Source organism: Cinclus cinclus, chromosome 22 (genome assembly GCF_963662255.1).
Source record: "Cinclus cinclus chromosome 22, bCinCin1.1, whole genome shotgun sequence".
Classification (NCBI taxonomy): Eukaryota; Metazoa; Chordata; class Aves; order Passeriformes; family Cinclidae; genus Cinclus; species Cinclus cinclus.
The window spans coordinates 7,263,404-7,405,140 of record NC_085067.1 but is presented as its reverse complement, the minus strand read 5'-3'; the positions used below and the strand labels follow the sequence as shown (position 1 = coordinate 7,405,140).

The window sequence follows — 141,737 nt, the reverse complement described above, 5'->3', positions numbered from 1 at the left end:
CAGCTCTGGATCCTTTCCAGAGCTCTGGATCCTTTCCAGAGCTCTGGATCCTTTCCCGGCTCCGAATCCTTTCCCAGGAGGATTTTCCATGTCTGATGCCCAGGCACAGCTCAGACCTTGGAAGGAAGGCCTCAAGGGGCAGCTCATCGGGGTTTAATTCTCACTGTGGATAGTTTAAATGTCTTTTGATCCAAGCATCCTTGGAGTATCCAGGACACATCCTGTATTGCTCTCAACTGACATTTACTGCTAGAGCTGTTGTTTTGAGATGGCCAAAAGCAGGTCTCTAACTATAACTGCTGAGGCAAGAACACAATTCTGCTTTTATAAAGCAGAATTTCCAACTTCTAATCTTCCAAAGACAAAGTCAGATTAAACAAAATGTTCCTCACAAACACAAAACTACCAGTTCTAAACACTTATCTTGATTTCTTTTTTTCCATTCCTTAAAGTTTCCAGATACCACTTCATGCTTTTTGTTGCTGTACTACCTGGTCACTGGTGCCATCACCTCTGCCTACACATCTCCCTTCTCTCTTCTCTCTATGTCACAAGCCACGTCCTTCCACCCACTCTGAGTTTCACTGCTGGTACAAATCTGCAGTGGTTTTAAAAGGGCCCCTGTGACTTTGCCTTCCTCTGCCAGCTCCTATAGCCATCATTTCATTATAGCCACCCTGCCTAAACTGCATGCTTGTCCTGTTCTCCACTACAATTTTCTTGTCTGTCCAGACCACACTGCACCAAAATTTTCTACCAAAAGCTTGTGTCAATCCACTTTTCCATTGTGGGCATATAGAATGCCACTATAAAATACAAGTCAACTTCTGTTAGGCAGGATCACAGCTCACTCTTTATAGCCCAATTAATTTTTTTCCTTATTTGTTCTGTCAGTCAGGCAGTTCCTTTCTTGGAACAAAGTGTAGTGTTTGCCTCCACATCTTACCCTGTCAGTGCCAGGTGCCCATGCATAAAAAAGGCAGCTTTTAATCCCTGTCTTACTCCTTCAGAAGCTCTGTTCTCTTGGTGGTTCATTTGAGCACGAGATCTCATTGCTGTGCCATGCAGTTAAACCCTCCCATGAGAGCATTCTCAGGGTTGCACTAGTTCAGACACAGAGCAACGTAATTTCTTACACCATTTGGAATCTGGCTGTGGTACTGAAAGTTGTTTTGACGGCTGAACCTGACAGAGGCAACTGAGACCTCCCAGATGAACAGAGATGTTTGGTGATAGTTAAACTGGTCAGCTGATCCTCAGCAGGCAAATATGCCATGCCTGAATCCCAACAGGACTGCTTACACACAACTGATGGGGGAGCTTCTGCCTTTCCCTGAAAGGATTTCCAAGTATTTACTACAAAATGCCTTTGAATGTATTTACTTATCTAAATATCCTCAAATGGTGGATGCTACCATATCCACAAGCAGCTTTGGAGGTTTGCCAGAGCTTTCCCAGAAAGCTACATCAGAAGGGGCATTAATAGTGAACTAAGATGTCAGAAAGATATAAATTAAAAATATTTTGTTATCCTGATTAACTCCAAACTATTTTCATACATGTAAAAAATAGAGTTTTATTAAGCCAGTGAATAGCAAACAGCAACAAAATCTGTGAAAAACTACCTATGAAAATAATATTAATTGTTGACTAGATCTACCAATACTGATTTTAAGAAGAAAGAAATGAGCTGCTTTTGGTATTTCTCTCATGAATTACCCAGACAGAGAATATAAAGTAACCAAAAGAAAATACATACTTGTGTGTATTTGCAAGTATATATTTAATTGCTGCAATATAGTTTGAACCAACAAATGTTCATTTAATGCAGAACATATAAGACTGGTCTGCATTTTGAGGTGTATTTTAGGCCTGTTGTGATGGAAGCAAATTCATAAATTATGAGATTTTGCAAATAATTGACATTTTGATTGGTGCAAAAGTTAATAATTTCAGTGTCGGACAAGAACAAAAATGAAATTTAACATAATTTTGGTAGACAGACAGCTCAATAAATGCATGTCCAGACCCACCTGAAATATTCCACTCCAAGGAGATTCAAAGACAATTATAGCGACTGCAAAAGAGCTGCAGAGTGACAGACATTCAGGTAAGAGGCTGTGGGGGTTTAAGGTTTGTCACTGCTTGTACCAAGGCAGCACAACAAATCACTTTGGTTTTGAACCCAGTCTGTAGTCCTAAAACATAAAGACAGACTTGGACTGAGACATGAACACCTGGGCTGCACGGCTGGAGGGGCAGGAGGTTGGCAGTTTAAACCAAGTGACCATCCTGACAGGAGGGCAGGCAACCCAAGAAATGTCATCATGTCTAAAAGTAGCATAATTTTCAGTTACAGATTTATTACAGAATCAACACTTGATCCTGTTCTCATAGAAGTCTATATTACAAAACTCCAGAGATGACTCATCACTAACGTGTATATTTTTCCTGCCTTTCAGCCCTCCAGACTGATGCACATTTGCCAAGCACTTATTGCCTTGGAGTACACAGCTGAGAGGGAGGGAGCCCAAGCACTCTCCTTCAGAGGGAAGTTTGAGAAATTCTGCACCTGTACTTTGTTGAATCTGCTCTATCTCTGGGTGTGCTTGCAGCTACATTAGCCATGATTAACACTCAGGTAGCAAATGCCAATGACATCAAAAGCTGTTAGGAAATATTTAATATTTTAGCATGAAATTTAGTACCTGAATAATCAAAACTAGATTGCCAACAGTTTTTCTTCACCCTTGCAGGCAGAACTACATGTATGAGCCATTATTTAATTTGAGTGTCTCTCCATATCTTGTGGAACAAATATGCTGCAACAGCCTCAACCAACCAGACTAACAATCTTCATAGCAGTCCACTACTACCAAAAACTTAAAGAAAAGCAGCTGGACCACCTGATCTACTACACAGTTAATTGGAAAATATCTGCTAGGAAGATTCTTATTCTGTGAGTTTCAGTAAATGTTACATTTTTAGTCACCACATCCTTTTTACCTCCTCACCCTGAATTTCCATCTGAAATACTTTCTTTCTTGTTGCCTGAGTAATAGCACAAAACCCAGGGTGGTTTCACTGGAACATATCCTAGCGTTGTTATAGCAGCAAATAAAATTTACACACACTAAAGTATAAAACCTACTATTTCATTATTACTGACAAGCTCTATATAACTTCCTACTTCCTGGAATGCAGATCATGCTTTTGGTTGGGCAAGGAAGCTAGTTCAGACTCTTCTCCTTCATCTTTTAAATTAGGAAACAAACTGCAGCTTTACAAAAAAATTTCTTGGGCTGCTTACCTAGATAACTTATCTCACAGGTGACATTCTCCTTGGTTGTATCCTTATAGTTCTGTCCCAAAAGGTACAGCAGAAGAAATTAGTTCCAGCACATAATCACAGAGCAGCAAAAGATGAACACACTTCAATTCTATTAACTGCTCCTTTCTTCTTCTTCTCTGGGAAAACAAAGAGAAAAGCAAAAAACTCCTTTGCAAATGAGAACATTTTGCATTAACATCAGACAAAGGAAAAAGCTGCACATCACTGGAACAGAGCTGCCTCTTCTAGCTGAGATTTAGTCAAACACAGAGCAGCTCATTGGGGTCAAGAGAAGTGAGGAATTATAGTAACTGTGCACTAAAGATATTATTTCACCAACCAGTTTATCTGCTCTGGCCTTTACCATTTTTCTAAGCCCAAACTTATCTTCATTGGTATAGATGATAAGTGAATTTCTTGCATTTTGGGATTCTGGATGCTTCTGACACAATTATAGCAGAAAAGGGCTGTGACATCTGCTTGGATTCTGGAAGAAAACTGTGGAATTAAATGTCTATTTAACCTACGTTTTGACCTTTCTACCACAGTGAAACATTCATCCCCAGAAGAATCATTAGTTGACCACTGCAGTCTTCACTGTGATACACAAGAGTCCTCTTCATTAAGACAACAGCAAAGCAGATAAGAGCCATTTATTATGAGAAATGACAAATGGACAAGCACTGACAGAACAAAAATGGAAGCCTTTCCCTATGAGGCCTCTCCCTTTCCAGCCTCACTACCTCCAGACTGAAAGGGAAGAACTGCAGTGAACGCAGTACTATAATCACTACAGAGAATGTTAAGGTCAGGGTTAACTAAAAATTTGAATAAACATTGATTTAAGTTAAAAATAGTCTAGTTAAGTATTGAGAATGTCTTTATTTCCCAGAAGTAAATCCTACACAAAGAGATTTACTGTCACTCTCAATGGTTCCAGTAAAGCAAAGTGAGGCTGTATTTACCCTATTGGGAAGGGCAGGTAGATGAATTCACTACAGCCATGCTTAATTGATAGCACTGTGAAACAAATTCTGCCAGCAACAAATGAAAAGCTTGGTCATTTTTAAGCACTAGCCCCAGGATGCTGAATTTTATGACAGTTATTATGCAAACACTTGGAAGTTCTTACAGCTACAATGCAATTTAGATAGGGAATTTGGATTAAACTATATCTATACTATCACTGATTGGTACCCACTTTAGGCAGAGGGCAGCTCCCAGTCCAACAACAAGAGAACAAATGGAGAAAGTGGCCAGAGTCACTCTTTTCCAGGTCATCTTCTGTTTAATTTTAATCCACTAGACATAAAAAAATCTGCAAAAATCTTTACCAGTCAAACATCTACTTTTAATGAAGAAAATTAAAAAAAAAATACATTAATATGGAGCAAAAAACCATGATGTATGGAAAGGATTTTTGATCAGTTATATTGGTAACCTAAGAACTCCTTGCTCTGCTACTAACTTCCTTTGCTAAAGCAAAGGGACCTCAAGCCTGCAGTCCTACAGCAAATGGTACCATAAATAATTTAAAGGGAGAAAGAAAACAATAAACATTAAAACTTTGAAACACTTGCACAGTTCTACTTAACATCTGATGCTTGTTAACTAATGTACAAGATGTTTTCAGGCCTCAGCACTTGGTTCTTAAAGCTCTGGTTTGCATGCAATGTTCTTCACACAATTTAAAACCACATTAATAAAATTACCATATGAATCAGTTATTAATTACTTGGCAATATTAAAGTAAAAAGCTAGAAATTAAATATCTTTCTATTAATTTCATTCAAAATCTCCTTCCACTCAGTCTTAATACCAGAAATTTTAACTGCTCTGAAGATGGTCTCAGGATGTGTTACATATAAAATGATAATGCATACGAATAAACTCTGGCCTTTCTTTCCTGGAGCCATGCTGACATTTGCACACTTTACACACTTTTGCTAAAGTATGACAACACAGAATCTTAGGCTGCTAAAGAAAGAATTTTATTCTCATTATTTTAGAAGCTACTTTTGCTTAAGACAAGTTCAGTACCAGTGGAAGAACTATTATGTCTTTATTCTTATGAGCCAGCAAGCAGCAAAGTCTCTTTTCCATACTTCGAAGTACCTCTTTGGATACTGGTCATAATAGAGCATTTATATCAACTTCAGCAGGTACATTTGCTTGAAAAAAAGTGTTATGAGATTTATTATTGTAAATCCTGAAGTTGAATAAAGCTAAGAAGAGGATTTGTTTCAAAGTCCAGAATGGTTGCAGGAGTTTAACTGGCAGTCATGGAAGAACTGCAACCACTCAATTTTCCAAACTATAAAAAAATATATATATCTTTCTTTGCCTTCCAACAAGGCTTATGTCAATAGAATATCTTCTGACTTAGTTCATTAAAATGCTTCCTTAAGAAATGATTTAAAAGTACAGAATAAGGACAGTGTAAATCAACAAAGTGATTAATCTGTTCAAAAAGCCAAATATAACTAAAGCCACCTGTGTTTTCACTGCCTCCATTCCTCCTCCCCCTTTTCTCCTCCTCCAACAAGTTCTTAGTCCTGACAGAAAAGCAAAGCAGTCCTACACAGCCACACACTGAAATCACCAGACTCCCCAAGCCCGAGTTGTTCATCCCTTTTGTCCACCCACCTGTTTCCACAACTGACCTGCTTGGTGCTCCAAGGCCCAGCTTTTCCTTTGGACTTCAGGTGAAATTAAATTCAGTTCCAGGGTTCCCGTGTATAATATAAGAATTGTGCTTGTATAATGTTCCAGTAGAGGTAAGTATTGTATTATATGATAACACTATAGCCCACTGATGGCTCCACTTACACTATCTTAACCTATTTTGCTTCTTTGAGGGGACTAATCCTCTCTAACATCTCTAAGTGCATCCACATTAAGGGATTTGGCACTTGAGCTGTGCAGTGCAGGTCGTGTTGTTCATGCTCTCACAGAGCCCTCATACAGGTGACATTTGTGTTCACTGCTCCTTTCATCTCTGGGCAATTCCTATCCAATTCCTCCCTGGCTGCCGACAGATTTCCTTCCCTTTTGTGCACTGCACTAATTTTGTACTCACAAAGGCACCAGAATGTGTCAGGTACAAATATGAGCATAGCTCAAAGAACTGCGAGTTTACTGTTCCAAGAAAAAGTAACTTTCTTGCCAAGCCCTCTATATACCTCATAATCAACAATTTCCAGCCACAATTTGAGGTAAGAGGCATCAACTGGGATACATTTTGCAAAATTAATTTTTGGGATGTATTTTATAAAATGTGAGCAAAAGTAAAGAATTTAGCAGGTTAAAAGGAAACGCAATTTTTAAAGTGTAATTCTTTATTTTAAACGAAGTATGTCTGTTCTTTTAAAAACAGCCCTATCTAAAATAAAACGTGAAATAAGGGCAGCCCACACGCCATGAAATCCAGCATCACAAAGTACAGAATATCCCAGTAGTTCAGGCTTGCTGCAGAAATTTCAGAGAAAGTCAAAACACTGAACTGGTGGGTGTTACTGAGTAAGTGGCTGGAAATAGCATGTGGAGTGCTGAACCAGCTCCTTAGAGCAGGGATTCATCTGCAGGTGCAGAAAGAAATTTCTTCATCTGTGTGTATTCAACAAGTTCATTTTGATGCCTGGTTCATTAAAAGATGGGAACCAAGCAAGGATTTGGAAAAGGAAGCCAGTTTGATTTTTTCCTTTTGATTTTTCCTTTGTGCAAAATCAAGGTGTGGGATGCTTAGCTCTAACCTGTGGGAGGATGAGATCTGGTACTACGAATATCTTGGAAGCAGAGGGAGCTAAAACCAAATTTTCATTTCTCATTTTTAATGATTCCTTTGTGCATTTTAACCAAATCCCATCAAATGTAACTTAACAGAAAGAATCAGTTAAAAGCTCACAGCATCCAACAACAACAACAAAAAAATAGTACTTAATGGATTAAAGAACAAAATCAGAAGTTTGAAAATATCTATGTTCACATATCTTAAATCAAAGACTCCAGTCCTACTGACTGTCAAAAAGTAACATCATGCCAAGCACATGGAATCTGCTATTTAAGAATGCAATTAAAAATTATAAATATCAAATAAATCATGTCAATTAGTATTTCCAGCTTGCCATTTTAAATCATTAATCAAGTATTTAACTCTCTTGTTTAAGCCAATGATAGCAAAAAGAAGTACTGAAAACAGTATTTTAACTTCTGGCATCAAATTTACATACAAATAACCATTTTCAAGTATATGTCCTTGTTTCAAGAAAGAATTCTGATGTTTATTTTCTTCCAGTAACATGCCAGCATTTCAGAAAAGGCAAATCAATTATGACCTGCCTCGTATTTCACATCCTTGTGTTTGTTCCAAGGACTGAATACTGACACAGCAGTGGATCTCATGACTGCTTTCCATCAGGTATATTAAACTGATTGTCAATTAGCTCAGGCTTTCAGGTTGCAAAGAAAGATTTCTTCCACTCAATTCTTTAGAAATATGAGTTAGAAAATTGCAACTTTCATTTTAGTTTAACCCTCCCCATAACTATGTTGGAATTAAGACAGCCTATCAGCATTAATTTCTGCTGCTTTTGTTTGCAGATCTATTTTGATGTTGTTTTTTTGCTAGAATAAGGAAAGAAATCTAATTCTGAAGAAATTTTTGTTTCCATGTTGTGTAAAGTGAACACTTCTCAGGGGTTATTTTACCCTCTCCTACCACTAATGACTAGGCATGTCTCTGTTTCCCAGCTGAGAACGCTATCAGTTTAAGTAATAGTTTAAGCTTATACAAATAAAGTTTGGAACAAGGTCATTCTGGTTTACCCAGGTCTTAAACAGCACCTTTCTGCCAAAAGCCTGAATCAACACCACCATAAGAATCCATAAGGAATTCCTGTGGTTCCAGAGACTGTTTTACCAGAAGTCTCTGCTCCAGGTCAGCCTTTCCAGGCATCAGTTCCTGTCAAGTCTGATTCATACCAGAAATCTTACCCAAAAGTCAAGTCAAAACATTTTGTTTAGGTGTCACCCTTCAGTGAACAACTTCGTTTACATCCACAGCTGCTCTCCTCGGCTCAAGCAATCATTGTCCACCCTTCATGCCCCAACTAAAGCCTTTATCTGTGGTCAGTGACCTAGAGGGAATACTGCTGGATTTATTAAGGAATGACAGACAGACACATGGTGAGGTTTGAAAATTAGGGTCATTGTGGTTTCATTTATCTGAGAATGTAAGTCAGGACTAGCTCCTCTTTCTGGCTCCAGGGCTTGCTCTGGTATCTTGGGCAAGAAAATTTAGCACCATGGATTGCCATGCATGTCCATGCTGACTATTTGGACTGGTGGGGAAGAATGGAGAATCTTACCTCTGCAGGAGATCATCAACCCAGCAGGACCCTGATCTGAGCTGGAGAAGCTGAGCACTGCTACAACACAAGCCAAGGTAAATATTTTCATCATGCCCTGTACAGAGGCAAGTTGTGAAGGGATGCATTATAGCAGCTGCAGCAATTCCTGCACCAGGCTTCTCTCTGTTTGCCATGCTACTGAGTCACTGGTCCATATTTTTCCAGGAAATCACACTTCTTCACACACACCCACTACCAATGAAACGTGAGCCCAACAACATTTGAGTAACAATTGAACTTTTGAACCTATTCTGTAGGAGTAGCCTTGAACTCAGCACAAATACTTGAGGCCAGACTGATATGTTCAGCCCAAGTTTAGTCCCAACTTTATTTATAGGTCACACCAGATTGGGAACAAAACACCTTTTTAGTCCTTGCAATGCTCTTATTCAAGTCAGCAAGGAGCTATGAATCAAACAAAAAAATGCAGTTAATTGCTGTCTTCTATTTCCCAATTTCTCTCTTCACAAGGAGTTTTCAGAGCATTCTTCTTGATGATGCATGTCCATGGTAATGGCAAACCTCTACATACAATATATGAAGAAATAACTTAGATTTTATTACTCACAAGTAAACTCTGTCAAGGCTTATTCAAAAAAGAGATTCCTTAGAGAAAACTACTTATGTATCAATAAAAGCACAGCAAAACCAAGTGCTAGGGGGTAGACAGAAACACAGAACTGCTCAGCCAATTGATATTATTTCCTGGTGACAACTTGGATCTGGAACATAAGCCTTTAAAACACTTAGCCTTTACTGTTTGCTAGACAAAAACTGCAAGAAACCCAAGCCTGCAAATGTTATAAAGGACATATAAATGGTCCCTTTTTTCCTAACAGGAACTGTTTTTAAGCCTAAAAGCTGATACTTCACAATGCTACCATTTAAAATGTCTCTTCACTGACTCTAGCTTGTAAAATTAGAGGAGCCTTGCAGAACATGTTACAGGGAGCTGTGTCTATCTTACCATCAGCTTTTTGAGTTTGCAAAGAAGCTGAAGTAGGGGAGCAGATGACTTTAACAGTGTGAATCCACCTGGAAGACTCTACTGAACAGAAACTATCTACTAGTGTAATATGTGATTTGTGTTGTGAAGGAGGAACTGGGGAGAAAGTCAAAAAAACACATCATAGTCAAGAAAAGTAAGAAGCTGAATGTGATGCTTTGATCCTTTTTAAGGTGACAGAAGAAGTGCCAGGATTTCCTATTCTAATAATGAGATGAATTATTATGATAATATACCCTTGCCAAGGGAAAGATTAATGCAATAAGGGCCACAGCAAATGGCTGTCAGAGCTGAACAGTCATTATACCAGAAATGGTCTCAGAAAAGAGAAAGTAATCTAAATTCTTATTGCCCTTCCACTAATGCAGAGCTGGGAGAGATGGCTGCGAGAGGCTGCACACCAGGGACAGTAAAACAAATTCAAAAAGCCAGTCTCACCTATCTTAAGATCTTTTCCTCAAACGTGGTGCATGCTGCCTCAACAAACAGTAACACAAGGTGCTTGTGCATAGGCAGTACAGAAAGTAGGTATTTACAGAATAAAAGATCACCTAGCAGGGAAAGGCTTCTCCCTCTTTTCAGACAGCCTGGTGTGTTTAAGGACAGGCAACATGAGATGCAAGCCAACAGAGTTCCCTTCTGCTGTGGCATGACAGCTCCATTTTCATGATGGGATTCCACAGAGTCTTTACTGCTGCAAGGAAACACTAAACTAGTTTATGCCCCGGTCACACACCTGCCCTCACCACCGTGGCCATGTTGGACATTTTGCAGCTGCACACAAGGTGATTTCACAGAGCAGCGTTAGAGCACTTCAAGCTGTCAATGTTTCCCATAATGAATCATACTACTTTTATAAAGTAGGGTTGATTTTATTGCCAGAATAAAGGAATCCAGGTAATTTGTACCAGCGTAAACCAAATCCTTTCTTTTCCAACCTACAGTGTGTTATGTTCCTTACAAGGAAAATCATACACAAAGTATAGGAGACCACAGAAAATTTCCTTTCTTAAGTCAGGTAATTGCCACAGAGTGACCTAATGGTGAACAATACAGAATGATTTTGATTAACAGAATGCAATAGAAATAGAGTTGTTTCATATAACCTTTCAGTCTTCAGGGCTGTAGTTAGGTCCTCTATTAATAGAACTGTCAGAAAGTGTACTCGTGCCTGAACTGACATCAGGTACAGAAAGTTGAGCGAGTGAATTTAGTGCTGGCTTAACTGACATTGTGAACAAAGCTCACTTTTTTTTCCTGAAAGAGAAATACCATCCACAGTAGTGTCACTTCCCATCAACATGCCTGAATTCCAATCTGGGTAACTGTCTCTTAGCATAATAAGTTTACAAAATGCATTTGCACATGATAGCCTCCTATGGATAGACTGTTTTTTAAGATTCAATGAACTTGACTGAAGTAATACAAAATACAAATACAAAATACATTTAGGAATTAGAGTCAACCTACAAAGGAGAAAGGTTTTCACAAAGACTTTCTTTTTGGCTAAGGACACCCTTATGAGATGAGTTTCAGTAATGGTATCATACACTATGGGATGTCTTCTGCCATCCCAGTTTAATCATTGAAAAGGACACAGATTTAATCAGAACTGCAAAAATATCTGGGAATAATATTCTGATTAATTGTACCAGCACAGTAATGAAACTCTGAGTCTATACTGGGCCTTCCAAATTGGAGCACAGGAAATGATGTTACCATTGCTCATTCTCTTTCCTTTTGTTGCAAACTAGTTTTGGTGTTCACAATATAAAGCCTTTTTAGTAGGAAAAAAAACCTGTAAAAAATCCTTTTTATAAAGGATTTGAACATTTTGGCAAACTTATGCAGGATAAATCTCTTTGTAGTAATTTCTTTCTGCAGTTGAGCAGGGAGTTTCCTGCTTTCTATCACTGCTAATAATGCTTCATCCAATTAGCCAGAAACTGCATATACTTGAGAACTGAAATGCAAAATTAGGGAATCCAATGAAATACTTAAATCCAGAGGAGCAGAGCAGCCCATTTTATTTTAGAATTGCACACACCTATTTATCACATTATATTTTGCACAGTCAACATGTGAGCCTACAGACAATTTGTACTTTTGTCAGGCTTCTCCTGGCGATTTACTTAGTTCCTTGAGATAAACTATCTTAATTTTCAGCTCTTTCCCTCTGCAGTGCCTGTCCTCAGGCTTGCAGTCATCCTTTTTCCGAAGTTTTTTACTGGAGATCCAAACCCAAGCCTAGGTTGCCCTTCAGGGACACACTGATGCAGGAAAGCCCCTTCACCTCATAAGTGTAAGAGTTGATTTAGGCCTTTTACCTCTCTTTTTTCTCCCTGGGCACACCCTCAGCGCAGTGGCACAGAGCTCCAAAGCATCCCCATCACACACGCAGACAAAAACCTACATTTTGTAGCAATCCTGCGTGAGCAACTTTTACCTGGGAGCTGGTAACTCTTTTAACCTGTTCTGTTCAGCTGCTCTTTTTAGGGGCTCCTCAAAACCTCCCGTATTTCGTGTTTTGTGGGTTGGAAGATGGCAGCAGGGCTGTGAGCACAGACACAGTGGTACTGACAGTCCTGGGCAGTCTGCTGAGGAGGGCAGAGGTGCCTCAGGGGCTGCTGTACCTCAGCAGAATCCAGCCCTGCCATGGCCAGGGACACCCTCCACTACTCCAGCCTGCTCCAACACCCTGTCCTTGGAATTTCCAGGGATCCAGGAGGAGCCACAGCTTCTCTGGGCGACTTGTGGCAGGGTACCACCACCGTCAAAAGGAAACGTTCCTTCCTAATAATGTCCTTCACGAGGGCCTTTGCAGATCCCAGAATCGTTAGGGCTGGAAGGGCTCTCTGGAGATCATCCAGTCTAACCCCTTGAGAAGGTAGGGTCATCTGGAGCAGGTGACACAGGAAGGTCCAGGTGAGTTTGGCATTTCTCCAGAGAGGGAGACTCCACGCCCTCCCTGGACAAGTCTGTCCCAGTGCTTTATCACAGTCACGTAAAGATCTTCCTCAAGTTAAGGTGGAAGTTGCTGTGCTTTAGTTTATGTCCCTAAATGTCTTTCGTGAGGAGATTGTCCTCATAAAGCGCTCTCCCTTCCTCTCCGTTAACTCAGGCTTGACTCGGGAAGGGGAGGCAGCGACCTTCCCAACATGGCGGCCAAGCACGGCTCCCCGCCCTCGGCCGCTCTCAAGATGGCGGCGCAGAAGGGCCGGCGGCCGGCCCGGGTGCGCCTGCGCGGGCCCGAGTGCGGTGAAATTCCTGGCGGGGGGAGCGGGAGGTGGCGGCGCTGAGGGCTCGGAGCAGGAGGCGGAGGGCGGCTCGGAGCCACGGCCGCGCTGCCCTGCCCGGGACCCTGCGTGCTGTGGCGGCCGGCGCCGAGCCAGACCCCCGGCGGGTGCGGAGCGGACGGGCTGAGGGACGCTCGCCGCCACCTCTCGCAGCGCCAGGAGCCGCGCCGTCCCCGCCGCCGCTGGGACTCCCTCCCCGGGCAGAGCGGGGGAGAATGACGGAGCTCCAGTCCGCCTTGCTACTGCGGAGACAACTAGCAGGTATCTGGGCCGGCGGCGAAGGAAGGAAGGGAGGGCGGCCGGTGATCCGCCGCGGGGGAGCAGCGGCCGGGCGGCCTCGGAGGGGCCGCGGCCCGCAACGGGGGAAGGAAGGGGCGCCGGCTCGGGGAGGGGGCGGGCGTGCGTGTGTGTGTGAGGGGGAAGGGGAGATTACGGCCCCCCCTTCGCCGTGCTGTGCCCAGCCGGGAGCCGAGGGAACTAGGCCGAGCGGGGGAGGGGGAGCCCGACCGGCGATTGCTGCCAGGGGAGCCGGGGGAGGGGAGCGGGACCGGCACGGTGGGGGAGCGTCCCCTCGGCTGCCCCCGTCCCGCCAGGGGAGCGCGGGGTGGCACCGGACGCGCTCGTCGGCCCCCCAGGCTCCCGGTACCAAGTCTGGAGGACTCCTCGTCCCCTCCCCTTGCGGTCCCGTCTCCCTGGGGCGGGGGAAAAACCGAGCCGGAGCTCGTCCCGCAGCGCGGGGGATTCGTGCGGACTGATGTTTGGGGGTGTTTCTGAGGCGCCGGAAAGAAGGGGAGGAAGGAGGATTGTTCCCCCACCCCCGGAATGAGGCACTCCGGGCCCGGGCTGACTCCACGCACTCGCACCCCTTCCCGCGGGGAGCTGCGGTACCCTCGTCCCGCCTCCCCTCGCCGGCTCCCCCTCACCTCCCGTGCCCGGGAGGGGGAGGCCGCCGGCCCCTTTGTTGTCAGGAGAAGCGGCGGGGGGCTCCGCAGGCACACCGGCGGGGGGGGAGATGACCGGGCAGCAGCGGGTGCGGGCGGGGGAGCGGGTGGGATCGCTGCGGGGGGACCCGCGGGGAGGGGCGGGGGGGTCCGCCGGGGGCGAGAGGGCGGGACGGGCGCGGGGGAGGAGGAGTTGGGGACCGGGCTGGGGGACGGACACGGCCGGGGTGCTGCGCCCGGGCCGGCGGCGGAGGGGAGCGGGGTGTCAGCGGGGTGTCAGACGGGCTCGGTGTCGCCGCGCCCCCTCCCTTTGTCCCCGGGCGGGCGGCCGAGCTGGCCCGGCCCGGCCCCGCCGAGGGGCCCCGCATGCGCGGAGCCGCACAATGCGGCTCCATGTGTGCGCTGCCACACTTAAAGGGAAACGAGCCGGCAGCGCTCCCTTCCTCCCTCCCCCACTTGCACATGTTCGCCGCATCCTCTGCCTGCTGGGCCGGGATACGGCGATCCACTCGAGGAAGCACACGGGTCTGCACGGTATCTTGGGAGGATCGGGTCACCGTTTTCGTCCTTTACGTAAAAATTGCTTTGTACTCACTTCAGGAGATGTGTGCCAGGTGTACCTAAACTCGGGCAATTCCAGCGCTGGCTGGAGTTGGCCGAGTAGCCATACAAAGAGACAGGGTCACTGGGTGGCACAGGAATTCCAGGAGGAGGATTTTGGCCCGAGACTTCAGTTAATGTCGTTGGAAGCCGAAGGGTGGAAAGCAGCATTGTTAGCAGTGAGGAGATGTGGTTGCATAACCGGGTATAGCGAACAGAATGGTGTGTGTGCATCTCCAGCCCTGTTTTCTTGTTTTGGTTGATGATCAGTTTGAGAAACTTCAGTATCGTTAAGTACTGGCACAGAATGTTTTACCCCTTTAAGGCGAAGCTCTTAAAAAAAAAAAATCTCATACTGAGGCCAAAAATTGCATACTGTGGCTGTAGTGGTGAACATCAGCATGCACCTGTTAGTGCCCTAGTAACTGCTGAAGTTATTAGTGACACTCGGTGAGGTGTCTGCACTTTCAGATAAGCTAATAACGCTTCGGTATGGGCTTACTGCAGGAGCTCCATACTGGATGTGACGTGAAGCTTCTCTTTCGTGTATATGGTCCCTTAACTGAAACAACTGTGTCGAATAGCTGCTTTCGAACTTGATTTTTAAAAAAGCTTTTGGTAGGTAACCTATAATGCTTCAGCTGTTTGGAATTTCTCTTTTAATCTACTAATTCTGCTCCACAAAAGCATTTAGTTGAAGTCTCTTGATAGTAACTGTTCAGCTGCTGTGGTTTTTTGTTTGTTTTTTGTTGTTTTTTTTTTTTTTTTTTTTTTGTTGTTGTTTTTTTTGGTCTTCTGAGGTCTTAAGACCTTGTGTAAGCGAACTGGTTGGATATGCAAGAACATTTGTGGACTACTAAATCTAGGGGTCAGCTTCTGTGTAACTTTCTGCTCGTTCTTATCTGAAGGCTTTATGTGCACTGGTGAGCTTTTCTAGTTATTACTGATTCAACTCTACTGGCTGCAGCCATTTTCTTGCACCATGCAGATATTGTGGGGATTTTGTATTTTAAGTAATATCAATTCCTTTTGTGTCCCTTTGCATGTACTAAAAGAAATTGACACCGTATTAAAAATGATTTTGAGTGTGTATGAAGTATGGTGAGCATTGAAGAAGAGTCTTGAACTCTTCAAAAGTCCTACTTGGAATAACTGACCTGAGAAGGTTATCACATATGGGAGAAACTATTCTCTGTGTGACATCTGAACTGAGCTGGCACTGGACTGACACTGTTTTTTCTGGTGTCAGGCTGCTTGAAGTCCTAGTACAGAGGCTGAGCTTCATGATCTTCCCTACTGCTGACTGCCTTCCAAGTCTCACCTGCTCCAACGTGTCCCTTTGTTAATACCCACACTGTTTCTTCTGCCTCAAACCAAAAGTCACCACTCCTGTGGTGTTTACCCTGGTGTGACTGATATTCAGTCTCTCTGCTCTGTGCAGTTTTTCCTTATATCAGGTGTGGCGAGTCATGGGGTTGTACCTGCTGGTTGGGTTTTGGGTATGAGTTAGCTGACCTAAGTTAGTTTAAATTGCATTAGATCACTCACTTGTGCTTCAATAATGATGAGAGATCTGAAGTTGAAGCAAGACATCCAGAAATGAAGGGAGGTTGAAGTGAGAATCTGAAACCTGTACAGTGATGGAGCAGTTGAGGAGTATAATAAAAGTTCTTGAATGATGAGACTCTGGATATCTCTTTTCAGTGCCCAGAAGAAAAAAAATACAATGGCAGGAGGAGGGAGGAATGTTAAACAGTAGCTCTGAGTGGTTACCTGTTTGGTCCCCTGTATGCTTTGGTTCTTAATTATGGGGAAAGAGGGTGTCTGGCACAGAGCACTTTAATGAGGTGTTTAAATTCCAGACTACTTTGTCAAAGTATAGATCAACCGATGAGGCTACTGGTTGTCAGTGAGATGTAAAACAATGGGTCTTACCAAACAACAGAGCAAAACTTGACAGCATAACCTGAAGTTGCTCCAATGAGTGTATGACGACACTTTTTTTTTTTTTTTTTTGAAAGCAAGCAGGCTTGTAACTTGAGCTGGGAGCTGGTACCACAGCACCATGTCCAACATGCTTGTGTGCTTCAGTGGCATGTTCTGGATGCTGATAATGCTCAGAGAGAAGGGGCATTCAGTGACAGTCACAAAATATAACTTCAAGTTACATGTGGGTTATTTTTTAATCTAAATTCTATGTGGCTTCACAGTGCCTTTGCTAATGAAATACTGAGCTGGATCCCCAGGAACTAAGTGTAGTAGCTGTTTTTATACTGACATGTGCTCACCCCCATTTAGGCACAAGAACAATTCAAGGTAGTAAGAATTCTGGGTAGTTTTTAAGTCTTAAGGAAGTGATGAGTGTGGATCTGTTAATACCAAAGCCATTTTAAAAGTGTAGTCTAACTAGAGCTGGAGGCTCAGGTATCTGTGGATATCTGTAAAGTTAAATGCTGTTCCCTCTCAAATGAATTTACTTATAAGCTGTAGCAGCTTTTGGAAATACCTTAAAATTCAAACATATTTGTTCTTTTTGTTTTATTTTTTTTTTTTGAGGAGAGGGGCACTTTGTGGGTTGATAACAACATACAATAGAAGCCCTGACCTGTCTGTTTCTTTCATGCACAGTGCAGGAAAAACTAAAAGGAAAGAAGTGCCGGTGAACTTAAAAAAACAAAACAAAAAAAGTCTGGCAAGTATGTAGATTGGTGTAGCACTGGGTTAGCAGAGTTCACCCCTCGGGGAGCTGGTGAAGGATAAACTGTTCCTTTTACAGCCCCAACTTTATGTTCTTTAAAAAGAGATGCAGACAACAGGGTGTAAAGCTTCTCTTCCAGTCTCCAGAGCTGTCAGGCCCAAAGGTTTTACAGACTGATATATGTCTCTGAATACTTTTATTTCATCTTTCTGCCAAATTCTTGCTGACACAGGGACTTCAGAGTAGGCAGACTTGTCTAGTTCAACCAGCAAAATCACACAGGGAGGGCGCAGTTAAATCCGTAGCACACAGTGGAACTAGAAGTGCAAGTCCTCTTTAACATAAACAGGGAGCATTGGAAATGGGAATAACCATGCCTTTGTTGGCTGAAGTTGAGCTGTGCTGTAAATAATCTCCAACTTAGGATACAGAAAAAGCCACACTAATGCTTTTCTTAAACATGAGAAACATGGTATTATTTCAGTTTAAAGTGTATACAGCTTCTATTTCAAAGCAGAAATGCCTAATTAAAACCTAACAAGTTGGAAAACTATTAAATACTTAATGTGACAGTTGAACAATTTTTACTTCTGTGGAAAAATCTGGCTGCGTAATGTTGAGCTAGTTGAGTTTTTGGCAATTAGGACTTGCTTTTTAAAAAAATCTATAAGTAGTGAATGGAGAGGGAATTGCAGAGTGAAGATCACTTTATATATCAAAGCTGAGATGCAAATTTCTGGGGTGGCTGGTGTATAAGGAATCTTTGTTTTCATTTGAGCAGTGGCTTACAGTAAGTTTGTTTATGAGATAGTCATTTGAGTGGCACTGATGTGAAGTATTAATTTGCCTGTTTAATAGATTGCCTGCTTTGTGAAGGTCTGTTCATATGGACACTAATATTCTAAATAACTAGGACTCCAAGGTTCTGCATATGTAAAACTTAGCATTTTTAAGTGGTCCTAAAATTATAAATACCTGTGCATACTTTTTTTAGAAGACTCATGTTTTTAGATAACCATCAATTTTTTGGTCTGATGCTTTTTAGGGTACTTAGGTACAGCGTGTGTAGCAGTCACCTTAACCCCCTGGCAGCATAGGGCCCTGTTAGAGCAGATGAGATAATCCTGTTTCTTGTGAGGTCATCGTGACAGAATTATCAAAGCTCCCTTTCTCAGGCTGACTTTATAGGCAATATCGTTGCTTAAACACAGGCCTTGCTCAGACTCCAGGCTGCTTGTGTTGTTGTAGTGACTGAACTTCTGTTTCACGGTAAAAGACATGATAAATGTGACTAATAGCAAATTTTGCCTGCTGCATGTTAGTTTTCCAAATGCTTCTCTTGCACAAATAATCTGAACTTTGCATCTTCAAAGAAAAGAATATTTATAACAGCGGCCACCAACGAAATTTCAGGAGAGCTGGCAGTTTTGGAAAGTGAGGTTTAGCTAAACTACAGAATGGAAGAGCTTGATGACTCAACCACTTGCTCAAACAGGATGAAGAAATAACCTGCCTCGTCAAGGAGTCAGTGCCTTGGCTCTGCCTAGGTCAGCTTACTAAGCTTTCAGGGAAAGAACCAAACTTACCATGAACTCTGAGTTCTTTCCTTCTCTGCTCCCCCCAAACAAGGCATTGTAAGTTATCCCAAAGGCAGTAGAGTGATTTATTTCTGTTTTGTGTCAGAACTGTGGAATGGGAGAACGTTGCTGGAGATCCTCTGAAGTAAGGAGCAAAATTAATGCCATTTGAGAAAATACTTTCATCAGAATTTATGCTTTGTTGGTAAGAGCTTCATTTGGAGATGTTAAATCATGCAAAACCAACGAAAATGTCTTAACTTATGTCATTGATACTGATTCCCACTTCAGTATTGGGGTTATTTGCTGAAAACTAAGGATTTCTTCATTTGCTCTCTCTTTATATATGTTTATATATATAATATGTTTAAGAGAAACTGATAGGGATAATCAAGTAGAGTGAATGGTCTTCAGATGAAACAGCATGAATTGTAGCTGATTCTGCTTTGACTTTTCTGTATATCATTGACGTTTCTTTTTAATGCAAGACCGACTTGGAACAATACGTGCATATTCAACTAATTTAGGATTACTTGGTCCCTCCTGTGGTGGGTACTAGTTGGTTTTTAGTTTCCTCAAAGCCCTGTGTTAAACAGTTTGAAAATAAATGACCTTTGTAGATGAAACTTGTTTGCCTCAAGTAGGCATTCTGCTAAATTTTCTTCCTGCAGTGTGTTTAATCAACCTCAGTTTTGATGTAAAATGCAACAGTTTGTTCCCAGCACAGAGATGGGGGTTCTAGTGAAGTGGAACTGATATGAAAGGTGGCTGCTGTTCTGAAAGCAAGAACTAACCAAATACTAAAATGATTGTGCAGACTTGGGTGCCTGGAAAAAGGAGAGCAGGTTGGCTTGTGTGAGGAAGGGGACGTTTGGCTCCTGAAACTCTCCTGTCCACTTTTTGTTCCAGCATATGGGAACGGAATCAGGGTAACACTTCACACGCAGGCCTTTGCTCTCACCAAGCTGCTGCTATCTGCTCTGTGCTTCACTTTTCTGTGGTGTGTGCATATCTGTCAGTGTCTGGTCTTGATGAGATCTTTCACTTGCAGTCTGTAGCAGGCTTGAGCTTTAGGCCACCCTGCAAGCGTAAATGTTCATACTTGCTTTTCTTTCCTACTCTCAAGTCCAAGGCGTATCAGCTGGAGCAGAGATCAGATATCCAGACCTTGTAAGAACACTAAGTATAACAGTCTAATTGAAATGGGGTTCCACAAAAATAACTGCTCTTCTGGAAAAGTCAGCAGTTTTTGTATGGGTTTAGAAGAATAATAAAGGCTTTGTGATAGAAACCCTGTGTGAAGGTTTCCACTTACGGTCTCTGTGTATGGATTGTTGAGGGAAATGTATTTCTGTGCTGTCATCATACACCTCATAGGTCAAGCTGGCTGTTTTTTTAGCTGGCTGGCATTTGGTGCTGATCTAGAAGATAGTACTGTCAGGAGTCATTTAAAGTAGTGTCTTAAAACAATTCTAAATAACAATGTGGCTCAAGTTAGGATATGCAAAGCTGTTATTCATATTATAAGCAGGAGAGAAAACAAGCTGGAAAATTATCCTTGACTTGCACAACGACTTGGATGTTAACATCTCCCTGTGGCATAGGCATGCCAAAGAGACTTTTCAGTGGATTTCTAATGGTGTTCTGTTTTTGTCTATGAACCATAGAAATCATAGAACCCTTGGCTCTGTGCAGCACTGCTGTTTCATGATTAATGTGTGTGTGCCTGCTCAGAAGATACTTGGATGCAATTTTTTTTCTTATCTTTAGTCTGTTGGTAACTAGCTTTTAAGAAGTTAACTTCTCCTGTCCATGGTAAACTCATCTACATTAATGGCACCTAGGATGACGCCTGTCTTGCCGAATTCCAACAGTTGTAGGCATCTGAAACCTGTAGTGTCCTTTGTAGGTGAAAGAAATAAGTGTGTGTAGAGTGTGATTCATCTGACCTGTTTTTGACACCTGCTTTGGGATGAGATAATTATGGTGTCTCAGAAACTACTTACCCTGATAAGATCTCTTGAATGCTGCTGAGGATGACCTTCTCAAATACAGACTGATGAAGATACCCATTGAATACTTTTCTAACTCTTAAGAGTGGAAACAGGCATCAGAGATGGAGATCAAAGTGGAGGTGGCATTTCTGTTACACTGAGTGTGACAGATGAATGTGACTCTGTGCTGCAGTTTACTCTATGGGCAAAGCACTGAATATTCCCTGGTGACATAATTGCTTCCTCTTACACGTGGATTTCTGAACCAGGGTTCTTCCAATTTTTTTTACTATCCTTGTTTGTCCCTTCCTCATAACGTTTCCCCTCAAAATTCAGAACTTACTGAGAATGGTTTTGTTGTGGTCTTTCAATAGACCTTATTCAATCTCCATTTTAACCTGGGTGGTGTAACTGCTGGATTCTGGTCTGATGGGATACACAGCATGCTTCTAGCAGTGTAGTCAAAGAAGGCTGTTCAGGAAACATTTCATCGTGCTTTCTATGAAAATTATATGATGGATGGTAATTTGAGCATATATTTTGGACTTAGTGCTAAGAACCTTAATTCTGGTAGCATAACTTTCAAAATAATACTATGGCATTCAAAGATTTTCATCAGTTGAGTATGTTTTGTATTTACAGTGATGCGGACAGGAAAGTAACTTGAACACCATATTTGTTTTTAAAGAAGAGATTTGTGGGCTTAGTAGGCACAATGTGGTCCACAGTAACCGATGAGTTTAGATATTTCATTAATGGCAAATTCCTTGAGGGAGGAGGAAGCAGACCTTCCTTCTGTAGCCTGGGATGTTGGAAAAGGACTGGTTCGAGTGTGTGTACACAGAACGGTCCGTGTATGAAGAGTGCTACAGAAAGGAAATGCCTAAAAATAGGTTGAGTGTGTTCTTGCCTGTCTTTAGGACTCTCAGGTGAAATGGTGCATGGGAACAGATCGTGGGCTGGGTACACTGGGTTGCCAGGCTAGATCAGTTGCTGGCTATCTGTGCATTAGTGGAGACTAAGCTGCTTTTGAGAGAGAGAGGGAGAAATCTAAAGGAGCATTGACAGTTTCTACTGATGTCTACCTTCATGGGTTTAAGGGATTACAGGGAACTCTATAAGAATCAAGGCAGTACCAGAGATGTGAAGCTCCTGGTTGGTGTGTTAAGACTCAGTTTTCCCCTAAATAGCTAACCTGAACTTCCAGCTGTCTGTCTCCAGGTATGCCATGACTCCTGTGACTGTGGAGCTACAGAATATACAGAATCAAGAAACTCAGTTTTTAGCTTAATTCTAGAATGTGATATCTTACTCAGAATTCTAATCTCTACTCAATTTTCTCTGGTACCTTAATCCTTATACCTGTAGCAGCAGTTTTAGGAGCTTTGGGCTAGCACTGCTCTCCACTCGTTTACAAAGCTGAATTGTGGTCATGGCTAGGAATTTGACTGAGAATAAAACCAACAATCAAACAAGAAACCTCCAACCTTGCCCTCTGTCCTTTCAAAATCTGCTTCACTGTGCAAACCTAAGGAAGGCCTCACAGGTATAGCTGGGGCCATGGCAAGTGAAGCAGTACACAAATATGCATAGCACTGCACTGAGATGCAGCTTGCCTGTTAATGCTAATTGTGTAACCCTTATAAATCTTCTGAGCTCAGAGAATTTTATTTGTAGAAGTCTGAAAATGCTGCCCTTATTAAGAAGGATAGATTTGTGGAGCACTGGACATTAGTTGCCAGGCTAAAATCAAACCTATAGCTTCTATTGAAATGGTTTGTAGAGTCTCTGCTTGAGACAGATTTGTCTTTACTACTTTAGTCTCCCTTCAAAATAATTTCAGTGTCCTTCAGAGACTTAATCTCTAAGTGTTGTGTATTTGTCATTCCCACAGTGGCTATCAGGAGTGTGTGCATATTTTGTGCTGTGTTTTGTCTGAACTCCTTAGATGAGCTTGTGGAGCAAGACAGGACATGATGAAAGCAGATAAAATGGAGAGCTTGGGGAATACATCTCCACGTAGAGGTCATGTTACTTTATCATAAACTCAGCCCTAGTTCTCTACAGCTGGGTCCTGCAGGCAACAAAGTTTTGGAAATCATAACTGACCTCAGTGAAGTAACAGGACTACGTGGAACTCAGTGTAGGGTACAGAGAAGAATCTAGAATGAGGATTTTCAGTGTGAACAGTTGTTAGAAGCTCCTGGACTGGTGCTGAGCCTCACAAAAAAGTAAGGAAGACAATGCAAGTTTAAGGTGGAGCAGATGCAAAGTGCTGATATGGCCTGCTTGCTCTAAGAGCTGTGTAAGCCAGCTAGATGGTTTGTCCAGAAGCCTTAGCTAGGACTTGGGCTCCCTAGTGTGTTTTTCTGTTGTGGTCTATCCACTGGCTGCACAAAACTCAAACACCATGTCACTTACTAAAGAGGCTGCTGTTAAAAATATGGGAGCTCATATTTTTTAAAGCATTGTACTGTAATGTAGCTTAAAATACTCAAGGAGTTCATATGCAGCGGCTGGCTGGGTGAGACATCAGGCTGAAAAGTTTGGATGCCATACATAGCTGTTCCATGGAGCTATGGGGCTTGTTCTGCTTAGTCATTTTTGTTGATGCTGTTTTGCTCTGGGATTGGTGAAGTCTCTTGGTTTATATAAAGGCAGTTTCAGTGAGTGTGGGAACATCAGTAGCTTGATGTAAATTAAACACTGAAACTGGAAGTGCAGCTCAGGGTACTGTGCTGGCTCAAGTTTAAGGCAATGGTAATTTAGTTCTGCTTTAGTAAGAGCTAAAAGGGCAGACAGTGTGGTGTGTGGCAGGTTGTGTGGAAAGGGAGCCATTGGGGCTTTAAAATCTGTTCTGGATTTAAACAACTCTGTTGGATTATGGGCCTTTAGTCTTCCTCACCTCCCAAATCAGGTATTGGATTTAATCCCAGGTTCAGGACTGGGATTAAACGAACTGAATGTCTAATTTATAAGCAGACACTGGGTTCTGTTCCAAGTATGTTGCTGCTTGGCAGCTGTCCAGGTGTGTGCTGCTTTGGCTGTCAGCTGCTGCTTGGTCTGCAAAGGGCTCTACCTGAAACTGCTTCAAGACTGAGTGTAAGAATGTTTTGGATTTTTTTTTCTTTGTTGGGTAGAAAAATGCCTATTATATTAAATAATCAGAAATGCAAAAAAATACTGTCAGAAATACTGAACCACAGACTGTAATATACAGTAGTTGCAAGTAAATGGCATTTAGTTAGGTATGGGCATGATGGAAATATGTTAATGTACTCATTTATGTTTAAGAAGTACAGCATATATTTAGCTGAACAAGAAATCCCAAAGTAAAACTGTTGCGAAAATAATGTGGAAGGTTCAAATACTTTATAGGTGTGCCTGGCTTCTCTCCTTTTCCAGCACTTCTAGGGCAGTTCTTCAGCAGGGCTTTGTAGAGGACCTGCACTAAGAGCCTGTTCCCCTCTCCCTGCCTTAGTTAGAAGGGAACCAAATCCTTCCCTTTAGTTAGAAGGGAGCTAAATCTGTCTCTCTATTCACATGTTTGTGTAGGGAAGCTCCTGTTGAGGCCGCAAGCAGTTAAGTGCTGCGGTGGGTGGGGACTGGCGGCGCAGGGAGGTGTCCCCTGCCCCGGCTGCAGGCGGTGTCCCCCGGTCGGTGGGCAGCGACACCGGGCTGCGTGTTCCCTTCGTGCCCTGCCGGCATCGCCGTTCCTTTGGGATTTCGGTGCATGGAGTTCGCTGTGTGAGGCTCAGCCAGTGAAGAGAGAGGAAAGAGACAGCCGGTACCACTGGTTAACTTTCCTGATACACAGCACTGACTATATCCAGGGGAAAAAAACAAAGCCAAACAAACCTTGGGACTTGACGTTTGCAGGTTTTAATGAGTAGCAGCTATTGGCTATCCATGGTAAAAACAGCCAAGGATGATGCTTTTCGTGTCTCAGTGCAGAACTTTCCTGAGATTTCCTTTTTTGTCTGCCTGCCAGCCATGTTGTTTAGTTCAACATAAATAATCTGGATGGAAGAGCTCATTTTTAAATTGCTGTTGGTAATTCTGCATATCTAGTGGAGAAAATGTATGAGCTTATATTCATTGTTTTTCCTCAGAGTATTTCTGCAATCAGCAGCTGTTTGAGATGTGCTTCAATACTGCTGTCATGGAAGGAAAATGAGCTTTTCACAAGCTGAGACTAATGCCACCTCCTGTAAATGAAGTAATGTGTTCATTAGCTTTACAGGCAACATCCACTAAGCAAACTTCTTTAACTGAAGATTTTTGTTAATGATTGTCCCTTTTATTCAGTTCACAGATGTTCTACATTAAAGAAGTTGGCATGCAGGAATCTTACCCCTTCTCACAAGTTCTCTTGCAATATAGTGCTACATGGTCCTTGGTGTGAGTTGGGAGTGTAAGAGCTGTCTTTCTTTGGGAATAAATAGACAAAAAGTGTTTTGAACTACTTAGGGATAAAGCTGAGGCTGAGACAGATGTAGAAAGAAATCGAAACAACATGCAGTAAGAAATAGAGAAAAAATATGTATATTGACTTTGGAAATAATGTGACATATTTAAATAGAGAGAAACATTCTGGATTTTTTCCATCTTAAGTTCTGGCAGTCTTTAAAGTCTTACCAGTGAGCAGTGATAACTTGCAAACAATAAAGAAGCTAAATGTGAGCAGTTTGAGTTACAGCAGTTCACACAGAACTTGGCACAAATCCTTTTTTCTCAGTGGAAATGCAGAAATGATGGGACTTGTTTCACAGGCTAAAATTCAAGTTAGAAAGTCTTAGGTGAGATAGTGAAACCTAGTAGTTTCATTCTGACTTGTGTAGTTACTGTGGTGGGTATTGTGTATTACAGTACTAATAATATCTGGAAGGATGATGTAAATATCCTGAGCAGAGATGGCTTTTTTTCACAAGCAATAGGCAACTTTTAAAAAATTAAATCCTGTGTGGAAAAGCAGGTAATATTCAGCTACTGATGTGGTGGAAATTTTAACAGACCATGCTGAAGAAGTGTTTTTATTGAGGAGGTAGTAAGGGACTGGTGAGGCTCTCTTTTATTAATGTGAGATGCTCACCTAGGCTATCTGCCCTTTCAGCTAAGAATAAATAGTTATTCCACCTTGTGCAGCTGTTTCCACAAAGTTTCATAGGTGCCAGAGTCTGAAAACTGATTTGCTTAGAGGAGGCATGGCCATGCTGTAGCTTTTGGGTTTGAGGTTTCTGCCTTGGTTAGAGAGCCTGTGATGTTGCCGTTTCTTTCATGCATTGTCTGGGAAAAAACATGATTGGGCTCAGTATCCAAATCTTTGTCTTGCACCTTGGGGACTGGATGGCTCACCTCACCTCATGATTGCACCCTTCTGAGTAGTCCCTATGAAAACCCCTTTCAGTATGTTCCTTGGCATTTGAGAATTGAGTCATCTTGGTGGATGTTTGACTAAATTAGTAATGACCAAAGCTGTTGATCCTTCTGTCTCCCTCTTTAGAACTAGGTCCTTCACATGAGCTGAGCACTTTGTTTTCCCAGTGTGGACTTAGACTCTCTGTGTAGGGCTTGAATTGATGATTCTTGCCTTTTTCAGCCACACTTAAAGTAGTTCAGAACTTAGCTGGCCCCCAGTGATTACAAGCTTATGGGCAAATCAGTTTGGACTTAATGGCAGCTTTTTTTCCAGAAAGGTACAAGGTTCTCACTTGAAGTTCCTGTCAATGTACCTGAGGGCATTATAAGGCCCCCTGACCTTAAATCTTACAGCTTTTAGGTTTACAAAATGAGAATTATGTAGACAAACTGTGCTGTGGAACGCAATAATGAGGACTGCATAGAGTCTGACAGGTTATAAAATAAGTATGGTTGGTTTTTTGGTCTAGTTTTGTTTTTTTCCCCACAATAGCTCCCATTCTTAATTTAATCTGGAAATTACTGACCAGTTGAAGGAATAACTTCTTTCCTCCTTCCTGTATCCTAAGTACCCGAGATCTATCAGGACTTGTATGTACTGTTGGAAATGCTGGGTGAATAATTCGAATTTGACATAAATATGGCATTTAATGCAGTTTCTGACCTGAAGCTGTCAGTTCATAGACGTTCTCACCTTCCTACCCCCACCACTGGAGGCAAAACTCATTTGAAGTGTTTAATTCCAAATCTTGCAGGGTTTTTTTTCTGGATCAGGCTGAAAACAGAAGTTCAGTGAAGTCTATATCTAGCTGTGACTTGTGTGTAGCTATTTCCACAAAAGCCTCTATCTGGCAGTAACTGTATGAAGTAGCCTATAACATAATTCATATAGCACTTAGAATGTTCTATTGCTTATCACTGATGGGGGGGGAAAAAAAACTGTGAAGCAAAAGGAAGAAATAAAATACCTGAACACCATAGCAGCTTATCTTCTATGTTCTCTTGTACTAGTTCAAAATATAGTAAATCATTGTCTCCAGAATTCACTGGCACAGGTCTCAAATGCTTTCAGAGTCTGAAAAAAAGAATTAAGAAGTAGAATGTTACTTTTAAATAAAAACATAATGTGACTTTGGTTTTCTTTTAACATTTTCTGGAGTTAAAGACAGACTTCAGTTTAAGCTGGCTCCTTGGGGTTCTTGTAAAGCTTTTTCATTACTGGAAAGCCTGTTTCCTGACTTAAACACTCACTGGTACCTAGTTTAGGAGACCATGTCCCATAGCTGTGTGTTGTTCTGGCCCATCTGCTCACGTTGCACTCAGAGTTTTGGGGTCAGGCATGGTCTCAGCTCTGTCAGAAGTGTTTGTAGTGGGGGGGCTGAGGGTGCTCACTCAGGCTGTAAGTCCATGTGCCAAATGTCACGGGGTTTTTTTGGTCATGTAAAAAGGAGCAAAACCAACAAATGTGTATTATAGATACCTAAAGTTACTCTTAAATTCTTTTTCCCACACAGAGCTCAACAAAAATCCAGTGGAAGGCTTTTCAGCGGGCTTAATAGATGACAATGACCTTTATCGATGGGAAGTCCTTATTATTGGTCCTCCAGATACACTATAGTAAGTACTGATACTTACACAGAAACTTAAGTGAACTCGGAATTACTAGTTCTAGTTTGCTCCTGCTGAATAGAAGCTAACTAAAACCTTTGTGCTAAACTAGGTAATGCTCTTCTGTTGCTAGCAGAATAGGTGTAAATAGCTGGATTTGCTTTGTGGAAGTTCTAAACTGCTTTGCTCCCTTGAGAAAAGGCAACGCTGATCTCTTTGTACTTGTATGGAAAAGAAAGAGAATAGGTACACTTAGAGGCAGTTTCTGTTTCTTTTCACATGTTAGTAAGGCAGATAAAATCCACTATTTGCTGTTGCTGCTGAGAGGCTGTAGTTCAGCTGATAGTGCTGTGTTAAACCATTACAACTTGTGATGGTAGGAAAGCAATTCAAGAGGGATGTACTGGGAGAAAACCACAGCAGTCCATAGAATTAGCTTCAGATCCTGTCAGTTTGAGATGGGAGAACTTTAAAGTGTGACCTGGAGTACTTGTCACCTGGGGGTGATCCGCTCCAGTTTCTGGAAAAGTTGCTCTGCCCAGGAGAGGTCAGTTTAAAGTGTACTCCTGAACTCTGTTCTCTTCATTAAGCTGTCGCAGTGGTAAACTACTGATACCAAAAGCCTAGTGACATTTACTTGAGGTCAGTTTGGTTGCAGCATGAAGGTCTGTGTGTCTGTCAGTAGACTTGGAATAAGTATTTACACCCAGTAATCAAATTGCTTGGCTTTTCTTCAAGCTCACTGCACTGTGGTTCTCATGTCTTGCATGAGATGGTTTCTGCAGCTTCTGTTGGCCTTAGAAATGCTGTTTCTTAGTGATTGTCATCTTAGGTGTTAAAAGTTGCAACAGTGATTTTTTTAACTTCGCTTTTATAGGGTCCTGAGTTGTTTATTTTTTTTGAGGGGGGATAGTTGTTTTTTTTTAGGCTTTTAGGTGAGAGCCTCTCTAATGTTCCAGTCCCTGTTTGCTGTTTTTCAGCATAGTATTACACTGAATCCTTCTTCCCTGGGCTGTTTGATAAGGATGGTCATATATAATAGTTTAACTTAAACAATTTTCAAATATCAGTCTCATTCCTGGACCCACTTCATTTATTCTGAGTTTACTTGAAAAGACTTTAGACTTAGTGCATTACTCTACTGACAGAAACCCTTTCATCAGGAATAGTGCTAAAAATGGCATTGTCCTCCCTTAATTGACAGCTGTATTTCATTAACTGATACCTAAAGTATATCCACTTTAAAACTTGTATTTATATGGAGATATGAGGCAACTAGGGGTGCCCTACAGCCTAGTAGCTTCAGGATGTTCTTCTTCAAAAAAGGAAGGAAGGACTTTTTCAGTTTGAAAGAAAGGGTTGGTCTGGTTTGGGACTATCAACAAATCGAGCTCTCTTTTGTTTTGATTATATGGATGTTAAAATAGTGGTTTTGGAATTCTTACCTCTCATGGGAGGAAGGTTTCTTTGGAAACTGCCTGCTTTTTCTAAAACTTTTGAAAAATAAATGCTGTGGGTTCAAATCCCCTCAGCTGCTTCAAAGAGCCAAGTTACTTAAAGACAGTGCTTTTTGGGGTTGCTTTTTTGTTTGTTTCTTTGGATTTGTTTTTCTTTGTTTTGTGGTGGGTTTTTTGTTTGTTTTTTGAGACACCTTGCTGGAACTGCACCCTTTTGGTTTAGTTGTGGTAAAACATGTTATTTTTCTCAGTAGCCAGTGCACTTTATAGACTCCTACTCCTTTACAAATACAGGGAAAAAAAACTGCACTGAACAGTTTTCTGTTCACCAGTTCTTTTGTCTGTGTGGCTGCTGAGGAGTAGCTTGTCACACTGTGCCTCTCATGGCATCTTTGGAGGTTTATGTTGCAGTTTCTATTCTGCCTTTACAATTCCAAATTTTGTTACAACCTTCAGTTAGAAGAAATGACAGTGGCAGGACAAATGTTACAGTATTGACATTAGTAAAATATTCCACCTGTAAACATTTCCATCTAATACGGGCCTTCATATTTTTTAAAAGGGACTATTCCTGGCCTGTAACTCCACATAAAACCTGGATGTCTCTTGTTTATTATTGTTTTCCAGTTGAGTGGGTAACTGATGCAGGATACCTCGCTGTCATGCCTGAGTCACTTTAGCTTAGTGTTGAAACGGTGGCATTGGAAGTCTTTTTACATTTATTGCTCAAGACACAGTTTTCTGCAGTTTTTCCCTGGGGCTCACTGCTGCAGACTGAGATCACAAAATTAGGACTGAGGTCTCTGACAGAGGAAAACGGGTGTCTGCTGAGCTGGACTTGAGAAAGGCAGTTATTGGCAATACTTTTTTTTTTTCCCTTTTAATAAATGTACTGGGAGGAAAAGATGTAAGTTGTGATTCCAGATGGTAAATTCCTTAGCAGTTTCTTGTTGTTGTTTTTTTTTTTTTCCCCCCACCCCCATGGTTTTCCCCTCTGGAACATCATCCTAGTTCTAAAAAAGATCATGCTGGGAAACTGGCAGCATCTTGTGAAAGGATATTCTCAATGTAGCAACTCTTTACATTGCATATGGAAGTGTTGATACTGTTAATTACCAACATGATGTTGTGTGATGTGTAAATTTAGAACATCAGTACGTTCAGGTCTTCAGCTTAAGCTTACAAGAAACTCTACAAAGATATTTTTGATTCCCCAGTGAAGGTGGTGTTTTCAAGGCTCATCTTACTTTTCCAAAAGACTACCCACTGAGGCCGCCAAAAATGAAATTCATCACAGAAATCTGGCATCCAAATGGTAAGAAATGTCAAAGTTTCAATTTCTTCTTACAGTTCAGAACTAAAATGCAGTGAAGACAAATAGATAGATATATTTCTGTTTGTGTTAGAAATATGAAACTCTGCTTTTACTTTGCCATCTTCACTTAATAGAAAAGTAAAAACAATGGCAGAGTTTTTAGTAGTTTTTAGTTTTTATGCTGCTCTGAGAGCATAAAATACTCTTAAAGTATTTTCAAAAGCTATTCAGAGTAGGTTCTTGCATTCTTGGTAATTGTTCAGGGATTTTTTTTTTTCTTAGTTTTTTTTCCTAAGTGCAAAATTCTAGTGTGAGGAGAAACTTGATTTTTATAGCTGCCTTCTGTTATACCTTCAAATATTTAATCTTGCTGTTACTGACTTGGCAGTTCAGTATAGAAGGCCCAAGGTTGTCCTTACCTAGTGAAGCAGAGAAAATCTTTTAGTCCCTCTAAAGGAGACTTCTAAGGTCTCATTTAGCTATGGACTGGTGGAGATTGGATGGGAAGGTAAAATAAAATGGCAGTTGGTTTTACTGGGAAAGAGAAATGTTCTTCAACTCCAGAAGCTGTAGATGTTGAAAGGTGGGAGGAGACAGTGCTCCCATCAAAAGGACAGGGAATATTTTAATGCTGTGCCAGTTTCAGCTCTGGAAATATCAGAGTACTTGTCAGGCACTTTCTAATTCCAGCAGTTTAAATCATATTTCAGTATGTTCCAGTAATACCCAGCTGATGCTGTTGCTGTGGAAAAAAGTCACTCTCGAGTTTGCTGAACTTAACAGAAAAAGCTGTAGTGGAAGTCTAAATAAATAGTGTTGAGAGTTGCAGCATGATGTTAGACTGAATCCTTCTTCCCATGTGCCCTCTGTCTCTCTGTCAGGAGTCCAGGCACACTCAGACTGCCACCAAGCCCTGTTTATTACAGTTGAAGTTCTCCAATAGTTAATTACTTTCCTTCTTTATAAAGTGTCTTCACTAACGTGTTTCAGACTAGCTGCAGTGAAGACGAACAGTTCCATGAGTGTCCTGAAGAAATGCCAGCACGTTGTTCATGACTGAAATATGCCTTGTTCTATTTTGTAGTTGACAAGAATGGTGATGTCTGCATTTCAATTCTTCATGAGCCTGGAGAAGACAAATACGGCTATGAAAAACCTGAGGAACGCTGGCTTCCCATTCACACAGTGGAAACTATAATGATTAGTGTTATTTCTATGCTGGCAGATCCCAATGGTGATTCTCCTGCTAATGTTGATGCAGCGGTAAGATTTTCCTTGGTCTGCTAATTGCCTCAACCTTGCAGTGGAGTTCTGTTTCTAGTTTAGCAAACAGTAGCTTTGGGAAGAACCTTTTCTATCACAGGCTAAGGTTACCATTGTGTTGGGAAATGCAGTGATGTTGTTAGATGGAGCTGCTAATTGACCTTGGGAAGCCTTTTTCACTTCTGTAGAACACTCTGTGTCCCATGGATTAGTGCAGTAGGTTTGACTCTGTAGGTCTGTGCTCTGAGAAGATACTCAAAGGACTTACTGGGCATCTGATCTTCAGCTCAACAGGGAGAGTTGTCCCAGACTAGACTGACTGGCTCAGGAGTGAGGAAGAATGATCTGATTTACAGTAAAAGACCAGGGTGAATCTGCAGGCATGAGTGAGATGCAAGTGTTTGATGCAGCACAGTGTTCTGGAGCATGGCCTGTTCTGTGTGTGTGTATAAACACAGCTATCAGCTCTCTTGAAGAGCTGTGTTAGAGCAGAATATAACAGTGAGGCTGAGAAATGTTTGTGGTGGGGAGAGAAAAAAAGTCTCAGTTCTGGAAGGGCATAGGGGAACAGACTTCATGCCCTGCCCATCTGACACTGACATGCTCTTGAATTGCAGCTCAGCAGTGAGTGTTGTCTTCTCACAAAAGAGAAGTTCTAGTCTTTTTAACTGTGGGAGTGAGGAAGAAGGAGATTGGAATTTTGAGATGCAGCGTTTTGTAAAGGAATGTTAACCTGCTCTGTCAGCCAAGCTATACTTCCCAAAGTGGATGGGAATTTAGTAGCTTCCTGGAGCCTTTGATCTTCTGTGTTGTGAGTATTTTCAGAGGTGGTTGAGCTCTGCTGAAAAATCATCATGGAAAGAGACATGTGGAACAAATTTAATGGGAAGAAAACAGAGAACAAAGTTGTAGTGAACAACTTCCTCATTTAACCTTTTTGTATCACGTTACTGGTGGAAAGAGACACTCAGGAAATACGGACATTTCCTGCTGATAGCACTGGGAGGAGCAAGTTATTAATGAAATCCTAAAAGTACAGTTAGAATTCCTCACTTCACAAACTCCTGTATGTTGAATGTAGCTGGCCTAACCCTGGAGAAAGCATGTGGTTTTAGCTGTGCTTGTCACCTTCCTGACATCAGACTTTTTTTATATTGTGCCCCACTCTGACAACTACTTCAGGAGTGGGTTTTTTATTTCTTTGCTTTTTTCCTTAGGAAAGTTAGGCAGAAAATGATTTTGCCTTAGGAAAAATGTCAAAAATGAAAACGGCTTTTTCTAGCCCAGCATGAAAGAACAAAAAAACCCTCAAATTTGACTGTGAAGATAGTAGGAAGGCATCACTTTGGATTCTAGAAACTATTTTTCTGGCTGCAGAATTACATATTTCAAGCAACTTTTAAAGTGCTACTTGACTGCTTGAGCAGTTGGCTTCTTCTGCTGGATTGTAGATCTCTTCATATTAGCAAAAAATATATTCATGAGGGTAATGGAGAATCAGCAGCTCCTGTGTTTACTACAGCAATAAAATTTGGCAGTTACTATAAGATACTTTGTCTGCTGTCATTAGTTTCTCCTTTTAAGTAAATCTAGTGAATAAGGTGTTACAGGCAGTTTACAGGATTATAAGGGCAGGGGATATACCTGCTTTCAGGAAAAATGAACTATGTGAGTTGGAGTACTGTCTCTTGGAGTGGGAGAAAAATGAGGGTCAGGAACCTGAACAGATATTTTGAAATGCAAATATAACAGTTCATGACCTAAAATTAAATTTTTTGAGATTTCAGCTGTCAAATTAGGAACTTTGCTTGCTATTCAAATCTGAACAATTCATAGAACGACAAATATAAAAAGTAGAAACAAAAACTAAGGCTCTGAAGCTCAGAGGGCACAAATTCAATGCTTTTCTTGGCCTTAAACCATCTTGTGTAAGCTGTCCTGTGTCCCAGTCCAAGGAACCAAATGTTTGCTGCATTAATTGCTGAAAAAGAACAAATGAATTAGTAGCCTTACTTGTGCTTTGACAGGAAAGTTAAGACATGCTGGACTCTCCAGTGTGCTGATGGTTTAAGTGAGCTTGGAGGTGATGAGTGTTAGAGTATGCCATTTATTACTCAAATGCACTACAACCTTCACCCCAAGTGGGTGAATCTGTGCTAGATTGCCTCAGGTGAAACAACGTGGGGTTTTTGAACACCTTCCCTCACCCCTGCAGTAAGAATATATTGCTTGTATCAGAAACTAAGAACTGTGGAACTTCATTAAATAAGGGGTTCTTTGTTTTCCCCACCACTTCTGACTGGAAGGCAGTAACCCAGCACATCAATCTTAATAACCACACCTGATGCTCCTGTGCTTTCATCTGAGCTCGTTGTGAGCCTGGCACAAAAAAAACCTGGCTGCCCTTTCTCAGTAGGTTTTTGTGATACCTTGATGGTGTGCATCTCTGGGTTCATACTTCCCTCTTACTTATCTTCCTGCTCATCTTTATCTTGGCTCTTCATCTCCGCAGTTCTGAAATCAGATCCCTGTCACAGAGACCAGCCAGCCCTGTAGGTGAGCTGAGTATTCTCCTAAGGTCTTTCTCACAGAGCTAATATCTTACAGACCTATCTAACTAGGAGGTGCTTGCTTTTGAAGGACACTGCTGTGCCTCTTCTACATACTGTGACTTCTGTATTTCTGTCCTGGAGTGTCCTGGCTAGATTGAAGGGAACTGAAATGGTCTTAAAAAAAAATTCTCAGAGTAAGTACAGCTCCACAGTACCTGCGTACCTTTTTCACCACTGCAGTTAAAGACACTATCTCTAACACATAACAGCTTGTGGTCTACAGGTCGAGTTTGCTGCTACTTTGCAGGCTGAAGCAAATAGTTTTTACCACAGACAATGTGAAATACTAAGCCACCAGGTTAGTCTTGGAGCGTGCCTAAAATCCAAGGGGAAAATCACATCCTCACTGTCTTGTGAGCAGCTGGCACAGAAACCCACAGCAAACTTTCAAAAGTTCTGAATATCACAGGTTTTCAGTGAGTAGCTCAATGATTGTAAGCAAATTTAGGTATTAACTAGATGGCTAATGTCTGCAAACATAAACACCAAGAGTCTTCCTAGAGCTTGTACAACTCCTTGTTATAGGACTGACATCTGAAAGCTGTCTATTCAATTACAGAAAGAATGGAGAGAAGACAGAAATGGAGAATTTAAAAGAAAAGTTGCCCGCTGTGTAAGAAAAAGCCAAGAAACTGCTTTTGAGTGACACTTATTCAGCAGCTAGTAGCTTCACTTTTTTCAGGGTAAGTATCCTTCTCAAGACAAGACAGTTACCTGAGTTAAGGATTTCCTGCTTGCGTGTTGCTGAACTATTTTTCTCCCCCTCAAAAGCAAAAAGAAACCCCCAAACCTTTCTTCTCAGCTGCATGATCTCAGTGGAGCTCTTTGGCTGTATGCAGTACTAAAGACTAAAAGAATTTAAATGCACTTGACAGCCTGTTCTGCCAAAATTGGGGGACTTCTCTTGTATTCTTGTGTTTTATGCTGTTCAGAAGTTGCACTTCTCTTTATCAGAATTCATCCGGCTTTATTAATGGCACTTAGAGTTTACTGGAGCTGTAATAGAAGGGGGTGATAATTCCTTGATATTCATTATTGTGAAGAACACTTTTTAGAATCTTAGAAGCATCTTAAAAGTCTTGTTATCTCAGGAGTTGCAGATTATCTTGCAGATGTTGGTGGCACGTTGCACGTAGGAGTTAAATGAGACTTCAGTGAGGTTGTCAGGAGCCACTGAGAAGGGTTTGTTTCAGGTATCTATGGGAGTTTTAACAAAAAGTCTCCTGGCACAGCAGAAAGTGTCAAATTGAGATGTTAACCATCAATAATATCAAGAAAGGTGGTGTTCTCTTCAGCAGCCCAAAAAACATCTTTAGTGAGGAAGGCTTGGGAACAGCTTCATAAAAACAGCTGTGTTCTGCTTGGAAACTGAACTGTGGCATATCTGAGAGCTTGGACAAGTTTTGACCTGAGAGTGGCTGATGTGATATTTGCATTTGTTGCCACCCTGTTAAAAGAGCTTCTGACTCAAGATACTTACACTAATTTATACAATCCCATCTCAGTTTTAATGGGACTCTTTTTTTTTTTATATAATAACCTCTTGTAGAAAGCTCTGTATTAAAGCATGGCCCTTAAATCCCTGGCCTTTGGTCACTTTATCTTGGGTATGCCAAGGAAAAACTTCCTCCATGAGCTAATAATTTCCCACTCTTGCTTTTCAAAGCAAAAAAGAACTTCATGTTGAAACTGCCTTTTCTTAATGGTTGGTTTGGCAAATAAACTGCTCTGACCCATTTGACTGGCAAACCCCAAAACCATATTTACTGGTTATCTACAGCATACATAATTCACAGGGATAGAAATATGGCACTGTATGTAGTTCAGTGGGGTTGTACTGACTGAACCAGAGCAGCTTACTACATTCTTCTGCTGGGTAGATTTTTTAATTAGTTGTACAGGAGAGAGTTCCTTTGTTACCCTTTTGTAAACACTGGGGGGCTGGGGGGGTTGGGGGAAGGTTCCATCTGTGACAAATTCATTCTGCAGTCCCTCTTTGCAGAAATGCTTTGATTGAAAGGAACTTTTTCCAGTACGGATTAAGCATGAAAAATGTTTAATAGTCATCAAAAGACTAAGCAAAGGAACAGAAAGTCTTGTACAACTGCCTATGACTGGAGTGCAGGAATTGTTAATGCAGCTGACTTTTTTTTTCCTGTCTTGGAGAAAGGGAGTAACTGTGAGTAACACTCCAGAGTATCCTTAACTAACCTCAGCTCTGTTGCCATGTTGAACTTAGCTATAGTGAAACAATGCTCTTGACAAATATTTTAAGTAATTGGCTGTGTTGCTTTTTTGGAAGGCAAAAGCTTTTCTAAGTCTGGTGACTCCTCCCAAGCGAGCGCTGGGCAGGGAATTGGATGAGAAGGGGCCACGGCTGGTTTCAAACCAGCCCAGTGTGACTGGGAGCTGTGGTGTCAGGGCTTGCTAAGCACTGCTGTGCCATTTGTACCTACTGTTCACAGTAAGTAATGCACAGACTTTTCAGTGATGAATCTGCAGTGTTTAGCCCTATGTGTGAATAATCAAAGCTTTGCACACTGTGCACTCAACAAGCAACACGAGTTACAGGAGCCAGAATGTCTGATAATTGAGCTTGGATACACACTGTGCTGAACTAACTCCAGTCTTTCTCAGGTGATGAGTTTGGATTTATCCATCTTCTGTTCAGAGGTATGTGAAGCTCTTGAACAAGAAATAGTTATCTTCTTGAGCTTGAAAAACTAATTAACATCTTGAAAATAATTGAGGATGAGGAGGGGTTTTATTTTAATACCTGTGATTTCTTTACAGGTCTCCAATTGAGAAACATGGCACTGTTTTTTTTCCTGCACTCTACCCACCTATTGCTGGACTTCTGTTGTTACAAGTTGGCAAACACTGGCTGGAACTGGGCTGCAATAAAAACATGCCAGTTATCAATGCTGACAAGAGCCTAACAAGTGCCAACACAAGATGATTACGCATTTTGAAATCTAATGAACTGCTTTAACCTTCAGGAAGAATTGTAAAGATGTGTACATAGCACAACATGATCCGGATAATATATATACTGTTCATGTACATCCACAAATACACATTGTACCAAATAATGCTGTCTGTAGTTAGGGATAGAATTGTGTAAATTCTAAAGATTTTAGCAGGTTTTTTTCTCTCCCTGTTCATTGTTTCCTGAGTTAAAAAAAAGCAAAAAAAAAAAAACAAAAAACAAACAGCAACTTGTGAAGCATGTCAAAACCAATTAGGATACTGAGTTGGGTTTTTTGTTTTGTTTTTTTTTTCCCTCCCACTTTAATTTTCCTTTGACCCACCGAGGCTTAATTAAAATTTCTTGCTTATTAAAGTTTAGTATCTCCTTTTTTTTTGTTGTTGTTGGTTTTTTTTGTTGTTTTTTTTGTTGTTGTTTTGGTTTGGTTTTTTTTTGGGTTTTTTTTGTTTGTTTGTTTTTGGGTTTTTTTTGGTTTTTTTTTGTTTTTTTTTTGTTTTGTTTTGTTTTTGTTTTTGGAAATGTGGTCCCTTTTATTTGCCCCATCAGAACTTAAAATTCTCCTGATTAAACCCTGAAAGGATTTGCTATCAATTACTTGTGTCTTCTTTTATGACCTTTGTAGTCTCAAAGGTGCTTTTTTTTCTTCACACCCTGTTTTAAAACCCAATTATTCATCTTTCTTGAATTTGGTATAGCAATAAAACTGGCCATGGAGCACCCTTGAGCAGCCTGATGGATTTTTAACTTCCAAGGACTTGAGTGCTTTCACTTGGAAGTTTGGTTGACTAAGTTAGTCCAAGATAAGACTGAGCTGCTTTTTATGGGTGAAATGTTTTGGTTTGCCTTTTTCATTGCCTGTTTGTGGGGTGGGATGTGTGTGGGGGAGGCTTGTTTTTTCTCAAGGTTGAGTTCAAGCATGCACATCTGTAGGCTTTCAAATAACTAACTTCTGGGTTTGGTATCAAAAATAGTTTCCCTCCTTTACTCTCTCCTGTGGCCCTTCATCTGCTTTGCCTTTTACTTCAGAGTTTTCCTCACCTAATGTACAAAGAAAATGGCGATGTATATTTTCATGTAATTTGATTTTTGGAATTCTGTCACCTTCTGTAGTGAGTTCTTCCAAAATATAATTTTTTCCAATAATAATGTGTCAAACTGGCTGTCTTGAGTATTGCAGGAAGAAGGATACCTGTAGCTGGAGCACAACTTACCTGAACATCATCATCATCATCAACACAACACTAGCAAACACTTGAGGAATTGGACATGCTGTGCTTCATCTTGAATAAGGAAAGAGCAAACAAAGCACACAACTTTATCCCTGTTGTAACCATCTTTGGCCCTCTAGTGAGCAAATACTAATCTCAGAGTATCTGCTCACAAGAGTTTTCAAGCCTTTGACCAAAGAAACTTTAGAGAAGAACTTGAAAGTACTCAACTCTTTTCTTACCACAGCAGAGCATAACCCACTAATAAATCAAGAATTCCAAAGTCAGAGTCAGCTTTTAAGAAGCCTTCAGTCCTAAGTTGCTAGCTGGACTTCATTTTATGTTGCTATGCAACATGCCTATGCTGAAAGGCACATATTGCAGGTTTGGTGAGGGGGGCTGGTGTGGAAGGAGGTGACAACTGTTAGAGGCAAGGCAGCCCTTGGGGACAAAAAGGCAGTTAGCATAAGAAGGCTTACAGGGAAAGGTAGTACTTCCTCCTACAGGGGATTGAGATAAACAGGTATGTTTAATATCTATATTTACATATTTGGAAATGAATTATGTTGTGAAATCATTAATTGAATTTGCTTTTAAAGGGCTAGGCTGCTCTTGCAGCTAGGCAGGTGCATGCAGTACTTAATCCCCCAGACACCAGAGTTGATTTGAGTTCCTTTGGAGCACATGTCCAAAAGGTCTTCAGAGCAGGTTTCTTTCCCATCACCTGACTGCCCTTTTCCGCTTGAAGTTGGGACTGTGCAGAATTTTAGTGGCATAGTGTCATTCTTTCCATTAAAGAAAAGACTGGAAAAAAGCTGGTCTTCTTAAACCTAGCAATGGACTTACTCCCCCACAGGCTGCCCTTCCTTTTCATTTTCCACAGTGTATCTAGAACTGAGGCAGTTCAAGGTACTTGCTGCTTTCAGCAAGTTCAGCAGCGGGCTCTGTTTTGTCTTACAAAGTAACACACTTCACCACAGACTCACCTGTAATTTCACAAAATGGTTCAAAGCTTGATGTGTAAGCTCTCCAGAATTGCTGCTTGTTTGTTCTTTAGGGTGGTAGGCCTGGAAATGTTTGTCTTGCTTCAGTGGTATGGAAGAACTGGGAATTCCACAGCACTGCTCATTCCCCTCTTTGTAAATACAGATATGTTTGGCTTACCCAGATGGTTTGTGATCCCACCTGACCCAGGGAGGAGTGTTACCATGGGATGCTGTTAAGATCTACAAGCTGCAGGTATGGTTAATGCCCAGTGACTGAATGAAAGAGGCAGCTCAGGGTCTGTGCCAAGTGTCCAGGTTGTAGGAAGCCTCTGGCAGGCAAGGAAATGGCCTATTTCACTTTCTGTGATCACAGTTGGTTCTTTGTTCCTGCCCTGCACTGAAAGGGTCACTGATGGAAAGCTGTTAATGATAAAACCGGATACAAACACCACTGAGGAGCTGCAAGTATTGACAAGTAGTATGAGGATTCTTGGTGAACAAGGAAGTAAAACAGCATTCCTTGGTTTTTCTGGTAGTAAGACTTTATATCTGATTTGGTTCATGCAGGCTCTTTGCATCCTGGCTGCTCAGTTGACATTGTAGGTTCTCCAGGGGTTTGTTATCCTGGCTGAGGGTTTGAGCTGATTTTTGCCCCAACATGGTTTGTCCTTAATTCCAGATATCACTGCATCACTGGGAGAAAATGCAAACCCTCAAATAATAATGGATGTCTAACTAGTGTGGCCATCTTAACTCCTTTTTTTTTTATTTCTCCATGCTGTATCAGAGAAGATCCCTAAAACTCAGGACTCCCAGCTGTCACTCTAAAATGCCTTCTGCTGCAATGCCTGAAAACACTGACCTGGGATGATCAATAAGCAGAGCACATGAAGTCTGAAGTGATTAGAAGTATATTTTGGGCTTCAGTAGGCCGATGTGGGGTGGAATCCACTGTGTCTGTACCATCTGGTGCACTGCTCTTGGTGCAGTGCCATCACTGCACACAGAGCAGCACAGCATGAGTCCCTTCAGAAGCAGCACGAGTGATTCTAAACCAAAGCAGAAGCTGCTTGAGGTTTAGAGAGACTGTCATACAACAGCTTCCTGCCCAGACACATCTCCAGAGGAGATTACAACTCCCTTGATGCAAAACATAGCAGTGGTTTGAAATCTGATCCCTGTTGTTACTGAGAAATTAAAGTAAATCACAGTTGCTCAGAGGATCAATAGTAGCACCATAAGCAGTGGGTAGTTTGCTACACAGCAATGTCATACATAGCTGTCATCAAGCTGTGCAAAATGAGACGGGTTGTTTCATGGTATATCTAGAAAACTACAGTCTGTGGCCCTCCCGGGCCCAGCTCTGGATTTGCTGTTTTATCCAACACCAAAATAAATACGATGCAGAGCAACTTCTAGAAGGTCACTTCAAGGTGGAGTCCAGAAAAAAATTAAGTCTGTAAAATAATACTGTGCATAAAGTCTTCAAACGTTTAATTAAAAGTTGCTCCTCAAAGCAAGCACCAAATTTGCTGTTGGACCAGCATCGAGTATTTGGCGTTTCTGTTGCATCTAAACAATACTGAGCAAGGACAACAGCCGAGGGGGCAGCTGTATACGGGGCTGGAAAAATTATCCTCTTATTGGTACTTGGTCATTGCCTGTCGACTTGCAACTGCTTTTCACCCACCAGGCACCACTGCAGTAGCCAGGGGGCACAGATTGTTGGCTCTAAAACAAAAGCAGGAATTGAAGTGACGAGGAGCCCCCACGCCCCGAACACGCTGGTTCCTGCAGCCGTGCAGGCACTGCCTGGGCAGAAGGTGCTTTCCGGGCTCAGGGCGGCGCAGGACGGTGATTTCCTGGGCCAGGTGAACGGAGGTGATGCACAGGTGCGTTTGTGCCGCTGCTGGGTGGTTTTTTTCCAGCGTTCCCCAGCCGTGCCAGTCGCCGCCTTGCTGTTCACCGCCAGCCCAGCGCTCCGGCCGGGATCACCGGGTGCCTTCCCCCGGGGTAGCTACACCGGGCCGCGCACTGCGGGACGGGACGGAAGGGAAAGGGCTGTGCCGGGCCGCCAGCCGGCTGTCGGTGCCGGCCGAGCGGGGGAGAGCGAACGCCGGACACCGCGGTATAACTCGGGAGAAGGCGGGATAACGCGGGAGAAGGCGGGATAACGCGGAAGAAGGCGGGATAACGCGGAAGAAGGCGGGATAACGCGGGAGAAGGCGGGATAACTCGGGAGAAGGCGGGATAACTCGGGAGAAGGCGGGATAACGCGGAAGAAGGCGGGATAACTCGGGAGAAATCCGGATGACGCGGAGCCAGCGGCTCGCTCCCAGCGGCGCGGCCGGTGGCGGCGCTATCGCGTTGCTCTCGCGAGAGCCGCCGCCCTCCCCAGTGCCAGAGCACAGCGGTCTCGCGAGAGTTGCGGCGCCGGAGCCAACATGGCGGAAGGTGAGGGGGGAGCCCGGGTGAGGGGCCGGGCGGGGCCGGGGGTCGCGGGGACCGGGGGTCTCGGCTGCTCGCGGGGCATTGCAGTGTGCGGCTCCCGCCGCTCTCCCGTGCGGGACGGGCTCGGCCCCGCCCGCGGAGGGTGGGGCGCGCCGCCCCCGAGGTGAGCGGGAGATGGCGGGGGCCGCGGGCGGACACCCCGGGCGGGGCCGGCCTGGCGCGGGCGGCTTTGCCTCTCAGGCGGGGCGTTGGGGTGGCCGTGGGCGGTGGGAGCTGGCCGGGACGTCCCGCCGACCCGTCCCCGCAGGCGGTGTGTCAGGCGGGGCCGCAGGGGCTCCCGCCCGGCTCGTGGGGCTCATCCCGGGGCCGTCCGGGATCTCATCCTGGCGTGCCCTGCCCGAGGCGCCGCGGGCGGCGGCTTTCCCTGGAGCAGGGCGGGCTGCCTGTGCTGCAGCCTCCCGGTCACTTGTGCCGGAGTGCTTTTGTCAGGCTCGGGTGAGATCTGCAGAGCTCCTGGAGTGCTGCTGTTTTGCCTGAAGGCTGTCAATTACACCATTCAAATTAATTTAACCTAATGGGATTTGAAATAAAAACGCTTGGATTTTTACAGTTCTACTCTTTCCTGCAAGATAAGCTTCCTCTTTTTCTTGGAGGAAACTGAGTGGGCAAACGGAGTTAAAATACTCCAAGTTACAAAGGAAATGAAGCTATAGTCGTGAAAACAGAGCCTTCAATTCTTGAAGTGCAGCTCTTGGACAGTGGAGAAATTTTAGGAACGCTTGTAGAATATTGATTAAGATGAAACATATGCTGGTGGACTGGCATGCATCAGCTTGAGAGGATGCTGCAGTCAAGCTGGTTTGATAAATCATTAGAGGAATGCCTAACTTCTTGTGTGCTGGAGTACCACTGCTTTGTATTTAGCTGACCAGTCTCTTATACTTGCTTTTAAGCCTTGCTGCCCCGGTTCTGGAGAGCTTTAGATGTCCAGGTTGGCTTCAGGAAGTGAAACTTTCCCCAGTGAGACCCTCAAGGATGTGAGGCTCTTAACCAGCAGCTGATACAAGCAAGCCCTGTTTCAGACTATCTGTACTTCTCAGAGATTCTTCCCTGACTTAAGTAATTCTCTGATCTTTTGGCCGAAAAAAAGCATGTGACCAATGAATGTTCCTGTGTGAACAGGAATAGCAAGCTGGAGTTGTCACCCTTCTCAGTTCCTCAGGATGTGTTGGAAGAGGGGCTCATTTTGTCCCTGCAAAGGAGGTACCTACCTGCAGCCACACTTTTCTTGTTAAGAGCTACAGCTGAGTCAGCTGAGAAATGAAGGCCTATAAAGGAAGGGAGCTTTGTCAAATTGTGGTTATTAGCTCAGAAGCCAAATGCTTTTTCTCATAATGAAGTGTTGCCTCTGTCTAGAAAAATCCTGCATCAGATTTATTACACTTGCTAGCTGCAGATTGATTGAATGTCTTAGTAAGACAAGAGCCAAGCTGGCATTTGTAATTTCTGGGTACTGTACTGCTAATACCAGAGGTTTACATGCAGGCATGGGTAAGAACTGTTGGATTAATGCTTGAGTGTAAAGAAGCAGTAGCTGTAGAGCATTGGTGTGGTGGCAGGGTAAAGATCAAAAGTATGCAAAAGTGAGGAGGAGCAAGAAAGCAGTGACTTGTATGTCCTTGGGGAGATAAGGGTCACAGTGTGGAGCAGTGGAGGGGGTAAGGAAATAATTTGGTTTTCTGAAGTACTTCAGGTCCACCTTATAAGTAAACAAAGTTTTTCTGTGTGGCATCTGGGAGTGCTTTTGATGGGTAAAGTGGGCTGTGTGATGGGTTCCACTAGATCTTCCCTCTAATTTTTGATAAGTGCTATCTGTCTCATTGCCTTTTGCCTCCCTGTTTGCATTCAGCTATCTGTTTGCACCTGAGTACTTCTGGGCTTTCTCTTATAAGAAAATGACAGTAGCCTTTCTTGAAATCCTCTTCAAAGTCTTTGATATGGAATAGAAACTTCTGCCAGTTCATGAGGTGCTGATCAGTCTACCAGAAAGCTGTTAACAAAAGCTGCTCTTACTTACCTGGACTGTGGCTCAGAAGAAAAGGCATTTTGTGTTTTCTGCTCTGCTGAACTCAGGCATCCTCTTCACTGAGGTGTTTGGATTGCTGTTCAGTCAGAGGCTTACTGGTACCTTACTGAGCCTGTTCTCAGTGTCTTGAGGCTAAGGACCATCATTAAGTGTGTGTGTGCCTGCAGTAATTGTGCATTTTATCTGCTCACTCTTTATGTGAGCAGGTTATAGGGAAAACTGAGGCTTTGCTCTTGTGCTGTAAATGTTGTTTAATTGGACATTGAGAACTGGCTTGAATGCGTATTTAAAATGTGCTGTAAGATCAAGTACTGTCCTCAAGTGCAGCTACTACACTAGTGGAGGTTGTCATGTAGAATAAGAGAAACTCTTCATTTTACAATTCTTGTAATTGGTGCAGTAAGCAAATACCTATCAGTCGTTCTCACTGAGTTTGCAGGAGGCATATGGTGTCAATCTGAAAACAAGAGTTCTCAAAGCTTTGGTTCTTTGAGCTACTTTCACTGCTAGTAGGGATTGTCTGGGATTGCCCTGCAAGCAGCAGTAACTAGCTGGACTATTGGTCATGCACAAAGCTTCAGTTACTGCTGTTTGGGGGTTTAAGGTTGTTTTGCATTGTATCCTGGTGATTTCAGGCTAATTTGGAGCTAGTGAGCTGACTTTGGTAAAATGACAGGGTTTACCACATAGCCTTTGGTATGAATTCTTTATTCCCACCTCTGCAGTCCTTTGGTTTGACTGGAAGATGCAGTATTTCTGTAAGGTGGTCCATGCAATGAGCTTCATTAGGCAACTTCTTACTCCTAGCATTTGAATTTGCATGCCATCTAAAAATCTCACTGGATGAACAGTGGTGCTGTTCATATACTCATTTTTGGTGCAGTTCTCATTGTCTTTTATTCTGGGTTCCTGTGAGACTCCTGTTCTCCATGCTGTAACTGAAGGACTTGCTTTGTTTCCCCAACACTGTCCTTAAGGAGAAATGAGGAAGGAGTACTTGCTCAAGGGACATGTCCTTCTAGTTCTGAGAACACCAAAACTGCATTCATCTTCACATAGAAGGACTGACCACAGCAGGATTTCAAACCCTCCTTGAGGCTTGGTGTGGTGCTGATGGCACAATTCTGAAATCAGAGTATATTTCAGTAGAAAAAGAAAGGTATCCTAAGGAGATGGTATCTATGAAATTTTAAAGGATGAAGCTAAGAAAAAGGCTGTTGAAGGAAGTACCTGCCAAACCTGCTGATGTAGTATTAACTGAAAAATAAAATGGGATATGTTGCCTCTTGTTTATCCGTTAGAGTAGTTGCTGCATGAAAAGACGTGAGGAAGCATTTGCTGCAGGCTCCGTAGAGGACAGGCTAAACAAGGTGTTCTGTCTGCAGCAGAGGCAGACTGATGCTCTGCCCTGGGGACCTGTGTCAGAGCATGGCCAAGGTCAGCTGTGCTGTTGAACTTTTCTACAGAAGCAAGAAGAAAACACTGATCAAACAGTTTCTCATTGTTTGTACTAGTGATATTTTGTAAATATTTTAGAGAAGTCATTGAAATATGAATTCCTGCCTAGTAGGGAGTAATCTTGTAGGAACTTTCTCACCTAAAATCACTGAGTAGCTTCAACATTTATCCTCCCTGCCCCCTCCTGTTTTAGGACTGGTTTGGTATTTGGCCTTAGTGGAAAAATCAACTTAAAGATAGGGGAAACAAATGAAGCACTGTGATTAATAGTAAACATAGTGTTTTTGCAACTAATCCATAAATAACCACTCATAAATTGGATTGATTTTAAATACCTGTACAGATGTTTCCTTCCAGCAGTGAAGTGTAGAGGTTTTTCATAGAGGTGGCCTGGGTTGAGTTCACTGAAAAACTTACCCCAGTGTGTTGTGGAGTGACCAGTTAAGTGTGGTGGAAAGGTGGGTTCTGCAGTGGGATGGAAATACCTGTTCAAGGATCAGATTCCCAGGTGCTGTCACTTCTCTGATCCTGAACTGAAATAACCATCATGGACTTGACTCCATCTGTGATGCCTTACCAGTGGAGTGCCTGCAGGAAGTAGCTTTATATACTTGTGACTGGCCTTTAGCACCTGGATTCTAGGGGCAATCTGTTCTCCAATGTGGCTGGTTTTTGGGGAATTTCTTAGTTGACAGGTTGAGGAGTTCTAAAGAGGTCAGTTAAATACTCTGAGGTAGATATGGTCCATCAACAACTGTTCTAATGCTCACTTGGGGATTAAGTATCAGCTGTAAAGTCAAACAGCATCTTAACTAGGCTGAAAAAATGGGTAAAAACCGAAGACTTAGTCCTCTGCCCCACCATAATTCCCACAGAAGTGGACTCCCATGGCTTTAGGAACTTTATGGTATTCCTGACCAAACAGAATTCAGAACTTTCTTTGTAAGTGGTTTTTATCACTGTGTTATGATTTTTCAACGTGTTTAGGAAAATGACACAAAATAGAAGGTTTAATACCGGGAGTGAGATGCTCAGGTATTTGGAAGGAGGAGAGACTCTCCTTGAAGTGTTGTAATTAAACAACATGTGTAATCTGAGGGTTAAGTTACCCTCAGGTGCAGAAGGTGTGCATGTTTCAACCTTGTAGTAACACTGTGTGCCTTGCAGAGGAGGTGGCCAAGCTGGAAAAGCACCTGATGCTCCTCCGCCAGGAGTACGTGAAGCTGCAGAAGAAACTTGTTGATACAGAAAGGAGGTGCAACGTTCTGGCTGTGGAGGCCAACCAGGACAATGCCAGTGACACCTTCATCAGTCGACTTCTTGCCATTGTAGCTGAGCTCTATCAGCAGGAGCAGTACAGGTAAGGAATTCCCCTCTGGGCAAAGGGGAATTACAGGAACCTTTGGTTTTATTGACTGCACTGGGTCCTAGTCTTAGACAAGGAAAATTCTTTGCTGCTGGGTGTGAATAGGGTCCTGAGTTGCAGCTGTAGATGGAAGAGCATGCTAAGGTTGTGGCATACTGAATCCAGTTCTTGAACTGAGAGCTCTAAGCAGAAGTTTGTCTCTCTCAGACAAGTTCAGAGAAAACTAACCATGGTCACTGTCAGCAGTAAAGCTCCTTTTGAACAGGAGTTTTGAACTGAACCATACTTAGCTGATGGATGAATTACACAATGAGTCTTGAAAAATTGTTCCTTTCTTGAAAGGCTTTGTCCTGAAACATTTTAAGTTCTGTATTCCTGTTGTGTGTGAAGAAGCCTGATTAAGTTGGCTTGTCTGGTCGTATTAGTGATGTATCTGACTTAGTGATACACTGTATTTTTGAATCTCAAGGCAAAATCATGGTTAATAGCTTTTTTTCCATAGGCACACTAAGGATCCCTTCCATATCTAGATCCCTGAGCTGATTAGGTTCTGACACAGTTACATTTATCAGTTTCTTTGCTGTTACTGAAAGCAGTGCCAGTGTAAAAAAGGAGTTTAGTCATGTGAGGGAAAGTCTATTTTAGTTAAAATTTCCTTGCACCAGCATCCCTTCATGAGCCCTGCCTGAGAAGAGGCTCTGTGCCTGCAAGAATTTACTGTAGGCTGCTGGGTAAAAGATTTATAGGTAGGTTATGTGAGAAGAGTTGGAGCTCTTTATTTCTGTTCAGCTTCTTAGCTTTAAAGGCATTGAATAGTTGTCTAAAAGGGCCTACATACAGCAGAATGAGAAAGGTAGCAGGTCCCAGTGCAGGTTTCATTAAATAACATCTCTGTGTTGTGCTGTAGTTTACAGCAGTGCTTTGATTTGGAAAATGGTCTGGAAAGCACACCTACACAGTCAGAACATTTGCAAGCCATGGGATGTCAAAATAAGGGCAAGTGTTTTCTAACTGCAGTGGATAACCTGGTGTAAAGGGTCAGGATGAAATGGGTGTTCTTGACAGCTGGTCTCCTGGGAGCTGGGGATTCTGCCTTGCACTCAGACTACTGTCAAACAGCATTGTTCTCTTGCTGGTCTTGCCTGAAAGCATTGGTGGTGCTTAGCTGACAGTATTAGTATGGACACGGTGACATAAATGTTTAACTTCAAGATGGTTGGCTTTTCCTAATTTCTACAATAGTTCTCTTGCTGTTTATTCTGAAATGGTTTAAAAAACCAAACCCAACCAAGCACTTGAAATATTAATGACTCATTGTATTTCTCCATAGAAAAATAGGAATTGTCATTTCACAACGTGTTCTATTTAACCAACTGTGTTTTAATGTCTCAAACAACATACCCAGACATAGATATTGTGGAGATGCTGAATCTATACATACCTAAGTGCAGGAGAAGTCTGCATGATACGTGTTTGTGCTTTTTTCTTGTTCCAGTGATCTGAAGATAAAGGTTGGGGACAAGCACATCAGTGCTCACAAATTTGTCTTGGCGGCACGCAGCGATACGTGGAGTCTTGCCAACCTTGCCTCAACAGAGGAGCTGGATCTGTCAGGTCAGTCACTGCTGAGTAATGTGATGCCTCAGTTGTCTTTAGGGTGACTTGTGAAAGGGCCTGTTGGGAGAAGGTTACTTAAGTGCTTTTCAGTCTAGTGCTGTCCACTGAAGGTGGTGCTTAATCTGTTGATTACCAAGCTTTCTCTCTGAAGAGTAGTGAGCTTGTGAACTGTGCTAGTGGTAGTTAAATCAATAACTTGCCTTCTTTCTCTTTAACAAACAGGAGTTGAGATTGGTGGCCTGTTTGTCTTTTCTAGAGTCAACTAAGCATAATGAAAAACAAATCTATATGGAGGAGCTTGACTTCTTCCTTTTTGAGGAAGGACAGGGCTTTTTGAGGTAGTGTGCATAATTTCTCTGAAGCGTGTCATGGAAATACCTTGCTGCTTGTTAACATAGTGTGTGTGGGAAGTGAATGCAAGTACTGATGCATTACTGAAATAGTTTACTTTGCCTATCTTTGTAAAACAGGTGAGGAAGAGAAGTTTTCTAAAAGACCATCTTCTACATGAATGTTGCGTTGTAGCTGTTTCTTGCATGTACTTACACTGGGCAGTGCTTCTGCAGATTGAACCTCTCAACAGGCTTTTCTGTACTGAACAGTGTAGGAGAGCCTTATACAATTAATTTGTGAGCAGTAAAATCAGGTATGAAGCAGGCTTGCTGACTGGCATGTTGAATATCAAGCATTGGCTTCAGGTTCTGCACTTAATCTTATCATGAATTCTAAGTGCAGACAAACTGGCAAGTAGCAAGTCACAGCAAGCTGATTTTATGGGACAGCATGGGCTTCCTTGCTACATGATTTGTAGATCTTTCTGCAGCCACAAGAAAATAGGTGCCAAGGAGTTTTGAAACTTGAGTGCTGTGCTAACAAAAATTATTACTAAAAAGCTCTTATGTTAATTGTAGTGTTGCTACAAGTGGCAGTCCGAAGCATTTCTAACTCCACATCTAAGCTAGTCTGAGGATCTCAAATGTAACTGCAGTCTTACATGTTTAACAATGCAAACACTGCTTAAATATATGCCAGTAAATGATACTTTCCACTGTAAAATTGCATTATTGATTTTTAAAAAAATTGATAAATGGCACAGGGATTAGCTTAGAAAGTAGCTGGAGCAAGAAACAAACTGTTCCCTGGAAGTGGTTTTCTTAAGGGGTTCTCTTAAGAATTTGCAAGCAAAGATTGTCTGAATCTTATCTTCAGAATGCAGGCAGCATTTGAGATTGAACGCTTTTAGAGTTCATGTAATCTGTAGAATTTTCTAATCTTTAAAAGAGTAGAAAAGAGATGAACACATGTTCTCTTATTGAGAGGGAGAAAATGCACTCTTACCTCTGCCAAGGCAGAGCTGATAGTACATCTCAAGTAGGCTTTCTGATTGCTTTGAGTTTGGGAAAAAAATACTTGTCTTACTAAAACCTTGTGATTCCTTGGAGGCAGTCTGCATGCCAAGTACTGCTACTACTCTGCAGATAATCTGGGCCAACCCTCCATCTAAAGGAGAGGTTTTAGCATGGGTATTTCAGTGTCCTTAAGATTTTTAATTCAGTTTTTTTTAAAGAACAAAACAGCTTAAAGGACTAAGGTTGATTTTTTTAAATGAGTTGTATTTCTGCTGTAGTTGATTGATCTTCTAAATTTATTCTTATCTACATCCTTGTAAAATGGATAATAATTTTTATTGGGAGTGGGTGACTGAGGTCCTTCGCTGCTGGGCTTGTGCAGTGTGCCATGGTGTGATTTTTCTGTTTTTTTCTGTTTGTGATGAGTCTTGTAAAGACCTGAAATCTAACTAGCTCCCTTCAACTGGCCCTTTTGCACTTTTCCAAGAAATGGCTACCAGCAGTTTGAAGTGCTTTGTAGTCATTACCAAAGTGTAACAAGGTGTAAGTACCTTTGTTAGAATGCAGCAGTTCATAACATATGGCTGCTAAATTTAAAAGGGGCTTTGCTCTTGTCAGGTTTGCATGTGCATTAGGCCATATATGAGGGACCAAGGACTTTATAAGGGCCCCTCAATATGCACTGTTGGTGTAGCAGGGCAACACCATAGAAGTAACATAGATGTTACAGGGCACCCTGCATCCTGGACAGTGCCACAGTGTAAGGAGGTTTTCCTGCTTGGTGCCAGCACTGTTCCTCATTTCAAATTCTGACCAGTTTCACCAATTTTGACATTTTGAACTAAGTACAATTTCAAAACAAGACTGTCTTTTTATGGTAGCTGTTACTTTTGGAAGTCAAAGGAATAGCAACTACTAGGATAGGTGATTGTTTTTAGGTATTTTATTAATCCTGTTGCTCCCTGTACCAGATGCTGACCCAGAGGTAACCATGGCAATGCTGCGGTGGATCTACACAGATGAACTTGAGCTAAGGGAAGATGATATCTTCTTGACAGAGCTCATGAAATTAGCTAATAAATTTCAGCTCCAGCTACTTAGGGAAAGGTGAGTCTTAGTAAATATGCTTGAACCATTAAACCTTTTTTGAATAGAAGTAAGATAGCTGCTGGCAATAGGATAAAACTACTCTTTTTCAAAGTCTTGAGCTTTTAATAATACAGTGTGTCATTCATTTTATCAGGGGAAATGAAGCACTGTGCTAAACAGTAGCAGGCTTCTTGTAGGTTTTATGTTTACTTTGCAGTTTTTCTCCCAGTCAAACTAATAACTCTAATCTGGTGTTGAGAGGAGATCAGTAGAATAGCATCAAGTTCAGGAGAGTTGCAAGAAAGGAATTGTTAGAGAATGCTAGGAAGAATCAATGGCAGTTAGTTTGCAGTATTAAAGTGGCACAGGTGAAATTTTTGTAACTTCTGTGCATCTTGTGCATCTTCTTCAGAAATAAGGTTAGTGTAACAGTATGATGCTTTCCCATTCTAAGACTATGATTACACTGTGGCACTAGGGGCTAGGTTATCTTGAATTATAGAGTGCTCTAAACCATTTAGAGTTAGTGAGAAGCTTGAATGTACAAATTGAAACCTTGTCAAGTTTTGTACAGCTTCAAAGCCTTCAATTTAGTCAAAGTACCCTTTGATACAATAATCCTGTGCCCAAGGGATGTTTGTGGCACTACATGACATTCATAATCTATGATTTATATCCTTCAACGTGAAGCAACCAAATTGCTGTCAAGTGTTCTGACCAGAAAAAGTTGAAATCTGTAAGGCCAATGCTAAAACTGCTTCAAGCTTTGTACCAGCCTAAGAGCTGCCCTGATGTTGTGCTGTGAACTTAGCAGTTTTCTGGTCATAGTAGTCCAGTGACAGGTCCATGTATAGGATGCTATTCATAATTATGAGGTGTTTTTGTAGGTGTAGAATCAGTGAATAATGGAATTGTTCAGGCTGGATATAAGATAAGATCACTAAGATAGAGTGGTCAACAGCCCAGCACTGCCAAACCCATCATTAACCATATCCCCAGGTGCCACATCTACACACTTGTTCAATCCCTGCAGGGATGGTGACTCCACCCCTGCCCTGGGCAGCCTGTGCCAGTGCCTGACTACCCTGACTACCCTTTCAGTGAAGGCATTTTTCCTAATATCCAACCCCAACAGCCCCTGCTTGTGATGGCTGTAGTGCACTTTCCTACTTCATAGCAGTGACTGAACTGCAGTTTGTACCCTTGGGAGAACTGGGATGGACCTCTCCTTGCAGACTCCTGCAGTGTGGTGTTACCATGGGACCTTGGCTAGGTGGATTCTGATAGAAGTCTGCTCTTAGAGAAGGTGTCTTCTAGGGCTGCTGATGAAAGTATGTTTATGCAGTTTAGCCTTCTAGTAAAGCAAGCTCATGCCATATTCTACCGGTATTTATGAAAAAGAGTATTGGGACTCTGTTGCAAAATAGGAGAGTGATTTAAGTCAGGCTTTTTGATTACTGACCACTGGCTTTCCTGTTCTGACAGATGTGAAAAAGGAGTTATGTCACTCGTTAATGTCAGGAACTGCATCCGTTTCTATCAGACTGCTGAGGAGCTCAGTGCCAGCACACTCCTCAACTACTGTGCTGAGATCATTGCTAGCCACTGGGTGAGTCCTGGCACAGGGAAGCAAGATGAAAAATACTTGTACATAATAGAAACTTAATAGTAGAATTTTGCTTACCTTAGCACACTGTCTAACCTCAGTTAGTTGGTCAGTTGTCTTGAGAATGTCTTGAGGGGGTGAGTAACTTCTACACATAGGCTTGTTTTGTTCATTGGAAATACTTCACTGTACAAAGTGTCTTAGTTTCCTAAACATGAGTGAGATAGAAGGGACTGTCTCCTAATAAGCAAGAGGGTTGTTTATCAAATCTGGGCTCCAAAGCGTTTAGAAGTTCATCCATAGCTGGTCTTTGTCTGTACGGATCACGAATCCCAGGCCTGCTTTTACTTCTAAAAATAATTCATGGAAGCCAGGGAAATTTATCTTTAGTAATGGAGGGAGAGGCAGCCAGTCTTGCAAGCAGCTTGGAAGTTTCACTTGCTCTGATCTCTTATTTTGAAGAAGGTTTGATTAACTGAGCAATGAATTAGCCTTTAAAATAACACTTGTCAACAGTAGACTTGAGGGGGCTTTAGGTTATTCTAAATCTAAAATTCATACTCTAGATGTGGAGGTTTCTTTCCTTGGCTAATTCTAAGGCAGAGGGAAGTGTTTTGATGTGTTAATACATAAAAAAGATTAATATATGTGAACCTGTGGGTCAGCAGTTTTAACTCTTGACTTTCTTCTAAACTCCTAACTTTTGATGCTTATCTCTACCTAGATGTGAAGTTGCTTCTGTTTAGTCAAATGAGCACTAACTCAGACCTAAGATCTTTTTATTCCTAAGGTTCTCTTTGCTTTGATTTATAATTTTATAAATCAGTCCTCAGTACTTGTAGGACTTTCTGTCAGAGTTAAGAATAAGTTAGTAGAGGATCATTTTAATGCTCCATAATAGCATTAAAATGCTATTTTTCCATGTCTGTAGACAAAAAGGAATAAAAATTTTACTAATTGATCTTGAAACTAAAATGTAAGATTTAAAGCTTCTTGATTCTTTCTTCCTAATCTTAAAAGACTAGTTGGGATTGTTCTTGCCAAAATGTTATCAAAATGGAGCTCTTCACTGAACTTGTTTTTTGAACTTCAGAATTACATTGTGCAGTGCCTGGTCTATAAATAAAACAGGAGTATAGCTTACCCTTCTCTTCTTTAATTGCTCCTAGGATGACTTGCGTAAAGAAGACTTCAGCAGCATGAGTGCTCAGCTATTGTATAAAATGTTCAAGTCAAAGACAGAATATCCTTTGCACAAGGCCATTAAAGTTGAGAGAGAAGATGTAGTCTTTTTGTATCTTATTGAAATGGATTCTCAGGTATAGTGAGACTGACTTGATCTATCTTCTAGAATTTGGTGTTTCAAATGACTAGTTCCTAAGTACCAGTCTGTACCTCATTGGTGATTTTAATCACTAATTCTTATTTGCATGTTAAGCATTGCCACAGCTACTTCTGTGTCTATAATGGAAGTCTAGCAGTAGCTCCATGAGGACATAATTTAGAAGTGATTCATAACACTTAAAACATCTTGCATGCAATGGACTATATATAATAAAATCCATTACCTGATATTGCTATGCACATTTAAAGCTGAGTGGTTATAATAGACAACTTTGCTGCTTCATGGCAGTTCAGTAAGAATAATTTCCTTGAGCAACTTTTCTGTTGGAAGCTGAAGTAACAGGTATTTGTTCAGCTTGGACGAAAATTTCAAATAACTAACAAATAGATTGTGCCCCCAACACAGGGCAAGGAAGAATTAATGAAGTACTTCTAATGTCACTTGGCTGTATTTGTGTTGTAGCTTCCTGGGAAGCTCAATGAATTGGATCACAATGGAGATCTTGCTCTGGATCTAGCCCTGGCCCAAAGATTGGAGAGTATTGCAACTACACTGGTCAACTACAAGGCTGATGTAGATAGGGCAGACAAGAGAGGCTGGAGTCTGCTCCATAAAGCCATCCAGAGAGGTAAGTAGATGGAATATGAAGCTTTGTTAACTTCCAGTTGTTCCCAGTGTGGAGTATGTATTTCAAAGTCTATTCCTGTGTCATGATGTAGTTGACACTGCAGTTAGAAAATTGTAGTGAGGTATGAACTTTGTCCTGTTTCTTTTATTTATTTTTTTTATAGCCATAAAAGCAAACAGACTGTTATTTGAGATCTGAGAGCCAGTCTGCTGCCTGGGCAGACTTATGCTATGTGACATCCAGGTGCAATCTAGTAGAACATTGCCTGCTAAAATAAGAAATATTGTGTCCCAGGCAGACACTGGGAATATTCTAATTTTACAGTATTCTTTCTGACAAATAGTTGCATTGAGCACGACAACACAAGTGTCACAAAGATGAAGTCTTTTTCTAGACTTAGGTTGAATGCAGCATATACTTCTTTGAGATATGGTTAGCATTAAGGGTCCTCACTACTTGCAGTTCTGGAAGAGAAAAATCTGACTGAAAGAAGATGAGGAGCAAGTGGAGGTACCTCTGCTCCAATACAGTTACCAGAATGGAGTCTCGAGTACAACTACATGATTATATTGAGCTGTTCTCCACCTTAGAGTGGAAGATGCATCTTAGGAGAACTGGAGCACAGCAGGTTCTGGTTGCCACGGCCACAGTACTCTGAAGACTTTGAATCAGCAGCATCTTGGTCTGTGGTCAAAGTGTGGTAAAAATCTACAGCCAACACCTTGTGTTGTTCGTTGTTTCTGCAATGTCTTTGGCAGCTCTGTTCCAAAGAAGTTTATTCCTAGCACTATCCTATCGGACCCCTAGAAGTAAAGGAAGATGTTGGGAGCTGTATTTTAAGCTCACAAAATTCAAATTAATCTCCTACATCTCTAAACAGGGTGATACTGGCATCTCATCCTTTGAGTGAGACTTCAGCTGCAGGGGTAGGAGACATTGTAGGCATAGGTCAGTGTTGTGATGGCTGCAGCCCTATAAAACACTGGGAAAATTGCAGCAGGCTGCTCTTCATTCTTAATACTGGCGTTTGTCCCTAGATCTAATGTCTGCTTTCAGTCTGAGCTAGAGTTCTGAGAATGAACACTTGCTTTTCAGTAACCACAGCTTCAGTGAATTAATCACAGTTAACAATCACATGTTCTGGAATTGGAGCTAAAGCAAATTGTCTGCACTTGCCACATGATTCTTACTACTTATGATCCTGAAAAGTGGGGTAATGTCTAATATGGAAATCAGAAAATGGGGTTTTTGTTGGCAGAGATAATCCAGCAGTATAGATTGAAACACTGTTCTTTGTTCTACAGTCTGGCATCCAGGCCAAGCAAAATGTGAATATGTCTATGCAAAGTGGCCTTTGAAGCAAGGACAGCTAGTATTTTCCTGAAGTTTTTATTTGCATTGGTGTTTCAAGCTCAGGGTTTCATGTGTTGAAGTGGGTGTGAGTTTGGACTCCTGAGAAGCTCTCAAACAGAGTTCTTGGGAATGCTGTGTATGGTGGGTCTGCACTGCTAAAGCCCTTGTTTAAAAACCCTGTATATATATGGGGGTCTGAATTTCCAAGAGCAAATGCAGTGTTATTATTTGTTTATGTAGTACGACTCAACTGACTGACTTGAACTAGAGACTTTGACTAGTCTTGTTCAAAAAATACTTGTATGTTTAGTATCACAGTTTGTCCAATGTTTTATTAAAGCAACAATGGATTTATCTTGCTAGAGGAATGAGCAAAGTCAGTATCTGTATAACAATAAGCTGGTGTGAGAACTTGAGTCACGGGTAACTTGTGGGAAAAACACTTTTTCCAAGGGCTTGCTGTGAAATATTTTAATCTGGACTTTGCAGGGAAGCACTGTTGAAGTTGCCTGTTGCTGAGGCATTCTAGGAGCAGATACTTGTCTTGGAATAAATGTATGGTATGGAGTAATGTAGTGTGTATCCATTTCCTGGATTATAAATATATAGGCTACGTATATCCATTAATAACCTTGTTTTGTTTCACAAAAGGAGATAAATTTGCTGCAAACTTTCTCATTAAAAATGGTGCCCGTGTGAATGCTGCTACTCTGGGAGACCAGGAGACTCCTCTGCACCTTGTGGCATCATACAGCCCCAAGAAGCACTCACCAGATGTCATGGCAGAGATGGCACAGATTGCACAGTCCCTCCTGCAGGCAGGAGCCAATCCAAACATGCAGGACAACAAAGGCAGGTAAATACTGGGGGAAGGAAGGTCTGCTACCAGTGTAACAGACAGTGCTGGGGTGATCAGATGCAACCTCCTAAGAACCTGTTCAGGTCTTTCAGCCAAGTATAGCTGATGGTGGAAGCAGGAATTAATTTACCTGGTCTGAGACCTGTTGGAAGCACTCAAAGTAGAGAGTTGTGCAGGCTGAATGGTGCCCTGTCATGTAAATGTAGCCCAGCTACAGAAAGCTGGGGTGAGTTGTTAGAACACATGGCACACAGTTAAATTGCCCTTATTGAATCACTGAATGGTAAAAGCTGAGATGATAAGTAGTATACCTGAAGGTGTTAGGGAAACTAAAATGTTCTCAAAAAATGCCAGTTTCTGCAGTGTGTTTATCTGAAGTGTAGGGCCTGTAAGCTTTTTCACAGGTTAGGTAGGGCTGGCAAGCAAGTTCATAAAATAATATAGAGGACTTGGAATCTGTCAGTTGCACAGTTCTGATAGCTGAATCTATTGTGCTTCTTCCTTTAAAGTTACTTCTTACATTAATGAGTTTCTTACTACCAAATTAATTGGAGTCATGGTCACTAGAAGTTTAGATTTCTCTTTCTTTTAAGAAGTGCTTGTGCCCTTCTCCTTTAAGCAGAGATGGAAGTTCAGAGATGGAATTTCAGCCCATGGTCCTCCAGGGGCATTGGAGGTGACTGGGGCCAAAGTCTGAAGTCTGTGTCATTTATTCCTGCTGTAACTTCTGTTCTTTGCTCCAATTACAGGACCCCGTTACACGTGTCCATTGTGGTCAGGAATGAGCCTGTGTTCAGTCAGCTCCTGCAGTGCAAACAGTAAGTCTCACTTGAAAGTAAAATTCACTGAGGTTATTTTGTACAGTGAAAATGTGAAAACTGGTTTAACAACTCCTGTGCCTTTTTTTGCCTTATAATAAGACTAGTAGTAACTTGGGATACAAAATGTAAAGGCTTTGCATAAGTGAAGATGCTAAAACCATATTAGATGCAGTGTAAGTTTTTGCCCTCCTATAAAGAAGCAGTGAACTGCATCTCTGTGTTTTTCAGAGAGGCTGAAATAATTTCAGAGGAATTGGAAGCTTGATTTATAGTGGAGCTAAAAGGAGTAATAACACTCTTGAAGTATGTCAGTATATTCTTGAGTTCAACTTGGGCTCTGCTTAGAGGTGACTTCTTAGGATGGTGAAGCAGAGCACTTTATTTGACTCAGTTTCATTGCAGCTGCATTTGCAGTTCTTGTACATGGCTTACTCAAGGAGATTTGCCTCTTTGTTAACACTTAATGGGATGCCAGACCTTCCAGGGATTCTGCAGTTCTCTAGGAGCAATGAGCTTGAATCTAGAAGACAGTAAAATGTGCTGTGCTTGAGCAGTCATAAATTCTCTGAAGTAACTGGAGCTACAGTAGGCTTCTTGGCAAGCAAAAGTTGTCAGAGAGGTATGAGATGAACTAGTACAGCTGTTAGGACACTTGGAACTTCAGCTGTGTTGGGGAACCACTTTTGTAACATATAAATTGGGGGACACTAACTCTTATTTTTAGACTAGATTTGGAACTGAAGGATCATGAAGGAAGCACAGCTCTGTGGCTTGCAGTCCAGTATATCACTGTATCATCTGATCAGTCTGTGAACCCTTTTGAGGATGCCCCTGTTGTGAATGGAACCTCGTTTGATGAGAACAGTTTTGCAGCAAGGTTAATCCAGCGAGGCAGCAATACAGATGCTCCAGACACAGTAACAGGTAAACCTTGTATTGTTTATATTGTATTTCATTGTAGATGGGAGGCTTGTGTATTAATTACTTAATGCTGATTGCACTTGGAGGAGCTGCACAAGGTTTCAGCAGCATTTGCTCCATAATAAATACTAGGTGGTAGCTGCTTTACCCAGAGCTGGTGCACTGACAAGCTGAGATGGACTTGCGGGAAATGACAGAAAATCTGGACTCATTGCCAGGTTCTAATATCTTTGCAATTTTAAGATGTGTAATCACTAAATGGAGGTGCATGTGACAGTCCAGTGTTGGAAGGGGGCTACTAGTAACCCTAGTACCAAGGGTTTTCCTTGTTGACTTGTAAGTGTGATGTTGTAAGGTAGTGGGGAAGGTGTTAGCACACTTGTTAGTATCAAACTGTGGTTGGAGTAACAGTGTTCATGGTTTTTCTTTAGGAAACTGCTTGCTTCAGAGAGCAGCTGGTGCAGGAAATGAGGCAGCTTCTCTCTTCCTAGCAACTCATGGAGCAAAAGTCAACCACCGAAACAAATGGGTAAAATCAGAAACTTAATATGAAAGTTTCCTTACTTTTTTTCAGAAATAAGATAGCAGAAATCTCTTACAGTTAAAGCATAGCTTAAAGCTGGTTGGAGCACTTCGTAAACATTTGCATATTTTCAGGTATTTACTAGTGACCACTTGCATTCTTGTGGCACTGTTCTTGCAGGATCACCAGTTGTTAACATGCTTTTAGCACTTACTGCAGTGCCTGGTGTAATAAAATACTTAGTAAAAGCAACTGGTGTAGTTTGGAACTCCTAATGAGCTTCAGTTACTAGGAGTGAAACTCTTCACACCAGCTCTTGTAGTTTTAATAGTTTAAAAGCTGCTTCTCTTCATGTCTCAAGCTGTTAACCCAGCACCCTGTTTTTTAAAGGGAGAAACCCCACTGCACACAGCCTGTAGGCATGGCCTAGCAAACCTGACAGCAGAACTCCTGCAGCAAGGAGCCAATCCCAACATCCAGACTGCAGAAGTGGTGCTTGGGCAGAAGGATGCATCCACTCCTCCATCAGCAGAGAACGTTCATCTGCAAACTCCTCTTCACATGGCTATTGCTTACAATCACCCAGATGTGGTGTCAGTCATCCTAGAACAAAAAGGTATGTGTCCAGACTGTTAATGCTGCAGTGAATTGGTGTGTCAGGATGGCATCCAAGCTGTTTTGACAAACTACTAAGAAAGCATATCTTCCTGTAAACAGTGTTTAAATATAGCAATTAATAAGACTGGCTAACTGGTCTTAAACTCAAATCATCTGCTTGTTAAAGGGAGAAAATTATTTTGTTTGTGTTTATAAATCTCCACTGTAGATAATGGACTTGAACAGTTAGTCTTGGGTTCTGTTATACCTGTACAACTGAGATTGCTTCAAAACATTTGCTTCGGGTGAATGCTGGAATCAGTTTTGGGTAAAAGCATCTTTCTGTGGTGAGACTTCTGCCTCCCTCAACTCCTTAGTAAGAGAACTTTATACAGAGCAATGCTGGTACTCTACTAGAGTTGAGACTTGAGTGCTCAAATACTAGCAGATGAGTTCATTAAATTCTAGTAGTCAGCTTCTTTCTGGCAGTAGGAGGGAGTTTGACAGCTGAAGCAGGGCCGATTTTGTTTCCTGCCATAAGTGGGATTTAGAAGGAAGTAGGTGAACTGGGGGTAAATATTGTCCATCCCAGGGAATGGAGAAGGAGGGATGCTGCCACCATATTTTGGAGCCTCCACTCTTTATTCTCAGAGCTTTGTATATGCCACTCTATTTGGAATTGCAGCTAGAAAGGGACAGGTTAAGCCTCTTAGCTAGAAAATTGATTTTTTTCTTAGTGTATGTGTTAAGATGAGGCTGTAGTGGAAATATGGTCAGAATCCTAGGCAGTGTCACATCAGGGAAGCTGAAGGTACTTAGCTCAGATCTTACAAGCTGATTGCTAAAGGAACAGCCTACTACAAAAATGTGACATTGCTGTGCAGCTTTCAGTGTGTGACTGTGGGTCAGGTACAAGAATGCCCTAATTCCTTATGCTTTCTTGTAGCTAATGCTCTTCATGCAACCAACAACTTGCAAATTATTCCTGACTTTAGTCTAAAGGACTCAAGAGACCAGACTGTGCTGGGATTGGCTCTTTGGACAGGTATGTGCCTTCAGGATGAGAATTTACAATGATGGGGAAGCTATGATGTGAGCAAGATTTTCTTAGAGATAAAGGAGCTGGTGTGTCTTCATGTTTTGGCTTGTGGTGCTGGGGAAGAGTTGTCAAGGAGAGCTTTAGATGTTTCTTCATATTTTAAAATAAGTGGTCACATATGACTTAGTGAAAGATTTCTAGTCCTACAGCTTCTGCCCAGAACTGTACTTGCAATTCAGTGGAATTCTTCCTCTGTGAACTCCCTGGTAGTTTTTATATTAGATGACTGTATTGTCCGTGCACATTAACTCCATTCTATTTGTCTCAGTGTGTCTGTTTTATAGAACTGAAGGTAAAATACTAATGAGCTTGAACTGTTCAGGTATGCACACAATAGCAGCTCAGCTGCTTGGATCTGGGGCATCCATCAATGACACCATGTCAGATGGACAGACACTCCTACACATGGCAATCCAGAGACAGGACAGTAAGAGTGCTCTCTTCCTGCTGGAGCATCAGGCAGATATAAATGTCAGGTAAGATCCTAAGTGATACAACTCTCACCTCTTTATGTATCTAAGAGCAGGTGGTGACTGCCTTTGTATAATGGCTTGAGATTTGTTTCAGATGGTGATTTACACATAGTTACATGTTTGGCACTGTTTTGTGGCACTAGTTATGGCTGAAGGATTACATATGTTAACTGGGACGTATGCATAGCTCCATTGGTCAGTACTTCTCAAGGCTGCAGAGGAGGTGCCACTTAATTCTAGGTAAAACAGCATCCTCTGAAGCAGACTGAAGTCCTAGAGACAGGCCTAGAGTCACTGAAATTCTGTTGCCTCATACATTTTCCAGCTTGTTAAAACTGCATGTTTGCTGCCATCTAAATTAATTCGGTACAGATCTAGCAACAGGAGTCTGATAAACTTGCTTCCTCAATATCTCCTAGACAACTTACATTAGACTTAACAGAACAGTTGTCTGCTTACGTGACTGACAGGCTGTCTGTTAAATTTGGCAAGCTGTACTGTAATGAATGTCAAGGGTACAAACTGCCTAATGCTGCTGTTCTAACTTCAACTTGTTAACAGTTGGTATTTGACTGTTGCTTGAAGCGTTGCCACGTTGGAGAGAAAGCTGTTTGCTTCTGTGGCAGCAGGCTGGCTTGGAAGGAACTCAGTTCAAATAATGACTGCACTGCAGGAATTGAATGTCTCTGAGCTGAGAACACTAACTTGCTTTTCCAAGTTTAGAAATCAGTTACTTGGTAGAAGTGAAGGGGGGAAGAAAGGTAGACTACAGAGCTGTGATGAAATACATGGTGTGTTTGTGATGGTCGTACCACAGCAGAAATATATATGAGAGTCAATTCTTGGCTTTGCCAATCAAGTGCTGTCACTGAACTTTATAATGCATCTGTAACACTTGGAAGTGTCCCTGCTGCAGGACCCAGGATGGAGAGACAGCCCTACAGCTGGCCATCCAAAACCAGCTCCCACTCGTGGTGGATGCCATTTGTACCAGGGGAGCAGACATGTCTGTGCCAGATGAGAAAGGAAATCCTCCCTTATGGCTTGCCTTGGAAAACAACCTGGAAGATATTGCATCAACTCTGGTAAGGCTGTCAGTTGGCTTTAATCTCACTTCTGTTCATCTTCCTACAACAAAAGGCTTCATCAGCAAAAACAAACTCAATGCATGAAGAAAACATGCATTAATAATTTCTGGAGGTTTTTCTTCACTAGAAATTCCTCTTTACTGCAGGAATCTTATAAATATTGTAATCTGCATAATCAAATATCTTGCAGCTACTTAAATAAAAATATATATTCTATATATATTCTGCTCTCTGGATTCTTGATCTGGGAGGAGTAAGGATCTGCTTAGATCAGTCATACACGACTTGTGTAATGATCAGCTTTCTGAATAAAACTGAATGCTCATTTTATACTTCAGTGTATGTGCTGCTTTCTACTGCATCTTAAAATTGAACCAAGAAGGTCTTTAAAGGCTTATATTTACTTAAAAGGCTGTTTACTTTCAGGCGTGGGTGCCAAGTAGACCTCCTTGTGTCTTTTTCATAAGGAAGTTACTTGAAAGCTTTGTCTAGTTGTCTGCTGGACACAACTATTTAAAAACTCTGCTAGTGACCTGAGAAAAGCATCTTGTACCTGTTCTTGACTGTGCTGGTATTGGATAAGAGCATTTATGGAGTCATAACTCTTTAACTACTCATGTTTAAACCTTGTCAATAGTTTATAAAGTGGAGTGGAACAAGTCTCAAGTGCCACATTGCTGAAGTATGTAGCTCTGTAGTTGAAAAATACAAATATTAGCAGTACAATTCCTGGAAAAAAAACCTCTCTCTGTATGTGTAAGAAAGCAGGTAAATGGGACAGACTCTCAAAGGCAACATCTACTGATGGTGCATGATTTACTGTAGGTCCTTGTCATTGCTGAAAGTGAGGTAACTAGTACAACCTGCTTTAGATGTGTCTATCAAAGTGTATGGGCAAATACTTGAATTGTTAATAAATATCACCTAATTAAGAATTACACAGTAAACCAATAAAGTATTGGTCTGGAAGACTTTAAAATAGTTTCCTAAATTCAGTGACTGTCACAAGAATAGACAAGGCATCTCAAGTTTTACTTCTAAGGCATAATGTGCCGGAAGCATTCCAGGGACTGTAGTAGGAGCCTGTTGGAAAAAACCTTCACTGTGTCATTGGGCTTCTCCTTCCAGGTTAGGCATGGCTGTGATGCAACGTGTTGGGGGTCAGGACCAAGTGGCTGCTCACAAACCCTTCTCCACAGAGCTATTGATGAGAACAGTGAACAGATTGCTTGCTTCCTTATCCGCAGGTCAGACCCTTTCCAAAATGCAAACCTTCTAACATGCATGTAGGGATGTCCCTGGCATAAATTAATTGAATGCTATCTTAAATCAGTAACCACTATGTGCTTCCTTAGGCTTTTGCTGGGTGGGTGACACTTTAGGAATTCTGGCCAATCTGAAAAACACAATCTGTTATCTATAATAGCATCATGTTCTTGATGGCAAGAGTCAAACCTAAACCAGGAACTTGTGCTTTTGTAGAATGTGTCAGCAGGTGCTGCATCAGCTCTTGTAATCTTTTCTGTGACCTTTTTTGGAGCACTTTAAATCTGGATTAAATAAAATAAAATAAATGGACTGCACTGTGTTTGTTTTAGTGGGTGTGATGTGAATAGTCCCAGAAAGCCAGGCCCAAATGGAGAAGGAGAAGAGGAGGCCCATGATGGACAGACACCCCTGCACTTGGCAGCCTGCTGGGGCCTAGAGGAGGTGATCCAGTGCCTTCTGGAGTTTGGTGCCAATGTCAATGCTCAGGTATGTGGACAAATCATGCACAATTTTTAAAAGTAGATTCTTTGCCTCCAACATTTTGAAAACAAAGTTTCCTCTTAGTTGTGTACTTTGCTTGATAGAGAAAATAAAATCTTGCTGTTAGAGCTGAGCCAGTGCAATGACTGGATGCAGCTCTGCTTTCTCTCCTTTCCCTTTTTACCACAAGTGGTGCTTATCTGCCCATGGTGGTTAATTCAGGAAGCTATGCTGAAGGAAAATTATACAGAAAATTTACTGCAATGTTAGTTTTCTCATGTAACAGTGGGATTCAGTGTCTTCTGTCCCTAGTGTGAATTAAAGACAGGAGCACAGCTGCAATTAATCATTAAATCAGCTACAGTGTAGAACTCCAGAATACTCTACTTTGTTAGTATGTTTGGGAAATGTCTTCTGTTATTGAGTAAACCGAGATCATGTATGAGTTACACTTCATTTTTGATTACACAGTAATCCTTAAACAGAAGCTTTATAAATAACAACAAAAGAAGCTAATTGATAACATCTTTAGGTCCTGATGCTGTTCAAAGTGACATTAAAATGAATCTCAGAACACAGTCACAAAGCAGCCTTGGCTGTAAACTGCTGCTTGATGCAAACAAATGTTTAAGCACCTCACCTGACTTTGCTATTAAATTTGAATGCTAACTAATCTCTGGCCCCAAAATGACTGACTAAATGGGAGATGTTATGGTGAGCTATTTGAAAGGCTGCATAGTACAGGATTGAGGTCAGCCTGTTGGGAGAAACAAATCTCAATTTGCTTTTCTTACACTGTGGGGTTTTAGCCTGCCCTGCAGCTGTTTGTTGTCCATGCTCAAGGAAGCTGGGTAGGTCAGAGGACTAAACTACTATTTTTCCTTTACCCTTCAGAATTAGGGAAGGATTTATGTACTACTTAGGCTATACATAACAAACTTCCTGGTTTCCTTTTAGGATGCAGAAGGAAGAACTCCAATCCATGTTGCCATTAGCAACCAACATAATGTTATCATTCAGCTGATGATTTCCCATCCAGATATTAAGCTGAATGTACGTGACAGGCAAGGAATGACTCCCTTTGCTTGTGCCATGACATACAAAAATAATAAAGCAGCTGAAGCAATTTTGAAGAGGGAACCAGGAGCTGCAGAACAGGTAAGCTGGGAGTGTTCAAAGCATGCTGGTTTTGTTACTGCACTAGTTTGTGGTAACAGCTGTTCCACAAGTCAGTTTTGTTTTATCCTTTTGTGGCTTGACATGCAATCTGTTTGCCAGATGCCAACTCTCTTACTAGGAAACTAGGTATGTATGTGATATGTGTGGGTAAGAATATTAAGGGTTAGTGTTGTGTCAGATCTTCTTATCTTCTTGATACTAAACTGAGAAACAGGCATATGTGTGTATAAGGAGAAAATTCTAACTTTACCCTTGTCTTGTGCTGGACTAGTACAGAAAAAAATCTATTACCCAGCTATCCAAAACAGAAAACTTGACCTAAAATAACTGAATAATAGATGCTATGCTGCCTTGCTGAACTGTAAAACCTCCAACTGTATCTTCAGGCTTCTTGTGTGACACTTCAGGCAGCTGTTCAGGAGATTCTTCCTATCCTCTGTAAGTTTAATTACTAGTAAAATATTTGAGTGTTTAGCGAGCTCTTGTAATATATCTAAAACATGGTTACAGATATAGCCAGGTTAAATATGCTTTAACATCAGCTGCAAAACAAAACTGAACAACATGTACTTGGTATTAAGCCAGAAAAACAAAGTTGCTCAGAGCAGCTGTGGCTGCCTCATCCCTGGAAGTGTCCAAGGGCAGGCTTGGAGCCACTGGATAGTGGAAGGTGGCAGGAGGTGGACTGGATCACCTTGGAAGGTCCCTTCCAACCCAAACCATTCTCTGGTTCTGTGAATGCGCTTTGTATCACTGTGGTGGAATTCCATGTTGCTTCCTTCTCCTGGAGTAATTGCCAGATAGACTCAAGCTTGTTTAATTTAACTGAGTTTATCATTAACTGCTGCTCAGTACTTAACTGCAACAGCTGTTAACCTTTTGTCTGTTTAACAATACTCTGCAGTGTGTGGTCAAGAAATGACAAGGTTATAAAGTAGAAATAAAGCAGTATGAGGCAGACTGGACTGAGTAGTGGCACTAGATAATTTCTCAGTTTGGTTATTTGATAGTCACATCTATCAGATAAGTTTCTAATGTCAGCCAGCAAAAGGAACAAGACTCTACAGTTCAAGCAGAGGGAGCAAGCGTCTCTTAGTGAAAACACGTCCTACTAGATAAAACACCTTTTTCTGCAGGAATAATAAATTAATTTCACGTGCCCTTTCTGCCACAGGTTGATAATAAAGGTCGGAATTTCCTGCACGTGGCCGTTCAGAACTCGGACATCGAGAGCGTGCTGTTCCTGATCAGCGTGCAGGCCAACGTCAACTCCCGGGTCCAGGATGCCTCCAAGCTGACCCCTCTGCACCTGGCAGTGCAGGCTGGCTCGGAGATCATTGTGCGCAATCTGGTGTGTGCTGGGGCCACCGTTCCTCTGCTTCAAAATGTACACTCTGCCTTACTGCACGGTGCTGCAGGCTGGTGAAGCACATGAAAGTGACACCACTTTTTCTGAAACGGGAAGTTCCCTCAGCTTGTACTGTTAGCTGAGCTGCCACAGTAGCCTTCACGTGAGCATGTTGGGTTTGTGGCAATCGCTGCGTAGTGTGGTTCAATTTAAAGAATCTTTCCTTGCCCTTTCTGCACATCTGAACACAAACACAAGTTGTAGCAGCTCAGTAATGATACCATTTTATACACTCTGGAGCATCTCTGTACAGTAGAGTGTTGTGTGTTTCATTCACAGAAATAAACTGTTGGCTAAAATAGCTCTGAAACCATCTTTGAACATATTCCTTCTTGCATCCTGACAGCTGCTTGCAGGTGCCCAGGTGAATGAGCTGACCAAGCACCGTCAGACTGCTCTTCACTTAGCAGCCCAGCAAGACCTGCCCACCATTTGTTCAGTCCTTCTGGAGAATGGAGTAGACTTTGCAGCTGTAGATGAAAATGGAAATAATGGTAAACTTCAAGTTGCACAAGTAAATGCAGAGCACTTCAGTACATTTGTTAATGATGTCTCCTAGTGGTAGAGAGCTCGCTGTGAATGGGCTTGCACTGCAAAGGTGAAAGAATTAAAGTCCAGGAAATCAAAGCAGATGGAAGGAGTTGTTTGAGAAGGAGGGTTGGGAAAATGGAAGGGGGTCGTTTCATTTAGTTATTAGGCTGTAATTATTGCTGATTCTCAGAGTCTTGAACCTTCTTCTTTTTTTTTTTTTCTTATTTTTACTGTTCAGCTCTGCATCTGGCAGTGATGCATGGTCGTCTGAACAATATCCGGGTCCTCCTCACAGAGTGCAATGTAGATGCAGAAGCCTTTAATATCAGGTAATTATTTGCAGTCTTAACAGACTAAAAGAACCACTTTGTATTTTAAAATATGTGCTGATATGCTGCTTAAAATAGATATGTTGTATTACATTATTTATGCATGAATTCAGAAGTGTGCAGATGATGCTGTGCCAATTATATTATATGTATACACCAAGGAAGGAAAGTTAAGGAGGGAATTGTGTATGATATACTGAATTAACTCTCATGAGCATTGTTCAAGTCTGAACCAAACTTGAAAGCAAGGAGAGTTGGATGAGTAACTGCAGTAGCAAGCAGACTTTGACCAGGATAACAAACTCTTTTCCCCAGAGGCCAGTCACCAATGCACATTTTGGGACAATATGGGAAAGACAATGCAGCAGCCATCTGTGACCTCTTCTTGGAGTGTATGCCAGAATACCCTCTAGACAAACCTGATGCTGAAGGAAACACAGGTAGGTGAGACTCAACAACTATTAAACTTGAGTTATATTTATGATATGTCACTTTTAAAGCTGGAATAATTGGCAGTGGTATGTTAAATGCAGTAGGAGGCACACAGTACTTGGAAACTTAAAAACTAAAGATCCTGTCTGGACTGAATGTAACACAATCTGCCATCTGTTAACAAGGAATTCTCTGGCTTTTATTTTTCAGTGCTGCTCTTGGCTTACATGAAGGGAAATGCTAACTTGTGTCGTGCAATTGTGAGAGCCGGGGCGCGCCTGGGAGTTAACAATAACCAAGGAGTCAATATCTTCAACTATCAAGTTGCTACAAAACAGCTTCTCTTTAGATTGCTGGGTAAGTACCACTTGCTATGGTGGGAAAGCATTTCAGGATACTTGGGAGGAGAGAACTCATAGATGACAGTAATTCCAGAGAGGTCGAACTTGTGCATTTTATACTACAAACAGTGCAAGGTGGAAATACTAGTTTTTCTGGTGATTAGCTGAAAAGTTAATCTCTTTTGTACAATGCAGACTATTAGATACTACTTTTTCTAGAAAGATGGACATGGAAACTCTTGGCTGGTTGTGTAGTCCAATGTAGCTTCAAACACAGACAATTGTTTTTTAGCTGGTGCTCTACAGTTGCTGTGGACAATGTGATGGAAAGCAACTATAGATTATCTACAAATGAGACTCCAGCTCTTGAAAGAGTAGTTAAATCCATTATACTGATTACAACCTAGAACTGAAAATCGCCTTCGGGTTTAGTGTACTCAGGAGGTGTCTGAGCCCATTTTGCCTTCACATTTTTACCTGTTAACAGATATGCTGACAAAAGAACCTCCCTGGTGTGATGGCTCCAACTGCTATGAATGTGCTGCCAAATTCGGAGTCACGACAAGAAAGCATCACTGGTAATATGAGCCACCTTGCTGTGCTTCCAAGGAAATGGATTCCTCTCCAAATGTAGCTAGGCTTGCTCCTTCCAGTAGTTTAGGAAACCTCCATGTTAACATAGGTGTATAACCACTAATCCAGCTGAACCATTCCATCCTGTCTTAGATCAGAAACTTGTAGTCTTAAAATATGAAATCATATTTTAAGCAGCTTGTCCATTTAATATTATGATTGGTTTTAAGTGAGAAATCATGTCCAAGTTCCAGTAATGAAACACGATTTAAATACCCAGTTGTCAGAGTATTATGCACTTCACAGAGGAGCAACAATATATTTTACTAAGACAGTGAGTTAACAGAAGTTTAATGGTAACTGTGGCAGTGGTTTATCAGAACTTGGTTATTTCCTGCACAGAGGATGGGGTCAGGGAGAGCCTCCTGTGGAGGCACGAGGTTCAGAGAGGACAGCTGCTGGGGCTGTGGCTTACACAGGAAAAGACAGGAGGGAGCACACCACCAGTACAGTGGAAGAATGACCTGCTCCAAAAGAGGTGGCAGATTTGGGCACGTGTTGACAGCTCAGGTTTGGGATCCTGTTTGTAGTGTGAAAGTGGCTGGAGATGAACACGAGCTACTGTTTTGTAGAAAGTCGTTGCCTTTTTTAAATAGTCTGAACTTGTACAAAACATGCTGGTTGGAAGGGTGTTAAGCTAAGACTTTTCTTAGCTCAGTGTGCTAAAGAAACTACATGTGCATCAGTTGGAGCAGTACCAGGTGACTCGCTAGTACAGAACCAGCATGTGCTGTTGGCATTAGTCAATTATTCCATGACAAATATCAGAAGATACAAGACATTCATAGTATTTCAACTGCAAGTGTGTATTTAATGATGCTGTCATTGATAAAGAATGTCAAACAGTAACATCCTGGTGGTGCTCACTAGGAGGTAATTGACTTTTCTCCCACCCTTCTTTTATCAACAGCCGACACTGTGGACGCCTGCTCTGCCATAAGTGCTCAACAAAGGAGATTCCTATCATAAAATTTGATCTGAACAAGCCAGTTCGAGTTTGCAACATCTGCTTTGATGTCCTGACTCTGGGAGGAGTCTCCTAGTATGCTGTGGAAGTAAAGGGATTCCCAGTCAGTGCTCCTGACAGCAGCTCTGCTTACAAGCCCTCTGGATAGGGAAGAGGAGGCCTATACATGTCTTCTGCAATAGACTGAACTAATTAAGGACCCTGTTATGATATACTCTGGTATAAATGATTTTGTATGACTGTAAATGTATCGGGCTGTGATAGACTTCACTAGGAATCAGAGTGGACTGTTGAAACCAAGTGACAAAAGAATTTAGACCCTCTTCTAGTTGCAGTGGGGTATGGAAGCTGAAATTTATACTGATTGAACTGGCATAAAACAGGTCTGTCCTCAACATGGTGCTTTGCACTGAGCAACTCTATTAAGTCCTGTGGCTTTCAGGCTGCTTAGTAGAGATGGTATTAAGTTTCAGGGTAACCAGGTATCTTTCTTTGCTTTGTCTTAAAGATAAACGTTCCCCTTCTCTAGAGAAGACTTTTTTTGTGAAGCTAAACTGAGCTGTTGCAACCACTGTTCAAGAAACTCTTCAGACCCGGGGGTAGTTCTAAGTATAGCTCAAGAATTGTGGCCTTACAACAGAAAGCTTTACAACATCTGATGCAAAGCAGTCAGAATTGCAGATCCACATCTTGATACCTCCTCAGCAAATGACTCATTAGCTTTAGCATGTTCAAGAGAAGTGCAAGATTGTTTTAGGAAATGCTCTTGCTCATATTTGCTGGAACTGTCAGTCTTTGTTGCACTTTCATATTTACATTGCTGGTCCTTCAGTTCATGGCACTTGTATAAATGACCATGAGTTTGCTGAAAGGCCTGAGCATGTGCTAAAGGAGGAACACTAAAACTGGTGAAGTCTAACTCACAGTACAGCAATAAATGCTGAAGTGCATTAGGAATCCCAGGAGGGAGAGTAACACTTTCCTGGGGCTCAAGGGGCCTGGTAACTGCTGTGGGAGTCAGTAACCCTACCAAGTGTAGAATGTGCTGCACCTCTAGACACTAAACTTGGGTCCATTTTCAGCAGGATTGCTGGTGAGTGGGAGTGTACATTTAGGCTTCCTATTAGAAGTAAGCTGCAGTATTTAATCTAGGCTGGTTGTACTCTCTTAAACATGCTGAATCTGTGGAAACCTACCACTACATTGTCTAGGTAAACAGGAAAGTACTTGACTGATAGACCAGCTTGTGATTTGATGGGCAAAGGCTTCAGTTAGAAGAAAATGGATACTTAAGCAAAACTACATGTCATGTTAAGGCTGTTTTTATTTCGAGAGATAAAGCTAGTGTAGACTCGATTCAGCATTCCTTGTCTTTACTCCATGAATTGGTGTGCATTTTTTAATGACTGTTACCTCTGCTGAACAGTATGGACAGGTGATGATGTGTTCCCCTGTTTGGAGCAGTGACTGACTTGTTGATCTTAAAGAGTAAGATGAGATGATGAACCAGACTGCTGCTGCTATGGGACACTTGCTCAGTTTTTCTCAAGCTTGTAAAGGAGAGGATAGGAGAGGGTGTAATTGCTGACATTTGTACAGTTAATTTCACATCAAGTCTCACTTCGTCTCACTTTGATCTTCCAATATGCATATGTTGTAACTGGAATCACCCCTGTACCACTAGGGAAGAACAATGGATCACAGTACAAACTTGCCTCTCTGTTTGATGTCTGCTGCTGTCACGTTACAACAGAGTGCTCTGGGTAACACAGCTGGTCTCTAACACAGTTACTAGTGCAAATGGTGCATCTCTGCAATAATGTTGTGGGTGAATTGGGGAAAGCAGTGGTGTCAGTTAATGTTAGCTACAGCAATTGATGGTGTCAGTTAACTACAATCTACAGTTTGGGGGGGGGGTTGAGTGAAAGAGATGGTGGAAAACATTGTACTTCTGGTATTTCAGGGTGTCACTGGTTGCAGATCTCTAGCAGTGAAAGAAGGATGGAGAGAAAGTACATTTGGTGAAAGAAGTCTTGACTGTAGTCCCATGATAACATGTTGTTTTCCTTTTTGGTTTGGAGCTGAAGTGATGTGGAAGGGTAAGAGTATGCTCAGAATACTGAAAGATAGTGCAGAGGAAGGGTTTTGCAAGGCCACATCCTATGGGCTTCAACCTAATTGGAAAACTGCACAGCATGTAATTGCCAAAGCATTTAACATCACTTTTTCAGTGGCTTCTCTGATGTAAGGGCAAGAGAACAGGGAGCTCAGCTCTAGCAGATTAAGCAAGCTTTTTAAGGATGGAAAATGTGGATCTGGTGAAAATTTAGTTTAACTGAATGGCAAGTTAAGGCTGGGAAGTTGCTCCTGTAAAAAATCAGGATATTGATTATAACTGTAAAACTGTGGGAAAGATCTGGGAAACCATCTGTAGTGCTCCTGGTTTGCTGTTTATAGCCAGTACTGTCCCAGCTTACTTCCTGAAGTCTGAAAGGATAGTTGAGGTTATTGTTAAATATACAGCCTGAGGTGTAATTTAAAGCAACTAAATTCAGCAAATTTGATCCTTTTGAAGTGCCTTTGAGATAGTTTCCTTCCAGCCAACTCTAAATAGCTTTCTGCCAGAGCTAAAGGGAAAAAGCTTACAACTTGAACCAAAACCCAAGTTAGTTATTTTCTAGTTCAGCTGAGGAGTTGACCCCACCATACAACTGGTGGGACTCAATCCCTCACACACTCTGCCTAGTGTTGGTCTGAACTCCCAGACCACTGAGATTTTTTTGGGAGTTTTGCTGGCAATGCTCCACTACAGGGTACAAATGTGAATGAGGCACTTAGTAATGTAGTGGTGGTCAACACATTTCTAACTCTAAAACAACTGCTCTTCCCTTTTTGTAGCACAATACAGTTGTTAACAAACCCCCCATCCCTCTTACCCCTACTTTTAGTGGTGTATATTAACTTGAGACTCAAGCCTGCCAAGCACTGAACAAAAAGTTAGATGGAAAGTCAGTTTGTGTCCCTGGAAGTGCTGCTTCACACGAGGCTTCAGGCACTTCAGCAGGGCTGTGTGGGAAGTCAGGTGGTTCTGAGACTGGATTCCTTTTGATTGCAGTCATCCAGCACTCTTACACAAGCAAATACCATGGTCCAGCACTTACACAAGCACAAACCGTGGTCTGGCTGAAATTTTTGTCTGTAAAAAGTGCAGTCACTGTTTCACACCACTGAGTGGAGTGAGAATGTTGCTGTTCAAGGTACTAACAGAGCAGAGTAAGTTGCTGGCTAAAAGCTGACAGATGCCTTAATGACTTCCTGTGCTGGAGATAACAGCTTGTCCAACTGCTCATGTAGTGCTTATAAACTAACATGCAACAGTATGGGAGGCAAAGTTGGATCGTTTTGTAGATCAAATGTTAATAGGCAAGTCCTCTTTTTTCTGTAACCAACAGAGGTGGTCACTGCAGCAAACTCATCTCTAGAAAAATCAAAGCTTGTATGAGTGACAGAAATAACTGAACTTCTAATACCCTCTGTGAAATAGAAAAGGAAGTCTTAGAACAATGGCATTTTATCTGCAATGTTTGTCTGGAGTCGTTGTAAAAATGTATTTTTCCAATATGCATTACTTTGTTGTGTAATGATTCTACTTGTAATAAAACGCAGTACTAGATGATGCATCGTGAGGTGAACCCTTGCTAAGGAAGTATCTGCTCCTGCAGAGACAGCTGCCCCTCTGCAAGCTTATCCTTGCAAACCACCAAGAAAACCAGGGATTCAACATCCAACCAGGCATAACAACTTTATTCTTTGTTCTGAAATGAGTCCATGTCGTGGAACTGCTACAACTCTTCTTTTGGCTGTCAAGGTCTGGTGTTCTAGTTTGTACCATGTAGTCATCTTGAATGCCTTATATTAGACTTACCTAGGATCAGTCTTGTGAAACAAACCTGAGCTGGTTCATGGAGTTCATCAGTTCAAGTTATTAACATTGGTGCACTCAGTTGTACCAAGAGGCAGCTCAGCCCCCTGGGAGAGCAGAGAGCTGCTGCAGCTTCACTTCAGGAAAAGGAAAACTTCAGTGCAATAGCAAACCCAGCCAAGACTTCTGGGTGAGATTGTGATGCATTAAGTCTTTTATTAATAAAACTTACTGAAGTACAGATGAATGTTGACCTTTTATTAGAGCACTGTCTTGGGTGACTTGAGCCCTCTGTAGCTATCACTGTTTTCTTCCCACCCTTTTCCTTTTCCATCGTGGGAGAATCCAGCTGAGCTGCTGAATTGGAGTTACAAGCATGATAGTCTTGGAGCACTTCAGGTCACTGAGGGTGTCTCCTTGTTTGCTTTAATAGATGACTGATTCCTAGTGCACGACAAACTCTTCTTCTCCAGTGTTTCCAAACCCTAAACTGAGGAATAAGCTGTGAACTGGTTTTCAACCAACTTTAACTTGAACCAACACCTTCCTGCCCTGCCTTTTTGCAGCAGTTTATTTGATTTTTGTGGAGCTCTTGCTATCAAAACCATCCCCTCAACACTATTTGCATAGTGATTGAGTGTTACAGCAAGATGAAACTTGCTTAGGTCAAGCTGGTCCACCTTCACTGGGACTGGTTTGCCCTCACAAACTACTTCTTACTTAATTACTTACAGCATTTAATAGTCTGGAATTTGCTGCAACTTTTAAGTAGCTTTAAAAAGCTCTTTTAAAGGCACTTGCCAATCATTTGGGTGGATGGTTTCACTACTTTAAAAAGAAATCGTATTTAAAGTGGTGGTGTCTTCTTAAATGTGGCAAAGGCCAGAGCAGTAGAGGCAGTGAAGTGCTGCTCTTTAGCTCTTTCCTGCACTTTTTACAAAGCTTGATCTTCAGCATTGTGTGAAATGAGTTACTCGTTCCACCCCCAAAGATGGCTCAAGCCCGGGGCTGAGGTTTTGTTCTGCCACACATCCTGCTCCCCTTTGAGTGATACCAGCTGGCACAGCAGGGCAGTGCCTGGAAGAGCTTCTCTTCAGGATGATGATAGGTAAAAAGCCCCAAAAATCAAAACACAACCCCCATGCCTCACCCCCACTGTTACAACAAGCATGTACATGTTTGGGTTGCTGTGTGGCTTCATCCCTGGCAGCTGTAGCATCCTCTGAACTTTTATCAGTGAGAAATGCTGTAATGTGTCCTACTGCAAGGGAATGAAGGGTGCCTCCTGTACACCTGCTAATTAACTAACTAATCACTTATATTCTGGGCCTCCCTTTAGAGGTGCTGGTAGCTAAAATTCAGTTTATAAACACTTTCCAGCTGCTTATACATAGGTGGGAGCTGCTTTAAGGAAAAGAACTGATGACAGCTCAGCAAGGACCTGTGCCACCACTAGACCCTGATCTGTGTGTTTGTCTCAAAACTCAGCTACACCAAAACTGATTTTAACAGCAGATTCCATTATAACCAGCAACTGCTTCCCTGCAGCTTGAGGTTTGTAGTGCCTGAACCCTGTGCAGGTATTCCTTCCTCCCTTTTAGCCCCACCCAGAAAGAGTAACAACCTGCCCTGCACTTCTGGGAGTCACTCATACTGAATTCTGCCAGCTGTGATACAGCAAGTATGGATTTTAAGAGTGCTGGGTCTTGTAAGGGCACATCCAGCTCAGGTTATAGTCTGGTAGGCACAGAGCAGATGGGAGGAAGTCTTATACCAGAATGGAAACAGGAGGCAGATTACAGTAGGATGGTTCTGTTGCCACCCAGGCAACAAAAAGAAAGCTATTTAAAACTACTCATTCCTGATCAGAACAGTTTGAAAGTGGTGAATCACAGACCAGGAGAGTGAGGTTAATATCAAACAACAATTCTCATAGGTGGCTTCAATATCTTGGCACAGTATCTAATGCAAACACTGAGTGAGGAAATACAGCTCTGGCCTTTGCCTTCTCTACTCCAAGAATTTGATAAAGCTTGTGTGTAACTAAACTGTGCAAGTTCCTAGATACTGCAGACCTTAATTGCAGAAGAAATTCAGGGTTCTCCTTGCTACCTTTAAACTCTTTGGAGTGAGTCAGGTGCCTGAGAAGGAGCATCAGCACTGCCCTGCAGCAGGACCTGAGGACTGTACACAAACCGTGGGCAGTGATGCTGCAGCAGCTCCTGTGCTCACTGACCTCGCTGCCTTAAACCACAGCACACCATCCCACCACTGTGCACACAAATATCCATTTCCTGACTGCACAAGAAAGCAGTTCTAAAATACAATTCAGGCTGTGCATCTTACAGTTTGTTCCCAGGTGCAAAAATATTTCCCATAGAAATAAAGAAAGCATCCCGTTACTTGATTTTTTAGCCACTGACCTGGCTGAAATGTTTCCTGCTTCTCTCAACTCCATCTCCATATGTTAAAAAACATCACAAATAACATGAGATTGTTATTGCTCCTTTTGCATGGACAGGTGGAAGGGATGAAGCTGGAGCTGCCCACCCAAAGCGCAAGGTTTGACTGCAGGACTCTTCGTGTCCCGGAATGCAGCACCTGCAGTCAGCCCGTGAGGAGGACACACTGCTCGGCCAGGGGAGGGCAGCCCTCGTACTGCTGCAGGTGAGGATTATCCAGGTCCCCTCTGTCGCTGTGCTGGGAGTGGGGCTGGCCCCAGGGCGGGCCCGAGCTCCTCACACACACACAGCGGCTCCCCTGCCAGCCAGGGCTGAACAGCTTCCGAGGGACTCCGGCCCACTCTCTGTGCACGCCCCCACTAGGAATGCAAAAGGCAGAGAAATTACCATTCCAACCCATGGGAACGCTTCCAGTCAACAGAGAATCCTAAGGGAAAAAACTAAGAGGATCTGGGAAACTACAGCTAACACCGAGGTAGACTTTGCTCCCAGCATCCACCATCCCACAGCTGATACCTTTTTATTGGCTGTGCTTCAGAAAGCTGTGGCTTGAACCTGGTTCCATCACTGCTGCCACAGGCTTCACCCTTCTGAGAGTGACCAACTCCTGCATTCCACGTTCCCATTGCTGGAAGAGGAGTCACAGCCTTGTGCAGCACAGCAAAATGCCTTTCCTGGAGGTGCCTAAATGCTCACAGGTGACCACACATCTTCCCAGACTCACAGGGTTGGAAGGGATCTTAAAGATCATCCAGTCCACCCTTGCCACAGGTAGGGACACCTTCCAATAGACCAGGCTCTTCTAGGCCGTCTGTGCCTTGACTAATCACAGGGATTTTGAGAAGGGGGGCAGAAGAAAAAGTACTTCCCCAACTAATTCACCATGTCTCTTTATGTCTAAGTGTCTCCTGTTCCCAAGGGGCTTTTAAGCCCCTTTCACAAGTCACTGCCACATGACACCTGGTCCCAAGACTGTCCCCAAGTTCAGTGACACAGAGAAGCAGATCCCTGGGGTACACAGTGCTGCTGCTGGGCTGACATGAAGCCCAAGCATTTTGCAGTGTGGTCTGTGAAATGATTTCAAACAACATAATCCCTAAGATGAGAGATAGTTACTAACAGGAAAGTAAGTGTGAAATGATTATTCAAAGCTTAAGCTCATTTTGATGTGGTTTAAGTGAAAATGTTGTAGTATCAGCCTATGAGCCAGGCTGTGAAACTGTCTAAAAAACACAGATTAATGCTTGTATTCCTGACAGGTGACAGAACCTGTTTGAATCCCAGTACTACTGGGATTTCTGTGCTGTTTGCTGAGAACAGGAGGACCAGGTGCACATGTGGCAAATTCTTTGATTCCAGTGTAACAGAAGAGGCTCAGCCTGGAGGCTCAGGGGGGACCTTCTCACTCTCTACAACTCCATGACAGGCATGTGAAGCCAGGTGAAGACTGGGCTCTGCTCCCAGGAAACAAAGGAGGGTAAGAGGAAATAGCCTCAGGTTGTGCCAGGGGAGGTTTAGGTTGGATCTTGGGGAAAATTTCTTTATGGAAAGGGTGCTCAGGAGCTGGCATAGCTTCCCAGGGCAGTGGTGGAGTCCCCATCCCTGCAGGGATTTAGAAGCTGTGTGTAGGTGGTACTTGGGGGCACAGGTTAGTGCTGGGGGAATGGTTGGACTTGGTGGTCTCAGAGGGCTTTTCCCACCTGAACAAGCCTGTGAATTCAGACAGGGAGAGTCCCTGCCTGGTATATTCCAGCCCTGGCAGCACCTCTGCACAGACAACCTGTGCCAGGTCACAGAGCTCACCTACCCATGGACTGTGGTGGCTGCAGGAGCCAGGACATCTTCCCACGCCCCTCCTGCCAGGAGAGGCAAGAACGAAGCACAGGGCACCCCAAAAAAAGGCTCTGCTCCAAAGGGGACAAGCTTACCTATGCCTGGAGCACCAGAACCGGGTGCCTTTAGCAGAGCTCCATTCAGAGTTGCAGGGTGGGAACTGCTGCTTCCTCTGCTCACTTTCTGCTTGGAATTTGAGAGCTTCCTCAATGGCAGCCTCAACCTCCCTCAGGGCTTCTGTCGGTGCCCCAATTTCATCGTAGAATCTGCCCACCAGCTTCCCTGGGAGAGGAGATCAATTAAGACCACAGTGTTTCCAGGCAAGGAAAATGCATAGTTCTGGTGGGGTTTTATTTTTAATTTTTTATTTAAAGACAAAAATAAAAGGAGATGTCACCATGGCCCAATTTTAGAACAGAACTGAGCTTACATCCCTTCAACCCTTGGATCACACAGGAATTTACCCCTGTTAATAAATCCATGCAGTATAAGCATGGATAGAGACTCATTACAAGTCTGAATCAAAGCCAGTTTCAGCTGCACAACCCAGAAGCCATTCCCACCCATGCACCTCATCCCCCAGCAAAGCTTCCCTGCACTGCTGCTCCTACAGTCTCCTGAGTCCTGGTGATTTTAGGCTGGCTCCATGCTTTTTGCTCAGCACAGACAATCAAAGCAGGATAACAGCCACGTGGAAAACTATTAAACTTTCCATAGGAGGGAAGCAGAAGATCTGTCTTGGCTGCAGCTCCAGCTGGTCCCTTTCAGGGTTCAGGACCTTGGGCTGTTTATGAGCCCACCCCCCTGACACCTACCCACGGGCTTGTAGTTGTCCCTGTAGAAGCTCAACCAGCGGTGGATGGAGAGCAGCTCCGGGGGTGACAGCCCTGACACGTTGTCCACCAGCCCTGCCGGGGTGAAGTCGCCGCTGGCAAACGCTCTGGTGGCATCTCTGCCTGCGGGACAGGGCGTGGAGAGACCCCCAGCCACAGAGTGAATTCCACAGCCAGGGAATGAAACCCCAGGCATGGAATGAATCCCCCAGCCTTGGAATGACAGCCCAGGCATGGAGTGGGTTCCCCAAACAGGGGGTGAGCTCTCCCTCCTCGCAGCCAGGGGTGAATCTCCCAGGCATGGAATTCGCAGCCAGGGGTGAATCTCCCAGGCATGGAATGAATGCCCCAGGGATGGGGTGACTGCCCCAGGGATGGGGTGACTGCCCCAGGGATGGGGTGACTGCCCCAGGGATGGGGTGAATCCCCCAGGGATGGGGTGACTCCCCCAGGGACGGGGTGAATGCCCCAGGCATGGAATGAATGCCCCAGGGATGGGGTGACTGCCCCAGGGATGGGGTGACTCCCCCAGGGATGGGGTGACTCCCACAGGCAGGGGGTGAATCCCACAGGCACGGAGCGTGTTTCCGAGCCCGCGGTCAGACCCCATGACATACCCCAGCCTAGCCCAGCCCAGCCCAGCCCAGCCCAGCCTTGGGTGAATTCCCCAGCGCGGGGTGACCCCCTCCCCAGCCAGCCCATGCCAAACCCACACCCAAACCCCCTCCCTGACCCACCGCAGGTACCTGCGAGCCCGCTGTAGGCGCCGCCGGGCCCATAGTGCTTGCGGCCCCGCTCCACATCGAAGACCCGTCCCAGCAGGGCGAGGTACAGCCCGGGCTCGCCCGGCGCCCCCCGGTAGCGGCGCAGCTCCGCGGCGCAGAGAAGGCGGGCGCGGGGCTCGAACCCGCGGCCCAGGAGCCAGGCGGCGGCCAGGCACAGCAGCCCCGCGGCCGCGCCCCGCCACATCGCGCCGCGACGCCACAGCGCTCGCACGACAGTTTCCACGCAGCACGGCAGCGTGGCGGCCAATCAGGTTTAGCGCCGCACGCGCGTGCCGGCCAATGCGAGGGCGCGCTTTACGGCAGTGTGTCGGCGGAGCAGGGAGAGCGTCGTGGCGTGGTCGGGGCTGGAAGGGACCCTAAAGATCACCTGCTTCCACCCCCTGCCCTGGGCAGCGACACCTCCCACCACCTCAGGGTGCTCCAAGCCCCGTCCAACCGGGCCTCGAACGCATCCAGGAATGAGACAGCCACAGCTTCTCTGGGCACCGTGTCAGGGCCTCGCTACCCTCACGGGGGAAAAAATTCTTAATGATGTTGTTCATAAGGACATTCACAGAATCACAGAATATTTAGGGTTCTTAGTGCCCTCTGGAGATCACCCAGTCGAAACCCCTGCCAAGGCAGGGTCACCTGGAGCAGGTGACTCAGGTAGGTCCAGGTAGGTTTGGAATTTTTCCAGAGAGGGAGACTCCCACGCCTTCCCTGGGCAAGTCGGTCCCAGTGCTCTGCCACACTCATGTCAAAGAGTTTTTCTCACGTTGAGGTGAAATTTATCGTGGTTTTGTTCATGGCCATTACTCTTTATCCCGTCACTGAAGCGAGTCTGGCACCGCCCTACTGGCAGCCGTTGGAGATACTTGTATGAATTATTAATGAGAACCCTTCTTAGTCTTGTCCACACGAACCAGGCGCAGGTCTCGCAGTCTCTCCTCACGAGAGCTGCCCCAGCCCCCTCCACCCTCGCCGTTCCCGCTGGATCATCTCCAGCCGTTCCCGCTGGATCCTCTCCAGCCGCTCCTTCTCTTTCCATCGGGAGGCACGGGAGCTGCCGGGGCGGGGCTTTGCGGCAACTGGGAGGTGCTTTGCGGCGGCGTGGCGCTTTACGGCGGTGTGGCGCGGGTGCCGCTTTACGGCGGTGTGGCGGCCCCGCGCTGACAGGTGCGGCGGGCGGGAAGTTGCTGACTAAGGCGGGCCGGGCCGGGCGGGGACCGGCGGGAGCGGCGGCACCGGCGGCGGCTGCGAGGGGCTCCCGAACGGCTCATGGGGACGGCGGCGAGCCACAGCAGCGAGGAGGAGGAGGAGGGTGCCGAAGAGGGCATGGAGGGGGCGGCCGGCGCGCCCCAACCCGGCGCGGCCGCGCCGGCGCTGCCGCCGGCCGAGGTGCTGCTGGAGCAGGCCCGGCTGCGGGAGGCCACCGCGCGGCTGCGGGAGGCGGCCCTGCCCGAGCCGCTCGTGTCGCGACACCACAGCGCTCTGGTGCGATGGCTGGAGGAGCGGCTGAGCCGCGGTGACGAGGCCGTGAGCCTGGAGCAGTTCTGCGAGGTGCTGGAGAGTGTGTCCCGGCTGGCGGCCGGGTCCCGCGGGGAGAGCGAGGAGGTGAGAGCCGGCAGGAAGCGCCGTCCGCAGGGATCACGGAATAGCTCGGGCAGGGAGGAACCTTGAAGGCCATCTCGTTCCGCTCCCTGCCGCGGGCAGGGACACTTTCCGGTAGACCGGGTTGCTCAGAGCGCCGTGCAGCCTGGCCTTGGACTCTTGCAGGGATGGGGGTCCCCTCCAGGGATCCGCCTGTCCGGGCCGGGGGTGGTCGGCATCGGGGGAAGGGAGGCGGTGCTGCTGGGGCTCGGTCTCCCCGAGCCCTCGCTGTGGGCGCTGACACCGGGTCCGTGGCCATCCACACGACCCTGGAGACCCCGGACACACGTCCTGGTACATGGGGAGAGGCCAGGCCAGAAGGTTCTGCCCAAGTTTGGAAAAACAGCTGCCGCTGTTGATATGCACCCTGTCAGCTTCCAGATATCACTTTTAAAAAAAACACTTATGTCAGTTATCAGTGATCATGCTCAGCAGCCACTTAAGAATAAAATGTATTTACAGCGGTATTTCTTCTGTTGCTACTGCTGGTGCAGCTGAGAGCCCAGGTTTGGTGGGAACAGAGGTAGGAAATCCTGCCTGAGTAATTCTGGTTGATACTTAGTAGCATTATCAGCAAGTCAAAGTTTACCACGCTTAATTTTATTGTAGCCTTTTAAAACCGGCAGTGAAATTGTCAAGTATCTCTTTTATTGTAAAGTGGAACTTTTGGAAAACTTGTAAGAAAGTAGTGTAACAGAGTTCCCCTTCCACAACCAGAAGCTGTTACGGTCAGCTTGTAATGGTAGAAGAGAGTAGTCTTCTTTCTGCTGAGATTTCCAGTTTTCCCCTTCTGTGGGAAAGGATGCGGAGAATTTAATGTCTAGAACTCTTAAGTTTTAGCTTTACTCTGCAGCCAAATACCCTGTTGGGAATTCCACACTCACTTGAGAAAGTGGCTGTGCCTGAATTCCTTAGGTGCAAGCAGTTCCTGAGGCTCAGCAGTCACTTCCTGCTGTCTTTGTTTTGCTCCCGAGTAGCAGAATAACTGTGTAAACTGTGAAATCACATATGCATGCCTCAAATCAGTGCTGACAGGTGAACAAGGCTCCTGGAAACTGGAAGGAGATGAATTTTCATGTACAGATAGGTGTGTTTTTACCAGACTGGTTTAAGTAGCTTGGTAAAATGCTGCCTCCACTTCCAGTTCCTTTACAAGAAGAGCCAGTAACAAGCACATCTTAATTTGTAACAACAGCAAGGGTGAAATTAGTCCATTTGGGTTCTTCCTGTTGGCACAAACAGCTGAGATTTGTGGGCTGCAGAAATATTTTGAGGATTGTCTGTATTTCACGTCGTCCTCCGCGTGAAGAATCTATTTGTTTTGGTTTCATTTCCGGCTCTAGGGAGTGGGGAAAAAGCTAGTCACAGGATTTACTGTGGTGTGGATATGTGGTCACATTTGGTCTGTCCTGCAAAGTCGAGATGTTGAGAGTTCTGTGGAAAAGCTTGATGTCATCGTTTCTGTAGATGGCACTAACCCATGAGCTGTGGTATTTGTGCTTTCCTTTTACACTGATGAGAAGTCACTTTAGGCGTGGCAGGTCAATAGGTTTCATTTTTTAATGTCTATAGAGTCCTGTCAGGCATAGCCCAGGTTTGATCTGCCCTTTCAGTTGTTTCTCTGTTCTCAGTGCAGGGCTTTGAGCACACACTTCAAGTGTTTTATGAACAATGATTAAATGCAAAATCTGTTTTCTAGATAGACTGAACCTCTGAATCCTTCTTAGTACTGCTTCAGCAGTTGTCATGTCATGTATCCAGCAACATTAATGCTGCAGTTCTACTGAGAGCAGAGGATGACCTGTGAAGTTCTCCCAAATCACCTTTAGGATACCTTGTTGTGCCATCCAGCTCCTGAGCTGTGAAATGAGGGGCTGATTTTTCCATGTCTTGTATTTCCAAGCAACTCTGTCACCCATCATTTCCTGTGAAAGATGCTTCTGACATGCTTCTTCGTTTTCAGGGTTGAACTGTGTAGAGTTACTGCTTTTAATTAGGAGTAGGGTGAGCTGGGTTGTGTAAGGCTGCTGCTGAATTGTGTCGTGTCCCAGTCCTGCATACAACTCAAAAATTCTTTGAGTATAGGTTGATACTCCCTTTTTTTTTCCCCACTTTTTTTTCTTTTCCCCCATTACATGGGACAGCAGTGGAAATTGTGTATGTTTTTTGTCAAATACAGAGTTTAAGTTATACTGAACAGTCAAAAAATAATTTTCGAGTTCTAGGTTTGGTACAATCTCCTGAGATCATAGAAAGAGTTTAAAAATAAAAAACAAAATAATGCAATAAGATGTGAAGAAAAGCATCTATGTAGTAATCCCTCCTTACATGAGAGTATAAAAAGTTGGTTTAAAGTAGGTTTCAGCAGATTCAGTCTTGTTGCCTTGTGTTTTATTTTCACCAGTAACATCACAAAACTTTTTCAATTTGTAGTTTAGTAATTGTGCAGTTTGACTTCAAATATGAGGAAAAATGTTGAGTATGGTGTGGTGTGAAACTGTACCTTGAATTCTTTTGGCAACTGAGTTATGTCTATTAGAATTAATTCCCTCTGGCTTGTTGTCCTCAAGCAAAGGTGTTGGTTTTTTGTTTTGGGATCTGCCCAGTGCCTGGGCTGGACTGGCTGTGGTGCCTGCTGGATGCTCAGCACCAACTTCGCTGCTCAAAGGAATTTTTTAAAGATGATCATTATTAGCTTGAGTTCAGCTGTGTGTATAGTAAGACTTTATAAAGCTTCCAAGCTAAACTCCACAGAAGTGCCATGAGAGCTTTAGTCAGCTGAAGCACTGCATTTCGATTCTGTTGTCTTCTGAGGACTTTGCTCTCATTTTAATGGTGTAATTATGTCATGGATAATTGGCAGGTTATTTTGAGCTAATCATTTCGGGTTACTGCTCTCTAGGATAGCACTGTTAATGGTGCATCAAGTCTGATAATCAGGAAACAAACCAAGAGACTGAAGCAGGAGCTTCCTCCTGAGCAGCAGCAATCCCTCGACTCAGACACCTGTGAGATCATCTGTTCTTGGAGACCAAATTTACTTGGCTTGTGTGGCTGAACTTGGAATACAAAGTTCAGGGCAGTGAGACTCAAGTCTTGCTTGTAAAGAAATATCTTTTGTAAGTGTATTCCCAATTTATATGAAAAAGGTGGATGCTCCTGCATTTCTCTTTTGGAACAAGTTCCATTTTTTAGCAATTAAGCAGAAGCTTGTTTCAAAATTAAATCTGATTGTGAAAATATACCCAGATCTTTAATAGTAGTGTGTCACTGGATCATAAGTTCTCTGAAATAGCTAGTCAAAGTAAATTACTTTTATGAGCTTAGTTCTGTTTTATAGGCTCAGCTGAATAAAAATACCTTGTTCTTTTCTTAGTTCAAAGCTGTGAAATGCTGTGTGAGTTACTTTTTGTACATGGTCAACACCACTTTTTATATTAATTTTTTTAATAAGGTCAAAGTTAATAAAGCTGCCAGTGGTTCTCTTCAATAAAAAAAAAATCCCAACCCTTTTCTAACTCTGCACTGTTTCCCCAAATACTTAGAGGAACTATCTTCAACTGATATTTTGTGTAGAAAGGCAGTTTATGGATGGAAAAATCAAATGAAAAAATATTACTGTTCTCAGGACAATTTCTTAAATAAAGAAAATAAGTAAACCCTGAAGGAATTTGAGTGGATGCAGTGAGAGAGGGATGCAGCAGTGATGAGTAATCGAAGGTGTGGCTTTTGGTACCAAACCACCCTTAAACTGAGGGGCTTTTTGGTGAGCACCTTTCTTAAAGTCCCAGCTACCCATGGATAGATCCTGCTGATTCACTGGTGTATACGATGGGCTGTCTCCACCTAAGCATGACTCCAGTTGGCTTTTACAGGAATGCAGTGCAAATACCTTCAAACTTGCTAAACACTGCAGATTTCCAGCCAGGCTGCTTCCAGTTACCATGAATTCAATACTTAGGGAAATGGATTATTTTGGTTTTGTTTTAAAAGCATTACGATGCTTGTTGCTATGGTTTCCATGAAATACCTTGCTTTAAGGAAATATGCTGAAATAAATTTTTTTTGTTGCTCTTCAGGCCTTTGCACAGTTTGATGCTGAAGGAGATGGCACTGTAGATGTGGAGAATATGCTGGAGGCTCTCAAGAATTCTAGTGGAGCAAATCTTCAGGGGGAGCTGAGCCATGTAATCAGGCAACTGCAAGCTTGTTCACTGGTGCCAGGTATGAGAGCAGAGTGTTGGAAGAAAAGGTTCCCCAAGCCCTGCCCCATAAAGGGATGCTGCTGCAATAAATTGCTTTAATAGCATTGTCTGTCCTAATCTTATCAAAGCCCTACTCCACAGGTTCTTGGTTCTTTAGTGTCAAGCAAGTGGTGTTGCTGTAAATTAAACATTTCCCAGAATTACATGCAGAACTTCCTTTCACAAATAACCTCTGCTTCCTTCTCTCTGTGACTGGGGAGTGTGTTACCCCTGTTTGGTTTATCTCAGACACAAAAGTGAACCTTGCAGAATTTTGCTGAGTGCCCAGCTAATGCAGTCTTGGTAACTGGAGGAATAAATCCTTCATGGAGTCTGTTCCAGGGGATGAGTCACATATTTTATTATTATTATTATTATTATTATTATTATATTGTTATTCAGCATCTGAAATCCTGATAGAACATGATTCAGGTTTTATGGTTTATAGTTCAGAAAGTGTCAGTTTCCAGAATTTGACTTCTGGGATAAGTGTCAGTTACTGGCTTTCCTTCCAAGCATTTGATGATAAGCAGCTAAAGGGGATTTGCCTTAAAGGATCAGACAAGAAACACTAGAATTTGCTACAGAGAAGTCAGAGGAGAGGATTTAAGAGAGTACTGTTCTGTGCATGTGAATGCACTGGGATTCAGAGTACCAGTGTTCAGGAGCTGACATTTCTGACCAAGTTGGTGGAAAGCATTGGACACCTCTTTGGGAATAATCCACAGTGCCAAAGGAAGAAGCTCAGTGTAGCTCAGGGTGAGTGATGCAAGCACTTGAACTTGTTAACCAAGTAGCAGTTGATTAATTTAGATCTTGAAGGTAAGGGATTGAGGCAGCAAAATGAACGTAAGATTTTTGGTAATTGTTTTGAACTCCTTCAGGCATTTCTAGTCACTGGCAAAAATATTTTCCTGCTCTTTTCCCTGGTGTAGAGGTTGCAGACTTGAGCTACATTCTTTAATAGTTTTACATCCTTCTTACATTGTGGTGCCTAAGGAAATAATGTCTCTTCCTAGGGTTTATTGATATATTTTCTGAATCGAAAGAGCGTCTGGGCCTTCATGCCTCAATGATCCTGAGATTCTTGCACAGGAACCGCATTTCCAGTACTGCCATCCCCTACCCAGTGCTGGAGTACTTCAACAACGTCTGCACCATGCGCTCGTCCGTGCTCAAGGATTCTCTGGATCGACTTCTCCTAAAAGAGAGAGGTATGCAAGGTCTTCCTTCTTTTGCAGGATGGTAGTGGGACCATGGCTTTGCAAAAGAGACTACGGATAAAATGAAAAGCTTTCTTTACTATGTCACCTCTAACAGGCCTCATGTTTTATGAAGTTGATCTGCGTGCTTCTGTGGATTTTTGTTGGTTTTTTGAAGCACATAAATTAATTTCTGAACTACCCAGCAAACTGAGTATTACTCTGGAATGTTCTAATCTTTCTCCTGGCCAGTTTCAGAATAGATGGTTACTCATTTGTGGTATTCTGTATTCAGTCAAATATCTCTTCTAGTTGCTAGAAACTTAGTTTCCATGAGAAGGTGGATGTTTTCTAAAGGTGACTGTTCAATATTAAAAGATACTTTATAATTTTGTGCTGGAAATGATAAATCTTTTACTGTATCTCTGGTGGGACTGGCCTGGTTCCTACAGGGAGGGCTCCTTTTCTTTAGAGCTTGGCTAGATATTTTCAGATTTCTGCACTTCCATTGAAATAGATCAAGTTACATGGGAAAGAGTGCTTTGTCCCTTCCCTAAAATACATGAATTGAAGTTTTCTCTATCCTAATTTACTTTTCCCTTTCATCTGTTTGTATTTGGGCACAAAGATAATAAAGCACTGGTGAGGCCAGTAATGAAAGGGGTAGATAAAGGCTATTGAACTCCAGGGAATGGAGGTGTTTTCATACCGAGAGTGGCAGATGGAGATTATTGCAATTTCATCTGAAATGGAGCTTTGCTGTCTCCTAGTTTTTGTCAGAAACAGTCCTTTGGGGGCTGTGTTTTGTGCTAAGTTCATTTGTGCGAGATAGTTCTTACAAAGGTACAACGATACTCAAAACAGGCCAAAGGAAAATATTGTGAGTGATTTCTTTGCAGAATACCCCAGCGATCTGAACGGTAACCAGGAGTCAGACAAGCTGAAGTCTGTCACAAAGTGCTACACACACATCGAAACCTCCTCCAATTCCGCCGATATCGACAAGATGACGAATGGAGAAACTTCCTCCTTCTGGCAGTCGGACGGGAGCGCTCGATCGCACTGGATACGGTGAGCTGAGGGCTGGGGCTCCGAGTCCTTAGGGTCACAGCCAGCGGGGTGTTGTGCTGGACTGGTCCTGCCTGCGTGCCAGCTGCCCCCAAGGCTGCTCTGGGAGTCCCCTTGTCAGCTGGGCAGGGGTGAGAAAGTGTAAGGGAAGGCTCTTGGGTCAAGGGCAGGGAGGGCTCTCTCACCAGCTGCCATCACAGACAAAACACGCTTCATTCAGGGAATTTACTTCCATTTATTAAAACACGGTGGGCTTAGGAGAAACAAAACCAAATCTTCCCTCCCTTTCTTCACAGGCTTAGAGAAAAATGGAAGAGAAATTCTCTCCTCCCTTCCAGAGGCACAGAGGGATAGGGAAGGTGGGCTGCCATTAATTCAGCACATGCTGGCTCTGCCACTCCTACCTCCTCAGGGGCAGGACTCCTCACACTCTTCTCCTGCAGCAGCGTGGGATATCTTCCATGGGAGACAGTTCCCCTCAAAGTGCTCCTATGTGGGTCCTTCCCATGGGGTGCACTTACAGAATGACAGAATATTGAGTTGGAAGGAACCCCCAAGGATTGTCAAATCCAGATCTTAAGTGAATGGCCCTTATGAGGATCAGTCCCTCAGGAAGAGGCTGCTCCAGCATGGGTCCTCCATGGGATCCCAAATCCTGCCAGCAAACCTCCTCCACTGCTCTCTCCATGGGGACACAGGTCCAGCCTCCAGCAACTTCTCACACCCTGTAGACCCCCCCCAAAACCTCATCACACAAACCCAATACAGGTGTAATTTAAAACAGCTGGAATTAATGAGTGACAGATGGATACAGATAAAAGCAGAAGTAATTAACCTCTGCATAAAATTTAAAAGCCTCACTGCCAAGTAAGAGGTCACCTGTAAAATGCCTGTATCTGCCTGTGGTGACACACAGCCTCGTTGTATAGTGAAGCTTTCCAAGCTGGAATACAGATTCAGTGGTTGGTACTTGAATAGAAACACTCTGCCACTGTCCAGGAAGTTCCATGAAATAGAAATGCTCAATGAAACACAAATATTTAGTTGGTGTTTTCAGTGGTAGATCTGAGAATGTATGAGTGCTCCAAAGAAAAAAAAAAAAATCTCATTTTCATCACTATTGACATTGCATTTTTATTCCTGAGGAAGGAATTCTCAGTTGAAAATATAAATAGAAAATTCTATAGCCTCTCGGAGGCAACTGTTTTCTAAATGAAAATTTTTTAACTTGTTCACTATGGTATGGTGTTAAGAACATCTGTGAAGCATTAGGTAAATTTCAGAGGATTTATTTGTGTTTGTAGAGGAGGAAAATCAGTGAATAATAATATAGCCCCTATTATATATACATATGTATAATATTATGATACATAACAATAAAACCACAATGCTTGACTTAACCTTCTCTTTGCAAAAACTCTTTTCTCTTCTTTGCTTTGCAGTTTAAAGATGAAACCAGATGTGGTTTTGAGACACCTGTCCATTGCAGTGGCAGCTAATGACCAGAGTTACATGCCACAGCAAGTCACAGTGGCAGTGGGAAGGAATGCCAGCAGTCTCCAGGAGGTCCGAGATGTTCACATTCCAAGCAATATCACTGGCTACGTAACACTGTTGGAAAACGCTAACATTAGTCAGATGTGTGAGTCAATAAAGATACATTGGGATACTGCTTTGGTGCTTTTTGGAAGGTGAAAGGTTGGGTAGATCATGGAGATGTGTTGAAGTGTCAGTAACCAAGGGTGACAGTTTGTGCCTTGTCCTTGGGTCAGAGAAATTGTTTTAATTCTAGTTTAATTTCTAGCCTGTAAGAGAGTCTTTCGAGCCTTTCTCATGGTCTCTGTAATGTGGGGTAGGGGTTGAGGAAAAAAATACCTAAAGATGCTGGTTTAGCCTTTCAATATGAAGACATGGGGCAGTTTTAAAATATCCTTGCTTGCAGAGTGAGAGCATATGTTGGCTGATAGTATCTAGCTAAAAATCTGCTTTTTTTTGTTACTGAAACTGTGAAGTTGGTCCAATGTAAGGCAGGTTTTATGCTTTTAAATAGTGTTATTTTTGATCCTAGTAGCTCTGTGGTGCTATATTGAAATCAATCAAGAAAAAAGCTGCTCCTTCCTAGGATGGTTTCTGCAGCTTCAGGAATTTTGTCCCTTCAAGTTCCAAAAGATGCTTATCTCTGAGAGGAGCTTTCACTTCCACAGAAGTGGGCAGCAAGTATGCTATTCCTCAGAAGGAACAGGACAATGTCATCTGGACAAAATGGTCAAGAACTTGTGTGAAAATTTTTATATAACTTTAAACTTTGCCTTTAGGCTTTGCTCCTTTTCCCTATTATCTCCACAACCACTTGCTTCCAAGACACTTCCTATGTATATAGGTAGGAATGTACTGGTGAAATAATCGACAATCTATTTTTCACTTTGAGGCTATTTAATTACAATTTCTCCTAGTTTGTAGCCATAGCATCTGTAATGGATCCACAGGCTGTTTATGCAAAGGCTGAATTTACAGATCAGAGGGTGCACAGTGTGTCTGGTTGTCCATATCAGGCAATGCTGTTCCATATCTGCCATTACTTTTCCAAGAGTTCCCGCACTAATTTAATATTTGGAATATCTGGATTCTTCTAGCTCTAATCTAGCAGAAGAAATGGGAAAAAAAAATTGTCATTTGTGTTTTGACAGATGTACAGATAAACATCAAGCGTTGCCTTAGTGATGGATGTGACACCAGAATCCACGGGCTGCGGGCTGTGGGCTACCAGAGAGTGAAGAAGGTGGGAGTGTCCGTGTGTGATGCCTCAGCCATCTGGTACTGGTCCCTGCTGACCTCTCTGGTGACAGCTTCCATGGAAACAAACCCAGCATTTGTTAACACTATTTTACAGAATACTCAGTAAGTACCAAACTTACACGGGGCGTGATTTTATCTACTTCTTAATTTTTTAAAGAAGTACTTGTTGCTTTAATAAGCAATCTGCTGTATGCAACTGGTTTTCACTCCCTCCATTAAGGTGTTTAAACATCTTTTTCTGTCTCGTTGTTCAGATTTTTGATGTTTTTCTTCCATCCATTTGCATTTACTAGAGCAAGTGTAATTCTCCTGGCTGTTTCATCTAATCTAGTTGTTAAACCATGACTAAATGGACACTGAGAAATAGATTTTTCACCGATCCGTTTACTTATAATGACTTTGAGCAGTCTAAAATTAATTCATTTTTCTTGTAACCAATATTAATAATAATAAAATTAACATCTTCCCCCTTAGGACTGAAGCTTAATTTAGCTTAATTTTGATCAGATTTCTGCTTATGTAATGCCATGTCATGCATTTTATGGGGATATAGCTGGGTATATGCACCATCTCCATGCAAATGTTTGCTTTTGGTGATTGGCCATTTTCTGTGTAATGTTTCCTTGTTTGAATGCCAAACACTTCTGCTCAATGACTTGAAGGATTGGAATCCTAATAAAACCTCTCCACACCCACATCAGCTTTTACAGAGCTCAGTTAGCACGATGTCACTGAAAAGCAGGGCTGTCATTAGGTTAATGAATCCTGTAGGCTAAAGTCCACTAAGCCTATATTTTAATTTATCATCTGTGAAATCTCTTTTAAGTTTAGATAACTTCATACATGCTCATGCCTTAGACAGGCCCATAGTTGCAGGCTTTGCTCAGAACCTTCAGTTTTGCTAAGTTTAGATATTTTTTTAGAAATATAACATGAACGCTGAGCTAATAAAGCATTAAAAATTTTTAATGGAAAAATCCTGGCTAAAATCATGCTTCCAGAAATTAGATTCAGTGTTTAGAATTATAAATCAAAAGCCCTAAACTTTAGAACTGGGTGGAATAACTGTAATACTGAATGGGAAAACTTTAGTATTGGATGGAATAACTTTGGTGAAACTGCTTGAGAATTCCTAATTTCAGGCATTATCCCATTGTCTTTGAAAACTCAGAAAAATTCTGATTTGAGCAAAGAAGTGTCTCTCTTAGGCTGTCTAATTCTTCTGAGGGAATTTAAAATCAATTTTCCCTTTATTCACAGTCTCTTGCTCAATTCTAGACCAATTTAAAATGCAACAGTGTTTGGACACTAAGCTATTTCTAATGCTGTCACAGATTTAATTTAAAACTCCTTGATATGTTTGTGTTATTAAATCTGAGATTGAGACTAGATTCAAGTTTACCCAGCAGTCATTGAACTTTCCGTGCCTAGAATGCAATACTGTTGTTCCTTTTTGAAGAGATTCTCTGTGTAAATAGATTTTGTGCACTCAGAAGCAATTTGCAGAGAGCTGCTCACACAAACAATGAAGATTCAAGCATCTAATTCACATTAGGAGGCTCTTTTCTCCAGCTCTGCCTGGTTGCCTGACATTATGTTTCACTTTTTCCTAGGAAAGCACTGCAGCACATGCCACCTCTCTCCCTAACACCAGGCTCCACAGATTTTTCAAGCTTCTTATCACCAAATGTTTTGGAAGAAGTAGATAGCTTCCTTATCAGAATAACAAGGTGAGCTTGTGTGCCTGATGCAGTGGGAAGTGGTTTAGAAGAGTCTGTAGATCAAATTTTTACATCTTTACTCACATGCTCTTTTTTAAGTATCTTGAAAAATACAAATACAAGAAACTGGCACCTGAGAGATTGTGTGGCAGCTTGTCTTTATTGAAAAACAAAATGTCCCAGATTTTCTTTTCACACTGCTGTTGTTTTCCCTCACAGTTGTTGTACTACTCCAGAGGTGGAGCTGACACTCCTGGCCTTTGCCTTAGCCCGGGGGAGTGTTGCCAAAGTGCTGAGTTCCCTTTGTGCCATCACTGATCATTTGGACACTCCATACAAGGCTTCCTCTCTTATCTCTTCCATGGCAGCAGTCAGACAGAACCTGCTCTATAAATATGGTAATGGAACAATCCTGGGTCCTTTCTTGTGCAGGCTTAAGAGAATACACAGCTTTGAGTTGTTCCACTTGTTGGGTTTTAAATTATCCAAATCTTTTAAATTAAAAATTGTCCCTGAAATCACAACCTTGCAGCTGAACTGCCTGAAAGGTTGGTGATTGATCAGCTTTCTGTGATCAAAGAGTTAAACCAAGTAGGATCTTCTCAAGAGAGAAAAGATGAACTTTGTAGATCATGGCTCCTGTATCAGGATAGTGATGATGGTGTTTGTGTTGCTTAAAAGGCAAATGGCAGGAAGTATTTTTCTTCTTCTTCCAGTAAGACATTTGTTTGTGTGAGTGAGCCTCAGTGAGTGCTCTCTCCTGTGGGCACAAGGAATTTAAGATGCATTTTGAATGTAATGTCATTAGCATCTCTTTATGATTTTTGGTTTTTCTTCACTTTTGTAAGTTGAGTTAAAAATAAGTTTTTATAATCTGAATATGTCATGAGTGTAGAGCTGTTCATAGTCTGGCTTCAGGTAGTGATTTTGCTGTATGTACTGTACTTGTTTGATAAATCTGTATTTTCTCAGGTATCAACTTCTGAGATTCTCATTCGTCTCCCATGAAGAATTTATTTGCCTTTTAGTATGCTTTTTCAGTGCTTCTTGTCTTGTGCCAAAGAACATATGGATTGTTGTATAATTATTGATGTTTACTTTTAAAAATTTTGAAAATTGGTTCATTTTCCCCAGATCAGATAATGCCTTTTGTAAGACGAGTGGTATTTAATGGATTGTGAATTCCAAAGTGTGACAACAGTTGAAGGAACATTAATTGTCATGAATTTCATTGTCCTTCTGTCTGTATATAAAACTCTAATTAGATTTATGTAATGATTTACTCTTTAGATTAATGTATCTCTCATACTCCTGTTTCCCTCCCCTAATTAGGGTCTGACAGTGGTAAAAATGTCATAATATTGTAATTTTTCCTTTTTTATTTTTTTTTTGTCTGAACGAAGAACTTTGGAAAATATATTTTACCATTTCAAATGGATTTGATAAACCTGTTGATTTTTTGACTTAGGAAAGCCTTTACGACTCACTCTGCAAGCATGTGATGTAAAGGGAAAAGAAGATAAATCAGGGCCTGAAAACCTCCTTGTTGAGCCATGGACTGGGGATGGTAAGAGTCTGGACTTAAATGATTTTATTCTAATATTATGGATTTTAAGTTAGGTGATTCCACCAAACAATGATTGTTAACAATGCTGTGATGATGTTCCATATTCACTTATATATATATATATATATTTGATTCTTTGTCGTTTTATGCTATGGAAGATTTGGAATTAAAGAAAAGGTAAACTAACAAACAGAAACCAAAACAATATATAAATTTGATTTTGCAGCACTGTGGATTTCTCAGAAACCAGTTTCTTGTCAAAAAAAGCCAATCAAACAAATAGATTGGATTTTGAAGAGAGTTGTTAATATTCTGTGTGCAAGTCAGCAGTGAGCTGTCACAGGGAATATTCTACCAGAGCACACTTTGTGGGTTGAAGTCATGAATCACTGTTAGTTTCCCAAATATTGATGGGGAGAGAGTTTGTAGAAACCATTTAAATTCTCACTGCACGTGCCTATTAGTTCTCCCTTAAAGCTTCTCTTTGCTAATGCAATGCTTTTATGTACTAAACAAAGAAATTTGTGTTTCTTGAACTCCTTTTTAAGTGAAATGCCACCTAATCTTTTTTTTTTTACACAGTTTATTGTCTTGTGCAGGGTAACTGGTAAATGAAAGCCACTGTGACAGAAAATCAGGCACATTCTAAATGCTTATCTTACACCTCTGTTTGTTCATGTGTATTATTTGAGTTTATTCTTTAGTTATTCTGTGGTTTGCCTACTGTTGTTTAGTGGGTCACAGTTTGGGGGACTATTCACTGACTTCAGTGAATAGAGCCACAAGCCAAAGTAATATTTGGGAATTACTAATAAACTTTAATAAGAAAATATTCTTGAAACTGCTGCATGCCCAGGGTGATACTGCCTGGAGAGTTCTGTGTAAAATACAATTTTTTAAATAGTCCCTTTTATTTGGAAACATTTGCTAATGAACATGTCCCTGGAAAAGCCTTGTGGTTTTGTTTCCCTCCTTCAGCCCTCAATCCCAGTATTTTCTTTCAAACACTTTGCATTAGCACTCATTCAAATTCATTCTGTTCCCACTGCTGCTTTAGGTTTTCTTACTGAAACTGGGAGAACCAGAGCAAGTATCATTCTTTCTACTGGAACTGAATCTTCATTTCAAGTGACACAAATTAGAATAAAGGTGTGTAGTTGTGAGCTTTTGAAGTAGAAGACTTACTTTTTTTCCCCTAGTGGTAGAATTGAATTTGGATATTTTTTATATGAACTGAAATTTAAATTCATTATGAAATACTATTATTTTAGAGTTTTTCTTCAGTGTAAGTCAGGGAACTTCAGAAAAATCAGGTCTTAAATTGTTCCAGGAAGCCACAAGCACGTAGTAAAGATATTTATTTTATATTGATTTTATCTATATCTTGCAATATATATCTCAAGCCAGACACTCTGTGGTTTATGGTTTCACTCTGAAGTGTGTGGATTTATATGCAAGGTCTTTTCTCTTACGTTTAAAATAACTTTTTGACTCTGTGAATAGGTGGTACATGATACAAAGCATGTGAGTTCAGATTAAATGAAGGTATTTCAAATTCTGTTTAGAGACAGTAGTGTAATTTGAACATTTGGTGTGACTGTTACCTGTTTCCAAAGGAAGGTCTTGTGATTGTCTCCTGGCCAAGACAAAACTTCAGTGAGGTTTCTGCAGCTGAATTGATTTATTTACTTAAGGCAAAGCAATGATATTACTTAATTCCTGGAGCAACAATGCATATTTCTATGTCAAAGAGATTTAAACATGAATGGATTTCTGGCAAGTAAATTCTGACTGGAGATGGAGAGGCTGCTAAGTTGTTTGGCAGTGTAGTGATATTAATAGGGAAATATGATTTTAGTTTTGTTTATTTTTTAAATGTAAAAACAAAAGTACAATGGGAGTTAATATGTGGAACTCTAGTTAATGTTAGGGTACTGGCAGGGTGATAAATTCAGTAAATGATAACCATGTCCATGATCTCAGTTCAGTGGGTTACAGAAGTTTTCATAACATTTCTCTAAAGGTGTTTCATTTTCCTGTGCAATTGCAGAGACCAGGATTGTCAGGATTTGGTTGCTTTCCATAGGTTCTTGTTTTCCTCACTGCCTTGCTGTGGATTTGCCCCTTCAGGTGCGGCGTGGTGCCATCGGGGCACAGTGTGGGCTGGTGTTTGCCTACAATGGTGCCTCAGAAAAGTTCCATGCTGAGGAGCACTTCAAAAGGTTTGAGAGCTACGACAAGTGGAAGCTGAGGGAATTCAAACAATTTTTAAAAACCAGGTATAAATGGATTTTTGCAAAGTATACATAGAAAATAAATGTTATATTTGATCGTTTTGCAATGCCACTCAAACTACTAAGAATTGTTCCAAGTGACTTAAAAATGATGCATCGTTTGTTATTTGATTTTAATGAACCTCATTATGATGTGTTGAATGAAATATGTATATAGCTGTTGTTTTCAGCAACTTGACTTAAAGGCCTGTTATAAAAGGGACGTAGCAAAACAGACCTTCTACTTGGGGTGCAGATCAATGATAACAGACATATTAAAATTAAGTTTTATTAAATCAGTTTTCAGAACTGTCACTTAGGAGTAAGTGGAGGTTAAGGGGCCATGACAAAGATTGTTTTGATTTTTCTTTTGCCTTGCATATGATAGAGTTTCGGGTTTGTGAAACTTTCTGTTGTCTTTCTTCATCTTTATAGCCATAACATCCTCTAAGTATTTTGATAGAGTATCAGCTTTGCTGTGTGTCTAATTTTTTTCTTTAAAAAGTGTGTTCCATTTTTATACACAGAAGCAGTTATTCATGTGATGATTTGGGAGATGATGATCCTATTGGCTGGTTTGAAGTAGAAGAAGAATGGGATGAAGTTGATGTCAAAATGCAGCAATGCAGAGTTTCCCAGGTAAGAACCCACAAAAACCCCTTGGCCCAGTCACAATGAGCAGGGGCTCCTTTGTGTGCCAGCTGAAATAAACTTAATTCTGAATGCACAGATATATATAACTGCAGTTGAGTGGTGCTTCATGTTCAAATTTAGTGCAAAGTTATGTGTTAATGTGCAGATTACTGGTTTTAAATATGATTGTTGCTTTATTCTAGTATGTACATCATTTAACTACTGTGTACTCACAGCATTTATTCTTTCAGAGCCAGATTCTTCAATCCATGTTTCAGTGAGCAAACAATTGCAAAGTGTTTCCATCAGTTAGGCTGCTGACCCAGGGAATGGAGACACTTTAGTTTTGAGAATGGCAGAAGATTGTTTTGATTTGTAGTGCTTGGTGCTTTTGTAGGGGATGTTGCATTTCAGATCATGGTTCTGGAATCAGCTGTTGTAGTTCCCCAGTCCATCTGCACTTGTGGGAATTAAGAGAATTGGTGGCATTGTATCAGTTGGGATTTTTTTCTAACTCTATTGCTGCTTGCTAAGTTACTGCTGCTGCAGAGTAACTGAGTACATGTGGATGGCAGGACTTGCTGTTCCTTCAGTTTTGCACTCTGCACCTCACTGGGAACAGACTGATCAAAGTATGTTCTAATGTTACATATTGATCCTCTGCTTGCTTTGAAATGCAGCTAATAATTCTTTAACCTGCAAGAATACTGTAGCTGTGGCAGTGAGGAGCAGTGTGTGCAGAAAGAATGAACTGAAAATTAATTAACTTGCTTTGCAAATCCTATAGAGGTCCTAGAACCATCCCTGTGACCTTTTGGAACCAGGGAGAGACCAAACTTAACCTGAATATCAGGCTCAGTATTTTAAATCTCTGGAGGTAAAAGACAAGGGACTAAGGCTTCCCTCCTCAATCCTATGTGCACTCATGCCTTTTAAAAGCCCAATTTGGACCAGCTTTTAAACCCAAATCTTGTGCTATTTTTATGTCTGTCTAGTACTTGATGATAAAGTTCTTGTGCACAAGACAAGAGTCAGCAGAACGGCTCGGGGTCCAAGGGCTGAGTGTTCTGGGATATCTGCGGCCCCTGCAAGATGAGCCCTGCAGGACCATGAGCTGCCTGCAGTGCAGGAAAACTGAGGATGACACTGTTTGTGGCACAGCTCTGCTCCTGAAGACACTTCATTTCATCCAGCAGCTGGCACAAGACCTGGTATTTTTACTTCTTAGTGTTTTTTAAGCTTCTATTTGCCAGACTAGAAGGAATAAGGCTGTACAAAGAGCAGCTGTGAATGGGGAAAGAAAAGTTGGGATGCTTTTAACAAAGGTTAAAAAGCATGCTGTGGAAAAAAAAATATTTCTGAAAAACAGAATTCTGTGTATGTTTGCTGGAGGTTTATTACTTCCAATTAAATTAGATGGAGAGGTAGAGGGTAGAGAAAAGGGATGGGATCCTAGAAATCCAGAAAGAGGGGAAGATTCTGTGAATAAGAAGGTTTCAGCATGAGCTGTCACATTTAGACAACAGAATATCTATAAAAGAACTTAAACTGGAATTCATGTTAGCTGCAAATTTATAGGAAAGCTGGCTGTGCTTTGGCCCAGTGCTCAGGGATTTATGTTTTATAAGTGTGTTCTGTATAGAGTTAACTTTCCAATCCTGCATTCTCTTTGCCTTTTTAAGGTTCAGCAGAAGGAGAGTGGATTAAAATACAAGTCATTTTTAGATTTCACAGGCCTTGATTTGCAGCTGTTCTGGAATTTTTACAATAAATTGCACCAAAAGTAAGTTTTTTCTTTAACCTCTGCTGAAGCACTAATCAGTGTATGTGTATATAAATGAAATACGCTTTGTTTAGTTACAGCAGTTTGTTCTTCTTAAGCTACATCATTTACATAAATAACATTTCCCTACTGCTGCCATATGGACTTTTAACTATAAAGTTATGTAGAAGCTCGAGCTCTAGATTAATTGAGCTCATAGTTATCCTTCCTTTGGCTATATGTCTCCACTCAGTGGTTTTTATCTATCTGAAATGGTGGCGTTCATAGCAATGCTTATTTGGTGGAAAAGAGCTGCTTTTGTAGTTTTTGCTTCTATTTGTTATTTATCTTCTTACAGCCCAAGGGAGGAATGTATCTTTGCTCAAACACTGCTCTTGAAGCTTCTGCAGAGCTGCTTCTCTGTACTTACTGGAGATAATAAAACTGCTAAACCTCAAGAAACTCCTCAGAGCAAAACAGCTGGTCACACAGAAGCTGCAGAAGAGCTTTATAGACATTTGTGTGAAGGTAATTTTTATTCAGTATATATTGACTGTTTTGTCTGTTAAAGTTTGGGAAAAGATATTCATTCTTAGAGGCCAAGTCAGCCCCTGCTCCTTTGTTTTTCCTTCAGGTCAGTCTGTGCTAATTAGTCTATGACTAGAAACTTTCCTTGGCCCAAAGAAATGGTTTTGTAGACTTTCTGACAATGTGGTCTGGAAGCAGCTGCAATAGAAGACTCCTTTTGAACGTGTCACCTGCTTTTACCACCAGGGAATGGGACCCTTTGAGTATAACATTACTGGGGTTTATTTATTTCTGATGTTGCATATTAGTGTAAATGAGCTCATGAGTAGACTGTGAGGTTTGCAGGAACACAGGGAGCAATCTGGAACTAGTGAAGAGAATGGGAATTACACATGAGGTTTTATTGGAAGTAGAGTGGCGTGCTCTCTATTCCAGCATAATTTGAAGAGTCTCCTGCAAAGCGAGCTTTCCAAAGAGGAAAAACACTTTATATAGAATCTGTCATATCTTGAAAATTGTATTAGCTTTGGGTGTCAAGTTGCAGTCTTCCTAGAATTTATTGACTTGGTGAATAGATATATTCTTTCTTAATATAAATATTTCTTATTATAAGTTAAAAAGTTTCCCCTCATTTTCTGTATGTATACTGGGATTGCAAGGGTTTGAAGTTGTGTAGACTAACAGTTATGTCTCTGCCATATTAGATGGGGTATTAATTAGAATTTGTAATTTTGTTTCCTTTTTGTGTGAGCAGTAGTGGATATGGGGGACAGTAACTCCATGCCAATGAAAATGCTGAAAGAGGAAGTTAAGAACACCTTACTCAGTGGAGCAGCAGTTTTTTTCCCAGATAGACAGACCAGGCGACACCAGCTCTTCACCATGATGGTAAACATTGAATGAGAAATTGTTTGTTTAGTGCCTGCTTTCTTTGTGCAGAAAAGAGAATAAATCTGAGTTGTTCTCAAATAATACATACTTTATCCCGCTAAAGTAAAAGCCTCATTTTTTTTCTTTGCCTCTTTTCACCCTTCCCCTTTTCTCTCTGCAGCTTATCCAAAGAAAGAGGAGCTAGCCCTGCCTTTCTTACCAAAAATGAATAATAGAATGCAGGAATTAAAATTCTTTGTCACAGAGGAAGAAAACAGAATGTATCGTAAAAATAAATCTTTTTCCTTTTCTAGAAAAACATCACAGAGCAAGAACATAAGCAATCTGTACATCTTGCCTTCAGATCCTTGTGTACCCACTTCAGGTAAGGGGTCCTGAAATTGAAAATATTTGTCTGATACCCTACATTTGTTAATAAGTTTGTACTTAATCCTTTTTAGAAACGTTACTCCCCTGAACCAGAATTCTCTGAAGTAATCAACTAATGTTGATTACTCAATATTTTTATTAAGGGAATAGCTCTATAAAACACTGGCCAAGGTTGGTGCTGAAATCACAGTATATTGCTCTTAAGCTTCTCCTAGGCCATCTTCCAATTTTTTAAGTAGTTGTTTGTCAGTGCTGATGGTTGATATTGATTTAATTAGTCTGCAGTAATCAGCGACACAAACTTTTGATATTTGTTGTAATTATACAGTACGATATCTTCAGATCTGACACAAAAAAATGCTAAATTTCTGGTTTGGAACTCCTAGTTGTTTGTTAGTAAGAATATCTTTGTTTTGTAGTGATCAAGATCCAGGTGGACTCTTATTATTACCAGAGAAAGGAGTTTCTGCAAATTTTGACATAAGTGAAGTATTATCAGTCATGGACACCCTTCTGCTTGTGGCAGCAAGAGAGGTAAGAGGGCTTTACTCCTGCTTCTTTGTCATGAGTTTTGTAGGCACTCAAACACAAGCTGCCTCCCTGCCATGGATACTAAGGAACAGCTTCCCTGCCCTTCTGGATACAGCTGTTCATGGCTGTGCAAGTCAGCAGGATTAGCTTTTCCAACCAGCTGAGTGTTTTCCTTTAAGCATTAACATTTCGTAATAGTAGAGGAGGAAATGAATAATATTTTTCCAGTATGAAATATGGAAGATGTGGTGTTTTTCCATAGCATTGAAAAGACTATGGAGAAACACTGGGATACAGAAAGAATCATTCCATTTTGAGAGGAGAGGACTGGGCATGAGGGAGGTGGAAATGGAGGAGGGTTATTTACATATGCAAAGAAACTGTGCTGAGAACATCGAGTGACTCATATGTAGCTGTTCCTATTTAAAATTGTGATATATCAAAACAAAATGCATCACTTGCTACATGGTGTTACATGCTGCTTGTCATTTGCATTTCATCTTTTTCTGGAGTGAGTGGGATGGTTGTGTCCATCCCAGTTTACTTGGTGCATACTGTGTGTCATGCTGCAGCAGAAGAGCCTCCATTACATTCATGAATGCTCCTTATTTTTCAGTGTGAAATGATGATGCTGGATGTTGCACAGCAAGAGAGTGGCACAGTCTTGTCTTCCTTATTCTGGTCTGTTCAGGGCAGCCTCCTTTCCTGGTGCTATCTGCAGCTTAAAAGCTCTGATAATTCAGCCAAGGATCTTGCAGTAGAAATACTTAAAAACTGTAAGTGCTGGGATTGAATACAGAATTAAATATGGTTCAATACAGGACTTTAAAATGTGATTTTGGAAATTACAGTATGATTAGGGGTCACCAAAGGTTGCCTGAGGCATACTCAGAACTGTCATAGCATTTTTAATCTCTCCAGGAAGTAATTAGTAAGCATATTAAGCAACTTGGAGTTTTAGCTGTACTGATAATCTTATGTTGGGAGAATCTTGAGAAAACATTTCAGTAAGTGCTGGGGGTCAAATACTGAAAAAAAAACCCAAACAACAAATTGTTGCAGGCTTTCGTTTGAACATTTTAATTTCTTAGCTTCTCTTACTTTGGTAAACTCCTGGGTGGTGATGTGTGTTTTCTTGGATTGTAATAGCAGGAAGAAAGGAACTTGGTTAAGAAGCTGGGTACTCCTGAGGAGTTTTGTTGGGCTTTTTCTGGTGGAGATCATTAAATTTCTTTTCAGCAGCAGCTCAGTGTTGAGTTAATTGGGCCAAATACTTAACAAAGGTGTAATTTTTGTAAAATTGCATTATATTTATGATATTTATATATAAATAAATTTGCTGTGTTCCTGTCTTGCATTTAAAAATGGAGTAAGTCTCTAACTAAAAATTTCTACCCTCACTTGTTACTTCAGCTGCATTTCAGTTTATGGAGACTACTGGATACATGGAGATTGTTGAAACAATCTTGGAGTGTTTGATGGAATTACTCATCACTCATTTTTTCAGTGATATGGTTGATAAGCATGACTGGTTTCCACAATAGAAATATTACAGAAAACTTCTGAAGTGTTGGGTGTTGCAGCCTTGGGGGAGCAGATCCTTTCCTGCTGTATTTGTCCTTGTGCACATCACCATGCCCCTAATGTTTGATAAAGTGGATTGTGGGAGCAAGTCCTGAAGGTAGCTACTAAGGATTCTTTTTTTTCTCTTTAGATGTGGGGCAGTTCCTGTCAAATATCAGAACAATTTTGCAGTCACTCTTATCTCAATATAGTGGCAAAAAAATAGTAGAAAAAATAAGTACCTCTGTCTTTGCTATGGCAACTCGTCAGCTGGTAAGTGACCCATGGGATTTTATCCTACTCCTGGCTGGCATGGATGTGGGTCTGGCATTTTCATGACACCTGTGTTTGCTCCTAGGTCATCTTCTTGTTGGATTTTTGCACTTTAGACATTCCATACTGTACTCTGCTACAGGGATTCAGCACTTTGATAGAACCACTGAAAAGCCTTTGTAGTGAACCTCATAAGGTAACTAAAGACACAAGCACTGTTAAACATAGTGAAACAAAATCAAAATTGCAAGAAAGGCATAGAAAACTCAGGTGATTCTGTTGGTGAGTATTGGAAAAGAGCTAGAGAGCTTCTAAAAGTGTGGGATGTGTATTGAAATGTTCAGTGAAGAATGAGAAACATAGATATGGGAGATGGGCAAAGTGGTCAGAAAGTGCAACTGGAATGAGCAGCCTGGAAGGTAGATAGGTAGGAGGGGATTGTGAGGGTAAAGAGGAAAACAAATTAAAAATAGTATATGCTTAACATTTTTAGCTTCAGTGCTTGTGGTGATGCAAATAAAGTCTGTATGTCTGTAGTGTAGATGTTTAAATCTGCATTAGTCATCCAGACTTTTTGTCATGACTGGAGACTTGTAGTCACTTGTGGATGAGGCAGTCTCCTCCTGAGTCTCCTCCTGCAGTAGACTGGGTGGGTTTTGCTGTAGCAGTGCTCCCTTGTTATGATTACCAAGGATGTCTTCAGAACTAATTTCAGTGTAAATCAGTGCTGCAGCCTTTTAAATGCCACTTGTATGCATGTCTGGCAACTTAAAAGTATAGACACAAAAACCTAGTGTGGTAATTAATTTTTTTATTGCCTTTATATCTAAGAATACATTTTTGTGGTACAGATGGACATGGAAAGCTGGCAGCAGGAACAGCCTGTAGTATTGAGAACCTGGACAATGGAATCACCTCATAACTATGAAAATAATTGCCATGAGGTCTCAGTCTTCCTGTGTCATGGGGCAACTTACTTTGAGGTGGAATTTGATGAAAAATGTGAAACTGAAAGGAGGTAATTTAATCTGTGTTGAATTGCAGTGTCTGTTTGCAGAGGGGCAATTCATGTTTCAATGGGCACTCCACAAATGCCATTTCAATTTCTTCGTTGTCCAGAGCAATACACAATGTGTATTTTTTGAATGACCTTGTGCTGAAAGGTACCTCTCCTGGCAAATTTTACAGACATGCTGTTCCTATGAATTCTGTTTCCTTTGGCCTTGTTCTGTTGTATAATGATGCTGTGACCACCACAGTTTGTGCTCGTGGTGTTTATTTTGCCCTCTTTCTATTGGCTTGGTTTCTCTTGGTAACACATCAGGCTACTGCTTTGTTAAAGCATTTGCTAGGTGTGAGATTTGGCATCCATTACCAATTCCAAAGTCCTGCAGGACAGCAGATCTGTGTTTGCTGGGACTTCTGCACTGAAACAAGAAATAAATTCCTTAGCAGTCACATGAAGGTGTGGTTCAAAAAGACATGACAGGGTACACTTAGATACAGCACTTGTGGAAATCCAAAAGCAAAACCATTTCCCCCCAAAACTTAAAAAGTAAATTTGGAAGTAATGAATTGCAATTTTCACAGGTATGATTACCTGGAGTTTACTGATGCCAGAGGGGCAAAAACTCGTTACGATACAAAGGTTGGCACTGAGAAATGGCCTAAGGTGAGCACCTTTGAAATTCTGAACCAAATTATTTATCCAGTCTTAGGAAGTCCTTATGATCCCTGTGGAAACCTATTATGTAAAAGGATGTGTGCTTTTGTGCATGGGTGTGTTTATTAGATTTCTTAGGTGGGGGGCAGGAGATGGGAAAGTAAGTCTGAAATGCTGCAAATCAAAGGAATAAATGAGTAAAGAATCCCTCTTTGCTCCTGTTCAAAAGAACAGTCAGTTAAAGTGAAAAGGAATAATCATGTTTAACAGCCAATAATACATGGGTAAAACTTGCTCTGCCCTTGCAAGTTTTTATATCATAAGACAAGTGTGGCCCTTCCTGCGGCTGTGCTCTGTTCTCAAATGGGATGCTGCTCTTCTGTTTTGTGGCTCTGACTTTTAAAGCTCAACCATATATAAAATTACTCATTTACCTGCTTAGTACTGTGGGTTTCTCATTGGCATGGTGGGGGAAATTAGATCTCTTATGGCCAGAGCATAATACTGAAACCCCAGAGTTGCTGAAGGGAATTCATTACCCTGAAACATTTTCCTGTCGTGTACATTTGGCAAAATGACTGTTTTGTTGCTCTGTAGAAAGTGACCTTTAAGGCTGGCCCACGGCTGCAGTTTCTCTTTCACTCTGACAGCAGCAATAATGAGTGGGGCTACAAGTTCTCCGTCACTGCTTACGGCCTCCCAGACGTTGCCGTGTCTTGGGGCTTGGATTTACAGCTGCTTGTCTCCCGGCTGATGGGGCGCTTGGCTTCCCGGAGCATGGCCCTCAGATCCCTGCGAGGTGAGTGCCTCTCCCAGCCCCAGCTGGCACAGCTGGCACAGCTGGCACAGCTGGCACCCGTGCACCCAGCATCGCAGCGCTTCATCTGCGGCATCCCTGTGAAAACGAAGCTCCTTTTGTATCTCCCTCACACGCTAGTTTTAGAAAAGTTAGGATTTTAGCTAAAAGATAGATTTGCTGGAATTAATTAAGGCAGATAGATAGATAGGCCTTGCTGGAAATAATTAAGAGTAAATAGTTAAAAGAAGCCAGATTTGAGATAGTTATCTCGGATTTAAATAACTAATCGCTTGTCGTTTTTATTTTGCTCAGATGGGATTGCAATGAGAAAAGGAGAAACTGATAAATAGATCGAAAGAAACACAAACAATTGTGAATCTTTTACATCTCGAAACCAATTCAAAAGTCAGAAGGGAGGAAATTGGAGTTCTCCCAGAGATCATTTGTATTGTCATCTATAGGAGGGGTTGAAAGTTCAGGGTGAGGAAGACTTGCCTTTCTTCCTCTTTTCACAACCCCTCCCCATAAAAAGACCACAGACCCAACTGAGAAAATAAACCATGCATGTTTAATATCCATTCAAGCTAATTACCATAGGAAGCAGGGAATGGGAGGTGCTGGTGTTATGAATGTGTAAATATTCAAAACTTTTGTAAATAAATAGTCTCTGTAACCACTTGTGACTTTGCAGTGCATTTTAAGAGACTACCCCACGCAGCTGCCTGGTGCTGAATTCAACATAAACTTTCTAACTCTAAACTGTTAAAGATTCTTTTGTCCATCACAGCTGGGTATTGATATTAGATCAATACCCATATTTTAGTAAATCACATGAACGTGGAGGACTTGCTGTGTTGCAAGTCCATGGAAGACATGCACACATGGAAGTAATTGTACTAAGCTAAATTACATTTATGAAGTACTATATTCTTTCTTTTCCTCCATTTAAAATTGTCCCCTGGTGCTGTCATCCACCCCACACTGGCAGTGTGAATATGGAGCAAACAAACTGAAAAAATTACAGGGCTTAGGACACAAACAATTCTAAGTTTCATGTGAGCATTTGGTATTGAATGAAATTTGAAGTCACAAATTAAGGTTGTTTAATTTCAGTAGTTAAGTACATGTAGGATTTGGGCCTTGAAGATAAGTGAAACAAATTTAAAAAAAAAATTTTAAGAAGTTCATTGTTAGGGAGAAATGTTCTTGTTTTTAAATTTATCTTCCTAAATCTGTATCCAGCCACCACTCAGAAGAAATAAAGTAAGGCTAAAGAGTTCTTGCTCCAATCAGGTGGTCCATATTTACCTTGAAAAATATTTTAGCTATTTGCCTGTGAATTCAGGGAACAAATTGAAGTGTTTGAGAATATTTTCTTCCTTTTTTAATGTAAGCATGCTTGCACGTAACAAGTTAGGTGTTTAATAGGAAAGATAGCTTTTAAACTCTTTTAAGTCAGAAAATTGCTGTAGTTATAATACAGCGAAAATGTTTAATTTAAAATCCTTCCATATTGTAACACTGTCACTATAAGATATTAATGCTGCCATTAATGAAAGGGTGCATCAGTCTTCTGTACCATGCTAGAAAAATAGAAAACATTATTAAAATATTTGTTCAGTCTATTTGCATTAGCTTTTTGTTTTGTGTCGGTTTTTTTCCTGACTGAATGTTTAACATTTATTATTTTCATTAATCTGTAAAAATGAAGAAAACTATTAGTAACTGAAGGGTCTGTTCTGAATTTCTTGCAGAATTAGGTAGTGAAGCAGATTTGCCTCCTTTGAAAGTAGCATCGGTCCTTAATTCTCCTCTGTGGAAACCTGTCTTCAGGCATCAGATGTGTCCTGAGGCACTCCTGGGAACCAGGCAAAACAGCACCAAGCAGCAAGACAAAAACGAGGTACTTACCACTGCTTGTGTTCCCTTGCGTGGGGTCCACGTGCACCACACAGCTTCATTTGGCTTCATGGAGTTGCAATGCCCTTAAGCACGTGCTGCTGTGCTTAATTTGTCCTTTGTGCTGTTGGATTCAAATACCAAGGAGGAGAGAAACTGTTGTTCTGTGCCCTTTGTTAGCTTTGTTCCTTTTCATGGAATCATAAAATGATTTGGAGAGACCTTCAAAGATCATCTGATTCTCTCCCCACCTTGTGCAGGGATGTCTTTTGTCGTTCAGTTTGCTCAGCTGTAAGTGGGTAAAGTGCAAGTTGACTTCTGGTTGCAGCTCATTGCTGTGTTTTTTTTCTCAGCCAGTGTTGAAGTTCCTGTGTTGTGCCCTTCTCTGCAGGCTCGGAGCTCTCCCCACCACGTCTGCCGTAACTTTCTTATCGACTTTGCAAAATCAGATCCTGCCCAGGACTTCAGTGGGCAAAAATCTGAACTTTTCAAAGGACTTACACAGGCATGTAAAAAACAGACCCCAAAGACAGATATAGTTGCTGGTCCTACTGTTGATCAAGCTGTGAACTCAACATTTGCTGCTTTGGTGTATCTCACTCCAGATTTATTTGAGAAGCTTCAAAAATATGGTAACTCTAATATTATTAGATTATCTTAATAATGAAGACTTACAGTTTGTAAAAGACTCTCTTACAGCTGAGTTTATAACATTTAAAAATCAGTTTAGTGGGGCAATTTAAAGAAGGTATTCTGCAGTAAAGTATCATTTAGGTAGACTAGGTAAGCTTTCTCTCTAGAGTGTTTATTTTTTATTAATATATATTTGTCTTCAGAGCACTGGCAAAATATTAATAACCATCAGAAGCTACTAAATTCTATAGAGCTATACCTAAAGAGAGTAGTGATGTCCTCTGGGGCTTTAATTCAGAACAGTATGGCTCCAGTTATTAGAGGTTCTTGGATAATTTTCTACATTGTACCTTTTCTGAAAAGCCAGCTACCACTTCTGTTATTAACTGTTGGGGTTGGAGGAGGTGTGAATTACCTCCCAAAATACCATTCTGTGGAAATCAACCCTGCCATCCTCAGAATATATATTTGAATTTTTATTTTTTTTTTCCAACAGAAGATAATGTTTTGCTTTTAACTTACTGGCCATTGTATTACAATTTATTTATTTTTCAGTAGATAAAATGAACAACTTTTTGACTGACAGTATCCTTTTATTAAGTTTATTGATATGTTTGAAGTATTGGATAACAAGATGTTACTTAGGTTTTTGCTTTTTGTCGTAATTTTGACATTAAACATTTTACATTTTTATAGGATGGTTGAGCTATTTTTGAGCTGTGAAGTTATGAGTAAAAATGACTGATACAAAGACTGACTTGATGACTAATGTGGTTACCTCCTTTAGTCATTTTGTCTATGTCTGACAATTGGGCTAATTTTCTGACTGACATTGAAAACTGGACAAATATAAATAAGTGCTTAAGAAATCCATCCCACTGTTCTGTCAATATCTTCATCTGCTGGTCATGCTGGGGCAGAGTGATTTCAGGACCCCTGTTCACCTGAACTATGGGAAGTTGGAGAAGGGATGCTGAAAAGAATACAGGAGAAAAAGATAGAATGGGAAAATGGAAGAGGAAAGACTGAACAAGAATGTCTTTTTCTCCATAATCATTGTTAGGGCAGTTTGAGTAGAAACTGATTTGTCAGGTTTTTAATTTTTACAAATTGGAGACTTGGAAATTCCAGAAATTCGTATTGTATAACAGGAGAGGAAACAAATACATCTATAGAGCTTTAAGTTACTACTAACCATTTGTTGGTTTTTCTGATAAGTTTGCATCAGTGCTGTTGCATGCATAGGAAGGATTTTATTTTCCATGGCTTCAGGCATCAATTTTGGGAAGAGATGAGAAAGATATTGGTAAATTAACTTTGTGAATAAAATCAGTCAAGGTGCAGTTCATGTATTTAGGACGTATGAAAGTTGACAGGTTTATTCTCTATTTTTCTTACAGGTATAATTCCAAGTATTGACTAAGAGATGAAGGGAAGGCTGTAGCATAATTTTAGTTAAGTAGCTGTATAAAAATGGAACTGAAAATAAAAAGGACTCTCTTCTTTCTCTCATTTCCAGTCAACAGTGGAGGCAAGGTGCCTTTGAGTGATGAGTTTGCACAAGTATATTCCCTGGCTGATTCCATTAGAATATGGATGGTAAGAACACTCAGGAGGATCTCTGTTAATGTCTAAATACTAAGTAAAGTAATTTACTTTAGTACTTTACAATGTTAAGGAGTAGGGTGGAAGAGTTTTTCCTTCAGTTATTCTACATCAACTATTTTCACTTAGAACGTACGTTTAAATGTTTAAGTGCATCCTTACATTCCTCTCCTTCCCTCAGCCCCAGATGTATCATCATGCATAGTCAGGACTGAATTTGACTGAAAATCAATTAAATTTGTGTTATGTTTTAGCAAGAACATATGTTGTCAATTAGAAAGACTCTTACATTCCAGTTGGAGGGATTTTTTTGAGGTATATCATAGAAAGAAGTGTGTCTTAAACATTATTCCATTGTCTTGTGATTTTTCTCCCCCCTTCTTTCTGCCTAAGAATTCCTGGCAGGTTGATGTACTAGAGTTACAGTGGGTGCAGATGCATGTTAAAATGAGTAAATGCCTTTACCCATTGCATGACAGGTGATGTTTGCATCTGACAGAGCTTGCTAGTGGGGTGACATGTTTTTGGAGGACTTTATCTCACAATTAGATGTATATACTTTCCTGAGTGCTGAGGGTAAATGAGAAGCCTTCTTTTCCTTGGAGGACTGATGCACATCAAATCACAAGACAGGGAATGGTCTCAGCCTGCAAGGCTCGAGCAGCTCGGGGTGAGGCTGTTACTGCTCTGACAGTTCAGGTGCTGCTCCTTTAGGCTCCTGGGTGGTTTGCTGTGCAGTTGGGAATAGTATCTGCTGTCATCTATTCCTGAGATGAAATTCCTTTCAATCATTGCAGTCTTCATCCTGCCTTGCTGTATAGATACACAGAGAGAATCATATTTTAACAATATTAACGTCCTGTCTACAGCTGGAAATGAAGCAGAAATCCCTGATGGGGAGGGGAAATGATGCTGAGGAGAAGCAGAACACAGAAGCAAGTGAGGTGAACCCAGAAACTCTCGGTGAGTGTTACCTTGTATGTTTGAGCATTCCAGGTATCTTAGGAAAGCATTGCCTTGTAAACCTGGAGATGTTATCTTTGCTGTGAAAGGTAAGTTAGTCACTGGGGTTACTTTGTCATGCCTCAGGAGATAACCTAGTGTACATTAGATTAATTATCTGGGGTTGTGTTCTGCTATTCTTTGCTTTTGTTACTGAAAACAGTAAGAAAATTCTGCAGGGAGTGACCTTTCACTTATGTCACCTGGTTCTGAACTTATATTCATCTCTTTGTAGGTCCTTCTTGCCACCTTTTACTGGTGTTAGAATAGCTGATTGTTATTAGAACAAAATTTGTTCTCACTGACTACTTTGTACTTCATATGGTTCAGTGTGATTATTCAGATTTAGCATTTGGAAATCTGAACTTAAGCAACTGGTAGCATCATGATCAATAGAACAAGAAAAACTGTGTTTTCTAGCTGTCTCGACTGAGGAGAAATAAGATAAATCATTTTCTTCCTAAGCATAAGACAGCAAAGTTGTTGTTCTGTCGCCTTGATTTTAACTCTTCCAATTTTTATGCTGCAGCAAAACTCTGTGTGCAGAAGAGCCTTTTGTTGCTGAATTTTTTGCCTGTAAGAGCAAAGACGAAAGATTCTGCCTCAGAGAATTTGGAAGCCCAAGACATGGATGATCCCCAGCAGTATGTGAGTGATAAATGCCAAAGACAAGGATCAGCTATGGACATGGACTTCCAGGCAGTGCAGCCAGTGTCATTCAGTTCAGGAATTCCCCCTGTTTCAAAAGAAGAGCATCAAACATCACAGTCTGATCTGAAAGTTAAACAAATTCCAGACCTCCACCAAGCAGAAGCTGCATCTGCATTTCACAGTAAACCTGTTGAAAATACAGTCCCACAGCAGGAAGATGTGTCATCACCTCCTTCCACTCCGACACGGCGGTCTCAGCTGGGCCGTGGCAGACTGAGGCTGCTGTCGTTCAGGTCAATGGAAGAGCCAAGAGCTGTGCCTACTGTGAAGGAAAAATACCCTCTTTTGAAGAACATATTAGACTTTATTAAAGATCAATCACTTTCACATGAAAGGTAAGCAAATTGAAAATGTTGTCAGTTATCATACACAGAAGCTTGTCTTCACACCTCTTCAGGTGGAATAAACTATTTTAGCAGCAAGATAATACGGCAGAATATTCTGTATATAAGCAGTTGTCAGATTTATGTATCAAACTTCAGTTATTCACAAGGATGTAGGGACTCAGAGATTCCTATTTCATTTGCTTCTATCACATAGAACACAGTGTAAAAAACAGTCACTTGGCAAGTTATTGTCTTGCTTCCTCAGATGTGTTTGCAGAGGTGTTTTGCTTTTTATGTGTGAAGACATGGTGTATCACTATTACCAATCCTTGGTACCAAATTGAGACGAGTTACATCTCTCCTTAAATTACCTGGTATTGTGAAAATGCAAGTCAAGAGAGATTTCCAATTCTCAGCTTGTCTGTTTTGAGCTCTAGAATGTGGAGTGGTGAAGGAAGAGCTGGATTCTGTTCAAAGCTTTATTACTCACTCCAGCTAATACACTGAAATACAGCTGGAAATTCAGATACAAAGCAAGTGTTTAACGAGTCAGGCACTTCTTGAATTGTTTTTTAAATTGTGTTGTTTTAAGCACACTTCTGAAGATTTCACTGATATTTTTTGCTTTCAGTGTTTTAAAGGTTCTTGCTTTGAGAAAATCCCAAGGGCAGAGTATTATGGAAGTGCTCAAGACCATCCGTCAGTGCCTGGACTCACTTGGGCAGCCACACTGCTTCCACCCACCCTGTGTACTTTTTCTTCTAGAACTTCTAGCCTGTCAGAAAGATTTTACAAAGTAAGTAATTATTTAGGCAAATCCCACCCATATGATTTACTGTCTTAGTTCTTGTGTTCCTTCAGGCAGGTATAGTGACAAGAGTCAAAATTTCTGCTTTTTAATCCATACGGATAATAAAAATATGACTTGAGATTTAGTTTTCAGGCTAGTAGGCATAGCTTGTATACTTGATTAAAAAAACAACCAAGTGGGACTTGGTTGCCCAGCTGTTCATGCCATGAACATGTTTAGGTCTGATTTCTGTGTTGTGTATGGCCAGTGCTGTCAGAACTTTGTCACTTGGCTTCTCACTCAGGAGCTTTCTGTGGTCATCTTGCAATGCACTAATTTCCTTTAAGATCTTAATTAGATTTTCGTAAGGCAACTTTTTAATTTAAAGGAATGTTCTCTTCTTAGTGCTGTGAGAATATTCTCTGCCTGCTTAGTTTCTTCACTTCTGATTCCTGGTACAGGCCTCTTTCATTTTTGTTTGAAACTTCTAGACTGCATTTTTAAATAAAACTAACATGCTTCCCACTTGTGGAGAGGGGTTTAAAAGGGCCTGTTTGTAAAATTTGCACAAATCATGCTACATAAAATACCACAGTGAATTCTAGGCTACTAAACTGACTCTTTAATATGCAGCTACTTTGGAAACTTGGAAGGCTGTGGTGCTGAGCTGCACAAAGAGATTCGAGAGTCCTACTATCAGCTTGTTTTGTTCCTGGTCAATTCTGTGAAGGGATTTAGTGCAATTAATGACAGGTACTGTACATTGCTCCCTTTGTTTATGTGATGATTTTTTTTTTTTCATTTCTCTATACCTCTTCCCTTGTAATTTGTTATTTGTCATTTAAAGTGTTAATTAATTTTATCTATACATTCTGTTAACTAAATGGGGAGCCTTGATCTTGTGATCAAAAATGCCAAGTTATCTTTCTATTGCTAGAGGAATAAAGGAAAGCACAAAAACTTACCAGTGGTTAAAAACTTGACTTACTGCATTTTATAGTTACAATTCTGCAGTGTGTCTCTGAAGCTTAGCAGTAAAATAAAGAAATAGCAAATTTGTTTTGGAATACTTGGGCAAGGGTAATGCCTCAAGAAGCATGGCAAATTCTGCAGCCATGCTTAAATGTTACAACTCATGTTTTGGCAACATTCTGCTTAGAATTTGGAGGATTTATAGCCAGGTGTCATAGATAAATGAGAATTTTATGACTGTAATATCAGTCTCTCTGAGAATAACTTTCAAGTCCTTTGTTCAGTTTCAAGTGAAAATGTCAAAAAGGTTTCAAACAGAATAAATTCCTGCAAATACCAAGAAAATGCTGTACTGTAGAGACAAACCCTCTTGCTAATGCTCAGGCAACAGCAGGAAAGCTGTCTTTATTTTGAATTCCATAGTCTGTACTTGTGTAAGTTGTGCAAATGAACACTTTGATAATCATGAGTGCCTGCCACAGAGTTACTTTAATGCATAGTAAAGCCTGAAAATCAGTGTGTAGGGGTTTTTCTATCCTTCCTCCCCACACACAGTTTCAACTCTAGGTCTGTCAACTTTAGGTCAGCTTCAGAGTTGTCATGTTTTAATGTCTTTTGTTTTCATTTAGGTCGTTGCTTCCTGCCTTATCCTGTGTGCAGACAGCTCTCCTCCACCTCCTGGATATGAGCTGGGAGCCCAGTGATCTTTCCTTCTTTGTTGAGATCCAGCTGCCACATCTCCTCATGACAACCTCACAGGAGAACATCAGTATTCATGACAGTGTCATTTGGTGAGTCAGGAAGGATGCAGCTTTCACATGCTACTAAATACTGGTTCCATTTTACCCAGAAAGGTAACAAGCAGTAAGGGTTCTCTTAACAAGTATGGCATAATTCTGCTCGGTATCCAAGGGCTTAACTGAAGTATTTAAATTTTTTTTGCTGGTACAGAAACTATTGGAATTTTACTACTGGAACACTTTGCTTGTTTTGCAGTGTAGCAGGGGGTATATAATACTGTTTCTTGCTTTGATGAATGTCAAATATTTTTAACACCTTCCTATGGCAATTTTATAGTAGTTGTACTTGCATGTGAGCAAATGTGAAGGCCAAAAAAAAAATCTTAAAACATCTCGTCTGATCTGGTCTGCCAGCATTCCAAAAAGCTCTTTTCTAAGAGTAAATTTTCCTGATTTTTGCATTATGGTCCCCATATGTTTTTAAGAACATGTCACAAAAGCAAGAAGCAGGTGTCTGTGTGGTCATTTATTAAGCAAGTGGATGGGATCTCTCACAATTCTGTTTTTATTAGCCTGTTATAGCATTTGGTTCTTTGTTAAAAAGTAAAGCTTTATTAAAGGGAAGCCTGACAGCATTCAAACTTCATTTTAAGCTTGTTTTTCTTTTAGTCAGTGGAGTGAAGAAGATGAAATTGCAGACTACAAGCAAAACTGTGAATGGATGGATGAATGTCAGGATGTAATGTTTGAGACCTGGTATGAAAAGATAGCTCAAGCTGACCCAGAGAAGCAGAGAAAGGTGACCTCATGTTTGTATATTTATCTGCAGAGGGGGTGAATAAGAGGTCTTTAAAAGCCTAAAGGGGAGAAAGGAGTCTGGTTTATAATTTTTATTAGTAGTTGGATCTCTGTAGACTTTCAAGAGTCTTAAAATAATTAAAAGATCCCCATTAATTTTTGGCGGGGGAAATGTTCTGCTTCCTGTCTGAAGCTTTCTCAAAGTCAGAAAATAATAATAATACTACTCAAGTAAATTGTGTTGATTTGTTGCTGTAGATGCACATGTTTGTTGCTCGTTACTGTGACCTGTTGAACGTGGACATATCCTGTGATGGCTGTGATGAAATTGCACCGTGGCATCGCTACCGCTGTCTGCAGTGCAATGACATGGATCTGTGTAAAACTTGTTTTCTTGGTAAGAGCCTTTACATAACCCCCCAAAACCCTGGATTTGAAGCCAAAACAGTATCTAGTAAATTATACACAAAATGAAGTTAAACACTTTTCTCCTGGGTTCTTTGGAAATGTTTAACTGTTCTTTCCCTAGTAAGAATGTGAACTTGAAATTAGGAAGGGTCCTATGTAAAACAGATTTACAGGGAAATCTTTCTTTACAGGTGGAGTTAAACCTGAAGGACATGAGGATGACCATGAAATGGTAAACATGGAATATGCCTGTGATCACTGCCAAGGAGTTATCATAGGTCGGAGAATGAACTGCAATGTTTGTGATGACTTTGACCTTTGCTATGGGTGCTATCATGCAAAGAAATACTCTGACAGGTATTAAAAATGGGATTTGCTTCTCCTTCCCCATGTGGCAAAAAGACAATATTTAGTAGCTAAATACAATCAGCCATTCTCATGGTACTTCCTATAAAGCTGTGTCTGACACCAGAACATCTCCTTGGTCTCCTTTGGGGAAACAAAGATAGGATCAGTTTGGCAAAAATATTTTGAAACCTTCCTCAATTTCTGAAGTCATTTGGTAGCAATTGTTTTCTGGATGTGGCTAGAGAAGCTGCAGAGGAAGTTACCAGTCCTGTATGGCAGGACAGAAGAGACAATCCCTGCTGTGGAAAACAGCAGTTGTCAGTGTTTGACACCAGAGGTCATAAAAACCATGTCCACAGTTTGAACCTCTGGAATGTGTTGGGTTCTCAGCGGTTTCCTGTGAAGGTGTTTTGTGTTGACCCACTGTGTTGGTTAGGAAAAAAAACCAGTTGCAATCCTAACTGATGTCCCTTCTCCTTGCAGCCACCTCCCCACCCACAGCATCACAGTGTATCCCATGGTGACCATCCGGATCAGCGACCGGCAGCGCCTCATCCAGCCCTACGTCCACAATTACTCCTGGCTGCTCTTTGCTGCCTTGACTCTCTACAGTGCAGATCTGGCAAATGGGGAGGAAGTAGAAGGAGAGAAACTGGATCCTCAGGTCCTCAGTCATGCCAGAGTTCTGCAGCATCAGTGCATTCAGCTCATTGGGGACTGCTTGATGAAAGCACAGCATGGAAAAGGTGAGTCAGCTCCTCCTGCTCTGAACAATGCTTTCTACAAGTGTCAGAAATGTCCGTGGTTACAAGTTTCCAAAGGAAAGGGGAAACTACTGTGTACTTCACTGAGAATAACTGTTTATGTAGAAAGCAAATGTAGAACAAGTGTCTTTCAGGGTCATTGTAACATGGAAAATAGAGTGCTTGAGAAAACTAATTTTATGCTTACATAAACATTGGACACAACTTGGCAAGTCTTTGGCTGTTTTTTTTTCCATCTTAGCTGTTGTAAAGGGATCAGTCAATACAGCTTCATGTTCTTTTAGTAATGTATCACTGACAGCTGAAGGACAGCAAATAACTTGGTGGAAAAATCTTTTGTTCTGCATCTCTTGGGAAGAGATTTTTAACCATGTTTGTGGTATAAATTTCTGTCAGTGGTGTTCATTTGTCTGCAAATGGGGGTTTCTGTGAACAAAGACCTACAACAGAAAATAGGGTTATACAGTAGGGACCTCTTTTGAATGTATCAAAAGTTCTAAACTAAAATTCGAATAAATTCACTGGTAGTTTTTGTGAGCAGCTCTAATACATCTGAAGTACCACTCCCACCAAATATTCACACATGTTCAGTAATTCATCTGTTTACAATATACAGTTCTATTGTGCAAGTAGTCAGAAGATTGAAAATAAGACAAATGTCATTTGCTATTCATAATTTATACTCTACTGCTTTCTTAAATTAAGACCTCTACTCCAATGGCATCCTTGAGGTGGAAGATGTCACCATCTGTCCATCACTAGTATTTAATGGAACTATATAATTATGTGAGCTTGATGGAAAACATGTTTTTGATTGAGTTAATGTTCAAAAGAAGTGTGTAAGAAATTTGCAGCTCTCTTTTAAAGTGTTTCAGTTCTGCTTTTTGTCTGTCTCGCCACTCAACAGCTAAATAACTCTCATAACTTTTTTGCTCCCAGGACTGAAAAATTTAGCTCTCCTCTGCATGTTACCAGAAGATGAGTCCTTCTCAGAGAATGACACTGTTTCAGGCAGTCCTCCCACGGACAGTGCTCCAAAAAGTCACCCTGGTGATAGAGCAGGGAAGGGAAGAGATGAGAAACACAGCACAGGCTCTCTGGTGCATCGTAGTGTAAGTACATGTTATTTCCAGAACTCCTGGTATCAGATGTGTGATCTGATATTAAACATCTTCAGATGCTTAAACAGCCTATTCTGAATGTGGGACTGAAATAAAGGGTAGTAAAGATTTCATTTGTAGGCAAAAACTGGGGGACAAGGGGACAGTTGTTTTTTTCATTAGATCTGGCTGATCAAAAGCTTCTTGTTCTGAACTGATTCACGAAAGTGTTGCAGGAGAGGGGCATGTCTTGTTCTTTGTGAAAGGGCTGTCATTTCCCTTGGTTGTTAGCACTGTTGAGTAGGAGTACGAGTTTCCTACAGTTTTATACAGTGTTTAAAACTATTATAGCTTAGTAATTTTACACAGGGAGATATGAGCAAAATAAAAGAACATAATTTGTGTGGAAGCTTAAGACATATCAAGAAATTCTTTGGTAGGTTTTAATACTCAAAGAAAAATGTTTGTCAAGTGCAGATGACTGAATTCTTTCCATGCTTGTGCCTGCAGGTATTACATATTGTTTTAATCTTTTCATACTTCTGTTATATTTTTAGGGGAAAGGAGATACTCACAAAGAAATCCAGTCTCCTGCAGAAGATAAAGTAGGGAAACAAGAAATTGAAATCAAAGATGTCTCTGCAAAGAAAGCTGTTGTGAGACAAGAGTCAGACTTGTCTGTGGATGGGAATGGTCCTGTAACAGGTAAAAAATAATTTCTCATTTTCCCTGTCGCAGAAATATCCACTCATCTGCAAACAAACAGCTGTCCTTTTTATTCCTAATCCAGTTCTGCATATTTTCAAATGTCTGTGTCTGTTTTGTGAAAACCTGCCAGACGTTGCTTTGAACAAATGCCTTGTAGTCTGTTTAAAGGAGTCAGGAAATCAGAGTAGATTTCCACAAGTATTTATCCATGTATGGAGATTATAGTCCCTGTTGGTCTAACACGACACTTGTGTGTTCTGATGCACTTGGAACCAGAAAGTGTATTATCCTGTTAAAGACAGAGTGTAAGAATTTTGATAGTTAGATGGATCTGTCTGTACCACTGCTCTTTATATGTTTTTACTAGTTAGTATGAAATTCTTTACCTTCTGTTTCCATACACTTTTATAAAGACTTTATTTTCAAATGGTAATAATTATTTTTATAATTTCTATTTATTTTCAGATTTGGATTATAAAAATTAAGCTATCTCTTATTTCTTTTATTTTTAATGTCACTTAGGGGATTTTCTTATTTTGTTTTTATTTACAAAGCAGGTGACTCCCTGTCAGAGGATTCAACCCAAAAACCAACAGAGAAGGTTTTAATACCTAGCCAGGAACAAGTTTTTGCTGAATGCTCTCAGAAGAGGATTTTGGGGTTGCTGGCAGCTATGTTACCACCTTTCAAATCAGTTAGTTGCTTTTACTTCCATCTGGGTAGTTTTCTAGGTGCACAAATAACATGAATGAAATTCACAGGAATTAAATGTGGGATATGGGCCCATGTTACTTGCGTGTTATGAAATGTGAATTAGAATGTCTTCAGACATTGACATCACTAAGGAATGCAAGGGCTTGTTCCAGGGTGGGGGGACAGGGAAGAGAATTTTAATGTATCTGTGAAGTAGTGTCTTAACTGTTTAGCAGAGTTTAAATCTTCAGTTCAGCTTCACATGTCAGGTCACACCAATAGGCCAGTAACCAAAGCAGGAATGTAGTTTCTCATTCCTTCTGTCCCATTTCAAAGACCTTTAGAACAGAAGCTTTTGCACGTGTTGACTGTGGCTAAAACTTCTGTTTTCTTTCCCTGCCTCACTGAGATTTTTCTCCCTTCACAGGGCTCAACAATGTCTCTGATCAACCTGGAACAAATACTTCCACTGATGTTTCATGTTGTAATCTCAAATGCTGGCCACCTGAATGAAACTTATCATTTAACCTTGGGACTTCTGGGCCAGTTAATCCTCAGGCTTATGCCTGCAGAAGTGGATGCTGCTGTGACTAAAATCCTTTCAGCCAAACATAATTTGTTTGTACCAGGAGATGGATCTACAGTGCCAGAAGGGTGGAAGACGACTCACCTTCTGTTCAGTCTGGGAGCTGTGTGTTTAGACAGGTGCTTCTTACCTTAGCCCAATTAGTTAATCTCTGCTGAACAGTAATTTTCTTTCATATGTGCCTCGTGCATAGAGGCTTTTTAATAGAAAGGTAATTAAACCTGTACCTCTGGAAGGGGCTTAGCATCTGAAGCCTTTGTTGCAGTGGGAATCCTAATTTCCTTCCAGAAGAAGGCTGGCTGCTGTAGAGTGGCCCAGTTTCCTGTGTCTACCTACACAGCATGTCATGGAGGAAGAAGTGTGGTTTGGAAACTACGAGGAAAACCAAAAATACAGTCCTTTATTTTTTGTGTGACAATAATTCTTTCACATTGTTACAACTCTTGTGTAACTTGGGAAAGGAGGAGGGTGTGTCACGTAACTATCAGCAGTGCCTAGTTCTCGATCTGGCCCTTCTATATAAGAGTATTTGAGAGAGAGGTTTTTTGTAGTAAAAATGCACTGGAAACAGCTGGGAGGGACAGATTTTGGAGATCCTGAGAAAGCTCTCAAGCATTCTGAGATTAATGTCATGCCTGTTATTTTCTGTTGTAGCTGTGTTTTACGGTGAGGGTTCATAAACAAATAGAAAAGCATATGAAATTTAAAGGCAGAATATCCAGAGCATAAGCTGAGGGAAAATATTTTCTCAAAAACTAACTTTAGTTTAAGAGACCAGTCCCTGTAGGTTATTTGTGTGATTCATAGAGTGAGCAGGTGGTCATGTACAAGGGAAATAAACCTCTTGCTGCCATGCAAACAGAAACTCCCAAGTTCTAAACTAAAATTCAGAGTTAACAGTGACAATGTTCAGGCACACTTTGATTTTGGGACTGTAGAACCTCTCAGAAAACAGAATAGTATTTCTGCTCTATGGAAAAGAAAGCAGAATTCATGTGTCAGCTGGCATGAAATCTTCAAGTATTTGGAAAAACAGTTGTGTAATAATTTGAAAGCTGCAGCTGTGACAGATTACCAGTGATATGCTGTTTTGAGGAAGAATAGCTTCAGGTAAGTGTGCAGTCAGCCCTCCTAAAGCAGCCTGCTCTTGCTTTGCAGTCGTGTAGGTCTGGACTGGGCGAGCTCCATGGCAGACATCCTTCGGTCTCTGAACTCCTCTGCTCAGTGGCACCATGTGATTGCTGCTTTCACTGACCACTGCATTAAGCAGCTGCCCTTCCAGCTAAAGCACACCAACATCTTCACTTTGTTGGTGCTGGTTGGCTTTCCTGAGGTAAGTCGCCTGTCAGTCCTAAAGGAAACAAAACTGGTTAAAGCTTTTAGGTATCTCTTTCTAAATACTATGGATTCCATCAGTTGGGGACAGCCTTTATAAACTCTCAAAACCTGGTGTGCGTCAGAGTTCACATTTTTCCACTTGCGTACAATTAATGTTGATGTAATGAAGAATAATGGGTTGATTTTGCCTGGCATTTCTTTGGATGCTACTTATAACTGCTACAAGCAAACCAGCTTCATTTGTTTCAGTATCTAAAAGGACTTTTGTACAAGCAAAGCAATCCATTCTCCATCTTGATGTTCATAACTGATACATTGCCTGTGCAGCATTAAGTTGGTTGTTGTAGACATTTCTTTTATAGACTCAAACTTCCATTTCCTAAAGATCAGCAAATACCAGGCATCAAGCAGTGCTTCAGCTAAAAAATACAATAGCAAGAATAAGCAAATGTAACCAATATAAGACGTGGCTGTGTATTTGTAAATAAGTATTCCAAATGCTAAGTGAAGTTGTGCTGCTGTTTCAGGTGCTGTGTATGGGCACTCGTTCTGTGTACATGGACAATGCTAACGAGCCTCATAATGTGATCATCCTGAAGCACTTCACTGAGAAAAACAGGGCGGTGGTTGTAGACATCAAAACCCGAAAGAGAAAAACAGGTTCTGTGACATTTTTGCTTTATCAGAGAATCACAGAGTATTTCCTTACAGTTTGTTACACGTACCCAAAAGCAAATGTTAACTAAGACCACTGTGCAGGTCTGCAGGGTTTGACTTCCATTATTGCTAAGTTGCCTGACTTTCTGCTCATAGGTTACCAAATTCTGCTTGCAGGTCACTGCCAAATTGTGAAGCTTCTGCAGTAATTATTTCAATTATCTTTATTCTGAAAAGAATTTAGAAAACTGTTGAGACCATTCTGTTAATTGAGAAATCTCAGCAATAGGCTTTTGATGAAGATGAAGCAGTTGTTTCTTTTTCAAGATTCGTGTAGTGCTTGTGTCTTATTCTTTACAAACCTGTGCTCAGTGTTTTAGAACAATTGCTAATTTAAAAAAAGTTTGGATAGCTCTAAAATTTGAGATCAAGTGAAGCATTTAATACATAACAAATCAGTTGGGTTTTTAGGAGCATGGGCTTTTCTCTTTGTATGACCTGAATATTGTGAAGTTAATAAAGCAAAGGTTGTCCTAAGATTTGACTACTGAAATTGTGTAAGAGGCATTTGAAAAAGTCAACAGATTAAACCACATTTTGATATTGGAGGAAGATTTGAATAGAAAAGCTCTTCTTTTTTAACTGTTGACATTTTAAGCAGTAAGACCAGCAATATTTATTTCATCATCTCAATGGCAGGTCAAAATTTTCTCCATTTTAATTGTAAAATGCAACATGTGCAAGCTTTGTGTGCTGTACTGCTAATGTGCAAGTGTGTCCTGTTGCCAAAAGTGACTTGGGAATTTTTTAACTTGTACTGAAAAATGAAATACTTTCTTGACTGTTCAGGAAATCCGAGATAATTTTTGCACAAGACCTTCATTAGAACATAATTGATGTAAGGATGTCTCAATTCTCAGCCTACTCATATCTACTGAGAGATGACTCTACAACATTTTCATGCTAACCAAGTGAATTGGTTTTTTTTTTTGTTTTTTTTTTTTCCTCTCCTGTAGTGAAAGACTATCAGTTGATTCAGAAATGTGGGCAAGAAGGCAGTGATTGCCAGACCCAGCTGAGACAGTACCTGCAGCACTTTGTCCTCATCTCCACCCACCTCCTGCAGACCAGCATGGACAGCAGCTATGCTGAGGCAGTGGAAACAACTTGGGTCTTGTCACTCGCTCTGAAGGGGCTTTACAGAACTCTGAAGGTACCTGACACAGAATATGATAGAGAAATAAAAATCCATGTTCTACCCTGTGCTACAGGAACTTGGGTATTGACTGAGCACACTGGGGAATTACTACAAGGGCATTTCTATCACAGCTGGATCTCTTTATTCCCAGTCTCTAGGGGATTGAAAAGGTTGCTGGCCTTCAAATAGCTTTTGTGAGGCTGAGCTGGAAGTTGTTTTGCTTCTCCTCTGTGGGGGCCAGCCATTCAGGAGAGCTCAGGAAGAAATTGCTAGAGATAAGATTTTCATGGAGTGAAGCTCACTCCTGGAGTATTTGAAGAGGAGATTTTTCTCTTTTTTTTGATTGTCAGATAGAAACAGATACTCAGTTACTATTCTGTGCATGTCATAGATGATCCCCCTTAAGGGATTTGAAGTGGAGTTGTTTTTTTTTAGGAAATGAAAGAAAAAGATTCCCAGTGTAGTTCATCTGGGCAGGAAATTCGCCCAAGGCTGTGTGACAAAGCCTTGCAAGCACTGTGCATTGTTTCTTTTTTAGTTACTTATTTGTGTGTTTGTGTATGTGTGCAGATTCATGGCTTTAAGGAGATCCAGTCTGCCTTTCTTCAGTCTGGATTGCTCAAACTTCTAGTGAAGAAGTGCAGCAAAGGAACTGGCTTCAGTAAGACTTGGCTTCTCCGAGACTTGGAGGTAAGAAAAGTGACATTTTGTTTAAAGTCAGGCTTCACACAGTGGCATGAAAGGTTATGGCAGTGCACTGCCCTCCTGGGGACTCAAGATTATCTCTAATTAGTCTCTAAACAAATGTTCACTTAACTGTATCTCTGAATCTGCCTCCTGCCCATCATAATCATGTAGATAATAGACTAAATTCTTTAAAGCAGGAGCTGGTTTTCACTAATCTGATTTTATTTGGAAAAAAGTGTGCAGGATGACACATTACTCACCTGCTCAGATTGTTATATGGATTTTATTTAGACTGTTCTTGAAAATTCCATTCTTCAATTTAGAAAATAATCTCAAGGGAAAGCATGACTTGCACAAGGTTTTGCTGCAGTGGAGGTGGGGAGATCAATGCACACATGGAGATATTCTTTCACAGTGGTTGTTAACTGCTGAAAGATAAATGTGATTCAACTGTTAAGTTGTGTTTTATCTTAGGCTGGAGTTGTGTTAATTCACTTTTAGGATTATGATGAAGCCAAAGGGCTGTTTTCAAAGGAGAAGGGTGTGTAGGGGCATCACTGGCATTTTGGTGTTAGTCACCTTTGCTCTGTTTTTGTCTAGGAATCTTCATACCTGTGATGTACTGAAATGGTTAAATGATTGCTTTCTCAACTTTCTTTGCACTGTTAGCTAATCACTGAAGTTGTCTTTGCAGCAGCATGGAAGGTGTAACTCATTAGTGAAGTGGGAAATAGTTTTGTTTCGTGTTTTGGGGTTGCTTTTTCATTTTTTTTAGGTGTGCTTCTTTGTAAAATAGCATGTATTAAGTAGTGCCCAGGTCTGATAATGTTCCTCTAAGATCATGATTGCAAATGAACCAATAATACCTACAGCTGTCACACCACATGCTACCTTTTTTCTGTGTAGATTTTGTCAATAATGCTGTATTCCTCAAAGCAAGATATCAGTTCCCTGGCTGAACAGGAGGATACTGAGCTGGAAGAAAGGGAGCAAGATCAAGATGTGGAGCAGCCTGTTGTTGGTCCTGTTGATTTAGAGCAGAACAAGCTTGATCCTCTGGAGGGCCTGGATGAAGCCACCAAAATATGCTTTTTGGTATTTAAATTAGTTTACCTCCTTTTGGGTAAATGTGCATTTGCTAGTTGCATAAAACATTTGGTAATTCATATGTTGTTTTTCTTCTAAATTTATAGAGTATGGGTCTGTGATTTCAGTGCATCATTTTTTAAAGAACTTAAAATAGAACTACAGTAATGAATGCTACAAAATCATTATACAGTGTTTTGCTAAATTACTTCTCATTATTATTAATCCAGTTACTAAGTTCAATAATTCTCTACCTACAAAGTGGAAAATAATGCCTAGATCATACTAAAAGAAATTCCATCTTTCTTTTCCCCCTCTAATGTGTTTTGGGTTTGTTTTTTTTTCATTTCTTTTTGCTCCTTGCTCAGATGACACACGATGCACTGAATGCACCTCTCCACATTCTTCGAGCCATGTATGAGTTGCAGATGAAAAGAACAGATTCTTTTTTCCTGGAAGTTCAAAAGAGGTATGTGAAAGTCTGGGTCCAGCAGAGAAACAGTGGTGGGGGAAAATCTAAAATCCTCTCAGTGCTGAATAGGAATTCTTCCAAGGATAAGATTTGGTTTTTATGTGTGAAAAAGTAAGGAAATAAATTCCTGCTAAGTTGTATTTATGGAAGCAAGTCACCATCTTCTGAAACACATCACATGCTCTCTTCTGTGTGGTAGCTCCCATATGAAGATCCACTATGGCTCTGAATTCTGTGAACTGAGGAAGAGCTGAGAGCTCACATGTGGCTTCTGGTACTCAAAGCATCTCAGAGACACCATGTTCTCACAGAAATGAGTGATTTTGTAACATTTAAATCCTCCAGCTTGTTAGAACAGGGAACAGTTAACATTATAAAAATAGGCAGAGTTTAATCTTTCCAAAACAGAAGGTGGGAAGATTTCATTTGCATTTAATTGCCCTAATTGAGTTTGCATTACTTTGGAAACAGATTTGTGTAGTTTTGATGCTCCTTTGCCTCTGTTAAGGTTTGATGGGGATGTGATCACCACGGATGAGAGGATCCGGACGCTGGCTCAGAAGTGGCAGCCCAGCAAACGCTTGAGGCTGGAGGAGCAGAGTTCCAAGGCAGTGGATACAGATATGATCATCTTACCCTGTTTGGTATGGACACCTCTACAAATAGGAGCAATTGGAAAATAATGAATTTTGGCATTCGGTAGCTTCTGTTTAGTAACTTCAAACCTCAGAATTTTTTTTATACATCTGAAATAATCTGTTATCAATGTTTTATGTCAAAATGAGTGAGCAGGTATTTCTTCCATGTTATTCCTTCTTTAAGGAAATGAAACTTGATTCCCAGGTCAGGAGAACAAATTGTGACTGCAGGCTGTAATTTCCTCCCCTTACACAGGAGAGATTGTATCTCATTGCTGTAAGTTTATGCCATGCTACTGTTCTAGCATATCATTGTTATCATACAGTAAATTCAGCAGAACAAGGAAGCAATGAATTTATCTTGTAAAGTAGACACTATACTCACAAGCTTTAGGTTTTGCATTCAATAGCAGGGTCCCACAGCTCTGCTTTGTTTTGAGGTCTCACTCCTGGCCATGTGGTGTCACCAGCACAGCTGTTTATCAGTTGCATAGCAAAGGGGAAGGAGCTTCCTGAAGCAGTTTCATGCAATTATAAGAAAAAAATTGGGCCTTTCAACAGCTTATACAGAGGCTCTGAAATATCCACACCTGGAAACTGTCCAAACTTTAATGGACAAAGCCCTGATTTTGAAGTTATCTCAGCCTTAAGTCAAATTTGGACCAAGTGATCCTCCCAGCTTGCCTCATTTCAGGGCACTTGGTAGCTTTACCTCTGTAGGTGAGCTTCAGTTAATACTTCTGGTTAGAATTCTACCTGCTGTTTCCACAAATGCATCAGTGTATAGTGAGGTGTGTAGACATGTTCAGTGTTTCTCAGGAAGTCAGTGAGAGATCCCACTTTTGTGGGTTTTTTGGCAAATTCATTTGTAAATTCAGCTTGCAGTTTTGACTGTTCATATATCCAAACATAAGGCAGTAAATTATTGACAGGCTGTTTTCAACCTTGCATTTCTCTTCTTGCAGTCAAAACCTGTACTCTGTGATAAAGCAACAGAAGAAATCAATCCTGTTGCCCAGAAACTCATCACCAACACAGAGAGTGACCTGCAGCTCAGCTATGCCAAGCAGCGACGCACCAAGAGTTCCATCCTCCTGCACAAGGAGCTGGACTCCAGGAGTAAAAAGGCTGTGAGGGAATACCTGTATCGTGTGAATGAGGCAATTGCAGTTCTGTATGCCAGGCATGTGCTGGCATCTTTGTTAGCTGAGTGGCCAGATGATGTGGCAATAAATGAGGAAATCCTAGACCTCAGTGGCCCAGCCCATATGACATACATCCTGGACATGCTGATGCAGCTAGAGGAGAAGCAGCTATGGGAAAAAGTAAGTGGATTTCACTTAGACACGTGAACAAAACCTGTGTTTACCTGCCATGAGACTCTGGCTAACAAAAATACTTGCAGTTCCTTTTTTCAGCTAAATCGAAACTCCAACATATAAATTAGTTCTGAAGAAAAACAGTTGGAATCTTTCAGTGTTTTGATGTACTGATCTTGTTAACAGAAAATGGAAAAACTATCTGTGTAGGGAGAACTCTTTCAGTTATGAAAGAGAAATTGGTTAAATAGACAGTCTGTTTTGAACACAGACAATCTAGATGGTAATCTAGAGAAATTGGTAAAAGAGTCAGTGCCTTTTAAAAGCTGCTTTTTCTTAGATTTCAGTGTGTGTACTGAAATAACTGCTACTCCACTGATGAGCTGGTGGTGGAGGTGATCTTGGAATTACAATAGAATGTTGTAATGAAAGTGTCAGCTCCAGGCTTCACAACAGTCAAAGCAAGTTAAGTGATGGAAATCTTCAAAGAGGGAATGAAAAATAAAGCAGAAGGCATTGATATGCCACTGAACCAATACTATGCACTCTTTTGGACTGCAGTGACTCTCTCATTAAAAATTTAAAAGAAGATGCAGTATAACTGGAAGAGGCCTAGAGAAGAATGGCAGGGATTATTACAGCCATGGAATAACTTCAATATGAGGAACCAACTGGTTTTCTTCATTCTGGATCTTTCCCCTGTGGGGCACTGAGGGAGAAGGAGTAATGGAAAAGTCTGTTCCTCTTTCTCTGTAGATTTAAAGCAGTAAATAGCATACAAAAGTTAAGAGCAAGTATTATTCACTGGCCCTCCCAGTAAGAAAACAAAGGAGTGTCAGATTAAGGTAATAAGTGGCAGGTCCAAAACAAACCAAAATAACAGGTTCTTGACACACTAAGTCATGGAAATTGTTGCCCCAGGGTGTTTTTATGGGTTCAGAAAAGGGCAGGATGAACTGGTAGAATAAAATCCATTAAGGCATATTAAATGCAAAAGCATAGCCTTTGTCTTAGGCTGTTCTGCAAGTGCAAAGCAAAAAGAGTGCATTCAGGGAGCTGCTACATGCTGCCTCTGTTTCTTAAACTCCTTTTCCCAAGAAATCAGTTTTTGGTGGATTTGCTGGCCTGAGCTGGTGTATTACATTTTATAGGAAGAGTTAGGAGGTGGCAGGTGAAGACATGTAATGAGTTGTTCTGCTGACCTGAAAGGACCTCAGGTAACAGAATTCCTGATTCAGGGCTTTTATGCACTGCTGTAAAAACAAGAAAAAGGGAGACTCAGGTGGTTCTGAATTACATTTAGTGAATCCAGATAGATTAAAGGGCATTTTTGGGTCGTTTTAAATGCACAGGACTTGCATCTGCTGCTTTCAAAACTTCAGCCATCTAACTAATACTTAATAATTTCTTCTTATGTGCAGAGTTGTACTTCTTTTTTGAAGGCTGAAATACATGACATATTCTATTCAAATCAAAACCTGTAGTTAAAGAAGGTGCCTGTTTAGTATGTTAACAAAGTTGTTTATCTCACTTGATTGCAACTTCAGTTTCCTGTTAATTACTTTATGGATCAGACTTGATTCTAGCAGTTGTTTGAAGAGATGTAGCCAATACCTGTCATGTTTTCATTAAATAAAGAATGAAAAATCTAGTACAGAGGACAGAGTGAAATCTTTTGTGCTTAGGGAGGTGACACTTGTAGACATCACTTGTGAATTTATCTTGTTTCTTGATTCCCTCTTCCAAAATACTGTGTGGCTGGACATGACTTGTGTCAGCCATCAGCATGACAGTTGTAAATGTTCTTTTGACAGCAAATTATATTTACATGGCATTTCTCCTCCCCAGATTCTCCAGAAAGTGCTGCATGGGTGCAAGGAGAGCATGCTGGGGACCATGGCCCTGACAGCCTGTCAGTTCATGGAGGAGCCAGGGATGGCAGTGCAGATGCGGGAATCTCAGCATCCCTACAACAACAATACCAACTTTGAGGTAAGGCAGGCATGGATTGCAGAGCATGACTTGAAGCTGAAATCACCCAGGGGTGGGAGCAGAAGCCTCTCAAAGTTCCACGTGGGCATCTGTGGGACTTCTGTGCTTGAAGCAGCTGTGAGGTCTGTCCAGTCTTGCTTGGAAAAGGCTGATGTCAGGCAGCTCAGGCCTTGCCCTGCATAGGAACATGTTCAATCAGGCACTTTAATGTAATTCTAATTCAATCAGATGAAAAGTGCATCACTTACGTGGTTTTCCTGTGCATGTATTTGAAGCAGATCAGATTTGTAAATAGTTTCAAGGCCTTAATGATAAAATGTTTCTACCCTTCCTTCCAAAGGTTTGTTTCAGTTGACCTGTTACTCGCTTGTGCTGTTAGATTAAAGTAGGAGTTGTGTTTTTTTTCTTGTATTTCTCATTTTAGACTCTTTCCCTGACACAGTTTCTTGTCTTGATACTGTTTGAAAGCATTTTTCTGATATAGTTTGGTCAATAATTATTGCCTCTGGGCAGTCTTGGGATTTTTAATTTCTCTGCTGCTCTGACTCTTCTGGTTTTTATTTTTAAAATGTATATAACCTCTTAGGTTCTGGCAGTGAGATTAATATCAACAGCAATTACTGCTTTTGAAAAAGGAAAGCATTCCTGACAATTCATTTTACATGCTTAATAGCTAATGTGAACAATAGGCCATGCTTTACATTTGTTAAATTAGCTCTGGGTAAAAATATCAAAACGTTTTTTTTACTCACAGAGATGCTGTAATATTTTTTATATCTCCCTTGTTTGTATGGTGAAAGTTAAGTGGGTTCTGAGAGGTACAGTGTGACAGGACTCTTGTGTTTTTTACTCAGGATAAAGTTCACATTCCTGGTGCTATCTACCTCTCCATCAAGTTTGACTCTCAGTGTAACACAGAGGAGGGCTGTGATGAGCTGCTCATGTCCAGCAGCAGTGACTTCCAGCAGGACCGGCACAGCTTCAGTGGCTCTCCACAGAAATGGACTGACTTTGAGCTCCCAGGTGAATGCACTCATTCAAGGTTATATAGGATATTGCTGGGACTCCTGAGAGAATCTCCTCATGAGTTCAATGTGGATGTTCCTGAGATGTGTAGGAAAAAAGCCAGTTCTTTCCTTATCCCACTCTGTTTGCTCTGACATGCTGCTCTTGCATTTGTTTCTGAAAAGTGCCTTATCTGTTGTTGTGCTGTGACCTTTTTTTTCCACCCCTCAGTCAAAGCATGCACTCAGCTACTGGAAACAAATTTGATCTTGGTTCTGTTCCAACACAGTCCTTGTTCTGCACGATATTCACTTACATTGTTTATGCCATGTCTTACTTTCCACAGGAAGTACATTTTTTTTATTTGAAAAAAAAGAAATATATGCTTATCTCTGTCTCCGTGCTCTGCTGCTGCTCTGAGCAAAGAGAGCCAGTGCCAGCACCTTGGCTCCAGCTGGTGCCACAGAGCACAGCTGGAAAAAACCCAGGCTTTGACTGCCAGCTGCACTCTGGATTCTCTAAGCATGTTTGTGAGAGCACAGTGAGGAGCAATTGCCAGGGAGCTCAAGGACTGCACGGTCCCCTGCTTTTGAATTTAAACTTTTTTAACCCACTGAGCATTGGGGTCCTGCAGGAAGCTCTTGACTTCAAGGATTGCCAGCACCTGTAAAGAGATTTAGAAGCTTTCTTAGCAAACCAATTTGGGTTACAAGGTGCAGTTTCTGGGTTACAAGGTGCTAGTTAAAAGCAGATGGGTGTTCTGTAGAAAAATTTTAGATTTTTGTGAACTTCTATCTTCTTTTTCTTCCCTAATAGTTGCTGAGGTTTGCCAAGGAGCTGAACTTTGAAGCCCATTGTTTAGAGCAGCCTTGGTTGTGAAACTTGAGTTTCACCTAGTGGAAGTTCATTTCCAACCAAGGCTGTCTGAATTAATCTCTTGATTCCAGCAGGTTTTATCTGAAACCAGACATTTAAAAGCTTCTGGGCATTTCATTTGATTGAAGGGCTTTCTCCTATGAGTAGGAGAGAACACTGTCTAGTTCAGAAAACTTATGCAAATCACCATACCACTTCATGATAAAAAGGGAAATTCTTTTATAGATATTTCATTTTAAATCTTAAAAAATGTTTTCAAAAATGTTCTTGTTCATGAAACTTTGGAAATTCTGCTTCCCAGTAAAATCTAGCCTGCTTGTCCCAGGGTGACAGGCTTTTTAATGGGGCAGAAAGGTATTTCAAGAGCTCTAGCCTTATAGAGCACAGTAGGTAAGAAAATGTTTTGTCTGGTGTAACAGCCAACTGCCAGGATTTATCTCTGAATGTGTAGATGCTACAATGGTAAAAATATTTTGAATGTTTTTTGCCTGATTGTAAAGCGGTCAAATGTTTTCATAGTTCTTCTATTTTTAAGTGGTTAAGTTTTACAGTTTTCTTCCTTGGAGTAAAAATGTCCAATTTAATTTTCTGACATGTGAAAATTTTGCTTTCAAATATTTTAAACGTTTTGTCCAATGAATTCAAGTGTTGTTGTAAAGAACTTGGCTGCCTGTATAGGGGTTCTTGTTTCATAAATCATAACTGATCCAGTAACACAATTGGAAAAGTGAAGTTACTTATGCAGAATATGGAGTTTCTTTAATTTTCTCTAGCTGTCAAAAATGTAAGAGACATTATCCTTCCTGTCCAGTATCTTTAGACAGGGGAAATCATTGTGGGTTTTGCTTCAGCCTCCTCTTTGTCACCTGTTCTTTGTGCTTCATAGTTACCAAAAAATAAAAGACCACCTCTCTTGAAAGAAGACATCTAGCATAAATGAATTTCAGACTTTTCATTTAAATGGTATTTGAGATGGCAAAACAAACTCAGAAGATAGTAATGTGGGCTTTCTTCCTTCCCTGCACCCAGGAGACACGCTCTACTACCGATTTACTTCTGACATGAGCAACACCGAGTGGGGTTATAAGTTTACAGTGACAGCAGGTCATCTGGGAAGGTTCCAGACAGGTAAGAGAAGCTCAGAATGTGTTGAAAAGGGCCTTTTTTAGTAATTTTGCTCAGTTTTGAGAGACCTGTGATTATCTCTTTTCCTTGACTTAGAATTTGCATTCGGTGTCTTAGAAATAACGTGATCAGTTTTGTTCAAGTTGAAACTCAACTGATGTCTCTTACTTCCTGTGACTTTGGGGTAGAAACACAAAATTTTCACAGAGACTTGGAAATTACAATTATAATAATCCAAAATCTCATTATATGATAGTAATTACACAGAGTATTTAGTAAACACTCCAGGATGCTGTAATTGGAAACAGAAATAGTGGTAATTGCATTTTTCAAAAGTGGTTATCCATTAAAATAGGATGATTCTGGGTCTAGTTCCTAGCATAAGAGGTTTTGTTAGTGTATTTTAGAGTTTAGGTATTTTTAATGAAATTGTGGGTGGTGGATAATTTGCTATCAGCAAAACTCTACTGCATGTCATATAATAGAGAGGACCTGTGTTTTGTTTGCCTTATTTGGGCAAAAAAATATAATTTTGGACGTGATTCTTTCTAAATTTTACGTAACTTTTGCCTCAGAAAAGAGTTGCCATGTCAGGATGTAATCTAGAGTTATCTCAGATTTTTGTTTGCTATTTTAATTCAGTATTTCTGGCTTGCAGTGCTTGGTGTATGGACAAAACTGGCTGTATGAACAGAATGTGTCCCTACAGCACTGAACAGCTGTTTGAATTTTCTTTCTTTCCAGGGTTTGAAATTCTAAAGCAGATGCTGTCCGAGGAAAGGGTAATTCCTCACCTTCCACTGGCCAAAATCTGGGAGTGGCAGGTGGGAGTGGCGTGTCGCCAGACAGGGCACCAGCGCCTGAAAGCCATCCACCTGCTCCTGAAGATAGTGCAGTGCAGCAGCCAGGGGTGAGTGCACTGCTCCCCATCCTGCACCCATGGCAAAGGGCAAGGCACTAAACTGATACTATTTTGAAGCAAAAAAAACCCTGTGATTTGAAGCAGGTGTTCTTCATTTGCCTGTCAGATGCAATTTGCAGTGCCGAAATGTTTTATTCGCTCTTCTTTCCTGGCCTTTAAAGAACTCTGTGAATTCAAATATTGTAAAGAAAAAAGCATCATCATAAAATAGGACTAAGGTAGATTTCAATTAATTTTCTAGAAATTTATTGGTAGAATTAAGGTAAGGATGAAATAACCTGGTGCATTGATTATTTGATTCTCTGTAAAGTAAATAGTTTTTAAGTTATTACTTTTAGTTGTACCAGTAAACCTGTAATTGAGCTTTAGAAGGGATATGTGTCCTTAAGCTCATGTATGTATGGCGTGATGCAAGAGCATTTAGCAAAGTGGTTATTTTTTATTTTTAACTGTCACAAATGTATGGTTTTGTTCTCTTAAATTTGATTTGGTTTTGGTTTTCCCCCCACCTCCCCATCCCCAGAAATGGGCATGGTGGTTATTCAGTATTCCATCATGATTTTGTCAAAATTACTTTTTTTCAGGGACTGTGACCTCACCTTATTGAAGCCACTTTGGCACCTTTTCACCCATATGGAAAACAATTCATGTCACGACACGGCCAAGCCTGGTATTCTCCTTCCTCTTCACCGTGCACTGGCAGAGCTCTTCTTTGTGACAGAAAACAGAGTTACTGTAAGAGTCCCTGTCTTTCTATCCCTCCTTTCCTCAGTGCTGGGAATGACAGAGAATTCAGTGTTACATTAAGTGCAGTTGTCCTGTATCCCTCAGAACTACAGATACATTAACAACTTTCACTTCTGGAGTGTGGCAGCAAACTCTAATAAGAGGGGAATTCTGTTACCTTACATCCATCATTGGACTTTAAGTCATAGTTATGACTATTAAGGCCTTAAAGCCACTGTTTATTCTGAGAGGAATTCTGGTTTAATAATTAATTTAAAGGTATTTGCATGTGGTTTTCGTTGAGTTGGTTTTGAACTTTAAATATGAGCGGTGTCATGAGCTCATTTTTGTGATCCCAAACTGTGATCTAGTCTGGGAGTCTGGTGTGCAGCTCTGATGTCTTTGGTTCTTGGGGACTGCTCTAATGAACAGCGTTTTAATGTCAATTAGTAGAATATCACCTTTGGTAGAAACACTGGTATTCATTGCATGGTTTCTGGCTGCAGGAGCTTGGATCTCTACAGGAGTATTTGCTTGCCTTAAATACTGAAGATCATCTTCATCGCTGCACAGCACAGGTAGGATTGCACAGCCCCAGGGCTGGCTGGCTCTGGGATCTTTGTGGCAGACACTAAATGATTTCTCATTGCCCAGTGGAGTTGATAAAAGACAAATTAATGTACTTTGTCATTACAGTACCTTGACAGGCCTCTGAAAGTTGTGAGTGAGCTATGCACAAATGCTTTTCTGGGATATTGGGAAGGAATATGAGAATGTGGGTGGTGAGGCCCTGGCACAGGCTTCCCAAAGCAGCTCTGGCTGTCCCATCCCTGGCAGTGTCCAAGACCAGGTTGGTTGGGGCTTGGAGCAGCCTGGGCTGGTGGAAGGTGTCCCTGCCCATGGCAGGGAATGGAATGAAATGGTCTTTAAGTCCCTCCCAACACAAACCATTCCATGATTCTAGATTTCTATTTCTGTTTAGTTTCATACAATTTCTTTACACTTTGGGCCTGAGGAGAATATTTGGCGTGACTTTGTTTTTCCTTTTCTTTTCTAGGCCCTGAAAAACATTGCTGCTATCAGCCTTGCCATTAACTATCCAAACAAATCAACAAGTTTCTGGAATGTTTAATACTGGCTCAGGCCGGAGTGCATGGGATAGAGTAGTTTGTCCATAGGACATTGGAACAAACATCTTAACTTCCTTCAGGAGAAGTTCCTTCAGCTTCAGTGTATGAGCACTCTGCAGCCTTCCTTCCTTCCACCTTGATGTAGAATTTGTAAAAGTAACAGCGCACTTCAATGAACAAGCACATCTCGAAGTAACTCATGCCTCGCCTACAGTTATGTATGCACATATTGTAGCATGTTAGAGTAAACAGAACAATATTGTCTTTTATTCAGAGGAAGTAAAGGAAAGAATGTAGCTGAAGTATGAGAGTGGAAGGCCCCCACATTTGTATCATCTGCTCCTGAGGAAACTTGATCCATGAAACGTGTCAGCTTCAGAAAATACTGCTGAACTCGGGGTGATGCCATCAGCAGCATCTCTTGTACATCCTCAGAGTGAAACAGGCAAACCAGAATCTGCTGGCTGCTGCACCAATGGTCCATGCTTGAATCCTGTCATTTTTGCTTTGGAGGCTACTTCCCAAGGAAAAGGATTTCAATTCTTACTAAACTACAAGTTGTAAAACCAATTGTGGGTGATTTGCAAAGCAGTTGAAGGATTCCAGTTTCACAGCATCCTCATGCAAGAGCTTTATGTTTCTCCTGTTCTTTGATTCAGTCATCTGGGTCACCTGTTCTTACCTTGCTTTATCTCCAATGTGTTATTCCAAATAGACCATTATTGTAGTGCAGAGGGCAAAGGTTGGCCTTCAGTCACAAGGCAGTGCTGATATGAAGACCTGAAGAACTTATATGTTTCTCAAAAAACACATCTTTATAAGAAATTGCAAGGCTTTTTTCCCTTCAGTTATTTTGATATTAGTGGCTTAGGAGGTTCTTCTTAACAGTGTTGGGAACCTGGACTCCCAGCACTCAGGGTGGGGTTAATGATCAATCCACTCTTATCTTACAGAGCAATAACCACATTTCTCTTAGTGAACATGGAATGAATTGCAGACCTTCTATGCTGAAATAAATTGGCTTTCTTCCTGCACAGCTATATTGGTTATTACCCTTCCAAAGAAGCAAAATGAACACAGAAAGACTTGGGGATGTATTTTGTGTACCACTGCAGTTTGTAGAGCTGGTCTTGTCAACTATAAATTCAGATCATTTTAATGCTAATTTTCTTCTTCACTTCTTCACCCCAACACTGGAGTATGGAGGAAAAAAAAGGCAGCCAAAAGCTCTAGTAGTAACTGAAAGCAAGTTGTGTAAAGCAGTGGCTCTGTCAGAAGGAAATGTATTTATTGACCCTGCTTATCTAAAATTTGAGTGCTGCCCAATTACCAGTGCACAGGAGCCCTGCTTTGGGTAGTGTCCTCTGAACTGATGCTTTTATCAGCTGGGGCTGGAGTTTAAGGGTGTCCCAATCTCCCTCTAAGAGGGAAACATGCAGTAATACATCCTTCAGATTTTTTTTGATGGCCTCTTGTGCTGTAGAGTTTTGTTTTGACTTCTGTTCAGCCAGGTGAGCGCACAGTGAGTGCTTGAAGCAGAATGTGATTATTCTACCTGAAAGACTTAAAACTGAAGACCAAGATGCACCCTGCTGAAGCCATTGCCTTCAGGAATGGAGTGGCTCTCTTAGCAATTGAGAATGCCAGGATTCAGAAGTGTAGTATTTGTGCAAGACTGAAAGGAAGCAGAGAGATGCTGCTCTGAAAGCCCTCCTTGAGCATCCTGAGTTGATTTCCTTAAAGACATCAAGATGGGAAGGGAATTAACAAGATTGTGGTGTACTTTTAATGCACAGATCATTCTGTTCCCACATCCACACAAGGTATTTGAGTTTGCAGCCTCCCTGCAGGGGTGTCAGACATCCCTGGGGACCCAAATGCTTCACACCTTGTCATTGTTTGAACAGATCCTGGGCACGGGGAGTTGCTCCACCAAAAGGAGGCGTTTCTAAACTGATGGTAGGGAGCCATATGGCTGGGGCAGGTGAGCACCTGGAAATTGCTTCTCTGGAGCAGTAGGACTTGCTGTTCACTGCCTCTGTGGGCATCCATGGCTGAGGAATCACAGATATGCAATGGGCTGCTGAGATCTGCCTGCTCAGTCAAAGAAGGCTTTTTCTTTTTTCACATCAGGGATGAAGACTGTAAATAAACCATTCATAGAACCTGTCACAGCTCTGTCATAGTCCCGTTTTTTTTTCTGTTGGACTGTCCTTTTGCTTTCTGGATGAAGACATGAGGCTGCAAGGATGACACAGGAGTGGCCAGAATTCCTTGCTAGGCATTACCACTCAACTTACTCTACCAGCAGTGACTGGCCTCATGAGTCAGTCATCTTGCCCTGAAGGAACTGTCTAGCAACAGTGTCCACTAAATATAATTTCTACCCACTAGATGGAACTGAAGGACTGTGACCTGAGTTGACACTGAATCTGTTGCTGCCTTATAACTCAAATCATTAATTATGGATTTTTTAACAGACAAGAAACACTGATTATTTTTTTTTCTTCTGGTAGCTCTAAAGAGAGAGGAATAGAATACCAATAATGAATATTCATAATCTATCACAGTTTGAAAATTATGCAGAAGTTCTAAGTGGATGTGAATGATGCTATTGAATTGTATAAAACTGTCTGGAAAACAGGTATGCTGAAAAAAAATGTGCCTAATATAAGAAAAACTAAAAAAATTGTCCTGCCTGAATCACCTATGATGTGTTTAAAACAAACCATATTATTCCTAATGATACATTTGACTTGCTTTCATTAAACACTTAAAAACGAGAGTTTTATAATTTCTTTTCTTACGGGTTTACTACTTTGCAATTTTTATCAGTTGTTTAAAATATATCAGACCTTTAGATTTATTCCAGTTCAGTTCAACATGTAAAAAGAAAGCTACAGATGTGGGTAAAATATGCAAATGAAGAGAAATATATTGTAAAAATTCTATAAAATCAAAAAAATGTACAACACGGTGTCTGTTTTTTGTTTAATTTTCTCCTCTCCTCACTGAATGTTTAATGCTGGAGTTTGTAGTGAGATCCAGGGTTTTTCTTAGGAATCCTCCTTTTCTGTGCTTGTAAGCAAAACCTGCTTGTCCTCATGTGGTTGGTAAATATCTGATACTACATCGAGCTGTGCAGGACCCAGACTTCTGGAGTCATTTCTTAAATTCCAGCCCTGCTGTTTACATTCCAGTGGCCTTACCCTAAAAATTCAGTTTTCCTGGGGATATCCATTGATTTCAGTGCCTGTGTATATTTACTTTGAGACCTCAAAAACACATCTGGAGGCCCCAGATGTCTCCTGTGAAGCTGAGATTTGTATTAGTAGGCGTTAATTGTGATTAGTGATGTTTATCAGCAGAGGTGCTTATGCCTTCCTGGCCCAGTGGGTTTAATTGAAAGGGTTGTTTGCCTTGGGTTTGGCATGAGGAAAGGGCTGTGTCGAAGTCAACATCTTCCTGTATTTGCCTAAAGCTGCAAGTTGTTTCCTTGGAGAATGGTCTAATTAGGTAATTTTATTAAACACAAATAAATGATAGGATTGTGAGGGTGTCGGAGAGCCAGGACTGTTCCCTGGGGTTTGAGGTTTCAGCTGATAAACCTGAAGAAATTCAGTGTAATTGCTTTGAGTTGGAATTGGCATTGGAATGTGACAGAGGGCACATCCAAAAAAGCATTTTGGATCTGCTTTCTGGTCAAGTTAAGACTGTTTTTCTTCCAAGAGATCAAAAGTAGACTGCAAGTTAGCTTAGAGGTGGGTGACTTTTGAAAAATCTATTTTTGGGAGAAGGCTGAGCTGTGACTAAAACAGAGCTGGCCCAATCCCTGTTTTTTCACAGCCCAGCTCAGGTCTGGTGTTACCAGAGGGTTTTGTACCTTCACAAACATGAGGGCAACACCTGCCTGTTTGTACCATTTTAAACCTGGAATATCCTGCTAGGCAACCTGGAGCAGAAAAAGGCCTACCATAATCTGATTTTGTCCTTCACCTTTTCAGTGGTGAATCCTCCTGAACTGAATTGTGTTGGGTCTGCTGGGGAGGCACCAGGAAAAGCATAATTCCTGTTTCTAGGGGACAAAACCACAACCATGGGAGCCTTGAAAAACATGACCTGGCCTTTAGGGAAAGCTCTAGAATGTTGGAAAACACACTAGTATATGTAAAGAGGTTGGTTTTCAGCACTGGACCAGGAGGTCAGGCTGGATAATAACTTGAACAAAGAATGTTTGTTGGTAACATGGCCTGGAAAAACAGGAACTGTACTGGGTTTTGCAGGAGGAAACTGAAGTCTGGCCCAATTCACCTTCATTTAAAGCAAAGTAGTCAACCCTGATTCAAGTGAATAAGAGTGAAATCCACTGTGAATAAGTAAGAGGTCAAGGAAGTGAGATTAAAGCTCATTCTTTCCATTACAATCAGGTCTAATGTAATCAGGTATATTCTTCAGTAAAATCTTTCCTGATCTTTGCCTAAGAAAGAACAAATAATAAAAACCTGATACCCAGCTCCAACCCAGACTGCAGTGAGTCTCACATGTGAATATGAAGGAATAAACACTTGAAAAAAAACCCCAAACTCTTTTTTTCCTCCAACTGGAAACATCCACAGGCATTCCTGATAAATAAATAGAAATCTTAGACAGTTTTGTAGTGGTACTTAGCATTCAGAAATTCCCATTCCTTGAATATAAAAAGAATCAATGTTTGGATTTAGGGAGCATGAGAAAAGAGGGGGAGAAGAGAGAACTGGTCTGTGTCAAAGATGGGATCTGTCCTCACAAGTGCTGAGCAGTTGGCTGGGGAGTTTTTCCTACTAATCCTTTTCTGACAACTGCAATGAGTTTTTTTAAAGCTGGTTTCTTCTTTCCACTCCCCACTTTAATGTCTGACTTTCCATAATCTTGCTGCATAAATCTTATTACATTTTAGAGTTTTTTTCTTAACATTTTCAGTGCAAATTACAAATATTTAAAGTTGTGTTGCATGGAAAAAGTCCATTTTATGAAACGTAAGGAAATTTGAAGTGCCTGCAAATGTTTGTCAGTGGTAGCTTCTCTTACAGTCTCATTTCCAAAACACTTTGTTGGCATGTCCTCACAGCTGGATCATACATCCAGTAGGTGTTGGTAAGACCACACTAAATTCTTTTTAGCTCTGTATAATGAGTCATTCCCCTTACATTGGCACAGGGTGCCCAGAGCAGCTGTGGCTGCCCCTGGATCCCTGGAAGTGTCCAAGGCCAGGTTGGACGAGGCTTGGAGCAACCAGGGACAGTGGAAGGTGTCCCTGCCCATGGCAGGGGTGGGGTAGGATGGGCTTTAAGGTCCTTTCCAATCCTAGTCCATGATTCTCTGATCTTTCACAGGCCTTCATGTGATGGGCTGCACCTCTGTGACCACCTCGCTGCCTTTCAGGCACCCAAAGGTTTTAACTTCCTCAACCACATAACAGTTCTAAGAACCAAAAAAATACCTGAGGAATCACAGGAAATGCTTCCCCCTTAGGATTTTATACTTTCTAATCAGCAAAAGCATCCTGTGCAGATTTTCCTCTCCAATAAATCCAGGATAAGACTTCAATGTGCGTATGTAGGTAGACATTTACTAGAGCTTGAGTTCATCACTGTGCTTATCTTGGATCAAGTTAAATATGGAATTAAGGTGTAATCTTAAGCACATCTAGTTCAGCTTTTAAAGGTAGGCTTTAAATTGGGTTTGTTGCCTTGGAGCCTAAACAGACCATGCTGTTGATGGGAAGTGCGCAAATCGTGTGGCTTTCCCTCGCACCCAGCAGGATCTGCAAAGGCAGAAAACAAAAAGATGAATTCTTGACTCAGGAGAAGTGTTGAGTCAGGAGACCTTTAGTCTCATCATTTTGCTTGAGAATAAATCATGCCTGCCTTTCTTACCCTTCTCCTCTACATCAACCACCCACAGAAAGCTCATTCATCAAAAATGTCAATGGTTTCCCAGAAATCTCCCCACTCACACCTTGGGGTTTTTATTCCTCTGAGCAGCAGGTTGGGCTCTTTTCTCCACACCAATAATTTTTTCTTGGGGTGGGAGTGGAGGAGAAGGGTGTTTGCACGTTTTGGTTTCTGGTTTTGTTCCTTCTTACTGTAACATAATACATAAAAAAAACCATCTCATCCTCTGTGGTGTCAGTATTGGATACACTACTGGATTTTAAACTATGTCATCTTTTCCCCACCACTCAATTGCCAGTTTCAAAATACACCGTGATGTGTTTGATCTTTTGCCACTTTATTTTTCTGCAGAAGACAGCTCAGGTTCTTCAGAGGTGATGGCATTGGGAGGGTGTGCTCCGTGCTCACTGCTCTGCCTCCTGCCTTTCCCTTAGGTCGAGGAAGGCAATCCTGTGGGGGCAGGACCTGGGCAGCTGAAAATAGTTACGTTATTTACCAGGAGCTCAAAGCCTCTCTGACCTAAAGCAAGTCTCTCCTCGTTTTTGCTCTCGTAATGCTTAGCACCAGCAGAGCTGCTGCTGGCTGCTAATAGCTTGTCTTAGAATTGAGGGGGGATATCCACAGATGAGGATGTCCAGCAGGTCCCAGTGCCTGTCCCCCATGCTTGTGCTTGCTGTGCACTGTAGGAATTAATCTGCTCCACGAGGCTTCCTCACAGCCAAAACCACTGCTAGAAGGACACAAGAACGACCCCTCCAGATCCTTGGGTTTTTTTCCCAAACCTCGATGTCCCTTTGTGGAGTCCAGCGAAGGCTCGGAGCAGCCGTGGTGCCGGTGCTCTTCAGGCTGAGTGCCTGCTGCTCTTAGAGGGGTTCTTTTGCATTAACATCGTGTTTCCTCCCCGGCTCGTTGCCTCAAGTGCGCCCTGAGCCTTCTCCGGGCAGCCGAGCACGGAGCTTCACCAGCTGGATAAGAACGGCGTGTCCCGAGTGGGGAGAGCCTGTTCAGTACAGCCAGAACAGAGCACTGCCAGGGCAGAGCCTGTTCAGTACAGCCAGAACAGAGCACTGCCAGGGGAGAGCCTGTTCAGTACAGCCAGAACAGAGCACTGCCCATAGAGAGCCTGTTCAGTACAGCCAGAACAGAGCACTGCCAGGGGAGAGCCTGTTCAGTACAGCCAGAACAGAGCACTGCC

At 41.6% G+C, this 141,737-nt stretch overlaps 4 protein-coding genes across 8 annotated transcripts; 3 read left to right on the top strand and 1 right to left on the bottom strand.

Moving 5' to 3' along the window:
- Positions 1–13,007: 13,007 nt before the first annotated feature.
- On the top strand, positions 13,008–38,237 carry UBE2G1 (ubiquitin conjugating enzyme E2 G1). 2 transcript variants are annotated; one of them, XR_009933871.1, is made up of 7 exons: positions 13,008–13,302; positions 27,784–27,886; positions 30,552–30,649; positions 31,734–31,912; positions 35,084–35,207; positions 37,162–37,197; positions 37,318–38,237. XR_009933871.1 is itself a non-coding variant. In XM_062506811.1 (6 exons), exons 1-5 carry the CDS (start codon positions 13,257–13,259, stop codon positions 35,168–35,170), a joined length of 513 nt encoding a protein of 170 aa, XP_062362795.1. In that variant the 5' UTR covers positions 13,010–13,256; the 3' UTR covers positions 35,171–35,207; positions 37,318–38,237. The 2 variants fall into 2 exon arrangements, 1 of the variants encoding a protein (XP_062362795.1); XM_062506811.1 differs by lacking the exon at positions 37,162–37,197 and having other exon boundaries at positions 13,010–13,302.
- Positions 38,238–42,145: 3,908 nt separating this feature from the next.
- ANKFY1 (ankyrin repeat and FYVE domain containing 1) lies at positions 42,146–74,168 on the top strand. 3 transcript variants are annotated; one of them, XM_062507326.1, is made up of 26 exons: positions 42,146–42,161; positions 46,870–47,062; positions 48,564–48,682; positions 51,006–51,141; positions 52,609–52,732; positions 53,899–54,048; positions 54,537–54,702; positions 56,707–56,911; positions 57,664–57,732; positions 58,460–58,659; positions 59,088–59,185; positions 59,570–59,795; positions 60,723–60,821; positions 61,198–61,351; positions 61,399–61,401; positions 62,265–62,433; positions 63,565–63,683; positions 64,035–64,191; positions 65,143–65,343; positions 66,539–66,715; positions 67,119–67,266; positions 67,542–67,632; positions 67,948–68,072; positions 68,275–68,421; positions 68,893–68,983; positions 69,949–74,168. In XM_062507326.1, the coding sequence occupies exons 1-26, from the start codon at positions 42,152–42,154 to the stop codon at positions 70,079–70,081; spliced, it is 3,510 nt and encodes a 1,169-aa protein (XP_062363310.1). In that variant the 5' UTR covers positions 42,146–42,151; the 3' UTR covers positions 70,082–74,168. The 3 variants fall into 3 exon arrangements, with proteins under 3 accessions (XP_062363310.1, XP_062363309.1, XP_062363311.1); XM_062507325.1 differs by lacking the exon at positions 61,399–61,401; XM_062507327.1 differs by lacking the exons at positions 61,399–61,401; positions 63,565–63,683 and having other exon boundaries at positions 62,251–62,433.
- Positions 74,169–76,271: 2,103 nt separating this feature from the next.
- Positions 76,272–80,024, bottom strand: LOC134052700 (neuferricin). Its single transcript, XM_062507328.1, has 4 exons — positions 79,802–80,024; positions 79,038–79,178; positions 78,318–78,504; positions 76,272–76,748 (listed from the first exon to the last, which is right to left on the bottom strand). The coding sequence occupies exons 1-4, from the start codon at positions 80,022–80,024 to the stop codon at positions 76,535–76,537; spliced, it is 765 nt and encodes a 254-aa protein (XP_062363312.1). The 3' UTR covers positions 76,272–76,534.
- Positions 80,025–81,023: 999 nt separating this feature from the next.
- On the top strand, positions 81,024–137,392 carry ZZEF1 (zinc finger ZZ-type and EF-hand domain containing 1). Of its 2 annotated transcripts, none has more exons than XM_062507222.1 (55): positions 81,024–81,436; positions 85,552–85,696; positions 86,736–86,930; positions 87,818–87,989; positions 89,429–89,628; positions 90,674–90,884; positions 92,396–92,512; positions 92,723–92,901; positions 93,972–94,070; positions 95,128–95,219; positions 96,201–96,349; positions 96,871–96,982; positions 97,972–98,187; positions 98,659–98,759; positions 99,097–99,266; positions 100,021–100,154; positions 100,451–100,521; positions 100,946–101,060; positions 101,674–101,833; positions 102,772–102,893; positions 102,979–103,089; positions 103,745–103,911; positions 104,484–104,565; positions 105,154–105,355; positions 107,110–107,258; positions 107,646–107,886; positions 109,407–109,486; positions 110,362–110,455; positions 111,024–111,540; positions 112,163–112,327; positions 112,955–113,074; positions 113,923–114,084; positions 114,703–114,832; positions 115,090–115,228; positions 115,431–115,596; positions 116,071–116,333; positions 117,291–117,463; positions 118,009–118,156; positions 118,717–118,853; positions 119,280–119,557; positions 120,597–120,771; positions 121,304–121,436; positions 122,450–122,646; positions 123,202–123,321; positions 124,225–124,413; positions 124,773–124,873; positions 125,385–125,520; positions 126,480–126,839; positions 128,682–128,825; positions 129,680–129,848; positions 131,736–131,834; positions 132,576–132,741; positions 133,338–133,488; positions 133,986–134,057; positions 134,537–137,392. In XM_062507222.1, exons 1-55 carry the CDS (start codon positions 81,101–81,103, stop codon positions 134,609–134,611), a joined length of 8,907 nt encoding a protein of 2,968 aa, XP_062363206.1. In that variant the 5' UTR covers positions 81,024–81,100; the 3' UTR covers positions 134,612–137,392. The 2 variants fall into 2 exon arrangements, with proteins under 2 accessions (XP_062363206.1, XP_062363205.1); XM_062507221.1 differs by having other exon boundaries at positions 118,714–118,853.
- The last annotated feature ends 4,345 nt before the right edge of the window (positions 137,393–141,737 follow it).

Excerpts from the sequence above, each read along its gene's own strand:
- UBE2G1 (XM_062506811.1), top strand. The coding sequence starts at position 13,257 with ATGACGGAGCTCCAGTCCGCCTTGCTACTGCGGAGACAACTAGCAG. Across the intron at positions 30,650-31,733 it reads AGAAATCTGGCATCCAAATG|TTGACAAGAATGGTGATGTC; the intron begins GTAAGAAATGTC and ends TCTATTTTGTAG. Across the intron at positions 31,913-35,083 it reads CTGCTAATGTTGATGCAGCG|AAAGAATGGAGAGAAGACAG; the intron begins GTAAGATTTTCC and ends ATTCAATTACAG.
- LOC134052700 (XM_062507328.1), bottom strand. The coding sequence starts at position 80,024 with ATGTGGCGGGGCGCGGCCGCGGGGCTGCTGTGCCTGGCCGCCGCCTGG. Across the intron at positions 78,505-79,037 it reads GGACAACTACAAGCCCGTGG|GGAAGCTGGTGGGCAGATTC; the intron begins GTAGGTGTCAGG and ends CTCCTCTCCCAG. Across the intron at positions 76,749-78,317 it reads TTCTGGTGCTCCAGGCATAG|TGGGGGCGTGCACAGAGAGT; the intron begins GTAAGCTTGTCC and ends TTGCATTCCTAG.
- ZZEF1 (XM_062507221.1), top strand. The coding sequence starts at position 81,101 with ATGGGGACGGCGGCGAGCCACAGCAGCGAGGAGGAGGAGGAGGGTGCC. Across the intron at positions 96,983-97,971 it reads AGCAATGCAGAGTTTCCCAG|TACTTGATGATAAAGTTCTT; the intron begins GTAAGAACCCAC and ends ATGTCTGTCTAG. Across the intron at positions 99,267-100,020 it reads TTATAGACATTTGTGTGAAG|TAGTGGATATGGGGGACAGT; the intron begins GTAATTTTTATT and ends TTGTGTGAGCAG.
- ANKFY1 (XM_062507326.1), top strand. Across the intron at positions 67,267-67,541 it reads AGATGAAAATGGAAATAATG|CTCTGCATCTGGCAGTGATG; the intron begins GTAAACTTCAAG and ends TTTACTGTTCAG. Across the intron at positions 68,073-68,274 it reads TGATGCTGAAGGAAACACAG|TGCTGCTCTTGGCTTACATG; the intron begins GTAGGTGAGACT and ends TTTATTTTTCAG.